The sequence below is a fragment of the Ambystoma mexicanum genome, chromosome 3q (genome assembly GCF_040938575.1).
Source record: "Ambystoma mexicanum isolate Mex_15411 chromosome 3q, UKY_AmexF1_1, whole genome shotgun sequence".
Lineage (NCBI taxonomy): Eukaryota > Metazoa > Chordata > Amphibia > Caudata > Ambystomatidae > Ambystoma > Ambystoma mexicanum.
In genome coordinates, this window is record NC_090926.1 from 1266360504 (window position 1) to 1266503811 (window position 143308).

Below are 143308 nucleotides of genomic sequence, written 5' to 3' on the forward strand. Positions count from 1 at the left end.
ATATAAAATGGATGCCACAATCATGAGCGTGCAGTCAGTCGGTGGCCTTCCGTAGCCAGTTCTAAAATGACGGCACGGACGTTTGGGGTCAAGCGTTGTATTTGTACTCTTCACAGATGGCCAACATTATGACGCAGACTCACTAGCCTCCGGGCTTTACGCTCGCCCAATTTAAAAAGCCATAATACGACCACTTCACACTGGGGATTGCGCGTGTTTAGTCCTCCGTCGCTTTCCTTGACTGTCTGCTCCCTAGCTCCTCGCTCGGCTGCTTTTCCTGCCCGCCGCCCCTCTGGGGCCGAGTCTGCGCTGCTCTGTCTGGGCTGGCGGCGCTCGGTGCTCGGCTCGGCGGCCTGGCTGACAATGAATGGCCGCGGCGGCTGGAGCCGGAGCTGGTGCCGCTGAGATCAAGCGGGAGACCGGACTCTGGAGCCAAGCCAGGTCGAATGGGACACGGAGTCCTGAGAGGAGAGAAGCCACAGGAGGCTCCAGAGCCCCTGAGTAGCGAGCAAGGCCCCTGAGGGCCACATACTCCGGAGTAGGGCCCCATGTCAAACACAGGCCACTGAGGCGAGAGCAGGGTCCCCGGAGAGACGCCCAGAGCTCCTGAGGAAACACCTGCTACTTGAGAACCCCCCATCCCATCCAAGAAGAGAGCAGAGCTCCCGAGGGCCCCACGAGGCCCAGAGGGAGGACCAAGGGCCCCGCGGACCATGTACCCGGAACCGGTCCTCTGAGAGTGACGAGCTGGGCCTTTGAGTGTCCGACATCAAAGATCAGCCCCCATCAGGGGCAGCAAATAAAAAGCACACCATCGAGGATCAGAAACCAAACCTTTGGGGACCTGAGAGTGAACAGTAACTAGGGAGCGTGAAGGGAAGAGAGTTATCTACAGGGCCCCTGGGGGCCAAATAGCTATTAGTAGGGTGCCAGGGGTGCAGGTGTCCCCGAGACACAGAGTGGGCAGTAGGGCACCCAAGGGCCACATAGTAAAGCGCAGGGGCCGACTGAGGGGTGCATGGTCAGGAAAGGGCACCTGAGGGCCAGAACTCCTTTCAGGATCAGTAATTCAATAGTAGATCTTCTCTGTATTTATACTTGTCAAATGCCACTGACCTACAACCCGCCCGTGCCCACCCCTAGAGGGCCACACACCTGACTGCAGGACTTCCAGGGATTCATAGTTAAGACAACGCAGAACAAAAAGTGCCTTGGGGCACCCAAAGGTGCCCAAGCCTAGAAAAGGGCCCATGGGGTCCGCACTGTGCACCTAAATAACCCTGGAAGAGAGCCCAGGAGGGCCCCCTTCATCGAGAAACGTGCATCCAAGGACTACACAACACGGCCGAAGGCCCCTTGGTACTTCCAGTATCTGTGAACCTGACAGGTAAGACCAGTCTTGGGTTAAGGGGTGGTGGGGCTGCAAATAAGTAACACGAGCCATATAAGTGAATGATCGCTATGTGTACCTGGGGTTGTGGGCTACCCCCTGTTTGTATGCAAGTGGGAAGACCCTAGATGTGTGCTATGGGGGGTGTAGTTAAGCCCTCTAGCATGGTAAGACATTCTGTTATGGTTGGAGGTTTCTGTGTATATGCCTTAGGTGTTGGCAGCTCGTGTTCTGTGCCTTGGGGACCGACCTGTTGTCTAGTACCGGGGGAGGATGGAGGCCCACCACGAGGACTTGGGGCAGTGAAAGGAAGGTGGTTGGGATTTGGGGGTGTACATGAACAAATGATGGATATGTGGGTCCTGTGTATAATCACTAGGGATGAATGTTTTGGACTTTCCTCCCTAGGGTGAGGGGGGGGGGATCAGTGCATTAACTTGTTGTTTTTTTAATTTGATTTATTTTAGTGCTATAGTCCAAATGAACCTTTCACACATTACATTCACATACATCCTTAAATATTTCACACCTTTAGAATTTGACCTGTTAAAACGCAAAACATATCTATACGCTTCCCATGCATACACTTATAAAACTTTCCTATAAATCATATCAAATCGGATATATCCCGATTCTGTTCTGCATCAGTCCTAATCTACACCTGAGGGGTACAGTTATTTAATATTCACTTTCTTGTCCACAGTATCCCACAATCTGCTCATTAGTAGCGCGTGGATCCCTGACGGGCACCACTTCCAAAACGATTTAGTTTTTATATAGTCCACATTGCGGACACATATTTTCCCAGCCAAAATATATCTTCATGTGCCATCATTATGCATTCAGTGAGTACGTGTCCGTTTGTCTCTGGATTACATAGTATTTTGCACATAGGACAGAATCGTGGCTCTCTAGTGATGCCAATTCCGGATCCGCTTGCTGCCAGAATGGGCAGCTGATCAGTCTCTGCATCATTAGAAATCTGCTCAATTTGGACGAGGAACATTTCACCAAAGAATTCTGTGGGGTTCTGTATCCAAAAGGCAGTGATGGTTTTCTACTGTCGAGCACTATAGGGGAAGTCGAGCGTAAACCCTCCATTCCAGTGGAAGGGGTTGGGTGTCGTGGGGAGATTTAGAATTGGTTTTGATTGAATGCTTCATGAAGGAGCTTCTCAAATTCCAGATTTAAGAGGATGGAATAGGCTGACGGTCTGCCTTCGAGCAGTCCCTTGCCTTGCTCTGTGGGTACACGTTCATGCCCAGTGCATGTTACCTGGAAAGGATGAGTGGTCGTTATACCAATGTCCTGGTGGGGTAAGAGTGGTGGATTACCACCTCTGACCTTAGGGGTGGCTGAGCGTGCCTTTGCCCTGAGGCTGCATTGTCCCAGTGTCTATGCCAACATTGAGCTGGGTGGGGGTGCTCCCATTGCCCATGCCCCAATGAACGGGTGAGGGGCGGTCCCATTGCTAATCTATCCCCTAGGGATGGGGTGGTGCCATTGGATCGGAGATCCTGTGCCACTGGTGTAGAGGGAAGTAGGTACCTTTATCAATGGGACAGCATGGGAGGTGTGTCTCCATGTCTCCATCCATCCTGGTCTAGGAAATACCTTTTATAGATCTTTTTCGGAAGGTCTCTTTGTATATGTGCTGTTTGAGTGCAGTAATATGTACCTTAAACTGAGTAGGCTCCATCCCTGCCTAAATGTGCCTAGCCAGTACGTTGGCGTGGAGTAGAGCCCTGCATCTTGGCACTGGAGTGGGGAGTCTCATTTAATATGCCCTGCAGTTTAAGTGGCATCTACTGGTGCACTAGATTGGGTGGAACCACCCTGTATCGGGCACTAGAGTCCTGTCTTGTTCAACTATAGCTCTAGGGCTGGGGATCTTTGTGCACCTCAGCAGCATGCATCTATGAACTCTGGTGGGGGTATTTGGGTTGGATATTAACCCACGCAGAGAATAACGGCTCACCTCAAGCTCTGAGTTTGATCCGCCCCATCCTGGACTCGGAAATTGCAGCTTATGTATTTCAAGCGCAATTTCTCTTGCCTTCATTTGGGCATAGGCATTCTAAGCGTGATCTCCGTTGCAATGTAGTCCATAGCCAGTCCCTCCTTCTCCTACACAGCCTGTCAAGAAACATAGGAGACTCACAATTCTCTGAGGACTGTATTGCTATTTGTCAGAACCATGTTGCTTATCTTCCCAGGAAGCGGGTGGAATGCAAGGTAAATGCAGCCCAAAGGAGAGACTGTGGTAATGTTACAAGGGCAACCCTGGCAGGCTCTATTTTAGTCATGGATTGCCAATGAGGTTGGGGTCTTTGTCAAGCTACAACTTCCTCAAGCTAGTGGTCCAGCAAGGCATAAAATCAGTGTTGCATAGCAATTTGCTATGCAATTCTGTGGGTTTGCTAATTTAATTGAAACTTGTGTAGCACAGCTTGCTAATAAATGCACAGCTCGCCCTGCATTTCTCTGTTGCCCTCAGGGGTCTCTCCACCCTCTTTTCCCTGTTCACTGCAAGTTCAAAGGGGCTAATGGAGAGATAGTGCAACAGTAATAATCTCCTCCACTCTTAAAAGTGCAGAAGTCCCGAGCGGCTGCCGGGTTCTGGGATGGCGAGGGGTGATAACTTTGAGTGCCCCCCTATGTGGCAATAAAGATCTTTCTGAAATTCGTAAGCTGAGCTTCGCTAGGAGATAGACACTCAAATACATGTGTTTGCTGAAAAATGTGTTTTTGGGAAACGCTTAATGTCCATTAAACTGCTCCAACAATGGTTTTCACTATTAACATATGATTGTTTCTTGTATACACAGTTCAAACACGCTAGGGTCATGAAATTCCGGGCTGGGTATGATCTCCTGGCACAGTCCCAGATAGAGGCCAACATCAACAACGAACTGAGCCCTAAGAGGGTTATCCTGTCGCTCTTATCAGGTTATCCTTAACTTCCATGCTCATTCCTTCGTAAAACCTAAAGATGTGGGTCCACTGGAAGTGGAAGATTGGCAGCAATCCTCAATGTCCCTCTGGGAGATAGCCACTCCAGCTCAACTATTCTTCACGTGATTTCCTCGTTAAATGTAGTCAGTCGGTGGTGACCTTTCATCATATCTGTTTATTTTGTGTCCATTCAGGCAGCTAACCATTACCTTTTACAGACACTCGTCTCACTTCTGCAGTCCACAAAAACGCTGTATTGTTGCGCAATGTCTTGGGTGCAAATAACTTCTGGTGACATTAACAATATTAGTATAAAATTACTGATCAAATGTTTGTTGGCTAATCAAACCTTTTTTAATGAGCAAACTTTGCTAATCAATTTTTGAAAGCTACTTTATGCCTTGGTCCAGTGCTATGTCTCTGAGATACAATGCTCCTCAGGAGCCGCACCCAGGCCTGGAAGTAGGGACTGGAGACTGGACTGTAAATAGTGATGGGGAAGTACCCCAAGGAGCAGGTGATTATTCCCCCTGAGGAACTCTGGATTACTCTCCAGGTTACAAATGCTAGTTGGCCACTTAACCAGTCCCGCTATAGGGTATGTTTTCTTTACACCATTTGTCACAGGCCCCTCTTGTCTGTAGCCCCTTTGCCATTCGTCCCTCGTTTTGGCTCAAGTCTCAATAGTCCTGATATGTTGTGGTCGAGCCATTGGGTTTCTAATTTGAGGGAATGGTGTCTGGATTGGGGTCCAGGTGGTAGCTAGGAAATGTTCTCCCATACTGCACTTTAAGGTAAAGGTTGTGCTAGTCGTGGTTTATATAAGGCCTGTTGGCAGTCTTTGGGTGCAGATACCGATTCCACCTGCAAGAAACTTTAATTTTATCATGAGTTGCTGCACATCTCAGTTGGGAGAAAGTGGCCGAAGCGCCAGGTCTAGCGTTGGCAAATGAGTCGTAGTAGGCCCAGGTGTTTAAACCATGCTACCCACCTCCAGGGCGCAACGCTGAACAGGAGACGGGTGGAGGCCGCTAAGACAGGCTTTTTGGGCTGATGGCCTGTGCTACCACCGCCTCATCCCTTCACCTGGCTCATCGGCCTGCAAGAAGCATGTGCTGGTCTATGACTGGCCAGTTGATCTATTGTCTTCAGTAGACTCTTTTGTGATCACTGCCTCTCAATGGCTGACCTCTGGCTATGTGCCGACAGACCCGTTTATTGAAGACGAGGTAACTTCCCAATTTACCAAGGTTGGGTTCATGTATGGAGTGCATAAAACGTACAAACCTTGATGCGCGTGTTATACTGCTTTTAATTGGTGAAGTAATATGCTGCGTATTCCTATAGCTGTGGTCCTAGCCTGGTGCCACCAGGCAGTATTCGGGGCCTACCATCAGCTGTACATACGGGGGTGGATGGTAGGACTCCTCCACGCTTGCATGAACCATTTCTGGCCCAGTGAAATATTTAGAACGGCCCTTTGGACATCTGGTTTGATTCTTTACTGCTTCTCACTGCTCGGCAATCTAAAGAGACCCTTTTCTGCTGGTGCATTCAGACCTTGGGTTGACCCAAGTCTAATCGCTACTTTCCAGGCATAGTCTTTGGTCCGTGCAGTTCTGCACGTGCAGACAACGTTTCTTACTCGCCAGAGTCCATTACCACTTGCCAATGGCGATTTGCAAATTTGAAATCTTCGCACAGAGCCTACCTGTTGCAATTCTGGTCTCGGCATAGCCCGCAGTTGACTGCACTTTTTGGGAAGAATCCGCTATGGGCATGCAGTTTGCTTGTTTGAGATATCAGAATTGTTGACAGGACATCATAATAATGAGTTTCAAAGGGCGACTTGAAAATACTGAAATTCGAGCACCTCTTTGCGGTGCACCTCGAGCGGTGGTTTCTGCCCTTCTTGGGGCTTTTCCGATCCCGTTGATACTGCTTCTTACTTTCTCTGCTGGCAGCACTAGATGACCACCCTACTGCCGTGATGCTGATTGTGTGGGCCTCATCTGTGAGTCTTTCTCACCGGAGCCAATGGCGAGTGCAGTTCATTGAGCTAGATGAAGGGGCGGGCCCGGTGTGGTTTCTCTTGGGGGTGCTGATATACTCTCTAACCATGCATTTGCCATGGTAGATTTCTCCACAAATGCATCATCTTTCACTTTCAACCATACTTGAAACTCTGGGGAATGCCCCATGGAGGATATGGTCTGTAGAATAAGATCGGATACCGGCTCAAAGGTTTGTTTATTTCGTACATTTATAATAAGCGCATCTAGGTGTTCGCTGCTTACAGAGGAAGAACAGGGAGGAGTATGGTACCAAGGAGGGGTGGGGGAGAAGCTAGTGAAAAGGGCACGTTTTGAGGTGTTTCCTGAAGATGTTGTATGAAGTTACGTCTCACAGATGAGGGGGGAGCTCATTCCAGGAGGCAAGCGCCCCAGACAAGGAAGCTTGCACCTCCAGCTCTTTTCCTAATGCATCTTGGGGTGATGAGGCAGTGTTTGTAGGCAGATCTCACCGGCCTAGTTGAAGGGTTTAAAAAAAAAAAAAAAGTCTGCCAAATATTGGGGTGCATCGTTGGCGATGCATCGTTAGGTGATGGACAGTGTCTAGAAGTTAATTCTGTCCTTGACTGGAAGCCAGTGAGCAAGCAGCCTTTCTAGCTTCCGAAATGTGATTGGGCTGACCAATGTCGCCCGGAAGGCATTATTTTGAATTGTCTGAAGTTTATGCAAGTTTTTTTCTGACGTGCCACAGAATAGCGAATTGCAGTACTCTAATTTCGATCCTATTGGGGCGCTAGCGTTAATAAATTTGGTAGTGTATCCTGAGGCAGAGGCAATGTGGTTGACCTGTCCGGTCATAAAGGGAGGGAGAGGCGTCCAGGTATCCCCCCCTAAGGACTTGACGGGGGGGATGCTACTGGGATTTTATGGCAGTTGATGATGAAGGCTTTGTAAGACTCTGGGAGTTGCTGGGGGGGGGGGGGGGGGCAATGATGAGCTCTTTTTTTGTCATTGAGGCTGATCCAGGTCTGGATGGTTTCATAGATGTCGTTTATGCGGAGGGAGTCAGTGGGGTAGTCGCCAGTGAGGAGATGTGGATTTGGGTGTTGTCGGCATAGTTGGTATAGGAGATGCCGAGGGAGCCCAGATGGTCAAAAAGGGGTTTAGTGTACATGTTGTAAAGCATAGGTGACACGCAGGAACCTTTTGTTACACCACAAGGGGTCAGTGGCAGCGGCCTCCCCGGCGAAGACTCTGGAAGTTCTGTCAGCGAGGAAGGAGGAGATCCAGTTAGAAGCGGCTGGGGAAAAGTAGGCTGAGGTGGCGGGTGCTTGGCATAAGATCCCATGGTCAACCAGGTCAAATGCCGCAGAGTGATTGAGGAGTGGGAGGTGACCCTGGTCACTGGCAGCGTCAAGTTGATTCTTTAGATCTAAGAGGGCTGTTTCAGTCCCATGTTTTGGGCGAAAGCCTGGTTGTCGGGTACCCAGAACGTGTTGGAGTTCTAGAAAAGCATGATCTGCAGGTAGGCGACTCTGCATTATTTTAAAAAGGAAGGGGACTGTGGTGATCGGGCTATAGTTGGTGAGGATTACCGGGTCGAGAGTAGGTTCTTTTAGCAGCAGGGCAATGCATGATGCTGGGGGCTTTATACGATCGGACCGAAAAAGAAAAAAAAAGGTCCTACCGAAAAATGCTACCACCAAAGGTTCGAACACCAAAAGTTCGAACCTTTGGTGGTAGCATTGCAGATAAGTAAAAACAAAAGACTGCGGGGGTGTCTCCCGCAACCTGCCGCTCACTATAAGCGGGGGACACCCCTGCAGCCCCCGTTGTATGTAAGTGTGTTTGCATGAGAAAGGTGCGAACTTTTGGTAGTTCCGGCTGCGGCAAAATCAGCCGCGGCCGGATCACTTGGAATCATGCTGGGTCCGTTCAGGCGGTGAAGGCGGTGTTGATAATCGTGGCAATGAGAGGTGCATTGCTTGACCAGCGAGGCCTGGCAGACCTCTCTGCCTTGCAGCGGGGTGGCTTAAGGCCGTCCATGACTGTTGCAAGGGTAGTAGTGCTGATAGGTTGGAAGTGGGTACAGTGGGGGGAGTGGGGGGCTATCTGTGGGGCCATGGGAGAGCGGAGAGTGCTAGGCCTGGCGGGGCTTCCTGTTTGCTTCTGATATTGGCGTGCTTTCATACTGTGACACCAGGGGGTGTCTTTGATAGAGAGGGGGTGGGGCGAGGGGGGGTTGGATACTCTTAATTCCTTAAGGAGGCGGAATAGTCTTAATCCAACACTGTCTGCTCGCAGTACTGTATCGGTTCTGAAGTTGTGCCGGCTCAAGTCCCCCTATAACGGGTCACTTGGCAAAACAATTTGGGATTAACTGAGGCAAGATGGCTGCCTTTAAAGAATTTGTTAACTCGCTGTGCACCTGGAATGCACAAGCTTTGCTGTCTAATGATGGGCCCCTTGCAAACTGTCTATGAATGCAATCAGGCCAAGGAGCGGTGGCAGGTGACAACTAGTCACCATCTAAGGCGTTGATGGACCTGTGGGCCCACAGCTGCTTTGTGATTAGTGCCCTTTTCTTGGCATCATGCCAGAAAGTGGTAGCCTACGGAGCTATGCACAGTAGGCGGAGTCTGGCGGCTTTTCTGATGATGGCATTGGAGGTTAAGTTCTCAAGGCGTCCACTGCTGTGGTGCGCGTGAGAGCTGACTTGGGGTTAGGCAGGCGCCTGCTTTAAGACAACATGTGCGACTTGATCTAGGCGTTGGGTGGTCGTGTAGTGCATGGCCTGCCGCCAGTCTGACGCATTTTCTGGGGGTGGCCGGTGGTGACAGGCTGAACGGGTTACTTTTTGAGTTACTTACCCAGTGGCCCAGGAATGATAGGAATACCCTTCAGCTAGGGGGCGTGATTGGCATCAAAGTAGGGGACCTGCTTGCAAGAGTTTGGATTTCGAATGTGTTACAGTCGTTTACCTTTTTGGTTAGTGGTTTTGTGAGTTAGCAAGCTGCTCTTTGTAGATGTAGTTTGATTTGCTTCTTTTTTGAAACATCTGAACTGATCTGCACCTTTTAATGTAAAAGGTGCACTTTGAAATGTGATTAACTTTACAGTCAGCAGGTGTTGCACTTGTCTATGACATAGGTAATGGCAAAGGGCTTTTAGTGCATTCCCCGAAACCTGTCCAAAAAGAAGCTAGAGCCGCCCCAACAGGAGTTAGCAATATTTGGTGTTCTGATCAGTGAGTCCAAAGTTACTAGGACATTATATGTTGTCACTTCTCTAGTGGTTAGGATGGAAGTTGCACTTCCCTGAGAGACACTGGTCACTGAAGCGTGGTTTGAGAAATGTTCAAGAAACTCGGGTGAACTTTCTGTGTTTTGTGACAGTCCGTCACAGGGGTTGCCAGTCCGGCCATCATCCATTTGGGGCAACCTGGGTCCTTACTGTGCTTATTTTCTAGAAATGTATCTGCGGCCATAGACCTGGTGAAAGTTGAAAGGCAACCCATCTGGTTGGTCACAGGGTGCAAACCCTTTCTGTGGTTTGGACATTGCGTTTGCAAGATCGGGTATAACGCCTCGAGCTACCAAACGCATATTTTCCCAGCATCCGCGGGCCACTGCTAGCCCAAGCAAGTCTGTGAGCCGCCGCCGGCCTCTGGCGTGTCGGGAGGACTGCCTCCCATCTTTACAGGGCTACTGGCGGACCAGCAACGAAGGCCCAGTGGCTCCTTTGGGTTCGCTGGAAGGGCTTGTGGCAACGAGGCCCTTCGGTGGCTGACGGCCATGTTCCTGACAAGCTGGCCGGGGCCACGACGTTGCTGCAGGCCGTTCAAGGATGTCGACAGCTCTGTCCTGCTGGCGTTCACTTTAAAACTGCCTAAGCACTGCCATAAAGCGCTTGAAGGGACATTTATGTTCTGGGTTCGCAATGGGGGCATACATAATGCCCAAAATGATACGTTTGTAGGTACATTTGCAGGAACACTATGTACTAGCTCCTCGTTACCCTGTGGCAGCTCCTGGGGAACTTTAAGCCCTTGTGGTTGCAGTGCAAAACATCGAAACCTCACAAAATCACCAGTTCTGGGTGGTTATCCAATCCTAACTTTGCCACCGCCTACACACATTTTCTTTGCGTACAACCCTTGAACTAGGGTGGGGGGGGGGGGTGGTTGGAGACACTTTGAATTAGATGTAAAGGCCAGCACAAAAAAAACGCTCTAAAAATGTCTTTAAAGACCTGATTTGACCGGGTAGTCGGAATGAGCGTGCGTAGGTGGACGAGTTGATGGCGGCTTCACCTACTGTCTATGAATTTGTGTAGTTTTGTTTTGCATCGCGACCATAGCTTTGCTTTTAGCAAAATGGGTATAGGTAGTTGTGGCATAGTTGTTGCTTAGCTTTTCATATGATGGAATTATATATTTCTTGTAACTTCGCCCATGGAACTTCACTAAATGTGGCAGTCAGTCAAAATTGCTTTATTTCGGCGCAATACAGTGAAAGCTTACTTAAAAACCAACAGAGGTAATAAAAACATCAAAATCTTAAGGCACAGTAGCGTGCTTGCCAAATTTGAAATGTTTTAATGTTCTTATTTATGTGAGAGTTGTCTGCTTTGGTGTTCGGGCCATAAGCGGCACTGGTGCACCCTCCACGCATTTTCAATCTGATTGGCTGAACTGGAGGTTGCCTTTTTAAATGCCTGTTTCGGGCAGTACAGTAGCTCGGAAGAAACCTGAACACGTGCCTTGAATAAAACCTTCCCTCTGAACATGCGCACACCCATCTGAGAGTACTGGTCGCGCATGCGCACCGCACATTGGAGACACCCATGAGGCACACTACACACCAAAACTGAATATTAATTTGGAAACTGACTTTCAGACCTATTCGGAAAACCCGTTACCAGTACCACTCAGAAAATCGCACTGCAGCAACATTAACATTAACCACGTGGAAACTGCACACCCAGACATGTACACGCTTCCCAAAGCAAAGGGAATTGTGTACAAATAAAACGGCCTTCAAGGTACTTGGGTTAGGACCATTACCTATCGAATGTAAAATCTCCAAATGTTGGCAATGCCACGGTTTAATGTCGATTGCTCTTTAGCCTGAACCTTAACTACCTGTACATTATAATGCTCGCGTTCACTATTCTGCAGGCTCCATCACTAGGATAGTGAGATTCCTGAAGCAGGGGTGTAGAGAGTACACGGTGTCCCTGGTGGATCTCCGGACCCAAGTCAACAGCCTGAGGTCGAGGGCTGTAAACCCGGTGGCCTTGCTAGGGATAGATTTTGACTGGATGAAGAACTCTTGTCAGTACTGAGGTCCTGCGCTACGTTGTAGCTGATGCGAAGGCTAATGGTCCTGCGCTACGTGGTAGCTGATGCGAAGGCTAATGGTCCTGCGCTACGTGGTAGCTGATGCGAAGGCTAATGGTCCTGCGCTACGTGGTAGCTGATGCGAAGGCTAATGGTCCTGCGCTACGTGGTAGCTGATGCGAAGGCTAATGGTCCTGCGCTACGTGGTAGCTGATGCGAAGGCTAATGGTCCTGCGCTACGTGGTAGCTGATGCGAAGGCTAATGGTCCTGCGCTGCGTGGTAGCTGATGCGAAGGCTAATGGTCCTGCGCTACCTGGTAGCTGATGCGAAGGCTAATGGTCCTGCGCTACGTGGTAGCTGATGCGAAGGCTAATGGTCCTGCGCTACCTGGTAGCTGATGCGAAGGCTAATGGTCCTGCGCTACCTGGTAGCTGATGCGAAGGCTAATGGTCCTGCGCTACGTGGTAGCTGATGCGAAGGCTAATGGTCCTGCGCTACAAGCCAAGTTTTCCATTTGCTTCTAAAGGAATGGACTGAGGTTTTATTTCTGGGTGAGCTGGGTTGAGATTTCCAGAGCCTAGCAGCCAGCACCTGGAAGCTACTGCCCCCAGCCTTCTGAAGTTTGAACCTCAATATCACGAGGCAATGTGCTTGGACCGCTCGCTGGGGACGAACCAAAGTGCTGCGTGTGAATAGGTTGGACAGATAATTTGATGCCTGGTTAGCAAGGCACTTGTGCGTAAGTGACGGTGATTTGTGAGCGATTCTTTGGGTGACGGCCAATGTAGACTGGTCTGGTATCTGAAATGTGAGGAGTTCTGGGTATATTCACTGCTGCCCTAATGGCGTTATTTTGTATTACTTGTAATTTTATGTTTCCTTGGCTGGTCCCTGGGTAGAGCGCGTTGCAGTCAAGTTTCGACAGGACTAGGGTTCTAGCTAGGGTAGTGCAGTTGGTGGTGGTAAGGAAAGGTCGGCAGGCGGTGATAAGTTGCAAGTGTAGGCCATTGAGGAAGTTATAGCGTTTGTCTCATTAGAGATGGAGTGGAGTCTAGGTATATACCAGGGTTTTGGTGTCATTGGACACCTTGATGGTATTGCCATCGATGATGATTGAGTCGAAGTCAGGATCTAGCTTGAGTCTAGGTTGAGAGCCCAGGAGGAGTAGCTCTGTTATCATTGTTAAGCTAGAGCCTGTGTTGAGCCATCCAGGCCTGAATGACCAGATGGATGTCATTCAATGCTTTGGAATCTGCTTTGTGGTCTCCAGTGATGGGGGGGGGGGGGGGTGAGTATTTGGGTGTCATCAGCATCATTTGTGTAGATGACACCCAAATGGTCAAGTATATCGAAGAGGGGCTTCGTGAACACATTGTAGAGTGTTGGTGATACCCATGATCATTGGGGACTCCGTACAGTACTGGTGACGGTTCAGTGGAGGCCGATGGTGAAAAGACTTATCCAAGTGGTGGCTTTGTCCGAGAAGTGAGTGGCGGTTTTGAGATGGTTACATAGTATTTGGTGATTGGCCCTCCTCCTACTGCTCGACTTATCGGCTGCATTTGATTTGGTCAATTTGCCAATTTGGTCTTGTTGGTTTCCCATGTTGGAGATAATTAAGCAGCGAACTGCGTTGTGATTAAGTGCAGCCGACCTTAGCTCTTCATTATTCTGCCTCAAGGCAGGTCCGGGCACTTCGTCTGAAATGGATTGGAAATCGAGTAGATCCCTGGCAGGAAGCAGTCATGGCCAGGCAAAGAGTAATAGATCAATGCAGACACAATGGCTCCTCCGGTTATCACCATGTCTCACCTATAGCTGTGGAGCAAGAGTGCTGTCCTACTTTTATTTATTTGTTACACGCCCAGACCCTCAGGTGTCACGGCGTGGTTATAAGACAGCTTAGCAATTATTAAAATTCAAACATTACATTCGTTCCTTTACATGATATAAATTACAGAATATTCACAACATTATACAATAGCCTAAATATTCACAGCAGTATAAGATGGACGGGGTCCTATCTTTGGGTGTTAATATTGGTTGAATAACCAGGTTTTTAACTGTTTCTTAAAGATCGTGAAGGAAGATGCTTTTTTGATGTGGATGGGTAGGGTTTTCCAGTGTTTAGGGGCTAAAGTGGTGAAGCTGCTGCCCCCTGCTCTTGTGTTTTTGAATCGGGAGGGGGAGGGGGGGTCCAGGAGGAGTTTGTCATTGGATCTAAGTAGCCTCATGTCGGATTTGGGATGCAGAGTGTTATTGAGGTAGGTAGGTCATTTTTTGGTAAGGCATTTGTGGGTGATGCATAATGTTTTGAAGATAATTCGGGCTTTTATGGGGAGCCAGTGGGCATTTTTCCTAATCTTGGATATTTGGTCTGGTTTTTTTTTTTTTTTTAATGCCTAGAGCTGCCCTCAGGACTTGCAAAAGTTGCATTTTGGCTAGGTTGGTGTTGGAGGTGCCCAGTAGTAGTACATTACAGCAGTAATCCAATTTCGATAGGACCAGTTCTCTGGCTAGGGTGAGGCAATTTGCTGGGGTCAGAAATTGTCGGCTGAGCGCAATTAATTTAGAGGTGTAGGCCGTGGAGGAGGAAAGTACATTGATCTGTTTAGTCATGGTCAGGCTGGCATCGATGTACACGCCCAGTGTTTTTACTTGCTTTGACACTGGAATATTGGTACCGTCGATATTGATGATTGAATATTCTGGCTGAAGGGTTGCTATTTTGGCTGAAGATCCTACGATGAGGACTTCTGTCTTCTCATCGTTAAGACATAGGCTGTTTAATGCCATCCAGTTTTGTATGATGACGTACATTTTATTGATTGTTAGTGTGTCCTGGTCATAGTTGCCTGTAAGTGGTATAAGGATCTGGGTGTCATCCGCAAAATTTGTGTATATGACACCCATTTCGTCAAGTGCTGAGAACAGGAGCTTGGTATATGCATTGAACAGCGTGGGAGAAAGGCAAGAGCCTTGGGGTACTCCTATGGGGACTGGGATGCGGTTGGCTGCTTCTTTGCCTATGGACACTCTGGAGGTGCGGTCGGTTAAGAAGGATTTCACCCAAGCAGTGGCTGCCCTGGAGAAGTTAAACTCGCGGGCAAGTGAGTTGCAGAGTTTGTCGTGGTCCACCAGGTCGAACGCGGCTGAGAGGTCCAACAGCAGAAGAATGCAAAGTTTCCCTGAATCTCTGATGGCATCCATCTGGATTTTGAGGTCCAAGAGAGCTGTTTCAGTGCTGTGGTTAGGCCTGAAACCTGATTGTCTGGTGCCGAGGAGCTGATTGGATTCTAAATGGGTTTGAATTTGGTTGTAGGCTAGTGTGTCGATGATTGTGAGTAAAAATGGGACCGTGGTTATGGGGCGATAATTAGTTGGAATGGTGGGGTCTAGATTTGGGTTTTTTTAGAAGCGGGGTAACCCAGGCTTCTTTAATGCAGGTCGGAACTGTATTGAGTTGAATGAGGCATTGACAAATTTAGTGATGAGGGGGGTCAGGGTGGGTGCACAGGCTTTGACTGACTAATTTGGCCGGGACAGTGTCTCCTTTGCAGTGGATGCTTTTAGTTTGGAGATTGTCGAGTACGAGGTCGTGGGTGACTGGTGTGAATTGAAAGGGGGGGTTGGAGTTGTCACTGGAAAGGGTGCAGGGATTAGGGGAGGGGGAGTTTTTGGTTGCTAGGAGTAGTTTTTTGGAGTTGATTTTATTTTGCAGCATAGTGATTTTGGAGGCAAGAGCGTCTTGTATGGTGGTACACCATTCTTTACTTGTGTTTGTGGGTGTGTCGGTTGGAAGTGGATTTTCAAGTTCTCTAAGGATAGAGAAGAGCTCTTTGGAGTCTGATGCTGCATTGCTAATGCGAGCATTGTAGGCGTTTGCTTTGTGGGTGATGATAGCTGATTTGTAGAGGGTATTTGCGTCTTTGAAAGCCTTGCCTGCGTCCGGGGAGGGATGTTTATTATGGACATGCTCGAGAGAGCGTTTTTTCCTTCTAAGGGCGATTAGTTCCTCGTTGAACCAGAAGTTGGATTTTTTTATTGAGGCGTCTTAGTTTGGAGGTGACGGGTTCTATGGTGTCAATCGCTGTGGAGAGGCGTTTGTGGTAGTACTCAGCGATGGTAGTTGGGTCATTGCTGAGGATTGAGTGTGTATCTAGCAATTTGTTCAAGGTGGTGTCGAAGTTCTCAGCTGTGACCTTTTGCACTATGGCTAGGAGTCTAAAGTGGGCATTTAGAAGGATATGGGGAGAGATTGGGGGGCTGTTACAGGCAGGGGTGCATGTTAGGGGAGGTAGAAAGGGCAGAGCTAGTCTTGATTTAGGTGTTTGGGGTCTGTAGCGGTGAGCCCTGTTGTGCGTTTCATACAGTCCATGGGTCCCCATCAGTGAGTACATCCCTTGATTGGAGAAGTAGCAACGTTGCTTCCCTTTTAATCCTCTAGGACACCCTAGAGGTGGCACGTCATTGAGCAGCGTTGCCCCCTTTCCCTCTGCTTTTCTATTCTGATCCTCCCAGGACACCATAGAGGTGGCATGTCACTAAACAGTGTTGGCCCCTTAGTCCCCCCTCCTTTTCTATGCCGATCCTCCCAGCCACCCCTAGAGGTGGCACGTTCTTAAGCAGTGCTGCCCCCTTTCACCTCTGCTTTTCTATTCCGATCCTCCCAGGACACCATAGAGGTGGCACGTCATTTAGCAGCGTTGCCCCCTTTTCCTCCTCCTTTTCTATTCCGATCCTCCCAGGACACCATAGAGGTGGCACGTCATTTAGCAGCGTTGCCCCCTTTTCCCCCTCCTTTTCTATTCCGATCCTCCCAGGACACCATAGAGGTGGCACGTCATTTAGCAGCGTTGCCCCCTTTTCCCCCCTCCTTTTCTATTCTGATCCTCCCAGGACACCATAGAGGTGGCACGCCATTGAGCAGCGTTGCCCCCTTTTCCCTCTGCTTTTCTATTCTGATCCTCCCAGGACACCCTAGAGATGGCACGCCATTGAGCAGCGTGCCCCCCTTCCCCCCCTCCTTTTCTATTCTGATCCTCCCAGTCACCCCTAGAGGTGTCACGTCATTGAGCAGTGCTGCCCCCTTTTCCCTCTGCTTTTCTGTTCCGATCCTCCCAGGACACCCTAGAGGTGGCACGTCATTAAGCAGCGTGCCCCCCTTTCTCCCTCCTTTTCTATGCCAGTCCTCCCAGCCACCCCTAGAGGTGTCGTCATTGAGCAGTGCTGCCCCCTTTTCTCTCTGCTTTTCTGTTCCGATCCTCCCAGGACACCCTAGAGGTGGCACGTCATTAAGCAGCGTTGCCCCCTTTTCCCACCTCCTTTTCTATGCCGATCCTCCCAGGACACCCTCGAGGTGGCACGTCATTAAGCAGCGTTTCCCCCTTTTCCCTCTGCTTTTCTATTCTGATCCTCCCAGGACACCCTCGAGGGGGCACGTCATTAAGCAGCGTTGCCCCCTTCTTCCCTCCTTTCTATGCCAATCCTCCCAGAAGCCCCTCAAGGCAGCAAGTCGGGATGCTGCATACTTGGTTGGCATGCTATATAACATGCACTGATCCTTGGCTTGGCTAGGTGCCAGTATATGCCTGGGCACCGTTGCACGTTTCTCTGGGTATAGTCTATCCTGCGGGGGAGTAATGTATGCCCGGCGAGGGGGCTCCTGTTCACATGCTTTGCTGTAGAGGCCCCTAACCATGGACACTGGCGCCCTCTGCGAGATTTCGGGGTCACAACACCCAGAGCAAAGAAGCCTGCAGAATAGCAGGTAGTCTGTGCCAGGCCCTGTTTGCCATTCCCACTGCTCAGGTGTGTTCAGACCGGTGCTGCCTGATGTGGCTACCGTATACATGATTAAAAAAAATGGGACTCACTTGATATAAAGAATGTTTGCATTGTTAAAGTCTTGTTTAGAAAAATAAATTTACAGTTGAAAATGGTTTTCCCCTGAAACCTTTTCACACCACCTGTAGCCATGGCGGTATATATGCGCGTGCCTGTGATGGGGCGGGGGGAATAGCGGGCCCCCATTTGCATTTGCCACTGGCCAGCGAGAATAGACTCTTGACTAGTAGGCAATGGTGCACTGTGTATGGGAAGAACTGAGTGGGCGCCTGGCTTTTTATGCGTGGCTAGTAGCTTGCAACCTGGTAATTGATTTTTGGACGGGTGCCCTGTAATGTAGGTGGATAGCTGCGCGAGTTTAGGGCTCCCCTCTGATATAGCGGCAGCCTGCACTTCGCTCCGCCTTTCATAATATCGAGCTTCATTAAATTGGAAGGAGGCCTCCACAATGAGGCGCTATATTCAAGAAGTGAACTGCATAATGTTACTCTTCTAGAGGACGCAGCACTAATGGATCTGCGTGTATGTGGAGTGCCACTGAGATTTGAACCTTTGACCAACCCTGCGCAGTGGGTAGAGTGCCCACCCAGAGCACTTCTAGTCAAAGGTTCAAATCGAAGTAGTAGACTTGCGCGCCCACAATCTTCCTGTAGTGCTCAGCTGTGAGCAGGCGGTGCGCGCCTATGGCGTAGATTTGGATGAAGGCTCATCTTGGCATGGTGTATTCTTGTATATTTGCACAAAGGGCACATATATACATTTGGTTGCAGAACACTGCACTAAATGGAGTACTGGTAGGACGTTGGCGTGTACATATAGTATGTCGTGTGAATGTGTGCGGGTGGCGGCAGCAGCAATAATCCCAAGTAGCTGAGACACGTGATGGGGCCCCTGTGCACCTATGTTGTTGGGCCTGAATGTGCATAGAGCATGTATGCTTGCAAAGTGTGCTTGTCTACCGGTAGCGTTTTGGAGCCCCTTGGCATGCAAAGGTTTGTATCATTCACATATATATTTATTTTCCTCTCTGGCCCCCTGTATTTGTCTGTTGCATGCAGGTTCTGGCCCTATCGATGTATGGGGCTCGGGCTCCGTCTGGGGCCCGCAGGCTCTCCCTTCAAGGGAATGTGATCAAGGTTGTCTGTTTGCGTATGCAGTGGGGTGGACCTTGTGTCCTGGACTATGGATGCAAGTTCTCGGCATGTTGGAGGTTAGGGTGGTATGGGTAATTGCAATATGTAGGTGTTGCTGACCGGTGACCGCATTGGTGTCCCTGTGACAACCCTTTCAGCTCCAGAGAGGACATGCTTTGTACTCTATTCCGCTTCCCTCAGCCTTTCCCGAACTTGCAGTGAGAACCTATGTCCCTGTACCAAGGCATAAAATAAGCAGTGTTGCATAGCGATTTGCTATGCAAATCTGTAGGTTTGCTAATTAAATTAACAGTTGTGTAGAACAGGTAGCTATTTATATTACCATGTTCAATGAAAGCACAGCTCACCCTGCATTCCTCTTGCCCTCATGGCTTCCTCCACCCAATTTTACGTATTCAATGCAAGTTCAAAGAGGCTAATGGGAGCAGAGGAGATAATTACTGCTGAAGTATTAAAATTGCAACGGGCTTGTGTGAATGCTAGGCAAGAAGTATTCTCTTCAAATAATTAAAAAACCAGAAGTAATTGGGATGATAATTTTATTGAGCTAACTATATCCTCTCTGGCAAATACCAGTATGATGGATGATAACTTAAAGACAGTGCAGCAATTTCCTTCCTAAAAATGTTAGTTGTTACATAATCGCAGTTTGCTGTACTGCATCGTCTTCGTGTTTTTCAGTAAAGTTTAGGTTAGTGTATTCAGGTCCTGGAAATGCTGATTTCCAATCCCGGGAATATGGGTAACTAGCAGCACCACCCGGCATTACCCGGTTCTGTAACTGACATGCACATAGTGTTCTGCTTGTGTATGTTTTACTGTCTCATAACTTCTATTTTTGAAATATCGCAAAATCTGCAATCTCCCCAAATCGTCTATACTGATAGCAGAGGACCGGATCCCTGTGCAGGGCGAATGGGTGCCGATTTCACTATCTCCAGTACACCTCAGATGGTATGCCAACCTCGGGCCCAAGTTGCAGCCCCCCAAACTGTTGTGGGCTGGAGCCAACAATCTCAAAATCGGAAATCTTTCAAGGATGCCTATGCTGATGGCACAGGGCCGGACCCCACCCTGTGCAGGGCGAACGGGTGGTGTTGGTGAAATTTCATTATCTCAGTACACCCCGGATTGGTATGCCAACCTTGGGCCAAACTTTCAGCACACCAACCGTTCTAGGGCCGGAGCCAACGCCGAACATACACACTTTCACAAATCTCTAGATTTGTTTTTATGGGAAGCATAGATTGCGCAAAGCCTGTTTCCCTAAACAAACCAACAAAAAAGGTTTCTGAACCCAAGATGGCAGCTCGGAGTACTAAAAAGATGGCTTTCATGGACCCAGTGCTCCAGATAAGATGTGGGAGGGGGAGTATTTTACTCCCTAAAGTTGGGAGTAAAAATGGAAGTCCTGTTTTCACTGAAAAACGTAAATGTGTTAGTAATATTTATTTCTTTGCACGATAAAATATTCACGTTTACTACTTCTGATCTAGCACTTACAATAGCTTCTTCCTGTGGTACTACATGCACTACTCCGGAGCTGCGAGGGTGAAAGGAGGGGCACCCGATTCTACATGTCTTTCTCTGTTTTTTGTTGGGAGTATTTTTACTCCCTATTTTTTTGGAGTAAGTGTCCAACCTGCATGGATGCGCAGGGCTGGAATGCTGCACTTGTGCTTGGCTGATTCTGGCTTGAGGACTGTTAGCGGCCCTGCCCCCCTCACCCCGGAAGTGGTATTTAATGCTATATTGAAATTGGTTAATTAACCATTTATAACCCACTTCATAGTGGAGACCAGCCAATGAGCGCGGACCGGAATTCGAAACTGTGTTGCTCTGTGGTTTGCTCCCAAGACAAACAAGTTGCCCCTGAGCTATCCTCCTTCCCAACCTAGAGGCTATGAGACTTCACTTTAACATTGTTCGTTTTGGTATCATGAAACTTCTGAACTTCTCCTTACATAGCAAATGATGGGGAAAACGTACCATATGAAGGCCCTGTGCAACACTGATTGCCCCCAGCTGCACAGAGCCTTGCACTGAAAAATGTTTTCAGAGCCTTATATTTATTTATTTGTGCCCATTCATGCCCCTAACCTTTTACAGACGCTCCTCTCACTGTCGTACTTCAGCGGTTCACAAAAAATGACCGTCTCTGTATTGCTTGTCCAGCCCCAGAGAGGACAGACTGTGTACTAGTGTGCTGAAGGATTCCCACCTCCAGACCTAGAGGTGACCATCTCTGTATTGCTTGTCCAGCCCCAGAGAGGACAGACTGTGTACTAGTGTTCTGAATGAGTCCCAAAGACCTCCAGACCTGGAGGTGTCCGGATCCATCTCTGAGCCAGTAACTAATGCACCCACTCCTGTTGGAGACTAAATCTATCCGTGCCAATGCTCGACTCGCCCGCTCTCAATCACTGTGCCAGTCACTGGAAATAACCAGTTCTGATTCCAGATGGCCCGTAAACCTACAGGTCTTGGGTTCCATCTCTTTGCCAGTGCCTGACTCTTTGAGGTGACTAATTCTGTACTCTTCATCCCGTCCTAGAAGGGACGGACTCTGTTCTTATATTCCAATTCCCGGAGACATGCTGCGGGCTCTATCCTGCGGGCTCTATCCTGTGGCAGTGCCTGACCCACCCATTCCTAGCGTGACCGCCTCTACCCCGTTGCTTGCTCCTAGAGGTGACCAGATCTGTCCCTGTGCCAGTGCTTGCTCCTAGAGGTGACCCGATCTGTCCCTGTGCCAGTGCTTGCTCCTAGAGGTGACCCGATCTGTCCCTGTGCCAGTGCTTGCTCCTAGAGGTGACCCGATATGTCCCTGTGCCAGTGCTTGCTCCTAGAGGTGACCCGATCTGTCCCTGTGCCAGTGCTTGCTCCTAGAAGTCTCACCCCTCGCCCCATGCCTAGAGGTGACCTGGTCTATCTCTGAACCAGAAACTAATACACCCACTCCTATTGGAGACCGCTCTATCTGCACGAATGCTCGACTGGTCTACGCTTACAGCTGCATCCTTGCGCCAGTGCCCTGGAGGTGACCGGCTCTAGACCCAGTCGTAGAAAGGACGGGCTCAGTGTTTCACTTCTCGGGAGACCTGCAGGCATAGTTGGTCTTTTCTTTCCCTGTGCCAGTGCCTGATTCATGCACTCCTGGAGGTGACCGGATATATCCCTGCGCTGGTCCTAGCGGTGGCCTGCCCTCTCCCTGTGCCAGTCCCCGATCCTAGAAATGCCCTGCTCCCTGTGCCAGTCCTAGAGGTGCCCTCCTCTCTCCCTGTGCCAGTCCTAGAGGTGCCCTACTCTCTCCCTGTGCCAATGCATAATTCCCCCACTCCTAGCGGGGACCGTTTCTATGCCACTGCCAGTCACGTGTTCTAGCGGTGCCCTGCTCCCTCCCTGTGCCAGTCCTAGAGGTGCCCTGCTCTCTCCCTGTGCCCGAATGCTGCTGGCTGGACGTTAATCCCCTACATGCCACTGCGTCGCGTGCCAACTCGGTACTGAGGATGCCAGTCTGGTGGCCGGATGTTGGACCCTTGGCATCCATTGTTCTGCTATAATCTGCTTACGCAGCGCATAGTGCCCACTGTAACCTTCCTGACCGCCTGGAGGCGGGCACGGCTCTTTGCCACCACGCATGTGTGCCCTTATTTACAGCGAACTTCTGCTTGCATAGTCCTGGGGAAATATATTTAGATGCCCAGGAAACCGAGCTGCAAGGCAGCAGGTCTCTATTCCACCTCACACGCGGGACGTGCTGCACTTGAGGCGTGTGTGCGTGTGCGTGCGTGCGTGTGTGAAGCCGTGCCGCACTTGCCGAGCTCTGTGTGTGTGTGTGAAGCCGTGCCGCACTTGCCGAGCTCTGTGTGTGTGTGGGAACCCGGGCCGCACTTGCGGAGCTGTGTGTGTGTGGGGACCCGTGTTGCACTTGCGGAGCTGTGTGTATGTATGTGGGGACCCGTGCTGCAGTGGCGGAGCTGTGTGTGTGTGTGTGTGTGTGTGCCCGTGCTGCAGTGGCGGAGCTGTGTGTGTGTGGACCCGTGCCGCACTTGCGGAGCTGCGTGTGTGTGTGTGTGTGTGTGTGTGTGTGTGTGTATGTGGGGACCCGTGCCGCACTTGCGGAGCTGCGTGTGTGTGTATGTGGGGACTCGTGCCGCAATTGCCGAGCTCTGTGCGTGTGTGGGAACCCGGGCCGCAATTGCCGAGCTCTGTGCGTGTGTGGGAACCCGGGCCGCACTTGCGGAGCTGTGTGTGTGCGCGCATGTGGCGACCCGTGCCGCACTTGCGGAGCTGTGTGTATGTATGTGGGGAACCGTGCTGCAGTGGCGGAGCTGTGTGTGGGGACCCGTGCCGCACTTGCGGAGCTGTGTGTATGTATGTGGGGAACCGTGCTGCAGTGGCGGAGCTGTGTGTGTGGGGGGGGACCCGTGCCGCACTTGCGGAGCTGTGTGTGGGGGCCCGTATTAGGATGGAGCTCCGTATGGGGCTTACTGCTGCACTGGACAGTTAGTGCAGCGGCTCAGCCTGGCTTCCAGCATGGCATTGCCCTGAGCGGGATGCTCCTGGTTAAGGTGGAGGTGCATTGACTGAGCAGTGTGTAGATTCAACCGTGCCCTGTTGGGCCCATCGGTGGAGGAGCAACGGAGCAACGTCTCTGGGCCCCAGCGCCGAGTGTCGTGATCCTCTTTGAGGTGCATGGACAGAGCTCGGGAGTTGCGGGGTGCATTGGCGCAGTTGTATGGGTCCCTGCACTGGAATATCAGGTGGTGCATTGGGAGAGCACTGTGTGAGCCTCTACTCGGGAATAGCAGACAGTGCCCCCGAAATAGCCTGGAGATGCTTAGCCTGGAGATGCTTAGCCTGGAGATGCTGTATCTCTTCTATGAAATGCGTCTTTCAGGGGCACCGACTGCTGTGCCAACACCCCCATGTTATGTCTGGTCGCCCCTCTCCCTCCCCCCAGGCTTGAGCCATATTCACCTATTTAGTCTTTCAGGGGCACCGACTGCTGTGCCAACACCCCCATGTTATGTCTGGTCGCCTCCCCCCCCCCCAGGCTTGAGCCATATTCACCTATTTAGTCTTTCAGGGGCACCGACTGCTGTGCCAACACCCCCATGTTATGTCTGGTCGCCCCCCCAGGCTTGAGCCATATTCACCTATTTAGTCTTTCAGGGGCACCGACTGCTGTGCCAACACCCCCATGTTATGTCTGGTCGCCCCTCTCCCTCCCCCCCCCCCCAGGCTTGAGCCATATTCACCTATTTAGTCTTTCAGGGGCACCGACTGCTGTGCCAACACCCCCATGTTATGTCTGGTCGCCCCTCTCCCTCCCCCCCCAGGCTTGAGCCATATTCACCTATTTAGTCTTTCAGGGGCACCGACTGCTGTGCCAACACCCCCATGTTATGTCTGGTCGCCCCTCTCCCTCCCCCCCAGGCTTGAGCCATATTCACCTATTTAGTCTTTCAGGGGCACCGACTGCTGTGCCAACACCCCCATGTTATGTCTGGTCGCCCCTCTCCCTCCCCCCCCCAGGCTTGAGCCATATTCACCTATTTAGTCTTTCAGGGGCACCGACTGCTGTGCCAACACCCCCATGTTCTGTCTGCCCCCCCTTCGTGTGCTGCCCCCACCCCCCCTTGCTTGTTTTCTGGCACCTGCTGAGGCTTGAGCCATATTCACCTATTTAGTCTTTCAGGGGGCACCGACTGCTGTGCCAACACCCCCATGTTCTGTCTGGACCCCCCCCCCCCCTTCGTGTGCTGCCCCCCCTTGCCTGTTTTTTGGGCACCTGCTGAGGCTTGAGCCTATTCACCTATTTAGTCTTTCAGGGGGCACCGACTGCTGTGCCAACACCCCCATGTTCTGTCTGGACCCCCCCCCCCCTCCCCTTCGTGTGCTGCCTCCCCCCTTGCCTGTTTTTTGGGCACCTGCTGAGGCTTGAGCCATATTCACCTATTTAGTCTTTCAGGGGGCACCGACTGCTGTGCCAACACCCCCATGTTCTGTCTGGACCCCCCCCCCCCTTCGTGTGCTGCCCCCCCTTGCCTGTTTTTCGGGCACCTGCTGAGGCTTGAGCCATATTCACCTATTTAGTCTTTCGGCGGCTCTGTCACCCCCGCGTGTGCTGCCCACTCTTTGCCACCTGCCGAGGCATTGGCGAGGGGAATCTGGGACACGAGACGCCCTGTGTCTGGGTGAAGGAAGCGGAGGTTCATTAGCATAACTGCAAAACAAAGGCAGCTCGGGCTGCAGTGAGGTGCAGTGTCTCGGCGCCACTGCAGCGTCTTGGTTACCCCGGAGCTGGCTCTGCATACTAAATGCAGCTGCCACTGTTTGCTCTGTCTGTGGCACAGCCCTGCCCAGACCTGCTGCGCTTGCTCTTTTGTGTCTGTCTGAAGCCAGACCCCCTTCCTTCCCTCTTGCCAGGAGCAGTTCCCGCAGCCCCCCCCTCACCCAGCGCCTCCTGCTGGCACGGTGACAGACAGAAATGTTCTCTGTGCAGTCGAAAATGTCTACTCTGCAAGCCTGGGTGGGGGGGGAGGGGAGGTGCGAGCATTTTGGGTACCATCCGTGCGGAATTGAGGTGCTTATGTATTCTGATTGCCAGTTTATTAGTAGGTGGGAAGGGGGTCTGCTCACTTATCCTACGTAGGAGGGGGGGGGGCGCTTCCCTTGGACAGGTGCTCGTCTCGGCTGGCCATTACAGGAATAGCAGAGGGTGCTGCAGGTAAAGAGGGGTTGGATTCAAGAACTGAGGTGCTTTGGCAGAGCTATGTATCCACTCTAATAGCGAGGGGTGGCAGGTGCGGTTTGCCTTTGCCTAACACGCCTTTGCAGGGTGCAGCTCCCTTCAGCTTTTAGTTTAGGCAATTCGGCAGCACTATGAGCTGAGGCGAATGCATTGCAGTACAGCTTTGAGGGAAATGGCAGGTGAGGAGGAAGGCGCAGCTTGTGTGGGGTGCTTTGGTTATTCACCCACTGTGGCGAACCAGAAGGAGAACTCCGACAACCATGGATTTACTCCAATACAAGGAAACCTGCCTTCTCACTGAGGGAAATCCTCTGCCTCATAGTAGGTCATAATAAAGACTCCAGAGACACATTTACTAGTCACTAACTGGCCCACAATAGCCTCGTAATGGGATCATTGTGAGCCTCAAAGTTCCATTGGAATATCTCCAGACAGTAAATGTCTTCTAGACAGTTTTTCCACGCCACTCTCCCGTGCCCCCTGAAAAAGACACCTTTTTTTTTTTTCCTTTTGTTGTTCTGCCGTATAACTCTGGTTAAATCCCTCCCACTTCCAGCTTTTTTCTAGCTGTAAAATCCTTTCAGGATTACTTTGCATATAGTTTTCTTATTCGACTTTTGTGGCACTGAAACCTGGTTAGACGACTACAAAATCGCACAACAACGCTGTATGCATGACAACTTCAAATGCACACAGGTAAACCGAAACGCAAGAGGCAGCGGAGGACTTGCAGTAGCCTCCAAACACCTGAAGATAAAAACAGCTGAACATCGGAAGCTGCAAATCCCTCGTCCTTCACCTGACCGCGGACTCGAAAACAAACCTGACACATCCCGCTTCAAAATACAACGAAGAAGAAAAAAACGGAAACATGAGGTAGAATGGAGGAAAAACTAGGGCCAAGCCAAAAGAATAAATGATCAAAAACAAATTGTAGCAGATTCTCAAAGCCAAAAGAAATTCTACGATGACCGAATCACAAAAGCCACCAACACCCACGAAGAACTCTTCAACATCATAAATTAGATGAGGAAATTCACCGGTACCTTCACAAGCGCGATGCAATGATCTCGCAGACCACTTCAAAAATAAAATCAGACCTGCATCGGATCATACAAAGTAGACCAATCAACCAGACCGTGCAACATCCCCTAAGTTTTGCCCAGCTGGTGAAATGAAGCAGGCTCACCAATGGCTCCTGCCCACCTAACATCTATAAATCAAGCCTTACACAGGGCACACCATCGGAATGCCACATAAACCTCTTCAACCTCTCACTCTTAACAGGGAGAGTACCGTAGGATTACATCCAACCACTCCTCAAGGATGCGACGGGTGATGTGCAAGACCTGTCTAACTACAGACCGATCGGCAAAACTATTAGAGACCTAGGTCTATGAACAAACACTGGAACATGTTGAAAACCACCAACTATTAGACCTGGCACAAGTCGTCTTCATACCAATGGGACGGACCGAGATGGCACTGCTGTCTTTTTGGGATGACCCAAGACTAGCACAGACTCGATGCAAACTCTGCACTGCTGCTGTTCGACCTCTCCGCAGCGTTCGACAGTCAACCACAACATCCGCATTAAGAGACGGAAGAAATTGGGATCACAGCACTGCTCTGGAAGTCTTTCTTGTCTGAAAGAACAAACAGTATGGATAAGACAGTTCAAATCCGCACTGCGGGCCACCACCAGTGGAGTAACAGTAGATTCTGCCTAGCCCCACTCCTCCTACATGACTCCACTAATAAACCTCATGAAAAGAGACAGCGTCACTTGCTACAACTACGCAGATGACGTCTAAATCGTCTACAAAATCAAACATGTCCAAGAGAAGAACACAACAATAATAGACTGTCTCAAAGAACTCTGAATGGATGGACACGAACAGCCTCACAATCAACGCAGGCAAGATGGAAATCATGATCACAACCAAAAACCAAGTTAGCAACCAGTGCATCCCATGGCCCGCAGGACTAGGAACAGCACTCGCACCATCCAAAACTGTCAAACCTTTGAATCCCAATGACAACCAGCTAACCTTGGAACCACAAGTGAACCCGATAACCAAGACCTGCTTCTTCCTCCTACACACAATCAAAAAGATTCTACCATTCCTCTCCTTCAGGCACAAAACGCTGGCCATCCTCTCCCTTGCGTCGAGGATAGACTACGCCGAACACGTTCACCTCTGAATGCCAGATTATCTACTGAAGAAACTGCAATGTATAAAGAATGCAGCGGCCAGACTTCTCCTCAAGCTCTCGCAAAGGGACCAATGCACTCCAGCTCAAAAGCTGCTACATTGGCTGGCAGTCAAAAAACGAATTGCATTGGGTACAATGTGGATAACCGACAGAGCAATCCACAGCCACGGAGCAGAATTCCTATAAAAGAAAATCCCCATTTACCATCAGACCAGGCACTCCCTGAGACCCACAGGCAGAGGGCATTCGAATTAAAGGGGGAAAAAGTGGGGCCCTAACAGACCACAGGGCCGAGGGAGCGCAAGGGTTCAGGGAAGAGGTGCACCCTCCTCTAGGGCCCGTGAAGGCCATGGTTGCTGCACACTGGGATGTGCCAGGGGGTAACCACTAAAACTCATGCCTCTGCATACACCTCTCAAACCATAAACCAAAAACAACTATACCTCTACAGAACAAACCGCCTGCATTTCACTACACTGCAAACACCAAACCACACATAGCCTCGACTGAAAACTCACACCTACGCTCAGCGAAGGGTGTAAACTGAATTGAAGCTGCCGACAGCACATCACAGCTCTCTTGCTCTATATCCAGCTCAGTCCTACTAACCTACCCCTGCACCCCTTACCCGCTTGCTTTACAGATTAGCCAGTGTGCCGGGAGACCACGTAGGTGGTCGTGGTGCACGGTATAAACGGTTTATAGTCATAAAACCGAAAACAAAAATCCCGAATACAATAATCTCGAATCCAAAATCTCAAAAAAAAAAAAGTCGAATTTTTTTTTAATGACGTTTTTTGTTCGAAATGGGGGGGTTCCCCCCCAACCCCCCTTTTTTCTATTTTTTTTTTTATTTTAACCCATTTTTTTTACTTACCTGACCCCAAAAAAGCATATAATTAAATAAATAAAAAATTCGACTTTTTTTTTTTCGGGATTTTGGATTCGAGATTATTGTATTTCGAGATTTTTTTTTCGGTCTTTTGACCGACCACCGGTATAAACATCCTTTAAGAGAACACTGGGACCCCCCAAAGTCCTGTGGCTCTTTGGTAGGGTTATTGGTTATCAGTCCAGTTACTCTCAGAACATTTGTTGGCTTCCCCAGCCTTGACATGAAGCACACGTGTTCCTTTCACTCTCTGGTTCATAGGACGTGTGTCCATACAAGGCTCTCAGATGGCTTCCCCAGCCTTCATAGACAGTGTTCGTGTTTCCTTCACTCTTTTACTTGGGTCACCTGCCCATTCCCCTCTTTCAGGCTTCCACGCTCATTGCCACTTATCCAGCCTTGTGAACGGATTTGGCAGTCTTTGACCCCGCAGTGTGTAACCCCGCTAGCTAGCGTCCTCCTGGTGGAGCGTTCGCTTCCCTGGTCATGCTCGTCTCGCTAGTACCGGCACTCGACGTGTGGAGCTCGGGACTCACTTCTCCTAGTCTCGGTGTTGGTTGCTGGGCGGACCTGACCCCCCCCCCCCCTGTGCTTTAGTGTTCACGCCACCAGGAAGGGCTGTTTGCTTCCTGTCTAGGCTCCTTTCCTGGCCGGAGCTTCCTGATTGGTCAGTGTACCTGCTTCCTAGCCTCCAGCTACCTGGTCTCGCTCCGCCCCTCCCGGGCCTGTCCAGAGGCTCCCCTCTGTGTATCGTTGATTCTCCTCCCTCCATAGAAGCTGTGCACATCAATGTTCCAGGTCTGGCTCCATTCACCGTTCTTATTTTGTGTACTTGCGTCATCACATTAGAAAGAGGTGTCCTTCCTTCCTTCCTTTCTGGCCGCCTTCAGGTGAAGTCGGCACTACCTGAAGCCAGCAGGGTGGAAGGAGGATTGCTGGTACTGGTAGCGGGTCTTTCAGCTCCCATGTAGGCAGACAGTGTAGCTTGTTCTGAGAGGTCCTCCTGGACGGGGAGGTCCTTGTCGCTGAGAGGGGAGTCGCTCCAAGTTGGATCCCCCTTGTCCAGACCCCTGGGGTCTTGCAGCGGAGGCTCACTTCTCTATCCTCACAGGGGGCGCCTCCCCTCTGGGGAGAAGACCACCCATTAACTGCCTACCACCATACACATTCCTATGACCCTTTGCACCCAGTATGTGCCCCTTCCCAGGGTCTCTGAGCTAGCTCTATTGAGAATAGCCTGCTGGGGTTATTTCTAAGCAGTCCACTGAGAGTTCGTGGCTTCACTGCAGCTGGGCCTGGCCACTTGTATAGTGCAAGTGTGGCTTCAGCCACCTGCTTTCTCTCCCGCGCACAAGCAAAGGCAAAGCCAGCCATTTTGGCTTGCGCTGTTCAGCATTTTCCAGGTTTTGCCATTGTTTGCCCAGAGTAACCACTCCTTTTTTCAGCTGTTATTTTTATAGCCAGGTTGTGCCATTATATCGGTGCCTGGCTGCCTATCCCATACCTACACAAAAGTCCAAATTGTTGGCTTTGCCAATGCTTTTTTAAATTTGCTCCCTCTGCCCTTCAGATGGGGACAGCTTCCGGCCTCACCCTACGTTCCCCCATCTGCACCCACGTCCTCTCATCGGATCAGAGAAGCCACTGGCCACTGATCTTCGACTCTGGGCGAGTAAGAAAGGGTTGGCTGTGTGTATGTATAACGTGGCCGTGTGGCTGCTTCTCGGGTCGCTGAGGCTGTGTGTGGGTCCCCACACTGAACCGCGGGTACTCCGGCACAAGGCTGGAGTGCATCCAGCTGTTCCCAGCGCAAAGGTAACGGGATGCAGCGCTTCTCTTACAAACCCGAGGGCTGGTTCTTTCATCCAGGTGTGCAACAGCTTGTTCCAGTGGTGGTCAAACTCCTTTGTACTCTGCCCTCCACCCCCCAAGCTGGAAGAGCTTATATTTTCTTTTGAAATGACTCGCAGTGAACCTGCGCCCCACCCGCACATCCCCCGGACTGCCCTAAGACGGCCAGCATGCCACTTTGAAGAGCCTTTCCTAACCATGTGATGGGATGACTCCTGCCCCGCAGGAGTGCAGGGCTGAGGAGCGTCTGCCCCGCATTACTTCTAATCCAGCAGTGTGTGCAGCGCAAACAATACTACACTGGTACCAAAAAAAGAATGTTCAACCAAGTTTCTGTAAAATTAGGATCGCAGATTAAACTGAAAGAATTCCCACAATTAATGGCCAGTAGCTCAATTCCTGTATCTAAAAACGCGCAGAAAGACTTTAAAATGAAGGAGCGCTCTGGGTTTGGAGATGGGGTGCTTTTAGGAGCTTTAAGAAGCTGGTGATTGTGTGGAGTTGGGGATGCTTGAAGATTCGCATTATGGAAGTAGGGTCTGATTAGCAGATCCTGCTTTGAGAAGCAAAATTACAGGCATCTTTTTATTGCAAAAAATAAAAAAAAAAAAGCTTGGGCTTTTGCACCCCCGCAGATGGCATTCCGGTGAACGCCGTTTTCTAATAGTGCGGCGAGACTGCGCAGCCGCATAAATAATAAGCGCTGCTCTAGCAGCAATGCCGCGCACGTGCCGCGCACGTGCAGCGCACGTGGGGAGGAACACGGGGCATGGAGGTCATATTTCATCAAGCGCACATCCTCTCCCGGATGTTACAGCCAAGTGAAGGCCTGTGGGGAGCCAGTGCTGTTCTGCCAGCCCTACCCCTTGGCCCAAGCAATTCCCCTTTCCAAAAGTATGCCATATCTAAGCATGCCATGTTGGGGTGCCAATGCCATCACCCCTTTGGAAGGTGTGTTCCCAGCACAGTCGTCACTGCAACCCTTGGCATCTGATGGCGAGAGGATGTATGCATCGTCTCCACCCATCGTGGTGGTGGAGTTTAATGATGTGTGGATGGAATTCTTCGAGCGGGGGAGGGGGGGGGCTTGCAGCAGAAAGGAAGTCTGTCTTGTTTATCTAGACCTGGTCCACTTTTTCCCGGCCTCTGCCGTTCTCCGAACGAGTGTCTGTGATTTTACAGGCTTGCCTCATGGAATTCCCATGGGGTGGGGTGGGGGTGTGCTGGCCGAGGACCCTGCTCTTACAGCCGGGTTCTGTACTAGAAGACCTTACATGGTAACTTCAGGCAACAGGGAAGCGTGGATGAAAGGGGCGGGCAGGAGGAAAGACTATTGCCCGAGTGTTCTGCTCGTGAGGGTGGGCACCTGCTTCCAAGGTGTGGGGCCAGGGTTTCCATCTAGGAAGGGCCATGCGAGTGGTTAATGGCCCCTCTGTCCTTCTGCTGGCCCATCTCATGCATGGGTCTATCATGGCTGCAAGGGGCGGGCAGGAGGAAAGACTATTGCCCGAGTGTTCTGCTCGTGAGCGGTGGGCACCTGCTTCCAAGGTGTGGGGCCAGGATTTCCATCTAGGAAGGGCCATGCGAGTGGTTAATGGCCCCTCTGTCCTTCTGTTGGTCCATCTCATGCATGGGTCTAGCATGGCTGCAAGGGGCGGGCAGGAGGAAAGACTATTGCCCGAGTGTTCTGCTCGTGAGGGGTGGGCACCTGCTTCCAAGGTGTGGGGCCAGGGTTTCCATCTAGGAAGGGCCATGCGAGTGGTTAATGGCCCCTCTGTCCTTCTGCTGGCCCATCTCATGCATGGGTCTAGCATGGCTGCAAGGGGCGGGCAGGAGGAAAGACTATTGCCCGAGTGTTCTGCTCGTGAGGGGTGGGCACCTGCTTCCAAGGTGTGGGGCCAGGGTTTCCATCTAGGAAGGGCCATGCGAGTGGTTAATGGCCCCTCTGTCCTTCTGCTGGCCCATCTCATGCATGGCTGCAAGGGGCGGGCAGGAGGAAAGACTATTGCCTGAGTGTTCTGCTCGTGAGGGTGGGCACCTGCTTCCAAGGTGTGGGGTCAGGGTTTCCATCTAGGAAGGGCCATGCGAGTGGTTAATGGCCCCTCTGTCCTTCTGCTGGCCCATCTCATGCATGGGTCTAGCATGGCTGCAAGGGGCGGACAGGAGGAAAGACTATTGCCCGAGTGTTCTGCTCGTGAGGGGTGGGCACCTGCTTCCAAGGTGTGGGGCCAGGGTTTCCATCTAGGAAGGGCCACGCGAGTGGTTAATGGCCCCTCTGTCCTTCTGCTGGCCCATCTCATGCATGGCTGCAAGGGGCGGGCAGGAGGAAAGACTATTGCCCGAGTGTTCTGCTCGTGAGGGGTGGGCACCTGCTTCCAAGGTGTGGGGCCAGGGTTTCCATCTAGGAAGGGCCATGCGAGTGGTTAATGGCCCCTCTGTCCTTCTGCTGGTCCATCTCATGCATGGGTCTAGCATGGCTGCAAGGGGCGGGCAGGAGGAAAGACTATTGCCAGAGTGTTCTGCTCGTGAGCGGTGGGCACCTGCTTCCAAGGTGTGGGGCCAGGATTTCCATCTAGGAATGGCCATGCGAGTGGTTAATGGCCCCTCTGTCCTTCTGTTGGTCCATCTCATGCATGGGTCTAGCATGGCTGCAAGGGGTGGGCAGGAGGAAAGACTATTGCCCGAGTGTTCTGCTCGTGAGGGGTGGGCACCTGCTTCCAAGGTGTGGGGCCAGGGTTTCCATCTAGGAAGGGCCATGCGAGTTGTTAATGGCCCCTCTGTCCTTCTGCTGGCCCATCACATGCATGGGGCTGAGGTATGTCATCTCAGACCGCCACGGCGCGGGCATGTGGCAGGATACAGCCTCCGTGCCCACGCGTGCCTGGAGGCTGGTGCAAGGCGATCTAGACCTTGGTGTGCAGAAGGGGTGGCACGGGAGGGCCGCTGCTGGCGATGCCCGTCATGGTACTCCCAGGGCTCTCTGGGAAGGAAGGCGGATGCGGAGCATAGACGTGGAGGCCTGGCGGGCTGCAGCGCCCCATGCCCAGGCTGATGGCCGGCTGCGGCCTGGTTGGGACTAGACTCGAGGGTAGGGCGATGGCAGCCTGGCACCTTGAAAGGGAGGCGTTTACTGTTTGGTAATTGTTCATGTGCTGCCCAATGTGTAGGACGCCTGAACCGGGGAAGAGGATGGCCTACGGAATGGACAAAAAAAACTCCCTGAAACCACCAATGCCCTTTTTACTTTATATATTTTACCTACCGAAATGGAGGAAGGACGCGGGCAGAGTAAATGCAGCAGAGGCAAAGCGGAGGACCATGCACGTGTGTAGAGAGTACGTGAAAGGCAGATCAAGGTGACTACAGGGAGCAAAGATGAAAGCTGCAAACTACTAGCCCGCCATAAGTCACTTGCTGCCTCAATTCTATTCCCGCACACAAGAGTCCAATATCACTAGCCAGTGAGTGCACGCTCTGTGGGCACCACACTTCACAGCGCAGGTGGATGTCAACCGATTGGCATAATGCACTCGGGGGCGGCAGAAGTCCCTCCCCGCCTGCGTTCTGTGACCTGCACACCGCACACCATTTCTTACTAGTGCACAGCTTTGCACCCTGCATAGATCTCAGTTGGTGTGAATCGCAGTGTAACTGTGGTGGGACGCCAACTGGCAAGGACCGACGGCCTGAGATTTTGTTTACTTCTCATTATTGGTTTTTGAATGATGCAGGCCATTCTGTGTCCGAAAGTGTCCTGCTTTGATGATGCTCCATACCAAAAAGCAGCTGCCCTGCAGTAGAGGTGTCCACAACAGCTGCTGGAACTCAAAGTTCCAACAGGCAGAGGTGGCTTTTTAACAGTTTACACCTAGTTCAGAACCTCATAATTGTGTACCCCATATGCCTGGTGGCAGTTATAAATGGCTAATCTCGACAGCCTGCCTACGCTATGAGTTAGGCTTGACATCTATTGAAGCACGAGTCACGTGGAATGCTCTGGCCTTATTTAGGAAAATCACGCTGCCTGACGCCTCTCCACAATTTAAAATACTGAGCAAACCTGGAAATGCCAATCCAGACTGCCTATTAGCCCCGTGGTCTAGGAAATGTGAAGAGCTCCTGACCATGTATGAGACCAACATCAAAACGCTTCATGTCAACCCGGATCTGGTAAAGAAAAAGATCAGGGATTTAGACTGGATCCAAACCAGTGAAGACCAAAGGATGTCCAAAACAATGAAGGACGCCCCCAGCGAAGCAAGAGCGCGCAACAAATTGCAAAATTATGTGGTCTTATTCCCAGACAACAGGAAGAGGGCCATATATATGAGATTCGAACAAAGAACTGGGCTGGAAAGGATAAGTCCAATATCGTTTGCAGATTTTGTAAAGTCTGCGATGAAACGCTTAAACACCTCGTCTTATTCTGCCCCCTCTTTAGACCTCTAAGAGCTAAACATCTTGGACAATTGATAAATGAATACCCACTGAGAGACGTCGAAGAATGATGGCAGCTGATGTTTATGGGCTCAAATACAAAACTGACCAGGGTGTTAACCCTTTTTTTTGCATGAGATTGAAAGGAGTCTTGAGATATCTGATATCACTGTATAAGGATACTAGGGCAGTGTCCAACATGGCTTAGTTTTCACACGAAGCATACCAACCACTCTCCGACAAGGCGCCTTTGGTGCAATAGACTAGAATCATGGCAAATTAATGGAATTCAATCTCATGCTTATGTTTTGATTTGTATCGAGTAATTTTGATGTGTATAAACCAATAAAAAAAATGGCTAAATATAAGCCATTCCTAGTTTTGACACAGTGACTGCTGAGATTAAACAATTATACTGCCACAAGTACTGAATGCCATTTATATTCCAATTGGCGATTAGTGACTCTAGCATGATGGTGCTTGGTGTATTAGCTGTCTGGCCTGGCTGTACCCACAATTATGTCCTCACAGGGTTTAAAAAGGGGAGGCATCTTTTCGATCCTCCCTGAGGAGGGTTGATAGCTTCCTCCAGGGAACACTAACTGTCCCCAGAAGGTCCCCTGGGAACCGATAATTCAGAGACAGCCTTGTATTCTAATGGCCGTCTCGCACCAGTGTGCTTATTACTGGAGACCGCTCATGTAGGCAGACCAAGGAAGGGGCCAGAGTTTGAGAGGTTCAGTCCAGAGGTTTCTCACCATCTTTGATTTTGCGGACACCCAAACATTTTTCAGCCAAGGTACTCTGGGCATAGCCTCAGCGGGCAAAGGATACTTGTTAGAGCAGCCAGGACTCGACCTCTAACAGGCTTGCTGTGGACGAATACACTGTAGCATTTGCCTCTAAAGGCGGGGTAGGGTTCCCCCCCCCCCCCCATTAGTTGATTTATCCTTTAGACCATTAATGAAGAATGAGTCACCTGAAACTCTGTTGGGAGTACAGTTGCCAAAGTCCTCTAACATAGTTGTGAAGACAGCGCACGAAGGAAGAAAACAAGCTCTTTCCACACAACCCTACAGTCACAAGGGCCTATTGGGGATGACCAGCTGGCTGCACAAGGCATACTGCAGCTGAGACACTGGCACCCAAGACCTGCACACTGGTGGTGACTAGACCCTATATGCAACCTCTGCACACCTACCTGCCTGCTTGTGAAGGCCAGAAGAAAGGCGCATAGCCTTGCCCCTGAGACCCTGGACTGGGTCTCCCAGCGACTGCAAAGCTCAGGCAGCAGATTCTGCCTTGAGATGCTTTTTGACCTGGCTCGTCCATCCTAGACTTACTTTCAGCTGCCACAGGACCTGCAGTGCTGCCTTTACACTCCAAGTACTTCAAACCACAGTTACCTGGTTTTTGTGCTGTCCAGATGCAGACTCGAGCCATTGGAACAGATCGCCACTATTCGACCTGATCACTGGCAAACTTTCTGGAAGCAACTGACTCGCGGTGTCTGGGCAGCTGACTGGATCCACCGGAAGCCTTGCCTCGCCACGACTCTAGCACCGACTCATCCTGCTGGAAGCCATAGACTCGCCCGCCTCGAATGCCGATTCCACCCAGCAGAAGCGTTGCCTCGACACGACTCTAGCACCGACTCGTCCTGCTGGAAGCCATAGACTCGCCCGTCTCGAATGCCGATTCCACCCAGCAGAAGCCTTGTGTTGATGTTGGCTCCACCCGCTAGTAGGCTCGAACGCAGATTTGATCTGCTTGGAGCCCTCTTCTCGAACCGTCTCGACTCCGACTTGTCAATGGGGAAAGTGCAACCTGGCCATCTTGCTGCCAGCTCGACTGCAGCAGAGTGCCTCGAAAGCTGGGTCAATGCCGTTGAGCCCCAAAGACAAAGTATGTGTAAAGGCTCTGTCTTGCTTGTCCAGGTCAAAGAACCGTGCTGACTTTCCACGGTCCCCACCTTTTTGGAAGACCTACTCCTTATCTTTGACATTTTGCTGCTGAAATCTTAGCCTGAACACCCCTGTCTACAACCTGGAGTAGCCGTTTTTATTCTCCATTTTCTCAGATTCCTCTTACCGGGGGTGGGCAAGTAATGTGTGTAACTTTTTCCTTTTGTTTTAAAGATCCTTTAGATTTTTTTGGGTTGGACATTATTTTGCATTTGGTACCACGGTACACGGTACTATAGTTATCAGTTCGCATCACAAGCATAGCCTGCCCTCGGCCCACGTTACCAAATGCAGGGTGAGTGTGGGAATGGGTTAATGGGATTGTGGCACAATCCTGAACGGTGAGGCAACACGCAATGAAGAGCAGGGGTTAAAGACCAGTAAGGAGATGGAGAGATGGAGAGGTGGATGATGGATAGCATAGGGGCAACGCGCTGGTCTTGGATACAAGACCACGCAGAGCAACAGAGCTTCCAATCCCAGCTCTGTGCTTAGAAACCGAACTCTGGTTTTAAGCATATTATAAAAAAACAATTAAGCATGAGGGGCGGGGGGATGGGGAGAAATGAGAAGAGGGAAGGTGATGGGCTGGGTAAAGTGGCGGCTATGGTCCCAGGAAGATGTGTGGTGGCTTGGAGAGGCAAGGGATGCATGATGTGACCCCCTCCCTCCCCCCAAGTTCACTTGCAGGGCTCCTGTTGAGGTTGGTGCTTCCGCCTCTGCAAGGCGTGTGCAGAGTCATTGGAATGTGTAATCCGTACAAAGCTCCCATCTTCACCTGGTCATGAATCGCAGGGTGCGCCCCCTTTGGGCTTCATGGTCCCTGTCACAACGGGCTTGTACACATTAATACTTCCAATATGGCCGTCCAGCTTATTCCCTTCTCGCTCCATGCGTTGGACGTAGCCTTTCTCTATTTCTAGACCACGCCTTCTGCGGCTCCGCACGTCTCAATGCTATTGCGAAGTAGCGACCAGACGTGTGCTCCGTAGCTCGCGGTTCTTCTCCTTTTCCACACCTGCTTTCCCTTCCTTGACCTCCCCCTTCTTCTTACCTCCTGGATTCGAGTTCTAGCGAACTTGCATTGCCTCCTGGATTCGGCCTCCTGGAAAACTGAACGCATTCTGGATTCGGCAGAGACACAGGCAGCCTTCTTCAAAACCCACTCCATCCGTAAGAAGGCATCAACCAAGGACGCCGGTAAAGAACGGACTCAGGTGAGAAAGGGGGAACTCCTTGACAGTTTGAGATGCCACCCGGTCGAAAGCGATAACGACATGGAGGCTGCTGTGCAGGACCTGATGCGTTGTATGCAGGAACTATCAACCGAGGTACAGAATCTGAAAGCGGAGAACGCCGCTCTCAAACAATTGGTCCTATCCCGGGATTCTGCTACAAAAGAAAGTGTTATACTGGGCGGCATCGTGGATAAATACGACGGCTCAGCAAAAACCCTTCGTGCATTCCTGGATTCGTGCTTGGTTCACTTTACCTTCAAGCCTTATTACTTTGCGACCCCCCCAGGGCCAAGGTGGGTTTTATCTCTCACCTTTCCGGGAATGCCTTAACTTGGGCCACTATTGTGATGGGTTTATACGGGCCCTTAAAGGCATGTTTGACCGCCCTGAGCAGGTCTACAGCGCACAAGAACGCTTGTTAGACTTTCAGCAAGGGGCCCAGGATATGCTGACCTATGTGACCCGATTTAAACTACTGGCAAAGGAAGCGGACTGGTCCACTGAGGCGTGTTTTACCCTGCTCAGGAGAGGATTGAACAAAGAAATTAAGGATGAGCTGGCCAGAGTGGCACGACCAAGCTCGTTCCAGGCACTAATGGATCTTGCCATGCAGATTGACTTCCGTATCCAGGAAAGGAAGTTGGAAAAGAAAGAATCCAGGGGAACTCCTTCCAAGGTATCATTTGAGGGTACCCCCAGACCAGACATCAACCCAAGCCCAGTCAAGGAATCAGATCCCATGCCGATTGGGGCCTTTCGTGGACCCATATCTCCACAAGAGAGAATGAAGAGAATTCATACGGGCTTGTGCATGTACTGTGCCTCAGATAAGCATTTGGTTAGGGAATGTCCTTTAGCACCCCCTCGGCGTTCGGGAAAGGCCAGCTCCCGATCCTAGATGGAGCAGAGCTTCGGGAGAGAGATGTTTGCTCCACATCATTCCATCCTTGAACTCTCCTGGACAAAACAATTTGGTGGTACTACAGGCCTTTTTATCACCATCCAAGAATACAAACTATTCCATTTTGGCCCTGGTAGACTGCAGAGCTATGGGAATATTCATCGATCGTGAGTGGGTTGCTAAACATCGGATTCCCTACGAAACACGAAGCACCATGCAACCTGTGGAAGCTATCGACGGAAGACCCCTCACATCAGGGCCCATAAGCCTGCAGACCAAGGAGATCCAGCTTCCAATAAATCACCATCTCGAGCTGATCAGGTTTGACATCAAGTCAGCTCATTACCCCATGGTATTGGGCATACCCTGGCTACAGAAACACAACCCATTTATCAACTGGTCTGCGGGTTCTCTATTCCTAGGCTCGGAGTTTTGCATGTCTCACTGTCTATCCCTAGAACCTCCATTAACACACCCAAAGGAACCAACAAAGGAACAACAGACACCACCAATGGTATCCAATGTCATGCAAGTTCTTGAGGCCTACCAAGCATATGCTGATGTGTTTTTGACTGCCATTGTCCAGGCCTTACCCCCACACAGACCTGAAGACTGCGCAATAGATACAGAACCTTCTGCAGTGATTCCATTTGGCAGGATGTTCATTCTTTCCGAACCCGAGAAGAAGGCCCTAAGAGAATACCTGGATACCAACCTTGAAAATGGCACCATAAGACCTTCGAAATCTCCTGTTGGTGCTTCTCTATTCTTTGTTCCCAAGAAGGATACCAAGGAACTCCGACCCTGCCTTGATTATCGCGGGCTAAATCAATGCACCCTCAAGGACCGGTACCAGTTACCCCTGATTTCGGATATCCTGGAACCAGTGAGGCGCAGTAATATTCACCAAGTTGGATCTCAGGGGCGCCTATCATTTGATCCATGTCAGGGAAGGGGACGAATGGAAAACCGCCTTCAGAACACCCTTTGGCCATTATGAGTATCTAGTCATGCCCTTCGGACTGGCTAACGCCGCAGCAATTTTCCAACGCTTTATGGACAGGGTGTTTTCTGACATGCTGTTTCTCTTTGTTATTGTATATCTGGATGACATACTGATCTTCTCCAAGGACCCTATACAACATGAAGAGCACGTGAAGGCAGTGTTGCAGAGACTCTGAGATCATAAACTCCTGGCCAAACCTGAAAAATGCTTGTTTCATGTAACCTCCGTTCATTACCTAGGGTTTATTCTTAGCCCAGAACGAATTGGTATGGATCCTTCAAATGTAAAAGCCATATTGACCTGGCCTGCTCCTACTTCCGTGAAACAAGTTCATTCTTTCCTGGGACTTGCCAATTTCTACCGGAAATTCATATCTAATTTCTCCGAGATAGTACAACCGATTGTTGCTCTCCTGAAGAAAGACACTCCTTTCCTCTGGTCAGCACCACCTGATATGGCGTTCCAGCGTTTAAAGGCAGAGTTTACACAAGCTCCTATCTTGGCTCAACCCGATACTAGCTGTCCCTTCCTGGTAGAAACGGACGCTTCAAATTACGTCATTGGCGCAGTCCTGAAACAAGAATTAGGAGATAAACTAGAACACCCAATTGCTTACCTCTCACGAACCCTGACTCCTAGTGAAACACATTATTCTGTCCTGGAAAAAGAATTGTTAGCCATTCGCCAAGCCTTCACTGAGTGGCGACATTTACTTCTGGGAGCTAAACATCCAGTTCAGGTCCGTACTGAGCACCGGAACCTCCAGATTCTACAGTCTTTGGAGTGTAGGAACAGTCGTTGGGCATATTTCTTCACCCAGTACCAGTTCCATATCACTCATGTTCTAGGATCACAAAACCTAATTGCTGATGCCTTATCTCGATGACCTGACTACGAGCCCACTGAAGACCAGGCATATCCTCAGATGTTTTCCCCCATGATCTTTGTGGCCCAGGCAGTGAACTTCCTTGAAGAAATCCAAGCCTAAACCCAATCCTCTGATCTGTGGAAGGACGCATCCAAAAGAAATCAATGGAATATAAAGGTCCGGGAAGGTTATTTGTTCAAGGACAATGTATTGGTCATCCCTACAAAAAAACTACAACAGAGAATAATGAATCTCTGTCATGATACCCTACACTACGGACATCGTGGTGTCAACCAATAACCTCCATCTGATACAAAGGCAATTCTGGTGGCCTAGGATGAGACCCGACATACGGCAGTACATTCAATCCTGTGTTGTCTGTAGCAAAAATAAACACGATAACAAGAAACCAGCGGGCCTTCTACTACAACCTACACTGCCAACAAGGCCTTGGGAGATTATCGCTACAGACTTCATTGTGGACCTGCCACCTTCCCGTGGGTACACCACCATCATGGTTACCATAGACTTGTTCACTCATATGGCTTCTTTTGCGCCCCTGCGTAAATTACCATCATCTTCTGAACTAGCAGGAATCTTCCTGGAACACGTATTCCATTTGCATGGACTCCCTTCCAAGATCATATCGGATCGCAGACATCAATACATCTCTCAATTCTGAAAACATCTCTGTCAATGCTTGGGGATCCAACGTGCCCTTTCGTCAGGTTATCACCCTCAAACCAACGGAATCGTAGAACGTGTCAATCAAACCCTGGAACAGTATCTTCGATGCTTCGCCACCAAGGTCCAGAATGACTGGTCACTCCTGATACCCGTGGATGAATTCGCCTACAACAATTCTGACCATTCGGCACCTATGACCAGCCCCTTTTATTGCAGTCAAGGTTTTCATCCATCGGTCCTGCCTTCTGTTTTTCCTCAATCTACACCAGTACCTATAGTTGACTCCTGGATCGAAACCCTTGTCAACAAACATAAGGAAGCCAAGGAATTGTTGGAGAAGGCCAGGAAATGGACCAAGAAATATGCCGATTCCAGAAGAAGACCTGGCCCTTCTTATGCAGTCGGTGATCAGATCTGGTTATCTTAAACATTACTACCCCGACATCTACGGCCTAGTAAACTGGCCCCTCGGTACTATGGTCCATTTTCCATTAAAGAAATTATAAATCCTGTTTCTTATCGGATCAAATTGCCAGAATCCTGGAAGAAAATACACCCAGTCTTTCACACATCTTTACTGAAACCCTACTATCCATCCTCCCGAAAATCCTCCAGACCGTCTCCTATACTGGTCGATGAGCAATTGGAATATGAGGTATCTCTGATTTGTGATTCCAGGTATAGAAGGGGTCAGCTTCAATACCTGGTTGAATGGAAAGGATATCATCTTAGCGAAAGAACCTGGGAATCCCACCAGATCCCAGCAGCGCATTGCAGAAGCAAAGGCGTGAATGTTACTCGCACACATCACCAAGCACCTTCCCGCCGCTGAATCAAGGGGCCATCCCCTGGCCTCCCCAGGACAATGACCCCTCCCTTGTCTGCTAGAGACTTGGCCGGCTCCCTTGTCTGCTAGAGACTTGGCCGGCTCCCTTGTCTGCTAGAGACTTGGCCTGCTCCCTTGTCTGCTCCGCTGCTAGAGACTTGGCCTGGCCCCCTTTATATTCTCACTGATGCTAATCATATACGATCATTGTTGGCGCATGCCCCTCTGGTTGGCCTGCTCGGGAGTTCTTGGTAAGGGTAGTCGGCAGGGGGGCCTCTTTGATTCTGTGGCCCTCGGGTGTAAGGTTCTCTGGCTGGACATGCTGCACCGGCTCTGAGCAGTCACTCCTCCAAGGACCTTCCTTTCCGCCGAGTGGCTCGGAGCAACCTGCTGTCCGTTTTACGCCATCGCTTGTTGCTAAAGTGGGGGGTCCATTCGTTCTCGGAGGTTAAAATGTGGAATCAATGGCCTATGTTATGTTGTCCAGTTGCATCAATCAGCAACCCCCTCCTTATATCCCAGCAGCCAGTGCGTTGATTACTCCTCAGAAAATGGTCAAGCATCATTGCGGAAACTCATCCACAAGTCTGCCATTGAGACGTTCCCCCCCCAAAATATCCTAGATCTCCTGTGCTGCGTGTCTCTATTGGGGTCCTAGTGAAGATGGGTTTGGCTGCTGGCACTCTGAGAAAAGGAAGACCAATCCATGTCCTAGAAAGGTGTCTCCATCACCTCTCTATGCCCCCAAAATAACGGCAACCTCGAGGGTTTCAGTTCCGAAAAGCGTGTTAGTCAGGTGCTGTGGGGTGCGAGGAGCCCTGGACGCCTGCTGCATCCTGTTTCCATTTATAACTTACCTGGGTCAGTCTGGTTCCTGGCCCAGGATACACCAGCAATTTAGGTGAGGAAGGATTCCGCGTGTTTGTTGATGACTAGCCCTACAGATAAGTAAGCGTGCCAGGCACTTATAATTCCTATGCTCTTAACAAAAACATAGGAAGTGGCAAGAGGGGCCTGGCCCAATTCCCCTTCACGGTCCCTCCGCTCTGTTATTACTGCCTGGTCGGAAGAGGCACGCCAGGAAGTATGGATCACAAAAAGATCCCTAAACAGTTCAAGCTGCAAGCTACTAGGCAGGCATAAAGTCACTCGCTCCCTCTGTTCTCTACCTGCAAGCAGCACACAGTGGGCCTCATCACGGGTTGGGCGGTGTGGTAATAGTTATCGCAGCATTGCCGCACTGCCGAAATATGACTTTGACAGACAGGATTTACCTCCAGCTATGAGCTGGAGGTTAATCTGTGACTACACCCATTTTTGGTGCAATTACCGCCATAGTAATTCCGCCAAAAATGCCACATTGATCCCTATGGACTCAATAAAAATGAGGACTGCCACCACCACTTGTATTCTGCCAGCAATATCACCATATCAAGTGGCAGTAACGGTAATGACATTTGGCGGTATTCTAGCAGATTTACCACCGGAATACCGTCCAATTCATGATGACCCACCCAATGTCGTACTCTTGGAGTCGATTATCACTCGTCCCGAATCGCGCAACTGCATGGAAACTCTTTTGTTGGAGCCCAGGGAGAATAAGGGATACCTGTTAACATTTTAAGTGGGGAAAGTGACTGCGATTTAAAAAAAAAAATAATTCAGACCCCAAGTGGATGTAAGCTGATTTCAACATGCCATTAGTATATGGTATACAAGAGACAATCTGGAGTCCAAAATAAAACCCGGGACCTGTGCATTCTCAAACCAATCTGATTAACAAGCAGAATGAGAAAGGAAAATACTACGAGACACCCAAGTCTCAAAGTCCAATAGACGATCACAAAGTTGAAGCACAATATACCTTTCCAATTAAGTTCTGAGATGCACTTGTGTATTGATCCATTATAATATCAATATATAACACAATTAACATTGTAATATGTTAATTGTATCTTTTTTTTGTTTGAGTGGGTTTTATTTATATATCTTATATATGTTGTAAAAAGGAATTAATTATCAGAAATTTGAAAGCCTGATTAAATTCAGCTAAAGCAAATAACAAATGTTTTTTAAAAAAGTATTGATCCATTTGCAGCCCGATTGCCCAAGGGTTTTTGTTAGGACACTTTTTCTGAAGTCCACCCAGGGGCTTCTATCTTGGGAAATACAGAAACTCCAACCTAGTATGGACCTGTCCCACCTGAATACATGGGGGCAGTGACAGAGCAGCCACTTATCCTAGGAGGGAGGGAGGGAGGGAGGGAGGGAGAGAGCCTGTAGCATACACCCATTCCAAAGACACGCTGATGCACTTGTGTACTGGAGAAATCAGGTTTGATTGTGCCTGTGTACTTATACACAGGCAAAGATGATTCCTTTGAAAGGTGGGTACTATATCATTCATAAACAAAAGTGTAAAACTTATTTAGAATAGCAGAATGCAGTTTAAGGTGAGTAAAGCCCACCCAGTGATAGACATTTAGAATGGCATGGTGCCATTCAAATGGAGTAAGCATTAGTAGACTTATCTTTAGAATGACCGTATGTAATTCAAGGTAAACTGACCATATTGGTACTTTAGTTATTCTGTTGGAGGAATACTATAGTTATCCCAACACTGTCACAAATATACACCTGGCAGCATGGCTAACGTTGTCCTTCTTTCAGAATGGATACCGTTACCCAACCATTACTTTCTAGATAAGTGGACCACAATTCACAGGCAAACAAAAACTTCTAGATCACTTTAAAGAATGGCAGTGTGACTTTCAAAGGTAAGAAAACTTCAGTGTTACACATTTAGAATGGCAGTAGCTATTCCAGGCAAGTAAACCCTGTTGGTAAACCTTTATTATGCCTGAAACTGGAGAAGTGTAAAGTAATGCTAACTCTGTTACTTTCTAGAAGAGTGGAACACCATTCAAAGGTAAACCGGTAAGTGCTCATACTTTTCCGAGTGGCAATAAGAAATTCACAGGTAAGATTGATCTTTGTAACAATTTGTAACTTATTCCATTTTAGAGATGCAGTTACACTTACTTGCAAGCGGTGTTTGTGTTGTAAAGCTTGTCCTTCCCTATTTTAAGACATGATTGATCTCTGAGGCAGGAGGGGGACGCTGGTGGTCTAGTGGCCTTCATTAGGCAGGTCAGGATGAGGCCGAAATGCAGGAAAGTCGGTGTCGACCAAGTACAGACTTGGCAGAAAGGGTCCAGGGACTTGGTAGAAGGCGCCCTAGATGCTTTCTGGTATGGGCGACCTCCTAAAGGCATGAATCGGCCACTCGGCTACACGGGAGGGACACAGGACTTCAGATAGGACCTACCCTCAGCCACGCAGTACTTCAGCAGTGAAGGAGAGCTTGCAGACACATGCTTCACGATACAGCAGCACAGGCGACATAAAACAGACACTGGATGGGAACTTGCAGCAGTCGAAAAGAAAAGGCTCCCAACAAAGGATTCTTCGGTGCTTCTCGTGGCTCTGTGAATTTAGCGCCCTTTTTAAGGTACCAGGTGAAGGGTGGGCATTGCCGATTAGATTTGTCTCTATCTCGGTCCAAAACTCTGGTGAGGGGACTACAAGGAGTGGAATTGTCTCTGGAGGTCCAGCAGAAGTCCACCATTTTCCAGCAGGATCCGTTCTTGGGAAGACATTGCACAGCACATAGGCTTGAGGCCCCAGTGTATTGGCAGTTTGCAACCCAGGAAGGTCACAGCTCGTTGTGTGCTGGCTCGCAATATTGGTTGTCTCATGACTGATGGGTCCCAACAGTCTCTAGGTTGGAGTCGTCTCCTGGACTCCTATGTTGCCTCAAAGAAGGCATCTGCACCAGCAGCGGTTACACAGCAGGCATCTCCGGTGGCTGGAAGTAGCTGCAGCAGTCTTTTCTTCATCGGATCTTCTTTTCCAGTGGTCGACTTGTCTTCACTTCCAAGATCCAGGCAGCAAACTCTCACCACTTTACAGACTGGGCAGGTGCCTGTTCAATCAGGACAGCCATCCTCCTCAATGGGAACTGCATTTTCTCAGGTACACCAGAAGACCAAGGTGAGCAGAGTTTCGGACTACACAAAGAGTTCCCACCGAAGATCAAAGAACAGCCAAGACCTCTCCCACCGGGGACGGCAGAAGGACCAAGAAAGGACAAGCACACTAAAATGGCAAAAAAAGAAGCCGCCATTTTAGCAGAATGGTGACCCTTGTGTGCATTACCGTGGCTGGTTTGATAGCCTACGAGTATGCGCACTGCCATCAGCCATAATCGTATGCTTCTCACAGTAACCGGAATGTTACCGGAGCAGTGTGAAAAGGGGATACCATGGATCTCCTCAGCACGCCACAGAAGGTGGGGTGTGCTGGTCTTGCGATATAAAACACAAAGGGGATGAAAATCCCTCTTTCCCCCTCAGAGCAGTAGTTATGGGAGGTAAGTCAAAGCAAGAAAAGGGACGCCCAAGGGGCGGGTGGCAGGGGCGGGGGGGCAACACTGCACAGAAAGTGCTGTGTGCTGCAATAATAAAATGCAGATGCCCAAAAAGTTATTGGAAAGGATAGATTCAAAATAAGCTATGGAGAGTCTGAAAAGGGACACCCATAAAAGAGTAAAAAAGTGCGAGAGGAGGAAAAAGGTTCCCCACTCACTCGGGAGCATGGAAAAAGATCTACCCATCCAGCAGAGTGCGCTGGGGGTCTCGCAGGAAAGGACAAGCCCACTAGAAAGAAAGGAACCACAGTTCTAGCAGATGGTGACCCTTCTGTGCATTACCAGCGCTGGCTTGACGGCCGGCGAGACCAAATCCCCCAAAAGTAAGTAAAGTATGTCCACCGTCACCAGCCAAAATAGTTCCCTTATCAGAATAACAGAAAAGTTACAGGATCGATGAGAAAGGGGATACTATGCATCCCTTCAGCTTTTCACATAAGGTGTGGTGTGCTGATGACACACAGGGGATTGTAGAAAGGATACAAACTATCCTTCTACCCTTGGGGACAGTAGTTCACACAAAGAACCCAAGGGAAAATAAAAGGAAGCCCAAGGGGCACCTCAGCAACACTGCACAGAAAGTGCTGTGGGCTGCAAAAGGGAAATGCATGAGCCCAAAAGTTATAGGAAACTAGAAGTCCAAAAATAAAGTATGGCGAGACCGAAGAGTAAAAGAAGGGGATGAGTGGGAGGAGGGGTAAAAGTCCCATTCACTCAGGAACATAGGAATATACTCCCCAGTCCAGCGAAAGGTTCTGAAGGTCTCGCAGGTGAGGTGGATTTATCATAGAACAGTTCTGTGTATCGGTTGCAAAGCAGTGGTGATGAGATGAATCCCTGGGGAACCTCAAAAGCTACTAAAAATGGGTCACAGCCATTCTGACCTTCATTTCCTTATCCCACTTGAAATTCACATCAACCAGGCCACGCCTAAGTAACGCCCCCTGGCACCAGCCTGCCCAACCAGAAACAAGCGTAACATCACTGCCGATGCCCTATTACCTCTGGTCCTACCCACCCTTAATGTCTACCGGACAGCGCTGACCTTAACCTACTAGTTGACACCTTCAACATTTCCATGGCTACCACCATTGATATCCTCACCATCTCGGGCAACTACAATGCGGATGTCATCCGGATCAAGAAAATCTTCTCCATCATTCAGGCATGGATGGCCACCCACGGCCTCTGCCTGAATGATGAGAAGACGGAGCTTCTGCTGGTCGGCTCTCCTAACAACCTGTCTAAACTCAGTCCGTTACAAGAACATTACCATAGACAGTAACACCATCCCTATCGCTAAAAGTGTGAAAACCTTAGGTTTCCACCTTGATGCCAACACCAACCTCTCCAAACAAATCAACTCAACCGCCTCGGCCACTGCCTATACGGGTAAGCTAATCCGGGCTAGCAGACCCTTCCTATCCCCCCGACAGCTGCCTCACTCTGGCCAGAGCACTCATTCAATCCAAACTAGGCTATTGCAACAGCCTGTACCTAGGAGCCAACCAATCCCTAATTAACAAACTCCAGGTTCTCCAGAACAATGCTCTACGCGCAGCACTCCACATCCCATGGCGTGAACACATCTCTACAACCAGGAAAGTGTGGAAATGGCTCTCCATACAGCAAAAAATTGACCTCCAAACTATCTGCCTCACTTACAAGGCCCTAAACGACCTAGCCCCACCGTACCTCCAGAACCACCAGATCATCCAACTCCTTAAGCCTGCTAGTGCCCAGATTCGCCTTAAAAAGAGCAGGAGGCGCTAGCTTCACTGTGCTAGCCTCCCAACTTTGGAACACCTTACCACTCAAAATTAAAACCACCGAGTCCTTCCCGATCTTTAGGAAACTGGTTATTGGCTGGCTACTGAACAAAGAGTAGCTTCTACCCTCATCTCTAATATCCAACAGCCGCACCCATACCTGTATTATATGTAAATTGTTGTATTATGTAAATCTTTCTTTGTAAATTGATGTACCTTGTAAATGTTGATGCATATTTCATGACTGTAACCTTATCCTTAAGCGCCCTTCTACCCACGGGTCCGGAGCGCTCTACAAATAAATTAAACAAACAAACCCATAACCACCAACTGCTGTCCCGCGTTTTAAAGCGGACCCATTCAAGTTCCTGAGCTCGGATCCTTCTACGATAAGATAAAATCCCAAGAAGGAATTCATGCTGCATCCTATCAACAAACGGCCCAAAACTGGGTGAGCAAACTGGCAATAGTCCACGCATTGACCTACTTGGTCTCAAAATAGTCCAAGTCCACAAGAAGCCAGGGGCCCTAATCGATCCTGGCCTCCACACTCTTTGGTGCCACAGAATCTGAAGCAGGGATACACCACAGGAAGGGGGGGGTGGATCTCTCCTCGTAGAAGGCTATTGGGCCAGACCAGCAGGGTAGGTGGCAGGAGCATGATGCCTGTAAGGAGTAAGGAAGAAGGTTGAACGTTCAGGAGTGGAGAGGAAGGCTGTGGTAATGCAGGGGCAGAGCGTGAACTGAAGGGGATGGTAACCTCAGGAGTGCAGAGCGAGGTGGTGGGAACATCAGAGGAGGCTAGCGCAGACAGAAAGGAAACTAGTTTGGTGAATGGAGATGCCCGGAGGACAAGAATGCAGAATGCTTGGGCATGGAAGAGGGAGCCAACACCGAGACCTGTTTGCAATTGTTCCTGTATCACTACCGAAGAGTGGTACAGAACAAGTGGGGCGAAAGCTGAAGATGGAAGTGTAAGGAAGGGAGCGAGGAAGACCAGGTCCTAGCTAGCTGCAACAGGAAAATTCTGTTGGGCTGGGTAGACCCAAACGATGAGCGAAGGAACCAGACTCGTTCAAGCAGGCTTTGGTCAGATTAAAGTATGACCCCCCCCCCCCCACCCCTCTGCCCACGTGGCCCCTCTAGCTCTTCATACCAGCTAACACCAATGACCTTCCATTAGGACCCTGAAAAGACCATACCTAGCAGAGCCAAAACCTGTGAGCCCACACGATGCTGAGAGGGCACAGTCTCCAGGGACCTCGAAAGACTGACACTACAGGGCCAGGGGGAGTAGCTAGCACATTTGTTGAGAGGCATGTAAGTAGAGAAGACTGCCGTTATTATTAATGCAGGTGATATTCTTTGGTGGGCAAAGTTCTGGTTGGATTTTAGTTGGCACATGCGAGTAAACCTAGTGAAGGAAACGCTGAGATCTTGGGCTCCTGCTGTCTTATGTGACGACACCTAAAAAGGAGCGACGTACCTGCACTTAAACATCTTCTCTGGAGCCCTAGTGATGACAAATCGCCATGTTTGGGTTTGTCTGCAACTTGAATCGTAGAGTTGGGAGAGTGCGTTCCAATGGGGTGAGGGCAGTACATGGTTCTGCTGGCAGAATGTTATGCATTTGGTCGGGTGGATTGTAAGGTTGGGAGGTGAGCTGCACTGAATGCTTCTTTCAGGAAGGTGATCCTTGGCAAGGTACACTGTTTCTATTGGCCCATTTTATAACCAGTGATGGTGATACTTGCGGAAAGTGGAGGGGGCAAGGTTTTGGACTCTTTGGGGGCCATATCAGAACTTTCCTGGTAGCCCAGTGCAGGTGCTGCAGTCGTAGGACAAATGGGGTGTGACCTCTGCAATGACTTGGGCGGGTCTGTGGGGGGTAAAGGTTTGAAGCTACAAACTGCAGCCAGCCAGCCATAAAATGTCACTGGCTGCCTCAGTTGGATGCATACACACAGCACACTATTTCTTCTTCGCCAAGAGTCCATTATCGGTAGCCAATGGCTAGTGAGGGTGCATATTTTGCCTCCAGGCTCTATGTTCACACTGGAGCGCTACAAACACAGCCGTGATGATGCATGGCTCCATTCCCATGAGATGGACACTTGTGTGCTCAGCTTGGGCTACTGCTGTGTGCCGCACCGTTACTAGAAGATGTTTACCAAGCCTTGGCAAGGCATCGACCAGGCTTCTACCCTGCAGTTGGTATTGGGGGGTTGACACTGTTCGAACCCCTAAACGACATCACCCCCTGCAGTGTGGTGTTCGGGCATCGCACGGCCACCCAGTTCATTATCCGAGCTAAGTGGCCGGACTGGAGACTGCGCCATTGGCCGACACTCTTGGGACTAGATTATCGCTCCTGCTATTTATTTATTTTCATCCGGAAGAGCATTTTAATCCAGTCAGGAAACATGCAGCGAATGTGGGAAGATCTTGAATTAGTTTGGGCTATTAGGTGGCGTATTTTGCATTCGAGTACAGATGGGGAGAAGTGGCATGTGAGTGGCACAGAGCTTGCATGTGTTGCTTCCCCGCCCAAAACGCCACCTCATGGGGACTCTTTCAGCTCCTCATAAACTTTGCACTTCAATTGCCGGCCAGTGTTTTCTCAAAGCAGTCTTCCGAGAGTTGGCTTAATTGGAGCTGGACTTGCTACTAGCTTGTGCAGCCAGTTTAATACCATTACAGCAGTGCCTGGCCAGTGCCTTTGCCATGCCTACACAAAATCCCAAATTGTTGGCATTGCCAATGCTTGTTTTTCTTTGGCCCTATGTTTCCGCCAATGATGCCCTTTCTTCACACTGAGAAGGTGACCTTGAAATGCCAGCAAACCTTACTAGCGCAGTGTGGTGCTCCAATAAACTGTCATAATGCCAGGGCAAAGGGCACAACTGGGCGTGTAGTGAAAGGTCTACGCTTACCTGGCTCTGTTACCTGTGTGGCGATCCCAAATAAACTCCAGACATGGCGCGAGAGGCCAGCATGACATTTCAAATTAGATTGGAGGAAATCGGCAGGGGCGGCTCACGTGGTCCAACTGGACCATAAAACGGTTTCGGGGTCCACTGGAAAAAGTGGCCAGCATTTGCTAATGGCTATTCATTGCTTTTGTCACAGACTGTTTGAATAGTACACAAGAGGGTGTTTTGTGTTTAAATGTAAGCATAGTGAAGTAACTCATCAAACTGGCCCACATTGGTCAAAAAAGTGGCTAATTTTCACTGGCCTTCACTAGCATTTTGCATTTTTGGTACAGGCATTGCCCTATAGGCCAGTCGGAGCCTTGCGGCTCATCTATAATGAGCGAGGGGGCGTCCACCCAGTGGCCCCCTCACCCATTCTGGAGGAGCAGAGGAGCCAGCCCAGTGAAACACTGAGCACTCCCTCAGCTGAGCTGCTTTTCCAGTTGAGGGAGTTCTCCTTGGCTGGTTGAACTGTCAAAGGGCAAGTTCCCCAGCCACATATGCTCACTGAGCCATGCACAGCTGGTGGCGTATTGCATCACAAGCCTTGCGTAGCTCATTGGAAATGCTGGCTTGGGCACTGCGTGCCTGTATGTGCAAGGTGGGGGGGCCCACAGAGCAGCCTGGAGCGGGGCATTTCAGCGCCCACTTGCAGGCCCCTGCATAAGGTACATTTATGTTCTTTACAGATGTGTGTGTGTGTGTGTGTGTGTGTGTGTGTGTGTGTGTGTGTGTGTCCCCGTATTGGTCCGTGGCGGTTTGAGGGGGAAGGAGGGTTGTACAACAAAGGCCTTTTAAAAAGGCCTTTGTTGCACAATCCCCCTTCCCACCTGCCAGATCATCTCTCCTTCTTAGGCGCTGTGGAGCCCAGGTGACAGGGATGGTATTTTCTTACTGGATATCAATCCTAGATGTCCAGTCAAAATTGCCATGCTTTCCTCCTTGTCCCACAAGCACCAATTGCAACCTGTTTGGCTTTTTACCAATTTTCATTTTAAGTATGCTCTAAAATGCAACATTTTAACCTATTTATTTAAAATAAATTCACAGGCAGAACCCCCCCCCCCCCCCGATTGGCAATCACTAGCTCCCACCACTGGCCACTGGCCCTGGGACTGTTGGGGAGCCCAGGGACTATACTGGAAGTAGGGTGTGTTGACGGCGTGGAATAGTTCATAGCCATTTGTACATGCTGTCCATTTGGCATTTGTGGGAGGGCCCAGCCTGCCCACATTTTGCTTGGGGGGGGGGGGGGGCAGGCCAAACGTTTGAAGACCACTTGAATAGGGAGTGTAGGTTGTTATGCGGCGGGTCAGTTGCTCTAGTCAAGATGACAACCTCAGTTTCCATGACCCAGATGTCTTCTGCTAGCCTTTCTAGGATACCCCTGTGACCTGGGTTCCAGGTAAGCAAAGTAACCCTATTCTTTAACTACCTAAAATTGAAGGCAGTGCTCCCAACAAAGAAAACCTGGTGGGTCCTGCATACGCCTGTCCCTTGACCCAGCACACTGCTCGGGTGCACCCGGTGCGTGAGAAGTGCCACAAAATGACATCTGGTTTTTTCAAATAGTGGTGCCCACTATTCGGTTCTCTTACTCTAATTGTTAGCCTGAGTGTTGCCTGTACCCTTGGCGTCTAGCCGTTGATCTGTGCCAAGGGTTGAGTACATGACCTGCTGTTGGCCTCCCTTTAGGTTGCCTTTTCCAGCATACGCCCATGCTGTTTGTTTCAGGTCTAGTACCTGTTCTTGCTTGGGGGCTTTTTTGTGGTCCGTTAAGTCACATTCATACGTAGTGGATTGGGCTCGCTGGTCTGATCAACTTGACGCGCCACAGGATCTTCCTGGAGTGAGTGGGGATTATCTTGGGAACTGGGGATTAGCTGCTCAATGTTGTTCCAAGGAGATGTCTAACTCTTCTTTTTGTTTTTCCCTCTTTTGTTTGACCCCCTCTTCAGCTCTGAGGCTGTCCACCACGTGGCCACCATGGCACAGACCCTTCAGATGGAGATCCCCAACTTTGGCAACAGTATCCTGGAGTGCCTCAATGAGCAGCGACTGCAGGGCCTGTACTGTGACGTATCGGTGGTGGTGAAAGGCCACGCCTTCAAAGCACATCGGGCGGTGCTGGCGGCCAGCAGCTCTTACTTCCGGGACCTTTTTAATAGCAGCAAGAGCGCTGTGGTGGAGCTGCCGGCGGCCGTGCAGCCACAGTCCTTCCAACAAATCCTAACATTTTGTTACACAGGCCGCCTCAGCATGAATGTGGGGGACCAATTCTTGCTCATGTACACAGCCGGATTCCTGCAGATCCAGGAGATCATGGAAAAGGGCACAGAGTTCTTCCTGAAGGTCAGCTCGCCCAGCTGTGACTCCCAGGGCTTGCATGGGGAGGAGACGCCCTGTTCGGAGCCACAGAGTCCTGTGGCCCAGACCTCCACCAGGACCTCTTGCACCACGCCCTTGCCACTCGTGTCTCGTGTGAAGACTGAGCAGCAGGAGAACTCGGACTCGGTCCAGTGCACCCCAGTGGCCAAGCGTCTCTGGGACAGTGGGCAAAAAGAGGGCAATGGCAATCGTAAAATGCCCCGCTTTTCCCAGGAGCCATCCAGTGGCAATAGGCAGACGGCAGCAGCTTCAGCCCCTGTGGCAGTACCTGCAGCTGGCAGTGGGCCCAGCACATCAGACCGGACGAGTCCCGGCACCTCCAGCGCCTACACAAGTGACAGCCCTAGCTCCTACCACAATGAAGAGGATGAGGAGGAGGATGTGGCGGAGGAAGGCACCGATGAGCAGTACCGGCAAATCTGCAATATGTACACGATGTACAGTATGATGAACGTGAACCAGGCAGGTAAGGCCACATGCACAACATTGGAGAATGGGGCTCTTGCCATGATGAAGGCTGGGGTCTGGGGTACCATCCACCAAGACCTGACTGGTCTGAAATAGAACTATATTTCTAATTCTTGTTAATCTTAGAATCACATGCTGTGTATATAGTCCGCCATCTAGTGGTAATCGCAGAGTATTGCATTTTTCTTTCTAGGAACAAAAGGGGACGTTGAAATGGGTGTGACTGTAACGCTAGCCCTAACGTGACGTGTAGTGTACCCAAAAGATTTTTTTTCTGCCCAACTAGTTGGTCGCCTTATGTGGAGCTCGCAAGAGTTATTGCAAAATAGTTCTTTCATTGTCCTACGACCAAAGGTCGTCCAGTCTTTGACTACTTCAACTGCTTTGTGGACCTCTATAGCAAAGACGTCCACTGCTGCTCAGCGACTGTTGCATTGATCGACGTCAGTCGACTGGTGGTCTCGACCCCATGGCCACACCCTTACAGTAGGGAGAGTGTGGCCCTGGGTTTATTTTGAGAATGCATTTCCTTTACCTCCTCTTACCTATGCAGGCAACAGTTGTTACGCCGGTGGTGTCGTCGCCTCGGATGACTCAAGCGGCAGCCATGGCTCTGACCTGGAGGCCATAGACCTTTTTGCGGAACCCTCCGGTTCCCAGATGCCCGGCCCCGACAGACAGACCACTGGTACTGTAATGGGGAGTTCACACCCTGGCGACTGGCACAAAAGCACCACCCAAGGAAGAGCACAAAGCCTCCAGAGCCTCTTTGACGGATACGTCGAAGCACCAAACGCCAACAGGCCCGCCTAAGACTTTGGTGCCTGTCGAACCTCGTGGTCTGGCGCCCTCCCCACAACTGTCTTTTTCGGCATGCGACTGGGCATTTTACTCCTAAAGGTGTTCCCACAAAAAAGCACGTCTGTGCCGACACGCCGTCCAAGAGCGTGTCGGCTCCTAAGGTTTCAGTGGAGTTGACAACCGTGACGGCGCCTACAGGCATGTCGAAATCCATCATACAGCTGCTGAAATTATGCAAGAGTCTTGCGGCTATAATTTCGGCAGCTGAACAGCCCAAAAGCACCCCCTCTTGTCCTGAGTACTACTCTGAAAGCACCCAGCCCCTCTTTAGGGCTTTAACTCCCCCCCCCCCCCCCACCCCCCCTGATAAGGACTGCAAAAAAACCTGCCCTTGGCAAGCGTATTACCACGTCTGCAGCCTATCTTACCAGAATTGCGAATAATACCACCCTTCGATGTACAATGGGGCCTGCATCAAGAAGACCTCCAAGAGGTCCCTGAACCCACGCGATCACATCTGCTGGTGGTCGTCTGAGGGTAGACCGGTGACCCACAACATTCTAATGAACACTCTAGACGCAGCTGAAACGACGGGATCTCTCCTCAAGAGACACGCCTGGCTAAGAAATTCAGGTTTCATGCTGGAGACTTTGGCCTCCTTGATAAATGAGCCTGTATAAGAGTAACTGTTTGGTGAGGCTGTGGATGACGCCTTGGAAATGGCTAAAAAAGAACACGATGCTGAAATCCTTCAATCAGATTACAGCCAAGCCTTTCCAACAGCAGGGAAGTGCAAACTCCTGTTTCTTTGGAGGCCAGTCCTTCTCCCATTCTCCACACGGGCAATATGGTGCAGGAGGTACCCCATGGTCCTTCGGGTAAGGTTCAGCTGACAACAGCCAATATCCGCAAAAGGGACAGCGCAGAGGCAAGGGTAGAGGCAGAAACTCTACCCCAAGAGGCTCCCTGGCCTTTGCATCAAAATTACTTGCCAGTCCGGGTCCCCTCTCATGCCTCCCTAGTCGGGGCACAGATGTTGTCATTCATTCACGCATGGGAGGGGGGGGGCGGTCACATCAGACAAGTGGTTGCTCAAGACCGTCACCCACGGTTATTGCATAAAGTTCCACCAGCCGCTCGATACCATCCACCAAAGAGCAGACGCCCATCACATCTGCAAGTCCTGCTGGAAGAGCTGCAGAGCCTTCAGGAAAAGGGCACCATAGAAGTCGTCCCCATTCACCAGATAAACAAGGGTATTCAGTGTACTTGCTTGTACCCAAAAAGGATCTCACCATGTTCCCCGTGTTAGACTTGCAAACAAATATGTCCAACTGCAAAATTCAGAATAACAACATTGCAGGAAGTAATCCACCTGAATCGACTTGTTCGCAACTCTGGAGAACGCACAATGCCAATCTACAACACCAGGTACCCGGAGAACCACTACAAGGAGAATTCATCCCCCCTATTTCCAACCCAGCTCCCGAATGGGACCTGAACATTGTACTGAATAATGGGGCCTCCCTTTGAACCTATGCATAAGGCTAGCTTTAAAGCACCCACCTACAAGACCGCCTACTTGGTGGCAATCACATCAATAAGGTTAGTGATTTGCAAGCCCTTTCAGTTCAAGACCCATTCGTCACAATTCACAAGGATAAGGTGGTCCTGCGCACTCGGCCACAATTTGCACCTACATTTATTTGAAAGTTCCATGTGAACCAGTCCATAGAACTACCCACCTTTTTGCAGAACCCCACTAGCATGGCATAAAGAAGCCTCCACACACTAGATGTAAGGAGAGCGGTGATCTATTACCTGGCAAAAACAAGACCACTGAGGAAGACGAACCAGTTTTTCATTTCAGTGGTAGCTGTTAGAGGAGACCCTGTCTCTAAATCGGCCATTTCAAAGTGCATCGTAAACTGCATCACAATGTGCTACCCTCTTGCCAAGAGAGCTGCCCTTCATGCCTAGCGCACCCTCTACATGGGGGCACAGTGGCTACCATAGCATTCATTTGAAATGTTCCGCTTGAGTCCATTTGCAAAGCAGCAACCTGGAGTTCTATACGCTCCTTTACACAGCACTATTGCCTAGATACACACTATAGGTCTGATTCTCAGGTGGGACAAGTGGTGCTAAGACATCTCTTTGCTACTGGTCCTTCTCACATCCCACCACCATCTCTGGGTACTGCTCGCTAGTCTATGCACAGTATGTGATTCTAAGCAGATTAGCAAGCAGCAGAAGACATGCATTACTCACCGTAACATCACTTCTGATGATTGTTCACATGCGCCCACCCTTACTCCCCTCTTGGAGTAGAAGCAACATGGACATTATACCCCTCTCTTCTGTACTTGCTCACGCTGACCACAAGACTCCCTCACAGCAGAAAAAACTCAATCTGAGGGACTCGACACGTGATGGAATTTGGATACACTACACTACACGTCACGTTGGGGATAGTGTTAGTCACGCCCATGTCAACGTCCCCTTTCGATCCTCGAAAGAAAGATGCAATACTCTGCGATTACCACTAGATGTCGGGCTATATGCCCAGCACGTGAATCTAAGCAGATAAAATAATCAGAAATGCTATTACACGTTATGTGTACTTTGATGACTTCCCCTTGACTTCCGGTCCCTGAAGCTAACATTGTCCATATAGGGATCTTTGTTATGATCGCATGAGTGGGATCCTGAAACGCATTTTGAGAAGAGAGCCTCTTTTGTTATTTTTCAATCTTAAAAAGTCAGTAAGTTTTATCCAAGTTTTTTTTATCCTCAGATTAAATAATGCAACTTTTGCTTTATTGAAAAGAGAAGCAAATGCATACACGTGCATTCAAAGCCCTTGTACAGCATGTATGCACCTTCCTGCTGAGAAAAAAATGTCCTTGGATAACCCCCCATAAGTGCAGGGGCTGTCATTCTGAGTTACCATCCATTCCGCTGATCGTACATAGGACTGAACGTAACTGGATTTCTTGCCTCTTCCTATCACTTGTCCCAGTGCAGGTCTCACTGCTTCTAAACCAGTCGCACCACTGTGAGTTGGATTCCCATGTAGTAGTCTTAAAAGCACATTCCACAAGAGCAAGGGTTTGCAACCTCCGGCTCTCCAGAAGTTGTATATTACTACTCCCAGCTACCTTAGACAGCCTAATTGATGGTGAGGGATGATGCGAACCATAATACCTAATCCTCACTGCACTGCATTCCCTCCACTACAGCTCTCCTCTCCTGCTTGACTGGTCTGAGCACCTGGCCATGACTTTCAACATCCTGCACACCACCTCAGTCAAGCACTCCCAGCAAACAACCCTTCAGGTCCTTCATGAACTCGCCAACCTCCACCTCATTTGGTCCGAAGACCCCCAACCGAACAATGACTCTACTGGAAGCACTCCATGCCACCTTCTCAGCTGCCATCGACCGCGCATCTCTGAAACACGCCTGCAAACCGAACTGTCAGCACCCTGGTACACGCAAGAACTCAACCACTGGCAAAAGTCATCGGGGAAACAAGAGAACCTGGTGCATCCCGCCGACAACTGATAAACACAGCCACGGCGTCCTACTATTGGAGCACTATAGCAGAAGCCGACAGCAAAAGCAGATACCCTCATCAAAGCAGTCGAGCACTGCGTCAAACTGCAAACTGACCCTTCTGTACCACACCATCAAAAAACCCACCTCCATTAACACCTTCATCAACAAAATCAGCAGGATTTGCCAGTCGCAAACACTAGCTCTGCATCAACAGACCCCCCCCCCCCTCACATCTCTCCTCGCCAAATATTCACACCCTGGACAACATTGAAGACCCTGTCGATAGAGGACCTGGCAGAAACCCTGGCCACCCTCAAAGCCACGTCGTATACAGATGACCTCAAGACCCTCCTCACAGAAGCTCTCCATCTGGAGATCCTCAAAAGCTTCCTAACTCGAGGCATCTTCCCATCGAACCTAAAAACGGGACAAATTCTCCCTCTACTAAAGAAACCCACTCTGGGTCCCGACAACCTAAGTAACTATCGCACCCATTTTCCCTTCCTAGATAAGATCGAGAAAGCCATAGCCATGCAAATGTGGCAACTATCTCCTCCAAACCTAACAATCCGGGTTCACACCCAGATGCAGCATGGAGACTGCAACCACACAGGTGGTCGATGACATCCTCAACATCCTTTATGATTGCCACTCCTGGTTCTGCTCGACCTTGCGGACAATTTTGACACTGTAGACCACCAGGCGCTTACGGACACTACATCGGCGCATGGGGATCAGCAACCTTGTCCTACGCTGGTTGAAGTCTTACTTTGCCAACCGCCAGCTGTTTGTTCAGATGGGACGCCTCTGGATCGCCAGTGTTACCCGTCGCCTGTGGCGTCCTGCAGGGTTCCATCCTCTCCCCAGTGCTCTTCAATCTATACCTGGATCCACTCGGAGCCCTCCTAGCCACATACAACATCCACATTCACCAATATTCCAACGACCCACAGCTATACCTCAAGTTTAACTCTATCGACATCCACAGGCTCAAAACCTGCCTCTCGATTCTCCATTCTTGATGTCCAGTGCATACTTGAGGCTCAACCCCTCCACGACCGAATTCCAACTCCTCCCCAACTATACTGAACATACAGACCTGGCTATCGACCATGAACCCCGAGGGCTTCACACCCAAACTCGCCTCTTGCGCCAAGTCCCTTTTGGAGCCACATCAACAACCACTGCTCCTTCAAAACACACATAGCTAAGTTATCAGATCTCCCTAGAGCAGATAATCGAGCCATCCTCCCTCTGGACAGCTTTAGATCCACCATTAAAGCACTGGTCCTATTCCACCTGGAGTACCCTCCTCAATGGCCTCCCGTCATCCTCCCTTGGGCCACTGAGAAGTGCCCTACACGCGGCTGCATGCCTCAAGGGTCTACGCAGATACAACCACATCACCCCGGCTCTCATCCACCTTCACTGGCTCCCACTGCATGGAAGAATCCCCTTCCAGTCTTGCTGTATCATGTATAAGGCAGTTGCCCTAAAGTCACTGAGCTACCTCGCAGAGAAACTCTGCATCTCTGGTCGGACAGCGCACCACCAGAAGTCGGCACACGTGCAGACTCGAAATACGCTGCTGCAAAAAGGAAAGGACCAGAAAGCATTCCTACTCTGCCTACAGCCCAAGACTATCTAACCACCTCCCAGTCAGCATCAGACTGGCCCCCCATGCTCCTACAATTCAGAAAAGAAATGAAGACCCAGCTCTTCAAGAAGTCTCTCCTCAACACCTAGTCCATCACGTTGACCCTCGTGCCACCTGACTTGCTAGATAGCACCATCTCCTGTCTGCCATCCTGTACAGCTGTACCCCCTTCTATGTGCCCCTCTGTATCCTACCCCCACTGTATATCTGTTCTATTGTTACCTTTGAAAAAAGCTTGTTATGCATCTGTACTGTAGTGCATCTCTGAAGTGTTCCATTGTGTATCTGTATTGTTGTATAAGTTAGGACCGCACTCAATAAGTACCAAAATATCAAGGGAGCCGCATATTGCAGGTACCTGCAGAAGCGGGGTAGCAGCCACTAAGACTCTTGTCAAGTACTCGTTGAGAGGTGCCTTGGCTACTTTGCGCGGCGTTCTGCCACTGTGGATTCGGAGGTAGGCGAGACTTCTCTTGGGAACATGTTTAGATAGTTATGCTTGCTCCTAGTCACCTTTTCTTGGAGTGTTGAATAGGTGTTGCCATGCCAGTGTCCTAGCCGTCTTCAGGTCTTTGGTTTCTTCTCTCTGATCTACCACACCTTCCAACCCTGTCCTTTGTAATGTTTATGATTTATAGAGAATAGCGTATGGCCAACAAGTAGAGGTGATTTACTTATAATCTTAGTCCTACCGCATAGGGATCTTCAGTATAATGCTGACTAGCTCAACCTCCCTCCACTCGTCCTGGCACACTTGGTCATTTAAACGCATATATTACATAAACGGGGCCTGAAGCCTGACCTTGGGTAAGCAGTAGTTTCAATTAGTGTTTCTCTCCTTGTATTTTCTTTCCACTTGCGTGTATAAAAGCAGTTTAAATTGTGACAATTTTTTTTTTCTCATCTCTGATGATTAAGGAAAAAGGGAATTTTGGTATAAAAATTAGTGGCTATATTTCCTTTTCCTGAATTGTGTTGTCTGGACTCTGCTTATGTGTAAAGCTATCAAAACAACTCCTACAGCCTATCCAAATGGCACCACGGCTATTGAGGTCAGCACCGTCCTGAGTTTTCCTTCAAATCCCTTTTACAGTGGATCGTCTTTCCCCTGCACCCTCCAGTTTAATAGCCCCTCTCCAACCCTCTGCTTCTTCTAGTTGACTTCCATCCAGTCCCTCACCCAGCTGATCCCTCCCAAAGGTATGTAGCTGGGCCGGAGATTTCTCCCCATCCCATCCCATCTCCATATTCCTGCCCCTACTATGTATGGCCGCCATATAATCCTTACTGTCACATATATGTTCTTCTCCGTGTTTATCCATTCCTTTTTACTCTGGACAGTCGCTATTCCAATGTGTTGCTAGACATGCTCTCGCTGCTAGTAACAGGAATGATGCGGCAGGCTGCCATATTCCCCCCACCTTCTAATCCCAATAGGACCATTTGCAGAGCCTTTGTTCTGGGGACTCCATTCAACTCCTTAATCCAGCCCAACACATCATCCCAGTACATTTGGACATTTGCGCATCCCCACCACATGTGCCAATAGTCCGCTATTTACCCCACATTCATGCTAGCAGTAAGGGCTCTCCCCGGTGAACTTCTTGGAAATGCGCACTGGTCATAGTGCCATCTGTGGAGTAGTTTGATTGTGTGTAGTTTGTACAGGGATGCGATTGAGACTCTATGGCCTGCAGCACATTTTCCGCCATAGCGCTTCATACACCTCCACACCTAAATCCCCTTGCCACTTGGCCCTAAGCTTCTTAGTGTTACCCCTCCCAGCCTCCACCAATGCCCTGTATAGGGAGATCAGCCCCCTCCTGCCCCGTCTTGAATCATACCTTTTTTGAAGCTTGTCAGCTGAAGGGACGAGAATACGGACACTCTCCCAATTCCCAGTGCCTCTTCTAGGTCTACCAGGGAGATAAATTGACCGCCTGTCGCACCCTTTCCAGCTCCGCCTCCTACCATGACTGACATCTTTCCACAATCGGGATCTGCTCCCTCACCCCCACGGCCCATAGATGGTTCAAGGGAGAGGGTCAGGTTGTCAGACCCTTCTTCTCTGATCCCTGTCGCCAAATACTCCCAAGATGGGTGTTCCCTTCTCCTTCTTGGGAGAGACTCCCTCGTCACCCATATCCACTATCCCACCGTAGCCGGCTGAAGATGGAAATTTTCCAGCCCTACCCATTGCCGGTCCCTCAGGTGTGGGTTCAGGACTGTAAGTTGTCGCTTTATTGTATGCATAAATGTCTGGGAACCCTCCTCCGCCCCTTTCCTTTGGAAGTACTAGGGTCGCATAACCCACCCTGGCCGCCTTTCTCTCCCACAAGAATCTCAGGAGACAACATTTATTCTCGCTGAACATAGTCTGGTATGTGAATTGGGAGCATCTGGAAGAAATAAAGAATCCTGGGGCGGAAGTTCATTGTTATGGCGTTCAGTCAATTTTCCCCAAATTTTTGAATAACTTTCATAGGAGGTGTGGAAGGTTTGCATCAAATAAGTCTCCCATTTCTCTCGTTAGGTTAATGCCCCTATACTGTAACTGATTTCTCCACCCACCCCCGAGCCTGCATCCCCATCATGGCTAGTTCCTGTAGCTCCCTGTCCCTGATTCTGTCCAGCGAGAATAGGATGGACTTCCCTTTGTTGATCTTAAAGCCCGCGAGCGCTCTGTATTGCTCCACAATTTCAAACTACGGCTGGAACATTGGGTTTCTATGGTGTAGTAAGACATTGTCGGCAGCTAGCCCCAAATTGTTTTCCACTCTTCCCACAACAATGCCCGTCACTTGAGAATCCATCCTCAAGCTCTGGGCTAGAGGTTCCATTGAGAGAGAAATTTGACTAAAACTGCCTCCAGAAACTGCAAATCCCCTCTGTGAAATGCTTTTTCTGCATCTACCGAAAGAAGCGTAGGATACCCTCTCTCTACTACAGGCCTCTTCAATTACGTTTCGGGACTTCCGCATCGTATCTGCTCTTTGTCGCCCCCGTATAAAACCCACCTGTTCGCAGTGGACCAACTGTGGCATATGCACGTCCAGTCTTGAAGCCAAAAAGTTTTGCGTCCACGTTTAGAAGCGAGATTGGCCAATAGGAGCCACAGATCCGTGGATCTCTGACCTCTTTGTAGATCAGAGATACAGGCCTGTACAAAAAGTTATGGGGCTCGGCCAGTGTCCAGGTTGCTATTAAACAATTAAGTCAGGTGAGGGACCAGGATGCCTGCAAATGTCTTATAGAACCCTGCAGAGTACTCGTCCTCTCCCGGCACCTTGCCTAGCTGTAATTTACGAATTGGCACCGTTATCTCATCTCCCATAATGGACTCCATTTCTAGGGCTTCCTCTGGGGTCCGTTTCGGTAACGCCTCTTTCAGGTAGCCATCCATCCCTTCTCTGTCCGGTCGGTCTCTTCCCTTATATAGGTTTTCATAGAAGCATGAGAATGACTCGCCAATTCCGCCCGAAGATTTCTCCACGGTACCCATCGGCCCCTCTACCTTAGATCCCCATCGGATCGGCACGCTGACCCTGCAGCCGCACTGCCAGGACGGCATCTGCCTTATCCCCTTTTTCATAGTATTTCTGTTTCAGGAATTGAAGTTTCCTGGTAATATTTCCCTGCCCCAGAAGCCTGAGTTCCTTCCTCTCCCCCCTCACTTCCTCGACCCATACGCCTGCGTCCTCCTGAATTCTTCTCTCCAGGGCACCCATCTCCTTCCGCAACCTATTATCCAGCAAAGCCCTCTGTTTCACTGAGCCCCTTCCCTAAACAGCAGCTCCATCCATGCCCACTTCCCCCATATCGCCTCCTCAAACTTCTCCCTGAACACTGGGTCCTTCCCGAAGGGCTCATTACACTCCCACTTTGAACTACTAGCTTCTAGGTCCATCCAGGATAAGGCTAGGAAAAACATATTGTGATCTGACCAGGCTATCAAGTGAATGTCGGATTCCATTTACATCCCCTAATTCCCTTGTGATACAGAGGTTATCAATGTGAGTATAGGTCCCATGTGGCGTGGAGTAAATTGTGAATCCCCTTTTCCCATATTCCATGTGTCGAGGCACACCTGCAACCCATGTCCCCCATCTGAAGTGGCCCTGTACCTTTGCCCCCATGGCCCTTCTGTCTAGTTGTGAATTTGCCCACATGTTAAGATCGCCACCCAACCTAGTTCCTCTACTGTTACCTGTCAGGAAGATTTCCCTCCTTGTCTGTCCACTCATTCGTTGCCTCCATTCTCAATCTCTTATGTAGGAGGATAGCAATGCTCCCTTTTCTCCCCCTCCACCCAAACACCAATAGGCCACAGGTAATCCTCCGTTCCTTGCCTCGAAGGAACCGTGTTTCCTGAAGGAAGAGAATGTCCATACCCAGCCTTCGGAATTCTCTGGCTACCAGGGACCTTTTAGTCTGTGAGTTTAACCTCTTGACGTTTAACGCGCATATCCTCGCACAATTTACCCCCCTACCCCCCATCCCCTTTAGTCGGTCCGCCATCCAGAGATCTCAACCTATCCGTTTGGACTGACGACATTCTTTCCTGTATAATTTTCCCCCTGGATCCTAAGAAGGGTGTGTAAACCAACTCCCTTTCCCAACCCGGCCCCTCAGCCTCCCCCCCCCCCGCCCCCCTCTCCGAAGCGCCCAGAACTATCCAGTTAACATCACTGGACGAACACTGGGCCACCAATGGGACCCAGCCCCACAGGCCTTCTCTTAGTGCTCCTCATTGTTACAAGCCCCCCTGTACAGTCCATTTTCACCATCCTTAGCGGCCCCCCCCCTTCTGTTCCCCCTTGGCCCATAAGTGCAATTTGTGCTTTCCAGGAATATCAGCCCTTGAGGCAAGGCACTGCAATGCCCACTAGGACGTTTATCTTTTCCCACCAAGGACACTCTACTCAACTCTGAGAACCACACTCAGTCCAGCAAACCGACCTAAACCGAACAGGAAACAAACCTGAACTTCAGTAATGCCCCCTTCCCCCCGCCAAGAGGAGGCAACTTTCATCAAACTCAAGAAGGCCCAGATGGAGTGTTCATTTTCATGAATTCCCTTGAGCCTGGGACATGTGCACCTGTTTGGCCCTGTTATACGCCACCGTCTCTCTTCGGGACCTTTCGCATCTTTCTGTCGTCTGCCCCCCCCCCCCCCCCCACTCCCATGACCCTCTGTATGTAATCTTCCGTCGCCAGTTTATAGCTATAGCCATCAACCCCAAAGGATATAGAGAAGGGGAAGCCCCATCTGTCCCTCACTCCCTTCACCTCTTTTGTCAACGTAAGCCAGGACAGATCCCAGAGCCGCTGTGCCTTGCACCCTCGCTCTTTGCAGGATTTTTCTGCCTGTCGGGGTATTTGTAGAAATGTGCGAGAACTGATCTTGGCACCTTCCTGAGTCCCCCCCCCCCCTTCCCCTCCCCTCCCCTCCTGCTCTGTGCACCCTGTTACATTCTCCTCTCCAAACAAGACCTTTGCCGCCTCATGGATGATTCTCCGTCCCTTTCAGATTCTCCCTCCTTCTCTGGGATTCCGAATATTTTTTTTTTTTCTCCTCGGTTTTCAAAATGGTACATTTTCCGAGCCATAAACCCTGCCCCCCGTCTCACCAGCTCTGCCAATTGCCAATATCTCTTCGTGGACATGGGATGGTCCCCCCCCCCTCACCCTCCGAAATTCAAATTGTTCCAACCTTGCCCTCCAGTTCATGGGCAGGTGGGCCCCACTATCCTGGCCTCGCTCCTCGGTCTCTTGTGGTTTCCTTCCACATTGCAAATGGGGTCTGCCCCCATGCTGCAACCCTGCTTTCCCACGTCCCCCTTGGGGATTCTCTCTGTGTGCCTCTGTGACTCCTCGGGTCCTTCTCCTCTGGCACCAGTGGGGGCAGGGTCACCAAATCTCCTCCTGGCCGTTTACACACAGGGTCCCAACAACCCTGTCCCCAGGGGCTGCCTGGGCAAGTCGGTATTCTTGCAGTCCATCAAGGTCTTCCGCCTGGTTTCACCACCTTCACCTTGGGGCCCCACGCTTTGTTACCACACTTGGTGGGTGCTTTGAACCCAGTGTCGCAAACAGCGGGAGCGCTGTGAGGCAGGCACCCACCCCTCTTCCCACACATGGGCCCCATACCTCCACCACCGCTTCCTAGCTCCAAAAAGCTCCCACCACCCCCCCAGGTAAATGTGTCCATGGTCTCCACAGGCCTCAATTTGAGTCCCAACCCTGGGGTCGGTAAGCCCCTAGGTGACTCTTATCTGCTTCCTGGGGTGCTTGGTTTCTCCCCTAGCCTCCACACGGCTTGTCAGGGGGATCCCGGGGAGACTGACCGTATGTGTGCTCTGGGAGGGACCGACTCCACTTCCTCTTCAATTCCGTTCCTGCACCGAGGGGCCAGTCAGCACACCCTGGGAGCCTGGGCCTATTCTCCAAAGGTCCTCCTCACTGCAGGCTTCTCCGTGGTGCACACGTAGCTGTTGGGGCAGTCATCGCAGAACTCTTCGCCAGCGGGATCACTTTCTTTCCCGCTGGCATTCGCCTCCTGGATAACTCTGCTTCCTGTACTCAATCTGCTAGGTTTTTCTTTTGGGATGTGGCCTTGGTCGTCGGGGATCCCCTAGTCTCTGGTTCCTCCGTCCAGGTGGCAGCCAAAGTGGCGGATCAATCCACTTTTTGCTCAGTTAAGTCGAGAGACACATGATCAGGCTGGTTAATGAACGTGCCCCCTGGTGGCATCAACCCACCCTACTATTTTAAGCACATGTCGTATGTGTGTACACCGCTGCGTGTCGCATGCAGCATGGTCACTCACAGCATGCATGCAGCTGTCCTCCCGGATCTCAATAGTTGTAGCAGGGAGCACATAGATGCCAAGCGGGTGCCTTGGTAGTCCAGTTTCACTTGCAGACCAGGTCCCTTTTTGGAGCAGCTTGTACTAGTTTAGTGGTGGCTGACCCCAGTGCTTTAAGTGGAGTAAGAAATTGAGGGGGTGGGCTCATTTGGAGGCGTGGCATGCATGATGGGCGGGGCCTGAAGGATGGAAACTTCAGAAGGGGGCACAGCTGGCAGTTGAACTACGCTCAAAGGAACTGCTGCTTGTTTTCCAAACTCACTGTACATCAAGTCAACTTCTAACTGCAGGTTAATTATCATGCACCAGTTGACCATAATGGTCTCAAAGCATGCCAAGCCGGTTCTTATTGGAGGGCACTAGCATGCTGCATGTTAAAGATTAGAGATTAAATCTGCGGTTCAAAAGCATAATCCATCGTTTTTAGCTGCCAAAACAAGTGATTTGCAGGGAAATGGAGCAGGCAGCTTTGAAAGGCTAATTTGTATTCAGTTTGTTTTTTTGTTAATGATACATTTTGAGCAGCCAACCAGGGGATGAGTGGGGTGGGTGTTGGTCTTTTCGAGGTGTATATGGCGATCAATCTGGCTGAAAATGGAGCGGCGATTAAACGGTGACAAACGCAAGGAGAAGGCACTGATCACTGATGTGAGAGGGGGTTTTGATTCTATTAAAGAAACGGAGGCAAATATTATGCATTATTCTTTACTTCTGACAACCACAGCAGCAAAGAAAAACTTTACAAACAAAGTTTGAACAACAGAACTGAAAACAAAGTTTAAAGTCTATGCATGCGGGGGCTTCCCAATCCAACATGGAGGACAGTCATGCCCTGTAGATGACCAATTAGCAGGGACCCGCCCCATATATGTCCTTTACTCCAATCCCAACTCCTCTTTCTGCAGCTGTCTTGCATCAGACACCCACTGCAAAGGCCTGAGGGTGTAGCACGGAGACGGGATCCAAACAAAGTTCAAAGGATCTGAACCTTGCTGCATCTTGTAACTGACGAAATGCTCCTGAACTGATCATCTCGCCCAGAAGGTGCAAGAAAAACAAAGGGTGGGTGGGATAATACTTGCCTCCTTGTCCTTAATAGAATCTAAACCCCCTCTCGCGTTAGTGAGTGGGGTTAATCATTGTATGTTAAGACAGGAGGCTTCATATTATGCAAGCCCTTGCATCACATTAATCTCAACATGATCAATACGCTTGTGATGAAATGTTTTGAATGTTGCTTCTCTTGATGTTTTGAATGTTGCTTCTCTTGACCAATCAGTTCCTTTCAAAATGTGCTCCAGGCTATCCACCAGGAAAGCAGCCTTAGAACCCATAGCACCCCTAACTGAATGAGAACCAAAGGAGGACGTATCCACTGCTGCCTCCCGCATAACCCACTTAATCCATCTGGCGTAAGTGGCAGGGGACACCGACTTGTGGGGTTTCCTATAGGAAATTAGCAGCTGAGAGATATTAGTAGGTCTAAGAGCCTCTGCCTTTAACTCAAAAAACATTTTAAACACTGAATCCCATATAACTTGGAATCCTCTGGAAAAGCTAGATAAGAAATGGAGGAACAAACATAGTTTCCTGGAAATAACGAAAGTGACCCCTTGAGGGGTGACCATTTTGTTGTCCACATCCAGTGCTCTAATATCAGAAACCCTCTTAAAAGAAACAAGGCATACCAACATGGCTGACTTGGAAAATAGTTGTTGCAAAGACAAATCCTCATTAGAAGGCCAAAAGCGGGACATATCTAATACCATATTAATGTCCCCTAGAACGGAAAACCTAGCTCTAGGTGGAACCTTAATGCGAATGGATTTGAGGGCCCTGCGCACCAAGAAGTGCCTACCCACTGGCTCTCCGTTAACCTAAACTTGTCCTGCTGAAATTGCAGATCTAAAACCATTTATAGTCCTGTAAGCCTTGCCATCTCTAAACCACTCCCAGAAAGTTAACCACCTCTACTGAAGGGGCAGAAATGGGATCGAAGTGTTGAGCCACACACCAGCTAACCCAGCGGTTCCATGCTGAAGAGTACCCCCGATGCGGTAGAGGCCGCCAGGAGTACTTTATGACACAGTCTTGCGAAAGTCCCTGGAAGCACCAGGAAAAGCTGAAATCTTCCAAGGCATAAGGGAGTGGTGTCCCTGAAGGACCTGCTCATGGGGAAGACATGTCTGGTCCGACAGATGCCGCGGGTGGAGAGGGAGGAGACTAGGAATATCTACTGCCAATTCCAGAAGGGCTGGAAACTACACCTGCGAAGGCCAAAAGGGGGTTACTTAAACTAGCGTTTCCGCCTGCCTGCGCCCTGAACCAGGACTCTGGCTATCGCAGCAAAGGGAGGGGAAAGCATACGAAAGGGGACCCGACCACTCTTGAAGGAATTTGTCGGTTGCTAGCGCACTGGGATCTGGTCTCCAACTGTAGAACCGGGGAACCTGGAAGTTGAGTCTCAAGGCAAAGAGATCCACTTGAATCAGACCCCAAAGAGACAAGATCTTGGCAAACAGAGCCCTGTCTAACATCCAGTCGCTCCTGTCCTGGAGATGCCTGGAGTTCCAGTCCGCTGTAGCGTTGCGGACCCCTGGAAGATACTCCACTTTCAACACAATGTTCCGATCCAGACAGAAATGCCAGAATTCCCTTGCTAGATCTGCTAGGGCCTTGGAACTGTTCCCCCCCCCCCCCCCACAGATGGTTGATGTATCAAACTCCTGAAACATTGTCCATCCGGAGAAGGACACAGCCATTCCCCTGATCCTTGAGAAGACCCTTTACTGCAAAAGAGCCCACTAACAACTCCAGACAGTTGATATGTAGTTGCTTCTCTGAAGCGGACCACTTTCCGCCCATGGAAACCTGCCCTATCCTGGCCCTCCAGCCCACTCTGCTGGCATCTGACTCCAGAATGACATCCGGAGAGGGACCAAAAATTGCCCTGCCATTCCAGGCATCCATGAGCCACCAAAGGAGCTCCAACCTGGCTTCCGGAGACCGAACCACTAACTGCTAGTAAGACACTCTTACGAAGGTGCTTGGCCTTGAGACGTTGCAACGCTCTGTAATGGAGAGGGGCCGGAAAGATAGCTTAGATGGAAACTGATAACCTTCCCACAACCCTGACTAACTGCCTGAGGGAGACCCTCCCTTTCCTGAGGAGGAGACCGATTTCCTTCCTTATTTTGGAGAACCTGCAATCCGGAAGGAGAAGAATGGAAAGCTTTGAATCTATATTGAAGCCCAGAAATCGATACATTGCGTATGCTTGAATATGGACTTCTTTACATTTATAACAAATCCCAATGTCCGTAGAAGGGACACCGTCGACTCCAGATGAGTCCGAAGGATCTGAGGATTCTGAGCTGGCAGAAGCATAAATTATCCGAATCCCTTTGGACCTGAGGTGAGCCATCACAGGCTTCATTAATTTAGTGAAGCACCGGAGGGCTGACGAAAGGCCAAACGGAAGGCAGGCAAATTGCCAAGTGTGAGACCCCCACTGGAACTGTAGAAACGCTTGGTGGGGAGGAACGACGGGGATCACCAGGCACCCATCCTTGAGGTCTATCTTGACCATCCAATCCGCCTGCACAAGTGTGTCCCTGACAAGATGAATCCCCTCTGTTTTGAAGTGATGGACTACAAATTGTTTTGGGCTTGCAAATTTATGACTGGGCGAAAACCCGCCTCAGCCTTCTGGACCAGAAATAATAATCTCAAAAACTGGGAGGCTGTGAAGGACGCTGGGACCACTGCCCTTTGAAAATGAGGTCTCTGACCTCTGTTTCTATCAAATCCTGTTTGACCTTGTCGAACACCAGGGGAAAAGGCAAGGAAAGTTGACATGGGGGCGAATAGGACTCTATTTGAAACTCCTTCACCCTCTGCAACACCCAAGGGTCTGTGGTGAGAGCCTCCCACTGAGGAAGAAACCTGGCCAACCTGCCCCCTAAACCTTTGTGGGAAGAAACCTTTAACACATGTGGCATTACCTGGAGGAGCTGTTGTTGATCTGCCAGCACCCCCGCCGGCCCGTTCTCTCCAATGGGAACTCCTTTGGGAGTAAAACTGTGCTTGTGCTCCACAAGCAGAGGAGCAATTGTGTGCACCTCTTGATGCGTATTCCCGGGGACGGGCAGAGCCCTGGGAGAAACGGCCAGAGGAGCGGTACCTCTTCCGGCCCTATCGAAAACCTTGGGGGCAAAGACATTCTTTATATTAGCCTGAGCTTTGTCTAACATAGTGAAAGTGTGAATATAGGCAGAGAGATCCCTAAAACAAATTGCCTTGGGCCGAAGGCCTCACTTCCCTTTCTGCCATGTCTGCTAACTTGGAATCAAGCTGCATGAGGAGGGACTTGCGCCGCTCCCTAGAGATGGCAGCGTTGGTGAGCAGGCAAACTGTTCTCTGAATCCAGCCCTGCAGTACCTGCACATCAATAGGGAAGTTAGAAAGTGCCCCCTCCTCAGCCAGTTCAAATATCTGGGTCACCGAACCCAACAACTTATCCTGACTATTCCTCCAGGCCTTATCTACCCCCTTCTTGGGGTCTTTCCCTTTCTGGGACAAAAAGGAAACCATGGACTGGTCTATTTCTGGAATGAGGGGCACCTTATCTGGAACCACCGGCCTAAGGCACTCCTAACATAATTTGTTTGTCCTCCCTAGGTAAGAGGTGTCTAATCCGATGATTTCAAAAAGGAGAATACCGCCTCTGGGGGGTGTCATTCTGCCGACCTGGGGTGTTCAATCCGAGCTGGGTCGAAGAAGGGAACCCAACTAACGTCAAGCACTTGCCCCTGGGACGGAACTATGCAGTCTACCTTACTCTTGCGCCTCTTCGAAGGTGAGTCCAATTCGTCTGAACTATCAGTAGAAATGGGGACTGCAGGGACACTAGCGGGAAGCTGTGCACTACCTGGCCAAGGAGGAACTGACTGGGACTGCTGGGACCCCTCCAATGTATGCTTCGGACCCCTTCCTGAGGGGGAGACATTACTAGGGGTAGTTACAAGTTGTCCTTGTAAATGCTTGGATTTCTTTGCACACTTACGGGAACTTGCTCCTGCACAGAAGAACCCTCCCCCGGGGAAGGGTGAAAATCGGCGATTTTATTAAGAAGCCTTTCAAAAGCTGTGGCAAACGTAGAATTTAGATCCTAAAGGGCAGTGTCTAAGGAGGACTGAATCACTTGAGCCACTGACAGCTGGCTACGAGGAAGAATCCCCTGAAGGCCTAGTAATAACCGCTTCCCCCCCCCCCCAACCTCACTTTTTTTGGAAGGCCTCACTTGGGTACTTACATTGGCTGAAGAGGGACCTCTGACCCTTTGTTAGCAATAACTAACCTGGTAAAAAGCATTGGTAAATCAATTGGGTAAGCGCCGAGCAGGGGAAGCAAAATAAACAGCTGCTTAAGAGCAGCAAGCGAGGGGAGGGGGGAAAACCCTGTACAGGCAAAGCCTGCAGCCGAGCAGGCTTCAATTGTGCAGCGTCTGGGCGGCCTTCACCTTGGGGAAAGCTTTCCAAAGCAGGGGTATTGGGCCTCCTTGTGCACACATGGCAGGCCGCGCATGTCGGGCGCAGATGATAAAAAAAAACTAAATTCTTTCTGCTCGCAGGTAGGTGTCACCGCGTGCGACCGTGGCTCATTAAAGGGGTACAATGCAGCAGTTGCACACAGCGAAGACAAATAAGCTGTACAACAGTTTTAGAAGTACACCATATAAAGAGAAATCAAGTGCGACACAAAGTAAATAGGTTTTAAAAAACTGGACGATTGAATATGAAGCAACATGCTATAAATCTACACTCTATACCAAGAATACAAAATATCCAAAAGCTCTAACGGCAACAAAGTACACAACTAAGAAGGAATGAATTTGCTTGTGGCGTCAGCAGCAGAGAAATGGGAGTTGTGATTGGAGTAAAGGACTTATACAGGGGCGGGTTCCTGCTCATTGGTCCTCTACAGGGCATGTCCTGATCCTCCATGTTGGTTTGGGAAGCACCCCCCCCGCCCCCGCAAATGCATTGACTTTCAGCTTTGTTTTCAGTTTTGTTGTTAAAACTTTTTGTTTGTAAAGTTTTTCTCCAGCATGGGGTCTGGCATGGATTCACATGCTCATGAATATTCCCCGTCGTTCGTTTGGGAATCCTCAGTAAAGAGAACATTTGTTTCAGTTTTGTTTTGGAACTATCTTTCTACTAATAACCAATCACTGGTCTCTGGGTCATACTGCCCCCAGCCTCGTACTGCCCCCAGCCTATCGATAAGACCCCCGTGAAACCCTGGGCTGAGAACGAGGGGGGGGGGGCGAGGTAGTCCTAACGGATTCGGATACCTCCTCCGAGAACGAGTTCTGTCATCAAGGCAACCCTGGACAAGAAGTGAGGAGGTCAGGGCCTGTGGGAAGGATCCCGACGAGGCGGACATAGAGAGCGAGGGTGGAGCGAAGAACAGTAGGTTGAGGAGGAACCGGAGGAGCCTCCGCCGACGCTCCCGTCTCAATCGATGCCAACACCGTCGGACAGGTGTGAAGACATCTTGCTGGCACTGCACACAGAGATCAGGAAAAGGTTGCCCTTACCACCGGCGGAGGATCCAGCGGCATCTGGACCGTCGGGGAGCCCTCCAGCCAAGCGGAGGAGAGTCCATCCACCCCCACCTTTCCATCCTTCACCTCCATCCCCTCCGCCGAGGGATGAGATGGAGACGTACGGGACGGTCGACGGCGGAGACGATGGAACAGATCTCCCATCGCCCCATCCGTGGGCTTCCCCTTCAGACAAAATTGGCTCGTTTCACAAAATGATCGCCAGGGCCTCAGAGCTTTTCCAACTATGCCCTGAAGAGCAGAAGGAGGGATTCCTGTATCAACGACGGGAAGCCAAAAGGAAGACCGTACTCTCGGTCCCGCTGTTGGACGACATAGGGACTGTCCCTTCTGAAGAACCCGTCCACGGCCCTTGCGAAGAGAGACCGGTACGAGAAGAAGTACCAGGTCCCAGATTCCGCTCCTATGTGCCTCAGGGCACAGCCGTCGCCGGATTCAATAGTCTCTGTGGCGGCCAAGAAGAAATCTGCAGGGGCGACTGCATTGACTTCCACTTCCCCACCGGGCGGCGAGTGGAAGAAGCTGGACCCCATTGTGTCAAACGCTCTTGCTATCATGGCCCACTACGATAGGGAGCTGTGGTTTAAAATCGCCCCCCTCCTGGACTTCCACACGACAAGAGAGCGGAGGCCCTCAAAATCCTGCAAGAGGGTGAGGTAGCTTCTGATCGCGCCATCACGGTAGCCACGGACATCGCAGACACCAGTTTTCGCCAGATGGGCAACAGCGTTTGCCTTCGCCAGTGCGGTTGGCTCGGGGCCACCGACTTCCGTCAGGATGTACAGACCAGGGTACTGGACATGCCATTCAACGGGAACAATCTGTTCGGCAAGGCAGTGGACAAGTCAGTGCGGCCATCAAGGCTGACACCGAGACGGGCCGTGCCCTGGGCATGCTACATTAGCGATGGCCGTCCTTTCAGACCTCTGGAAGCAAGTCCCAAAGGATTCGGTGGCAGCTCTTTGTCATACCACCAGGTGGCCCGTTTTCGTTGCAAGAAGCCTACAGAGGCGGCATCAAGGCCGGGGGACATAATCGCTGTCGCCGAGGGACACAAGGGGGCAGAGCCTCGGCGAAGCAGGACTGTACCGGCTGTTACCGTCAGCGTATGGGAATCCATCTCCACCGACCATTGGGTGCTGGATGCCCCGGCCCACGGGTACACTCTAGAGTTCCAAAGGAAGTGCCCAGACTCCACCGGTGGCCAGGAAAGAAAACCACATCCCACAACTACTTCTGGAGGTACGAGCGATGCTGGCAAAGGGCGCGATAGAACTTGTCCCAAAGAGGCTCCGGAGTATACTCTCGGTACTTCCTCGTCCGAAAGAAGACCGGCGGCTGGCGGCCTATCCTGGACCTCTGCCGCCTCAACAGGTACATACAATCTCAAAAATTCCAGATGGTCCCCCCCTTCAACACGTGCTGGGACAGCTGGAAGAAGGAGACTTCCTGTTGTCGTTGGACCTGGAGGATGCATACTTCCACATCCGATGTCCTCTGTGTAAGGGAATGTTTCTCTGCTTCGTGGTCCAAGGGCGGCACTATCATCAGGGCACTGCCCTTCGGTTTGAAGTCGGCACCAAGGGTCTTCACCAAGTGCCTGGCACCGGTTGCGGTGCGGCTGCACCTGCAGTGGATCCACGTCTACCCCAATGTGGACGATTGGCTCATCTGAGCGAAGTCCAGGGAACTCGCCGTTGAGCACACAGCGAGGACCGTCCGCCTGCTCATGGAACTGGGTTTCTCGATAAACTTTGCGAAGTCCTGCTTGGTGCCATCGCAGGACGCCCTGTTCCTAGCGGCCAGGCTCAACATGATGGCGCGGCTGGCTTCACCGTCGGGGGAGAGGATAAAGGCCATCCTGGGCAAGCTACAACGGCTGTTGGCCATGGAAGTAGCCCGGGTGAGGTCCATCAAGTCCCTGCTCGGCATGATGGCGTCATGCATCTACCTTGTGCGGGTTGCGGATGCGGCCACTGCAGGAGTTCCTCGACGCCCGTTGGATACAAGTGGCGGGAAGCTTTGAAGACAAGATCTCCCTCAACGAGACTTTCCATCAAGCGATCGGGTGGAGAAGCACCCACACGCCTCTCGTGGCGGGGCATGTATTTCCAGAACCCAGCGCATCAGGAAACTGCGCCGACTGATGCCTCCTTGGGGCGCCTCCCTGGCGGATTGGGTGCGCACACCGGAGACCTCCACGCAAGAGGCCTTTGGCTCCTGGAGGAGAGGTCACTGCACATCAACGTCCTGGAGCTCTGGCCCGTGTTCTGGGCCCTCAGGTCCTTCCTTCCGTCACTCAAGGACAAGGTGGTACGGGTCTTCACCGACAACACCACCACGATGTTCTACATCCGGAAGCAGGGGGGGGCACCAAATCTCAGCTCTATCCAAGGAAGGGCAGGATCTGTGGCACTGGACCATCGCCCAGGGGATGTTCCTGGTACCCTTTCACTTGGCAGGAGTGAAGAAAACTGTCGCCGACTCACTCGGCAGGGAGCTGCGCTCTTGCAACGAGTGGGAAATTCTGCAAGATCAAGTAGCTCTCCTATTCTGACGATTGGGCAGTCCTCAGATCGATCTGTTCGCGATGGCGACGAACACCAAGTGCCGGAGGTTCGCCAGCAGGTTTCCCTAGCCAGGGAGCATGGGGGATGCATTCTTTCTCTTGGGATGGCCTGTTCCTCTATGTATTCGCACCATTGCCGTTGCTATTGCGACTTATCAGTCAACTCAGACGGTCCCGGTGCAGGATGATCCTCGTCGCACCGGCATGGCCAAGGCAGATATGGTTCCCGGACATGTCAGCATCCCCTCCGGTCAAGCTACTGACGGGCGCGGATCTACCTGCCAGGGAAGGAAGTGTGATCCTGCATCACGACCCAGGATCTCTGAACCTGCAGGCCTGGCTCCTGCAGCACTAGAGTTTGGAGGCTACAATATCCCGGCGGACTGCAAGGAGGTACTTGCCAAGGCCAGGGCATCCTCGACTCTTAACCTCTTCCATTTATGTCCAGAGCACTTATCTGTCTAGTGCCGTGCACAGAAGATCAACCCTCTACGGATTACGGCCCCTCAAGTGCTGCCATACTTGCTGTTGCTGGCCAAGGCGGGGCTGGCACATGCCTCCATCAAAATTCATCTGGCCGCTATCTCCCGCAACATCATAACTCTGCGACGGTCGTCGCTGTGGTCTCACTGCCTGGTGAAGGAGTTCATGAAAGGACTGTTCCACTCGTTCCTGCTGGTGCAGACTCTGGCCCCGGCGTGAGAGCTCAACGTGGTGCTGACCAGGCTCATGGGTCCGCCATTTGAACCTTTGCATTTGGCTCAGCTGAAATTCCTATCGTGGAAGACGGTGTTTCTTGTGGCCATCATCTCTGCACGACGAGTGGGAGAGATCCAGGCTCTCTCCTGTAAGCCGCCGTACTTCCCATTCCATCAGACGATGGTAGTGCTGAGGACGCAACCCTCCTTCATGCCTAAGATGCCGTCGGACTTCCACCTCAAAGAGCCCTTGGTGTTGCCTGTTTTCTTCCCGTCGCCTGCTGAGAGGACTTTGCATTTGCTGGATGTGGCTATAGTGCTGAAGTTCAACGCGGACTGTACAAAGAGTTTTCGGAAGACATCACAGCTGTTTGTTAACTTTGGCCCTGTGAACCAAGGGAAGGCTCTCTCCAAGGCTTCCATTTCCAGATGGCTCTCCGGCTGCATCGTGCACTGTCACCGGTTGGCAAACCGACCGTTGCCTGGCCGTCCGAGAGCCCATTTGACCAGAGCGACTGCTGCTACTACGGCGTTCCTGTCTGGGGTGCCCCCGCTGGACATCTGCAGTGCAGCTACGTGGAGGTCGACTCACACCTTCACGAAATTCTACTGCGTCTACCGGGATTACAGGGAGGAGTCCAAAGTCAGCTAAGCAGTGCTGTTCGCTTGAAGGTGAGCCTGGTGAGGAGGTAAGAGATTGCTTCTGTTGAGCCTTGCCACCTCCCGTGGTTGTGCATGTGTGTACTGCTATGTATTCTTGTATTCATGAGCATGTGAATCCATGCCAGACCCCATGCTGGAGAAGGAACAAGTTACTTACCTGTAACTGTCCTCCAACATGGGTCTAGCATGGATTTGCATGCAAACCCTCACTCTGCGGCTCTTCTCTTGGTCCTACTGCCACTTTACGTGCTACCAAATCTGAAGATGGCTGCCAGAGGGGGTGCTTAGGTAGAGGGCAGTCATTGGCTGGGGGCAGTATGACCCAGAGACCACTGATTGGTTATTAGTAGAAAGACAGTTCAGAAACTACTTATATTTTTTTTTTCTCTTTACCTAGGATTCCCAGCCTAATGACAGGGAATATTCATGAGCATGTGATCCATGCCAAACCCGTGCTGGAGAACAGTTACGGGTAAGTAACTTGTTCCTTCTTTGCTGATGTGGTTGTCTGAAGTAAAGAATGTATAATATGAAGCCTCCTGTCTTGACATAGAATCTGCTCTGTGCGCTGCAAAGCAGATTCGATCACTCAGCCCCCAGTTTCGACGAGAGTTAAAGGACTCAGTGACCTGGGGTTGCAGGCATGATTCAGTGATGCCTGGGGCACCCAGTCTTGCACCTTTCCAGAACCAGTCTGCTCCAGAAAGAAAGTCGGCTCCCACATAATGTACCTGCTACACCAAGCCTTATCCATGGGTCCTCGTTTCCACCCCCTTAATCGCCTTTCCCACAACACAACCCATTGTCATGCCTCGCTCACCTGTTTCCTATGGTAGCAGGAATCCGTATGCGTTCAGATCGGTAGCAAGGCCGTTCTATACTAGGTTGAATCTCTTTAACAAACTCCCTGCAAAACGGCGTTGTATCCCATCATCCCAGCAACCAGGATCAGGTGATAACGTTGGTTGCGACATCGCTTTTGATTGTTGCTACTTTGTTTCGTTCCTGTCTCCTGGTAAAGTCTATTCTTTGACCACGTCTGTATCCGGAGCCTTGCTTTCTAAGGCTGTTCTTGTTTTCTTCAAGACTCGTTTCCGAGTCATTCCTTGTTTCAGCTATGGTCTGGGAGACGGACCCTCTCCACGTGTTAGTTCCTGGCGTGGAAGTACTCTAGCGTTCTGGGGAAGCCGTCTTCAGCAATTCTTCTCACGGAGGGTTCCTGTCCTCACCAGAAGTCGGGTGAAGGCTTTCTTTAGCGCTTGCTCGCTACCGCGTTGCTAGAGACGCAGAACGCATTCAATTATTGTTTTGTCTTGAGATAACGTCCAAGTTTTCGGGAGTTGGACTTCCTGAATATTCGACCTTACAATCTTAATTTCAGAACAGATACTGTTCCACTTGCTGAACACTTTTACTGCATCCCAGAGGGGATTATTTTGCTTTCCAGTATCAATTCAAGGGTGAATAGAGTACTACATTCGAGAGTGAAGAACTTTGTTTTGAACATTTATGAAGATGCCAGGATTATGTTGTGTTATGCTTTGTGCGCAGAACTAGAGGACGCTATCCAGAGTGCACGTACACGACACTAGTTCGACCCTCGTTCCGTTCGGGATCAGTTTCCTACTAACCTTCCCTTTCCTTGTCGTTGTGTCCAATTGTTGGATTACCTTCTGGATTACCACATTTCACCTCACTCTTCAAGAAAACTACTCCTAATGAGGTTAGTGTGTAACCCAGTAAAAATAAGAAAGTCGGCTTAATTAGATATACTGACCTAGCTGTTTCTATTACACAGATTGGAGAATGTGTTCAGTTATTCGCCCTTTCAATTGATTTCCTCGCTCTGGCCGTGTTTCTTCTATTGGGCAGTGGGTGTAATCAATGGAAAGGGTTTTTTCCTTGAGGATTCATGAGTGAAGTTTAGGAGGAAAAGAGATCAGGATCAATATTGTATCCTTTTATGATTGTACTCCCCCTGTATCCTTTACTGGTATAATAGAAGTGTCTATTTGTCAAGACATTAAGGGCGGCATGACACCCATCAACTGCCAACGTCGCCCCTAGCCTCCTCCCAACCACGGCTGTTACAATGCTTGTGGCCTAAGCCCCCGCTGTGCGTGGGGTACTCCTGTTAACAGCATTATAAGTGCCTTGGACCAGGGTGTGCCATGACCGAAAGTAACTCGAGTTTGTGCCGATTTCGAGCGCCCATGTGCAGTGCACACTTGCTGACCTTAGTGAGCTAATGCAGGTACTGTTGGGATATGTGTATATAACCTGAGGTTATGTTACTGGGATTCAGCGCAGCGTGTTAATGTAACCTCTGTCCGTGTTGACATTGCATTAATATGGCGCACAGTTAAAAGCACCAGCTGCAGAGAGATCAGCGGTTTCGGAGAAGTGGAGGCACCGGCAACATGTGGTATTTAAAGCGTCACGAAGCCGCAAGCAATACACGCTGCAGTGAAGGCACCTATGCCTGCATGGGAGTGGTAAACCGTGGCTCGTGCACAATGGCTCCGAAGCACACCTCGCCGTCTCAGGGGGATATTCGGTCCGGTCCTTGAGAGCTGACCCCCCCACCACCGCCTGCAGCACGTGCATGGGCGACCTCCAACACCGCCTGCAGCACGGCCGGGGCCACTACCACCACCGCCTGCAGCACGGCCGGGGCCACTACCACCACCACCACCTGCAGCATGCGCCGGGGCCCCCCAAACACCGCCGGCAGCACGTGCAGCTGCCTTTGGGGCGCGGCTGATGAGCAGCTCTGGCGGGGACAGAAAATGCAATTGATAATACACAACAGAAGCTGGGGGCTCGGTGAACGATTAGGTTGCCGAGCCCTCAGGTTCACGTAGGCTCAATGACTACTGGGTGAGGGGGGGTGCTGCGCCGCCACTGCCTCGCAGGCAGTCGCGCAGGGAGTCGCCGTGACTGGCGCTTCCATCAATCGCAGCTGTTCTCGTCATGACGGCGGGCGTGGCGTGATGACGTCCCACTTACAGCCCTGCCTGGCCCCCTGGCTCTCTGGCTCTCCTACCTGACTGAATATGCGAGTGTTGGGGAGGGTTCAGGTGACCGGCAGACATTTCGTTTTCATAGCCCTCCGCCACCTTTTATCTTTCTCCCCAGCATATGATAAATGGGGAGCTGTTGTGTGGGGTCTAGTTGTTGGGCAACGTGAGCGCCGTGACTGTGTCATGACGCTCGCGTGCTCCTTTAATAAAAGGGGTTCTGCTGGCGCTGCGAGGGCAGAGCAGCAGAGCCCCAGGAAGTGGCAACTCGTGTCTGTTTCTGTGTGAGGGGGCCTGCCACGTGGAGGTGGCCTATTGTGTGCCGCGGCCCGAGTGTCCTCGGAGCCGCGGCTGAGGCAACTGGGGGGGGGGTGGGGGGGACACCCTCACATTGAGAGTCTTGCGCCCGGTGATACCGGGCGCCGTAGGGTGCTCCCCTACGCACAGTTCGCCGGCTGAAACCCGCTGCACCTCTCGTGTCGGGTGTTCCCGACACCATTGGTGGGCTGTCCCGGAGACCGAAGGCAGCCCACAACACTGGCGACGAAGTCGCCCCTGCCGCTTGGTGTTTGTGGTGGGCGGGAGAAACGACCTGTGCACACAGCCGCGGTCGGCGGCTGTGTGGAAGAGCCGGTGTGGTCTGCTGAGGCGCGGGCCCTGCATGTCGCGGCATCAGCCGCATGCGGAATGAGCGGTGGGTGGACCTGGTGCCCACGTGCCGCCCTGTGTCTCCGGGCGACTCCGGCACCTGTCCCGGTGGTGCACTGCATTAAGGCGCGGGTGCGGTGGGGAGGAGCAAAGAGGCCACGTGTGCGGTCGTGTTCGGCAGCTGGGGCCCCCGGACGCACAGGTCAGTGGGCGCCCGGTGCCGAGGACTTTTACCTCCATCCCTGAAAAGGGGAGTTTTCATCTGCGGCGCAGGCTGACGAACAATGGATTGCCGGTGGGACGGCGTGTCGATGCCCTGACACAGAACAAAGGAGGTGGGTGGGGCTCGTGCCGAGTGAGGTCACCATGTGGGCCTGGGGAGGCAGACGCGGTCACCCAGCCGTCTGCAGTTGAAGCAGCAGCCAGGGGGCTGGCAGCCCATGGTCGGATGGGCTGCTGAAAAGGATTTAAAGCATTAAAACTCACCGGGGGTGCTTCGGACTGCGGTGCGGCCGGAAGGGGGCGTGCCTCCACTCGGGAGGACTGCCTAGGGCGGAGCCATCTGTCTCTCGTGTTGAGGGAGGGAAGTAGACCCCCCTCACCCAGGCCACTGCAGAGAAGAGCCTGGTTACGCCGAACAGGGAGGCCCATCAACGGCCGGGCCCAAGAAAGTAAATACACCTTGGTTACCAGAATAGGCCTCAAGATTCACAAGGCGGCCCAGCAAAAGGGGAAAAATTGGACAGTATCTCCTCCTGCTGTTCTGAGCGGTGTTAAACCCGGGGGTTGCGACTCCACTTGGAGTGCTCGTGCGCCCCTGGGCAGGAAGAACGGCGGGCACCTATCAGCACCGGTGACTGCATTTGGCATTCCCAGCGGCTGCCGGCATGTCGGACGATGAGGGAGTATGTCGGGGTCAGCTGGCACCAATACCCCATTTCGATATCCTGGGGGCACCTGCAAGTCTGGCGTCCCGGTGGGCGGCCTGGGTGGAGAACCTAGAGCTATACTTCGCTGCGGTGGAGATCAAGGATGCAGCTAAGTGCCCGACTCTCCTGTACTCCGCCGGACTGGCTGTTCAGAGGTTGTTTAAGACACCAATGCCAGCGGATGAGTCCTACGGCGCTGCCATCGTGGCCCTGAATGGGTACTTCCGACCCATGGTCAATCGGGACTGCGAACGGTTCAGAATGAGATGTCGGGCAGGAAGAAGGGACGAGCCGCGACGCATTTCACGGCAAGTTGCGTGGCATTGCACTGTCCTGCGATCTGGGAAACTTCGAGCAAGACGAGGTCAGAGCGCAGATCTACGGCTGCAGCTCCACCAAACTGCGCAAGCAGGTTCTGAGGGACCCAGCGCTGACCCTCGATCGAATACTGGAGCTTGGCCGGGCCCAGGAACTGGCGGAGGTGCAGGCCTCGGCCATGGATTCCTCTAGACACCACCTAAAGATGGAGGTCCCCATGCAGCGAGTGAAGGTTGAGGAGGTGGCGGCTGTCGGCAGGTGGCCAGGAGGAAGAGTGATGAGGAGGGGAGACTGGCCGAAGAGAGACCCCAATGCGACAATATGTCATCAGTGTGGGTGGGATCTGCCCCACCCGCAGGACTGCCCGGCGATGGGACAAATCTGTGGAAGGTGCAGGAAGGGAGACCATTTCGCACAAGTGTGTCTCGCCCCAGCCGGCATGGCGGGGGCATCAGGGGGAGTGAGGTGAAGGGAAGAAGGACCCCCCAAGGTGGCAGCGGTCCATGTGGTGGAGAGTCCCCGAGAAGCACCGTGTGATATGGGGGAGGAGTACGAAGAGAATATATTATTCTTGTCCTGCAGCGGCGCCGAGGGCCAGATTGATCCTGGGATTTTCTGAGTGGGGGGACCCCGCCATAGGGCCCCATGGTGTGGGGACTGGAACACACATGTTTTGCGGTGTCAAAAATGTTTGGGTTGGGGTAGCGGTTAGGTGGTGCGCGGACTGGAATGCAACAAATGTTTGTGGTGGGTTTTGTTTGATTTTGTTTGGTTATAATAAAGAAGGGATGTTGTGTGGGGGTCTAGTTGTTGGGAAACGTGAGCGCCGTGACTGTGTCATGACGCTCGCGTGCTCCTTTTAATAAAAGGGGTTTGCGCTGCGAGGGCAGAGCAGCAGAACCCCAGCAAGTGGCAACTCGTGTTTGCGTGTGAGGGCCTGCCACGTGGACGTGGCCTATTGTGTGCCGCGGCCCGAGTGTCCTCGGAGCCGCGGGTGAGGCAACTGGGGGTGACACCCTCACAATGAGTCTTGCGCCCGGCGATACCGGGCGCCGTAGGGTGCTCCCCTACGCACGGTTCGCCGGCTGAAACACGGTGCACCTCTCGTGTCGGGTGTTCCCGATACTATTGGTGGGCTGCCCTGGAGACCGGAGGCAGCCCACAACAGGAGCCAGACCATTAGGCGCCAATACCGAGGGGAGTTTATAGATTTGTTTTGCATTCATGGTTGGATATGAAAGCTACAAAAAACAGTAACATACAAACGCGACCAATCCGACCCCCCTCTGTACTCTAAATGGTGAATTATATACTTTAGAATCTATAATGTATCCAAGTTTTATTTGATTTTTGTCTTTAAAAGCAGTTTTCTTTTGTGAAAGTGGGTTGTGTGAGGTACACCGAATGTCTTTAGGCGAGGAGTAGATATTTTTTTCAGAATTTCAAATTCAGGACATGGCTCTCTATCCCCGGGGCCCCTGCACCCGCCCGTCTTAAAGGCTTAGTCTTGCTTTTACTTTGTGTTCGTATGATTGGGGCCACTCTTTTGGGGTGGTCCGCATGCTCTCCTTGGCTCGCCTTCTTCACATCCCATCCCTGCTAATGCCTTCTCCCACCTTCTCCTCTTCCAGCAGAGAAAGTGGAGGCATTGCCGGAGCAGAGTTCCGGTTCGGACTCCAGAAACCGTATACGGGTCCGGCAAGACTTGGCGTCTCTACCAGCGGAACTCATTAGCCAGATTGGGAACCGGTGCCACCCAAAACTGTACGAGGAGGGCGACCCCGCCGAGAAGCTGGAGCTCGTGATAGGTGCGTATTGGGGGCAGACTTGCACTCTACATGCGTGTTTGTGCACATAGCACCCACAGTGGTGTATTGTGCTGCAGTGGAGTTGAGGCGTCTTTGTGGTTCTCATTGTTCATGTTTTGCCAATTGTCTTGGAATATATGTGGGTGCGCTGTTGTCAGCAGTGCAAGATTTAGTAATTCAGACACTTGAAACATGGGCAGCACTGCATGCGTCTAACACAGAATGCAGTCGACGCATGCAAGAGTATTGCAAGCTTCACTCAGAGTAATGGCACAGCAGCGGTGTATGCTTCATTGCATGGATCAGGTGCGGCAGCGGTGCATGCTTCATTGCATGGAGCAGGTGCGGCAGCGGTGCATGCTTCATTGATGCATAGAGCAGGTGCGGCAGCGGTGCATGCTTCATTGATGCATAGAGCAGGTGCGGCAGCGGTGCATGCTTCATTGATGCATAGAGCAGGTGCGGCAGCGGTGCATGCTTCATTGATGCATAGAGCAGGTGCGGCAGCGGTGCATGCTTCATTGATGCATAGAGCAGGTGAGGCAGCGGTGCATGCTTCATTGATGCATAGAGCAGGTGCGGCAGCGGTGCATGCTTCATTGATGCATAGAGCAGGTGCGGCAGCGGTGCATGCTTCATTGATGCATAGAGCAGATGCGGCTACCGGTGCATGCTTCATTGATTCATAGAACATGTGCAGCAGCGCAGCAGCAGCAGAAGTGCATGCTTCTTTCTCACACTCGACCAATTCACCATAGGCTGGTTCGGCTGATTATGTGATAAATCAGTAAACGTCTGACTTTTTTTCCCAGGTACCAATGTGTTCATCACGCGTGCTCAACTAATGAATTGCCACGTCAGCGCTGGGACCCGGCACAAAGTGCTCCTGCGGCGGCTCCTAGCCTCCTTTTTTGACCGGTGGGTACCTATGGTGTCAATCTTTCTCTCGTAGCCCTTAATGGAATAGCAACGTGAGGCAATCTTTTGAGGGAAAGAAAAATCACTGTTTTTATAGCTTACTTGTGGGGCCATGCAATTGAGCAGAATTTGAATATTGGTGCATGTACGCAGGTGATTTACATACGAATCTCGCCAGAAAGCGGCAGACAGTGCAAGTACAACTTGTGGGGCAAATAGATGAGGGAGACTGGTTGGAGGTGTGTGCCAGTACCTTGTCCTCATTGGTCGTCGTACTGTTCCATAAACAGCCTGGCCTTCTATTGCTTTGGACAGAAGGAGCATGCGTGGTCTGTTCCATGGTATGGGAGAGCACTCGCTTTTGTCTGCTCCTGATGTTGGGTGTGGGAGTGTAGTGGGAGAGCACTCTCTTTTGTCTGCTCCTGATGTTGGTTGTGGGAGTGTAGTGGGATAGCACTCGCTTTTGTCTGCTCCTGATGTTGGGTGGTATCTTGCAGGGTGTGGGAGTGTAGTGGGAGAGCACTCACTTTTGTCTGCTCCTGATGTTGGGTGGTATCTTGCAGGGTGTGGGAGTGTAGTGGGAGAGCACTCTCTTTTGTCTGCTCCTGATGTTGGGTGGTATCTTGCAGGGTGTGGGAGTGTAGTGGGAGAGCACTTGCTTCTGTCTGCTCCTGATGTTGGGTGGTATCTTGCAGGGTGTGGGAGTGTAGTGGGAGAGCACTCGCTTTTGTCTGCTCCTGATGTTGGGTGTGGGAGTGTAGTGGGAGAGCACTCGCTTTTGTCTGTTCCTGATGTTGGGTGGTATCTTGCAGGGTGTTGGAGTGTAGTGGGAGAGCACTCGCTTTTGTCTGCTCCTGATGCTGGGTGGTATCTTGCAGGGTGTGTGTGTAGTGGGAGAGCACTTGCTTTTGTCTGCTCCTGATGTTGGGTGGTATCTTGCAGGGAGTGGGAGTGTAGTGGGAGAGCACTAGCTTTTGTGTGCTCCTGATGTTGGGTGGTATCTTGCAGGGTGTGGGAGTGTAGTGGGAGAGCACTTGCTTTTGTCTGCTCCTGATGTTGGGTGGTATCTTGCAGGGTGTGGGAGTGTAGTGGGAGAGCACTTGCTTTTGTCTGCTCCTGATGTTGGGTGGTATCTTGCAGGGTGTGGGAGTGTAGTGGGAGAGCACTCTCTTTTGTCTGCTCCTGATGCTGGGTGGTATCTTGCAGGGTGTGGGAGTGTAGTGGGAGAGCACTTGCTTTTGTCTGCTCCTGATGTTGGGTGGTATCTTGCAGGGTGTGGGAGTGTAGTGGGAGAGCACTCGCTTTTGTCTGCTCCTGATGTTGGGTGGTATCTTGCAGGGTGTGGGAGTGTAGTGGGAGAGCACTAGCTTTTGTGTGCTCCTGATGTTGTGTGGTATCTTGCAGGGTGTGGGAGTGTAGTGGGAGAGCACTCGCTTTTGTCTGCTCCTGATGTTGGGTGTGGGAGTGTAGTGGGAGAGCACTTGCTTCTGTCTGCTCCTGATGCTGGGTGGTATCTTGCAGGGTGTGGGAGTGTAGTGGGAGAGCACTCGCTTTTGTCTGCTCCTGATGTTGGGTGGTATCTTGCAGGGTGTGGGAGTGTAGTGGGAGAGCACTCGCTTTTGTCTGCTCCTGATGTTGGGTGTGGGAGTGTAGTGGGAGAGCACTGGCTTCTGTCTGCTCCTGATGTTGGGTGTGGGAGTGTAGTGGGAGAGCACTCGCTTTTGTGTGCTCCTGATGTTGGGTGTGGGAGTGTAGTGGGAGAGCACTCGCTTTTGTGTGCTCCTGATGTTTGGTGTGGGAGTGTAGTGGGAGAGCACTGGCTTCTGTCTGCTCCTGATGTTGGGTGTGGGAGTGTAGTGGGAGAGCACTCGCTTTTGTGTGCTCCTGATGTTGGGTGTGGGTGTGTAGTGGGAGAGCACTCGCTTTTGTCTGCTCCTGATGTTGGGTATCTTGCAGGGTGTGGGAGTGTAGTGGGAGAGCACTGGCTTCTGTCTGCCGCTGATGTTGGGTGTGGGAGTGTAGTGGGAGAGCACTTGCTTCTGTCTGCTCCTGATGTTGGGTGGTATCTTGCAGGGTGTGGGAGTGTAGTGGGAGAGCACTTGCTTCTGTCTGCTCCTGATGTTGGGTGGTATCTTGCAGGGTGTGGGAGTGTAGTGGGAGAGCACTTGCTTCTGTCTGCTCCTGATGTTGGGTGGTATCTTGCAGGGTGTGGGAGTGTAGTGGGAGAGCACTCGCTTTTGTGTGCTCCTGATGTTGGGTGGTATCTTGCAGGGTGTGTGTGTGTGTGTGTGTGTGTGTGTGTGAGTGTAGTGGGAGAGCACTCGCTTTTGTCTGCTCCTGATGTTGGGTGTGGGAGTGTAGTGGGAAAGCACTCGCTTTTGTCTGCTCCTGATGTTGGGTGGTATCTTGCAGGGTGTGGGAGTGTAGTGGGAGAGCACTCGCTTTTGTCTGCTCCTGATGTTGGGTGGTATCTTGCAGGGTGTGGGAGTGTAGTGGGAGAGCACTTGCTTCTGTCTGCTCCTGATGTTGGGTGGTATCTTGCAGGGTGTGGGAGTGTAGTGGGAGAGCACTCGCTTTTGTCTGCTCCTGATGTTGGGTGGTATCTTGCAGGGTGTGGGAGTGTAGTGGGAGAGCCCTCGCTTTTGTCTGCTCCTGATGTTGGGTGGTATCTTGCAGGGTGTGGGAGTGTAGTGGGAGAGCACTTGCTTCTGTCTGCTCCTGATGTTGGGTGGTATCTTGCAGGTTGTGGGAGAGCACTCGCTTTTGTTTGCTCCTGATGTTGGGTGTGGGAGTGTAGTGGGAGAGCACTCGCTTTTGTCTGCTCCTGATGTTGGGTGGTATCTTGCAGGGTGTGGGAGTGTAGTGGGAGAGCACTCGCTTTTGTCTGCTCCTGATGTTGGGTGTGGGAGTGTAGTGGGAGAGCACTCGCTTTTGTCTGCTCCTGATGTTGGGTGTGTAGTGGGAGAGCACTCGCTTTTGTTTGCTCCTGATGTTGGGTGGTATCTTGCAGGGTGTGGGAGTGTAGTGGGAGAGCACTCTTTTTGTCTGCTCCTGATGTTGGGTGTGTAGTGGGAGAGCACTCGCTTTTGTCTGCTCCTGATGTTGGGTGGTATCTTGCAGGGTGTGGGAGTGTAGCGGGAGAGCACTGGCTTCTGTCTGCTCCTGATGTTGGGTGGTATCTTGCAGGGTGTGGGAGTGTAGTGGGAGAGCACTCGCTTTTGTCTGCTCCTGATGTTGGGTGGTATCTTGCAGGGTGTGGGAGTGTAGTGGGAGAGCACTTGCTTCTGTCTGCTCCTGATGTTGGGTGGTATCTTGCAGGGTGTGGGAGAGCACTCGCTTTTGTCTGCTCCTGATGTTGGGTGTGGGAGTGTAGTGGGAGAGCACTCGCTTTTGTCTGCTCCTGATGTTGGGTGGTATCTTGCAGGGTGTGGGAGTGTAGTGGGAGAGCACTCGCTTTTGTCTGCTCCTGATGTTGGGTGTGGGAGTGTAGTGGGAGAGCACTCGCTTTTGTCTGCTCCTGATGTTGGGTGTGTAGTGGGAGAGCACTCGCTTTTGTTTGCTCCTGATGTTGGGTGGTATCTTGCAGGGTGTGGGAGTGTAGTGGGAGAGCACTCGCTTTTGTCTGCTCCTGATGTTGGGTGTGTAGTGGGAGAGCACTCGCTTTTGTCTGCTCCTGATGTTGGGTGGTATCTTGCAGGGTGTGGGAGTGTAGTGGGAGAGCACTGGCTTCTGTCTGCTCCTGATGTTGGGTGGTATCTTGCAGGGTGTGGGAGTGTAGTGGGAGAGCACTCGCTTCTGTCTGCTCCTGATGTTGGGTGTGGGAGTGTAGTGGGAGAGCACTTGCTTCTGTCTGCTCCTGATGTTGGGTGGTATCTTGCAGGGTGTGGGAGTGTAGTGGGAGAGCACTTGCTTCTGTCTGCTCCTGATGTTGGGTGGTATCTTGCAGGGTGTGTGTGTGTGTGTGTGTCTGTGTGTGTGTGTAGTGGGAGAGCACTCGCTTTTGTCTGCTCCTGATGTTGGGTGTGGGAGTGTAGTGGGAGAGCACTCGCTTTTGTCTGCTCCTGATGTTGGGTGGTATCTTGCAGGGTGTGGGAGTGTAGTGGGAGAGCACTTGCTTCTGTCTGCTCCTGATGTTGGGTGGTATCTTGCAGGGTGTGGGAGAGCACTTGCTTTTGTCTGCTCCTGATGTTGGGTGGTATCTTGCAGGGTGTGGGAGTGTAGTGGGAGAGCACTCTTTTGTCTGCTCCTGATGTTGGGTGGTATCTTGCAGGGTGTGGGAGTGTAGTGGGAGAGCACTCGCTTTTGTCTGCTCCTGATGTTGGGTGGTATCTTGCAGGGTGTGGGAGTGTAGTGGGAGAGCACTCGCTTCTGTCTGCTCCTGATGTTGGGTGTGGGAGTGTAGTGGGAGAGCACTCGCTTTTGTCTGCTCCTGATGTTGGGTGGTATCTTGCAGGGAGTGTAGTGGGAGAGCCCTCGCTTCTATCTGCTCCTGATGTTGGGTGGTATCTTGCAGGGTGTGGGAGTGTAGTGGGAGAGCACTTGCTTCTGTCTGCTCCTGATGTTGGGTGGTATCTTGCAGGGTGTGGGAGTGTAGTGGGAGAGCACTCGCTTCTGTCTGCTCCTGATGTTGGGTGTGGGAGTGTAGTGGGAGAGCACTCGCTTTTGTCTGCTCCTGATGTTGGGTGGTATCTTGCAGGGTGTGGGAGTGTAGTGGGAGAGCCCTCGCTTTTATCTGCTCCTGATGTTGGGTGGTATCTTGCAGGGTGTGGGAGTGTAGTGGGAGAGCACTTGCTTCTGTCTGCTCCTGATGTTGGGTGGTATCTTGCAGGGTGTGGGAGTGTAGTGGGAGAGCACTCGCTTTTGTCTGCTCCTGATGTTGGGTGGTATCTTGCAGGGTGTGGGAGTGTAGTGGGAGAGCCCTCGCTTTTGTCTGCTCCTGATGTTGGGTGGTCTGTTCCAGGGTATAGCAGGAGAGCCCTTGCTTTCGTCGTCTCCTTCTTGCTTTACATATGGTGATGGCTTGTCTTTGAGTGCTGCCTTGGCCTCCTGAGTTGGTGAGTTACTTGGCCATGTGGCACGATGTCTTAGTCCTTGATGCTTTGTAGGTGATCTGTTTTAAAGGTAATGAGTGGCACTGACGGGTGAGCGGTATGGGGGAGGAGGGGGTGCAGTTGAATGTCTTCAGTCAAGCCATGAGGTGGGACGCGGCGCGCTTGTCCAGCCATGAGGTGGGACGCGGCGCGCTTGTCCAGCCATGAGGTGGGACGCGGCGCGCTTGTCCAGCCATGAGGTGGGACGCGGCGCGCTTGTCCAGCCATGAGGTGGGACGCGGCGCGCTTGTCCAGCCATGAGGTGGGACGCGGCGCGCTTGTCCAGCCATGAGGTGGGACGCGGCGCGCTTGTCCAGCCATGAGGTGGGACGCGGCGCGCTTGTCCAGCCATGAGGTGGGACGCGGCGCGCTTGTCCAGCCATGAGGTGGGACGCTGCGCGCTTGCCCAGCCATGAGGCGGGACGCCGCGCGCTTGCCCAGCCATGAGGCGGGACGCCGCGCGCTTGTCCAGCCATGAGGCGGGACGCGGCGCGCTTGTCCAGCCATGAGGCGGGACGCGGCGCGCTTGTCCAGCCATGAGGCGGGACGCGGCGCGCTTGTCCAGCCATGAGGTGGGACGCGGCGCGCTTGTCCAGCCATGAGGTGGGACGCGGCGCGCTTGTCCAGCCATGAGGTGGGACGCGGCGCGCTTGTCCAGCCATGAGGTGGGACGCGGCGCGCTTGTCCAGCCATGAGGTGGGACGCCGCGCGCTTGTCCAGCCATGAGGTGGGACGCCGCGCGCTTGCCCAGCTTGTGTGCGTGTCCGCTTTCATTGTGGCTCTGAGAAAGGGGGTTGCAGAAATGTTGGATGGCGAGAGCCAGAACTTGTTCGCTGGTTCTAGAGTTCGCGGCTTAATGGCTTGCTTCTGTGGAGGGGGGAGGTGTGGGGGTGGGGGTTGGGGTGGGGGCGGGGGCGGGGCTTTAGCTAGTAATAGGCTCCCCGCGTGTCCAAGCAATGTGTGCTTTGAAGGCAAGTTCAAAGTAGGTGATGGGACTGAGGGACGTTGCTTGTGTGGAGCCGTTGACTGGCTTTTTTTTGCTGTATTGCCCGTTTCTGGCAATGTCCACACAGAAGATTAATAATGTTTTAGGGTGTGACCGTGTCAAGTTAGGGTTCACTTGGGCCTCTGGGAGCCCAGATTGCCCGATTGGGGAATAGGATGCTTTAAAGGGGGCCCACACCCCGCGCAGGAATCCATACGTGTGGCTGGCGTGTAGACATGTGGCGCAAGCTCTGGGCTGCCCAAGGGGTAGGCAGCCAAGATGCGGGCGCCCACCAAGGAGGGTACGCTGGCTGGGGTCCAAGTGCACCTGCCCTGTAGTTCACGATATGGCTCCGGCGAGCCGGGGGAGTTTCTTGGTGTCCTGGGGGTGGTACTGCTTCTCTTCTTTCAGTGGCTGGCTTGAGTAGAAGTAGGCCGCTGGCTCTGCCGGTTACCGGGCCCTCTTGGCATCCAGGGCTCCTGCCCCTTAGTGTGCGGCTTCTGGGAGCTAGAGTTCCATGTCCCCTCTAGTCTCGGAGAAGGCTGCAACCGCAGGGCAGTGTGTGATCTTGGGCAGAATGATGCAGGAAAGCTCCCACAGTCAGCTTCTCTGTGCTTTGGGAGCCCTCTTGGCACTTGATATCGGTTTAGGGGAAGAGTCCGCCATATTCTGTAAACATTGGAAAGCAAGTGTAAACTCTGCTCCCAATGTAACCATTTGCTGAAAAGCAATTCCCACGTTCCTGTGCTGCCTCGTAGGTGCGCAGCCCTCCTCCGTGCCCGCCTCGCAATAGATCTATCGGGATTCTTGTGCGTTTGTTTCTGGGGGCTGTGAATTCGTTTTAGATTCACTTTCTATGCACCGTCTGCCATCTAGTGGTTGGTCGTAGTATTAGGTTTTCTGAAGCGACTAGAGCCGCGTCCACAGGGGCATTCCTGCAGCTGGTGCCCACCGTGCTTGAGTTGATGTTTGCGGTTTCCCTTCCTTTTTTCCCGCATTCGCAGTTTGGCTTCTGTGCCGCCGTTCCGCGTAGGGGCAGTTCGGGTGTGTATAGGCCTCAATGGAAAGACCCCTTTTAGCTTTTGTCCAAGCTGCGGATGGGCGCCCATACAGCGTGAAATTACTGCCGGCCGACCATATGGAGGCGGCTTGCAGGGCCCTGAGGCATTTCGGCGTATGCAAGGAGGCCCAACAGGTATGCAAATGGTATTCTGGGGTGATGGCTTCGGGCTCCACACACGCAGAAAAGGAGCACATGGCACACTAAGCGGCTTCCGTCGCACCACATATCTAAAAGGTCCCCTACCAAGATCCAGGAGAGGAGACATCGGCCCGTAGCGAGAAGTAGCCAGGGCCCAAAAAGCCAAACGGTCTGGCGGTCAAATTACTGAGGCGTCGGCGCCCAAGGGGACCCAAAACACTGGCCACCAAAGGGCCAGCCTCCTAAATCTCGAGAAACAAACCATGAGCAAACGTGGTGCCCAGACTCCTAGCAGCGACTGACATTGGGAGCTGAGGATGGAGCCCGCTCCTCTTTCTCCAGCACGGGGAATAATTCTCCACAAATGGATGGGAGCAGCCAAGGATCAGTGGGGACAGGATGCAGTAGCGTGTCCTTAATGCAGCCAGTTTGTGACTCCGCTCCCGCCCCCCCCCCCCCTTCAAGGAAACGCCTTCTTCAGGTGGAGGGTCCGTTAGAGGAGGGGCTCTATTCATCCTGCTTCCTTGTTCCCAAGGAAGACGGACCCTTTGCGCAGCGCTCGACCTGTGGCCACTACTCATTTCTCAAACTCCTACGGGTCCACATGGCAGGAGGGCATCCCACCACTGAAAGAGGGGTCTACATGGCGACGCTGGACATGAAAGATGCATACTTTCAGATTTCCATGGCCCCGTGCACAAGGCTCGACACCAAGAGTTTAAAGTGTACCCCATTGGCATAGCACCAATACAATGGCTTAATGCGAGTGCAGGTAAGTGGCTACAAGTTGCAGTGGGGCTGTTATATTACAGTTGGGCAACAGGAACGGTAAATTGGGGTGGGATTGGCTAAGATTGAATGTTAGGGCGTAAGTCAATTTAAGGGGTTTCTGCTGGCCCTTTTAGGGTCCCTGAGATTTAGCTTTGTCCTTCTGTTTTGGTGTCTTAACCTCTGCTGCAGTCCCCCCGCCACTGCAAACTTTGTATACCCTCGGTAGATGGTCTTTGGCATCCTATAAGTCCCTTAGGACATGGGTGCTTTTAAAACACCCCATTTCTTGCCCCAGGGTGATTGGTTTTGGGGAACAGGCTGGTGGCAGCTGTAATGTAATTTTGACTTCACCAGGGATCATGGCCGATTTACTGCATTGTTAGCCCGATGCTCCTTTTCGTTGGCCATTAGATTACCAATGTATTTTGTGAATGATGTTATATGGCCTTTGTATAGCACCTAATGCCATTGGTACGGCCTCAAAGTGCAGTGGGGTGAACGCCCTTGGAGGACCGAGGTATGAGAATTGAAAGGAGGATTTTTAGAACACGTATGTGCGCTTTCGCCAAAACTAAGGTAGTTTGGGGTGGCCAGGTCCCTGTTGGCGACCCGTGGAGATCTGGTTAGTAGACAGGTGCTGTGATGGGCTGTCAGGAGAGTAGGCAAGTCAAGGGGACTGATTGTGCACAGCTAGACACATGTTTTTGTGGGACTCAGCAGCCTTATAATGGGAGAGGTGATGTGCGATTCTGAAGTAGAGTAGTGGATTGTTGCAGATATTTGCAGGTGGGTGGCTTTGACCGGGAGGCATACGGCTATGTTCCATTGAGAGAGGGCTATACTTACCTGAGAAGCACTAGCCCAAAACCGTAGCGAGATTCAAAATGCAAGCCCACAACGCTATCCCTGTGGCAGAAGATGCAGAGCAGTGGCACAAAACCGTAGCAAGCTTCAAAATGCAAGCCCACAACACTATCCCTGTGGAAAAAGATGCAGAGCAGTGGCACAAAACCGTAGCGAGATTCAAAATGCAAGCCCACAACACTATCCCTGTGGAAAAAGATGCAGAGCAGTGGCACAAAACCACAGCGAGATTCAAAATGCAAGCCAACAACACTATCCCTGTGGAAAAAGATGCAGAGCAGTGGCACAAAACCGTAGCGAGATTCAAAATGCAAGCCCACAACACTATCCCTGTGGAAAAAGATGCAGAGCAGTGGCACAAAACCGTAGCGAGATTCAAAATGCAAGCCCACAACACTATCCCTGTGGAAAAAGATGCAGAGCAGTGGCACAAAACCGTAGCGAGATTCAAAATGCAAGCCCACAACACTATCCCTGTGGAAAAAGATGCAGAGCAGTGGTACAAAACCGTAGCGAGATTCAAAATGCAAGCCCACAACACTATCCCTGTGGAAAAAGATGCAGAGCAGTGGCACAAAACCGCAGCGAGATTCAAAATGCACGCCCACAACACTATCCCTGTGGAAAAAGATGCAGAGCAGTGGCACAAAACCGCAGCGAGATTGAAAATGCAAGCCCACAACACTATCCCCGTGGAAAAAGATGCAGAGCAGTGGCACAAAACCACAGCGAGATTCAAAATGCAAGCCCACAACACTATCCCCGTGGAAAAAGATGCAGAGCAGTGGCACAAAACCGTAGCGAGATTCAAAATGCAAGCCCACAACACTATCCCTGTGGAAAAAGATGCAGAGCAGTGGCACAAAACCGTAGCGAGATTCAAAATGCAAGCCCACAACACTATCCCTGTGGAAAAAGATGCAGAGCAGTGGCACAAAACCGTAGCGAGATTCAAAATGCAAGCCCACAACACTATCCCTGTGGAAAAAGATGCAGAGCAGTGGCACAAAACCGTAGCGAGATTCAAAATGCAAGCCCACAACACTATCCCTGTGGAAAAAGATGCAGAGCAGTGGCACAAAACCGTAGCGAGATTCAAAATGCAAGCCCACAACACTATCCCTGTGGAAAAAGATGCAGAGCAGTGGTACAAAACCGTAGCGAGATTCAAAATGCAAGCCCACAACACTATCCCTGTGGAAAAAGATGCAGAGCAGTGGCACAAAACCGCAGCGAGATTCAAAATGCACGCCCACAACACTATCCCTGTGGAAAAAGATGCAGAGCAGTGGCACAAAACCGCAGCGAGATTGAAAATGCAAGCCCACAACACTATCCCCGTGGAAAAAGATGCAGAGCAGTGGCACAAAACCACAGCGAGATTCAAAATGCAAGCCCACAACACTATCCCCGTGGAAAAAGATGCAGAGCAGTGGCACAAAACCACAGCGAGATTCAAAATGCAAGCCCACAACACTATCCCTGTGGAAAAAGATGCAGAGCAGTGGCACAAAACCGTAGCGAGATTCAAAATGCAAGCCCACAACACTGCTAAAACACAAGCATGTTGTCTCCTACCCGATTGTTGCAGCAGACACTGGTCGAGATCCTTGCTGGGGATGGATCGAACAGGTGATTGAGGTGCCCTTTGCCTGAGCCGTCAGCCGGCTGCTGTAGGAGAAGGCTTCAAATAAGGTGTTCTGCGTCTTGTGACCTGGACCACCACTAGGGCTCGTTGTGGTCGAGCAGTGGGCAAGGGGAGGTCAGATGCCTGGGGAATGGAGGCCCTGGACAAAGAGGCAAGTTACCTGCAGGTCTAGGGGGCTGCAGAGCCCGGAGGGGCATCCAGGTGGTCTCCTATTAGGGGCATCTGACAATGTTTGGCACGCTGGAGAAACTTGAGAATTATGGTGGGTGCCGGGGGAAAGGTGTAAGCTGTTGTCGGAGGGGAACAGACTCCCTAGTGAGTTCAGGCCCCTTCCTTTCAAAGAAGTGAAGGATGACACTTGCGGTTTGCTTCTGTGGGGAAGAGATCAATTGAGGTGTGCTGATCTCCATGAAGATCTCTCTCGGGACCGCCAAGTGATGTACCTATTTGTGGTTGGAGTGCCCACCGCTGCTTCCACACCAAGTGCCCTGCCGGTAAATACCAAAGCGCAGCCATTTTATTTAGAAGGCTCCTGTACAGTAAATGGTGTTCATTTGGCTGGGAAACCCCTAGGCAGGCCTGCAATGGCTGTTGTGCACATATGGTTCATTTGTGAGGCCAGCCTGCACCCTTAGAAGTGGTTTTGGTCAGTTTAAACTAGTCCTCCGCCCCATGGTCCAACACGCATCCCTTGGCATGAGCCTTGATGATGGATGGATTTTAGCAGCCAGACTGATTAGCTGGCCCCCTCTCCCTTTGTTTGCTGCCATTTTGTGTGATTGCTGGGCTTGCCTTGGCCCAGTCCTTTTGTGTGGGATATTAGGGGAGACCCAACTCCTTTAATTCTGTCTGAGTAAGAGAAGCAAGCTAACTAAGATGTTGACTCTGAAAACCATAGTAGCTGATTTTGAGGCTACATTTTGCCATACTGGTCTCGTCAGTGCTGCGGTTGCTGGACGGCCAGCTAAGGATGGCGGTCCTGCTTCGTGTCCTCATTGCTGGTTGGACCTCCTCTTATGTCTTGGGGCCGTTGTGCAAGCTGTTGTTACCAGGACCTTAATTCTTCGTGCCCGAAGCTGCGGCCTCCTGTAAGGTTGTTGGGACTCAAGCGCACCACCTCATCTGGGTTTCTGTCGCCTCCATTCTTGGACAGTTTGTGCTTGGTCGGTTCCTCTGTCTCCCTGGAGCCACCTGCATCAGTTTTTTGCCTTTTGATGGTGGGTCCCATGCTTGTTTTGGGCACCAGGGTCGTTGGTGGCTCATGGTTCAAGTCACTGGCTGGCCGGACCGACCTACATTCCCTGCAAACGAAGAGCTTTACTTAACGACTTGTGCTGCCTTCCCAGAACTCTACTTCCCTCCAGGCCCTGGGCTGGTGGTCTATTCCTTACACTTGGCCTCAGGGGTCCTTGTGGTCTGTAGTCCAAGATCTATGCAGGTCTTGTCAAACCGCATTTCCCTGTTGACTCTCGTTGGGGAGTAAATCCTGCTGCGCTGCTTGTGCCCTGTGGCAGCGTAGTCGAGGGGGTCTTCTCTGTAGTGTTGGCTGCCGTCTCTGCACTTGTGGAGAGTCTCTCACAGAACTGGCTCTGACTTTGTCGTGCATTCCTTGTGGGAGCTGTGATAACTTGCCTTGACCGTCTCTGGAAGTGAGGTAACTACCAGGACAGTAAGGTTTTTCCTGGGTTCCCACTGGATTCCTGGAGGTTAGACTAGAATTTTAACCTGTGCGCTGGATTTTCTCTTCCCGTGGCAGTAATTGCCTGGCTACATTGTTGCTCCTGCTTGCTTTTTTAATGCGAGGTGGTGCTCCTGATTTTGCCTGTTCTCCACTGGGAGTGTCTCTTCTGGAAGTGTATGGAGTCCGTTTGATGATCACTGTTGTCGTCCGGTGGCGGGGTTCATACACCCGTGTTCCTGCGTGCTCAAGGGACGGCAATACTGGTGATCTGCTGCCATGCTTCCCCTCCCTCTAGTCTATATCGCTCCTTTCACCAGATAGTGAGCTCGCTTGATTGCAGTTGCGGGGCGGGGCAGGGAGGGGGCGCTTTTAGACAGGTGATCTTGTGATAATACCTGTCCAAGATCCTATTTTTTTTAAACGGGGTCGAGATATACATGTCCCTTTTATATAGTGTATACATGTTCAGTCTACCGGTGCCCAGTGCTTTCTTTGGGAGCTGTCCCCTACCTATCTACCAGCCCATCTATACTCCTGGAGGTTTTGGGGGGGGGGGCTGCTTGTTGCTCTGCCATAGGGTCAGATGGTTGCACAGCCCGAACAGTGGGACTCGCATGAGGGTGGGTGGTGATATCCAAATCCAGCTTCTTTCATTCGTGCCGCTCTTACCTGGCCGGCCCTGGCTTCTTGTCGCGCGCTGGCCACCTGAGTGTGACCGTGTCTGCTCGGGTGGAGGCAGCCTGTGAAGTAACTGCACCTTAAATGACCGAGGGGCTGCTCTTGAAGGTATTGCATGCTTGTATACAGGGAAGCGGGTATTACAGCGTAGTGAGTCTGGGTGTAATGTGGTCACACTGTGGCATGGAGGATGTGGGGTCTTAACAGTGCTCTGCTGTGCGCATCTTCGTTTAATAAGGCCCTACTTGGCCGAGATGCCTGGTATAGTATAGACCATTGGTAAAATGATCTTCTGAACGCATAGTTATGGAGAGTTTTCATTTTTCCGCAACCAGTGAAAAGTGTTTGGAAAGTCCCTGCCAGAGGTGTCCAAGCCCTGAGGCATCGAGGTGCTGGTCCCATGGATGGCATGTAGAGCGAGAGGGTTACAGGGTTACTAAGTTACAACACTCTGGTTACCTGGATACAGAGGGGTAGCGAGAGAGCTGCACACAGCGATTCTGGTACATGAGGGCAATGTGAGTAGCGAGGGGGTGGTACAGGAGTCGCAGGGAACGCGCTGCGAGGGCGGAATCTGGTGTCCAGGTATCATTCGGCTATGGTGTCCTGAGAACACAGGAAGGTTTTGAGCTGCTTGCCCCCCCCATGTGGCGGTTCTGCCTGGTTTGGTGGGAGATTGTGCTGCACGTCTTCAGCGAGGAGCTGGAGATGCGCAACTCCCTTATCCCCGCCCTGTTTTCTGCCTGTGCAACCCATTGCCTTATTTTAGGTTTAAAACCGTGGTGACTGTTTAAATGATGCTGGCTTGTTCTTAGCGATGGAGAGCTCAGTACATGTGGTCTCTTGACGGGGCTTGGTCTACTGGCACGCCATGCAGCAACAGCCTGGTGGTATCTAAACTATTCCAGCCTCCATGATTTAAATTATATAGAACTGTGTATCCTCAATGCATTGGTAGTTTTTTTTATAAATAAAAAGCTATAACCTTACCCCAACCATCTGATGACATTTTATTGGGTTATCTGGGATGACCTACAGTTGTCAGAACCTTTGTGTATCACTGTCTGGGGTTCACTGACAACAAGTTGCTAGGATTGGGTCCAGCTACTACCTTTTTTATTCTCTGCCTGGCCCTCCCCAGAGGAACAGAGCGTGCGCCAGGGGCTGGGGGTGGAGTCTGAGGCTTCAAAGGAAGCGCTAACCTCTCAAAATGGATTTCGCAGGCTGGAGTATTTTGATCTTGGGCATATGAACCGTGGGGTGGGGGGGGGGCAGAGTAATCTAGAGTAGCCCAGAAGAGGAATTGCGCCCAGAGGAAGGGCGCCATCATCCTGGGAATACTTAGGCTGCATTGCCCTCAACTGCACTCCTGCAGGCATGGCCCTCTGGGAGCGGACATCGGAAGTATGCAGAAACTCTTGTGTGGTGAAATGAATATACTAGGCGTGGCGGGAAGTCTCCATATCCCATTTAGCTGAATCCTCTTTGCACTCCAGGAGGATGCTTTCTCTGCAACTTTATTGGGTTCTAGTGTGCCCAAGTCCCCTGCCATTGGGGTGGTGATAGCTTTCCAAGGAGGAGCCAAGCGCTCCCTTCCGCCATTTCAGAGGACCAGTTGAAATGACCTGCTGCTGGACAAGTGCTGCTGCTGCTGCTGCTGCTGCTGCTGCTGCTGCGAGTTGGCACCCAGGACTCTGCTTATTGGAAGGGACACCCCTACAGCCCTGGAAGTGCTCTCTTGCAACCTTCTTAGCTAGGAGGGCTGAATGAAGCAGTCTCTGGCACGCCCTACACCTTCGACTCTTGAGCAAACTGCTGCAAGGACCCACCAGAGTTGTTGCACTTTGACCCACTGCAAGCCTTTTCTAGCCTGTTTGGCACCTATATTCACTCCACTGTTTCGGCATGAGACCCGTCAAGCCTTCTTGGGTCACTGGATCAACACCCCTTCTTCTGGTCTCACGCCTTTGCCGATGTTGAGCCCGTTTGATGCCGGAGCAAAGCCTTCACTTTCCCCACACCCAAGAGCCACAGGTCTTCCAGCTCCAGCGACTCGGCCCCGCCTGGCTGTTTCCCGGCTTCTTCGGCGCGTTGTTGGTGCCGCTCCCGACAGCACACTGCAATTCGTTCAGGCTTAAAATAAAAGGTATACCACTGTGCCCTTGGCCTGGCTGAAGGGCCCTAGTAACGATAACCCACTCATAACTTTTTTTTTTCTTTTTTTTTTTAAAGAAACTTTCATTTTAACTTTGCTATAAAGACCATTGGCAACATACCGCGGTCTTCATACGCAGAAGGCCACTTTGGCCTTTAGTCACATATTCTGTTTAGTCCTTTACAGGGATGGGTTATTGGTATTTTTAGCTGATTAAAGAGACTATTTTGGGTATATAACTTTGGTTGGACATTTCATTTTAGCACCCTAGTCCTATTGTTTTAGCATGCCATCCGCTCACGCCACTTTAAAGAGGCAAAGGGCGTGTACTGTATACCTTGGGCTTTAGTAGTGTGTGGCCGAGTGTACATATAGAAACCACTTCTCGGCCCTGTACTACTGCAGCGCAGTAGTCCTCCTCTCACTGTTGCAGACCACCGCTCTTCATCTCTGTTAGTTTGAGTTCAATTAAAGGTTTGCCATGTCATTCTAGAAGAAAATTTCCAAAACTCCATCTTTCTTTATTTAATTGGACTCCCTGAAAAGTAATACGATTCCACTGAGCCTAAGACCACCTGCAGTCTTAATCGGATGGCAGTAAGCGGGCAGCCACTGGTGAATGCCATCTGCATCTGCTACGAATACTAATGTCTCGTTCCAGTGCTGTACATCAAACCTGGGAGGTTTTCTATATCCTACTGGAACATGCCCTTTGCTTCCTTCCAGCAGGGTTGTGCGCTACAGGAGAACCCATTCCACAGGGGGAGGGAAGGCTACAGGCTGCTGTGACCCTCACTGAACCCATTCCACAGGGGTAGGGAAGGCTACAGGCTGCTGGGACCCTCACTGAACCCATTCCACAGGGGAGGGAAGGCTACAGGCTGCTGTGACCCTCACTGAACCCATTCCACAGGGGGAGGGAAGGCTACAGGCTGCTGTGACCCTCACTGAACCCATTCCACGGGGGAGGGAAGGCTACAGGCTGCTGTGACCCTCATTGAACCCATTCCACAGCCTGCTGTGACCCTCACTGAACCCATTCCACAGGGAGAGGGAAGGCTACAGGCTGCTGTGACCCTCACTGAACTCATTCCGCAGGGGGAGGGAAGGCTACAGGCTGCTATGACCCTCACTGAACTCATTCCACAGGGGTAGGGAAGGCTACAGGCTGCTGTGACCCTCACTGAACCCATTCCACAGGGGGAGGGTAGGCTACAGGCTGCTGTGACCCTCACTGAACCCATTCCACAGGGGGAGGGAAGGCTACAGACTGCTGTGACCCTCACTGTACCCATTCCACAGGGGGAGGGAAGGCTACAGGCTGCTGTGACCCTCACTGAACCCATTCCCCAGGGGGAGGGAAGGCTACAGGCTGCTGTGACCCTCACTGAACCCATTCCCCAGCGGTGTGGGCTACAGGCTACTGTGACCCTCACTGAACCCATTCCCCAGGGGGAGGGAAGGCTACAGGCTGCTGTGACCCTCACTGAACCCATTCCCCAGGGGGAGGGAAGGCTACAGGCTGCTGTGACCCTCACTGAACCCATTCCGCAGGGGGAGGCTACAGGCTGCTGTGACCCTCACTGAACCCATTCCCCAGGGGGAGGGAAGGCTACAGGCTGCTGTGACCCTCACTGAACCCATTCCACAGGGGGAGGGAAGGCTACAGGCTGCTGTGACCCTCACTGAACCCATTCCCCAGGGGGAGGGAAGGATACAGGCTGCTGTGACCCTCCCTGAACCCATTCCCCAGCGGTGTGGGCTACAGGCTACTGTGACCCTCACTGAACCCATTCCCCAGGGGGAGGGAAGGCTACAGGCTGCTGTGACCCTCACTGAACCATTCCACAGGGGGGAAGGCTACAGGCTGCTGTGACCCTCAAGGAACCCATTCCCTAGGGGTGTGGGCTACAGGCTACTGTGACCCTCACTGAACCCATTCCCCAGTGGTGTGGGCTACAGGCTGCTGTGACCCTCACTGAACCCATTCCCCAGCGGTGTGGGCTACAGGCTACTGTGACCCTCACTGAACCCATTTCCCCAGGGGTGTGGGCTACAGGCTGCTGTGACCCTCCCAGGACCCATTCCCCAGGGGTGTGGGCTACAGGCTACCGTGTCCCTCACCGAACCCGTTCCACAGGGGTGTGGGTCTGCATGGGTGCAGTCATTGCAAGATATTTTAAAGGGCTCTTATTTTTTTTTTCCTTCCGCTTTTTTAGGAACACTCTAGCGAACAGTTGTGGGACTGGGATCCGCTCCTCCACGAATGACCCCAGCCGGAAGCCGCTGGACAGCCGTGTCTTACATGCTGTGAAGTGTAAGTATTGAGACGTGGGGGGCGTGGGGTGTCTGGCCTATAGGGTCTTTGTGATCCTTTCATCATCCAGTAATGCATTAAATCCTAGGGGATTTTTGGCTTAATAGGGATTGATGGATCACCCAACTGCAGTCATGTCCATTGTGCCTCCTTCCTCCCCCACAACACGCAATTTCCTGGCATGAGACCTCCCGCAGAACCCGAATTCCCTGTTCCTTTGGCCTTGTACATTTAAGGTCTGACGCTGTGCCTTTCTCTCATTAAATACTTCTGCCAAGCTTGAGTGTGCCCTGCTTCTTTACTTTAGATTATTTATAATGCGCTTCCAAAGTGACCCAGAGGCATATGGGCGCTGATAAAGCAGGAAAGCAGACAGGTGTGAGAAGATAAAACGGGGAATGCCTAGCCCAGGAAATTATCTCAAAAGATACGTTTTGAGCTGTTTCTTAAAACACTCCAGAGAGTCCCAGAGTCCATCCTCTCCAGTCCCTTCCTCATGTTCAATTGCACTTGCTACAGTTTCTCCTCTGGGCTGTCCACCTCTTACAAGTACTTATGCTAGGCGATGGCCCTCAACCTCCTCTCAGTGCTCGGGAGTCTGATCTCCTGAAGTCTGGCCGCATCCATGTCTGACCTCCGATGTGGGACCGGAGCAGCGTCTGGATCAGACCAGGCTGAAACAGACGCTGCTACAGCCTTAAGTGGGGACACTTGTACACAGCCCTGTCCCACGGGCATCTACAGGGTGAATGTCCATATCTCATTGTGGCTCTCATTTTATTCTAGGTCGGAATGCAGTAAGCTCTGTGGTCTGATTTTAGTTTTTTAAACCCCAGATAACAGTATTAGGGGAACCCCTTGACAACCTGTGCAATACACAGGCTATTCAAGTTTGCCCTGCGGTAAATATGGACCTGAAAGAAGTGGCCGCCAGGTCATGTAGTATCAAGGAGGAGGCAGATGCACGGGCACATTAAATGAATATTGATTTATTGTAGAACTACAACTCTTGGTGAGGAATGTTATACGGGAAGCGAGCTCTGCCTCGCCTCTTCAGCTCTCCCTTCAACTGTCTTTCCTTGCACTGTCCCTCCTTCACTCTTCCACACTGTCATCAGGTTCCAAGACAGGGTTTGCCAGGTCCCATGCCACACATCCCCTTTCTTTCACAGCAAGTCTCCTTCCACCCTTTTGAGTGTACTCCTTCAAATAACTCGGTCTTCGGTAGCTTCTTCCAAACAGCGAAGTAGAAGAAGGCAGATCTACTGTACTAGAAAAGGAATCGCCACCATAGAAAGCTCCTTCCTTTTCTCTCTTCAGATCTTGCTCTCATAACTCTCTCCAGGTTCCACACTCTTCAATCTTTTGTCTTTACAGCATATTTGAACACCTCTACAACCTCAATGGGTTTCGACCATCAACATCCATCACCCCTCAACACTGATGGGGCTTTGATCCTGACCCAACCTTCTACCCTCACTGGGGAATGCTTCACAAATCTCCTGTTATCATACAAGAGTTTGTTCATCATTTTTTTTACACATGTTTCCTTCCACTCCTTCCCAACTTACACCCACACCAGCCCGCTCACCCATCCATCCCGGAAAAAGCTTTGGAATACCCTTTCTTACTCTGCTAGGTACAAATGATGACTCATGTGGTACTCTGTGTTGTGAACCTGTGTGCAATCATTGGCTTTCTTACCACACTCTTCCAATCTCTCCCATTAGACCATGCCTACCTGATGGCTTCTTTTGGTTATCCTGTTATACCTTTCCACAATTCCATTGGTCTGTGGGTGGTATATGGCACTGGTTCTGTGTAAGATGGCCCTCCCCTCACAATACTTCTCCATCTCTCTCACGGGTAATGTGCCGCAATTTAAGTCAAGAATCTCCCCTTCACGTCACACAAATCGTCTAAGAACTTGGGCATCCTTTTGGTAGTCGCATGTGTTGTCGTCACTTCTGCCCATCTCGTCAAAACATCCACTACAACCACACAATACGTCTGACATCCTTCACTACATACTGGACACATCAATAGCTATTTTCTCCCAGGGATGTCTGAGAGAGCCATGGGACACTTAACTCACTCTCACTCTCTTTAGCACTATTTGTGCAAAGGATACATTCTCTGACAATTCTCTCTATCTGATTGTCACATGCCGGCCACCAGTAGTTCCTTCAGTCGCACAATCTTTTCTCGAAGTTCCTCAGCTGGAACCAACTTGTCTCCTAACAATGCCACCTAAATCGCATAGTTCTTCCTTGATATTCCAAAACCCTTCCACACCTGCCTTCTGCGCAGCTTCTTTGTCTAGTTTTCCTTCTATCAATTCATTACCAACAATGTTCAACGTGACATCTCTTTCACTGGCCTCCAGCCGCTCCTGCTTTGATATTGAAGGTTCCACGATTTCGCAAATGTTATCCTGTTCTTCCCCTTCATCCTCTTGTTCTTCCTTAGTGGCCGTTCGTGATGAACAGTCTGCAGCAATCATTTCTTACTCCTGGGGATATACAGGACCGTAAAATCGAATTCCTGCTATCTGGACACACACCTGCTTATCCTTCCTGATACCTTGTCCAAACCTTTCGTGGAGAACACCTCAACCAACGGCTTGTGATCGGTGTGCATTTCAAAAGTGGTACCCCCTATGGAGCTTCTAAATGTGTGCATAGCCCATCTAATAGCTAGAGCTTCCTTTTAAATTGTTGCATAAACCTTCTCCGAACCTTTATACAGCCGGTAGGCAAAAGTTATTACAAATTCTTTCCCTTCTTTGACTTGTGTGAGAACAGCACCTAGTCCCACATTGCTTGCATCCGTGGTAATTATTGTATGTCAAACTCTTTGTTAGTTCTGTAATGGCATAGCTGTTGCTAAAGCGGTTCCATGTCACCCTTTATGTATTTAAACTCCTTTTCACATTGGTTATTCCGCGTACATTTCCCATTTGTCTTTAACATACTCCTTAGAGGATTTGCTGATCATACAAGTGCCCTAACAAATTTGGAATAATATTCTGCTATCCCTAAAAATTTTCTAACCTGCTCTTTACTATTTGTGTTCTATTGTGTCAATCAAATATTTCTTTGGAGAGATCGCCCCCACCTCCCCCTTCCGAAATTACATGACCCAAGTATTTTATTTCCTTCCTGTTCATTTTCGACTTTTCTTTTCTGAGGGTCGTATCAACATAATTTAGTCTCCTGAGGATTCGAGTTTTTTTTTTTTTTTTTTTTTTTTTGGGTAATGCTCTTGTCTTCAGCATATACCAACAGTTCGTCTTGAGAAAAAAAAAATAACCCTCTTCTCCTTCAAATAATCTGTACATGATCTTTTGAAAAACTGACGCTGAGAGAAGAAAAAACAGCATTCTTTTATATTGAAACAGCCCCTCTGGTGTTATGAACGCCGTTAGATGTCTTGATGCCTATGTAGTTTGATCTGATGATGCGCTGCAGTGAGATCAAGTGTTGAAAGCAGTCACTGGTCCCATCGTTGATTTCGGTTCATGTATGTTGGGCAGTGGGTGTCTTTCTGGAATAACACATTTTTTGAGTTGCCTGCGGTCTACACAAAATGTGAACTTCCCCATGCTTTTCGTTGCCACTACTAGTGGTGACACCCATTCAGATGCATCAGTGCTCTCTATAATTCCTTGCTCCTCTAGCTTCTGCAGTTATTTCTTCACTTCATCTCTCATTGACAAAGGGACATTCCTGAGCTTCTGGGCAACTGATTTACTGCCTCCTCTCAGCACTATGCGATGTGTGAAACCCCTCAAACAACCCATCTCATCTCTGAATACTTCCTCCGGTATCTTTATTTACACCTTGGTCCGTGAAAACTGATGCTTCAGTATCTGGGTCTAGCCTCAATTTTAAGTGGTTCTGATGGCGTCAAACTCAGGAGAGGGGAGGCTCCTTTCTTGATAGATACATGTATCCTTCTGCTGCTCTTCTTTTGAAGTTGAGGGTCGTCTTAAACCACCCAATCAGATCAATGTTCACCCCCTGTAGGCTCTCGGATTAATAAGCACCTCTTGTAGATACTTGGGTCCAATTTCTCTCCACACAGCTTCAGGAATGAGCGTATACTAGGCTCCAGAGTCAGCCATCATCCCTATTGGGGTACAATTTACACGTACAACTGCCTTGGGACAGTTAGCTTCTCCTTCCTCATTGCCCACTGTATGTATGCACCCTTTCTCCATCATCGATCTAGTTTGTGCTTGCATTCTTATTTCTGCAGCATTTGGCTAGATGTCCCTTTCCATTGCAAATTCTGACTATTATCCTAAGTGCATGACCGGTTGGATTGTTATCCCAATGAGGGGCTATTACACCTGCAGCATGTTCTTCCTCTTCGTCTCCCCCTTCCTTGCTGGAAATCCTTGGCTGAACGTCTTCTGATTTCTCTATTTACTCCCTCTATTGTCACTGGTCCATCTCCTTCTTACATTGTGACCCTCCATTTCAGCAATCGATTCATTTCTGATGTTGAGGTGTGCCCATTGGGAAGTTTGTTACAGATATCTTTTACTCTTCCATCTAGTGCCCTTAAACATTTCGCTCTGTGTTCACCTTTTTTTTGCAATGCGTAAAACAGCCTGAAGTGGTGGATCGTCTTCTGCCCCTTCCCTTTCTCTTACTTTACTGCTACTGCACCCCTAACATAAATTGATCGGAGTCTCCCGTCCATTTGTTGGTTAAAATGACATCATCTTGCTCGTTTTCTTCAAGCTGTGATGGATTGTTCTACATTCTCACCCTTTTCTTTTATGCGTTTTCCAAACGTATGCCATAGTGCTTATGGTTTCTTTTCTTATGGCTTTGACACTTGCGATGCTGCTTTTTCATATTCATTTGTCTTGGCTCTCTTCTTTTCTTGTCCTGCTGGCCCTAAACAATGTAGAAATAGTGATTATTTTTATTTTCTTTCTACGCTCTAGTTCCTTGTAGCCATCTTTTCCATGCTATGCTAGGTTTACCCGTAGTAGAAACATTTTGCCATATTTCCTGCCGCCCTGGTGATTGCTGCTTATTAAGAAAAACACCATGTATTTTAGTTTAGTTTTTTTATTACTGAGACGAGTGGGATTGATTGTTGTGGAGGAAGTGCCTGACTTTCTGCAATGGGTGCCTTGCGCGTGACGTCATGCGCATAGTGTTTGTGGGTCCTTGTCTCTAAAGGGGCCCAACAGCACCCCTTTCCACTTCTTTCAATTTATTTTTATAATGTTATGCATGTTGGAGCACGCTCTCGCCTGTGGTTGGGCCTCAGTTGAGTTGCTGATGCAAAGCTCGCTGCTCTTCTAGGGTGAGTTCGTTCGTACTCGTTGCCACTTCTGCGGTATCGAGGAGGAGACGGATACACGGGCACATTCAATGGCTACTGAATTATTGTAGAACTACAACTCTTGGTGAGAAGTGTCATACGGGAAGCAAGCTCTGCCTTGCCGCTTTAGCTCTCCCTTCAACCGTCTCCTCTTTCTACGCACCTCAGACCGTCCCTCCTTCCACACCGCGTCATCAGGTTGCATGCCACCGTTCCCTTAGTGACTTGCAGTGCTATTAGTATTGCAGTACTGGCTATGCTAATGCCACACTACCAGGTGCACTGAAGCTCCCTTAAATGCCTGGCCAGAGACCGCACTCCCAACACTGCGTTCACCAATATGTGTTCATGGCGATGTGTGATTAGGCGTGCCCTATTTCACTGCGTCAAGTTGTTCATTATTTGGAAGACTGTAGACATCAAACATGATACCTAGACTCTTATGAGGAGGCTATGTAGTTTGACAAGCCCCAGTTGTTGCACTGTAACTTGTTTGGCTGCAATTGACATCAACAGTGCAGGTAGGCGACTGACACCTGTTCTGTCAATTTCCACCCACTCCAAACCCAAAAGCCTGCTACATCTACCCAGAGAATGCACTTAATTGGTCTCTGATTTTTAACCATTACAGCCATCTGCATGTCTGAGCTCCTCAATGGCACTCTTGCTAGGCTTTTGGCCACCTTTTGACTTTACACCACCTGTGACCAGGATGATCGTGTCTGTGCACCTTAGTGAGTGCCCTCTTAACATGTCTTCCTGCTTCACTCTGCCTGTTGCGCTCCACCTCACTGGAACTTTGTTGCCCACCCAGAGCACCTGCACCAGGCCGCTAGACTGCCCTGCAGCCTCTTGTGCCACTGCGCAACCAGCCCAATGCTTTAATTTGTAAAAAATAAAAAGTGCCAGGAGCCTAATATTTTCTAGCACTCCCGTGCCATTGTATGCGGCAGTTCACCACCCATAGCTGCTCCCCACAGTGTCGACGTATTTGTGGTTACACTACAGCTCACTCCTGCTCCAATGTGCTGGTTGGACGCACTGACTATCACCACTTCATAATTAAAGCGAGTTTGAGATAACAAGTGCCGGGTCTCAAAAAGTAAGTGCTTGGGCTGAGACCTGACAAACACCACTCCACGACCACCCCCGCACCCCAAATTAAGCACTGCACCAGACATTTAACAGTGTAGTCTCCTCACTAACTTAATGTATCCCTTAAAACTCTGAAGGCCCCCTCCCATGTGGAGTGAACTGCTTCCCAGAAATGGCAAGAAGCTGACGTCCGGCGAACTGGCAGAGGGCGGATTTATAGGAAGGTATCTAAACGGTTTCCTTGTCATAAGGCGTGCACGGGCAGGGGGATTGTTGCTGGCTATTAGATGGGAGTGAAATGTAGGCAGGAGTTGGGACCAACACCACCACATCATTATGGCTCGAGCGACATCCTAGTCCAGGCGCACAACGCCTTCATGCAAGAACACTGGGGTTGGGGGGGTTGGTGGCAACATGACCTTGACATGTCCTAACTTGTGCTTTGTTCCTCTCCCCAGTCTACTGCCAGAACTTTGCACCCAACTTCAAGGAGAGCGAGATGAACGCAATTGCTGCCGACATGTGTACCAATGCGCGGCGCGTGGTGCGCAAGAGCTGGATCCCCAAGCTCAAGCTACTGATGGCAGAGGGCGACACCTACACAAGCTTCATCAATGACACAGGCAAGCTGGAGCCAGACCTCATGGGTGTGGAGCACAGCTTCGACGCCGCCGGCTCTGAGGTGGACACTGCGGCCGCCAATGCCGCCGAAGCCCTGCAGTGAAGTGCAAACCCACAGACTCCAATTGCTTCCTCCCACCCCTTCTGCCATTGCCGCACTACTCCACTCCCCCCCCCCCCCCCCCCCTCACCTTTACTCTGCCTGAGCTGTGCACCGTCCCTTTAAAATTTGACAGAAACCTGAGCTGTGCATTCCAAGCGGCAGAGGCGTGCCGGAAGCTGATTGGTGGAGAGGGGACCCCCTCTGGAAGTCTCTTTGCTGCTCATGCCCCTTCATTCCGTGGAAGGCTTGTACTTTGGGATTCGCAGACGTCTGATGGAGTGTGGAACTTGTCTTTTTTTTTTTTTTTTTAAAGAGTTAAAAAAAGCTAACCACACACACATTTGCGGCTGGGGTTAAAAAAAAGAAAATGACCCCATGAAGGGGGCTAAAAAGCACCAGAGTGAACGAACGAGTCCGAAAGGGAAAATGTGAAAATGTTAATGCGTGCGTCTTTTAAAAATTCTTCCGGAAAAGACTTGTCTGCCTTCAAAAAACGTAAGCAATGGAACTTCTTCTCCCAGAGCTCTGGGTGATAGCTTTTATTTTTGTACCAGGTTTGTTTTGGAAGCGGGGGTAGGGAGTGGGTAGGGTTATCAGAAGGAGCTTAGTTATTTTTGGGGGTGGGGGGTGGGGGGAGTTACTGAGTGGGGTGAGCGTTTCCTTGCTTTACACTGAATTTTAGGATGTGTTCGCGTTTGTGTAGTTATGACTGAAGTTAGGTTGCGGGGCTCTGGTTTTTCTAGGGCTTTCCTGAATGGTTTTTACTTTTTTAAATGTTATTTTAATTCTTACTAGCACCAAAGTTTTTATTTGGCTAACGATTTGCACACTTGGTAAATTCTTTCACTACGACCCTTCAATGCATTCTTTCTTTGGTTGCGCCCGCTGTCCCCCACACGCGTCATATACACACTGGGTGAACCAATGCCGCTAGGCCGGGGGTTTTGTGTGGTCTTTTAGACAGACCTGACACAGTACCCAGGGTATGTATTACGGTGCAGCCCGCCAAGGCGCTTCAGAGAAGGGACATTACTTTTGGAGAGTAAGAAATACTAGGAACTAAGATCCAGAAGGCCATGGAAAGAAGACTTTCTATACATTCCCCGAGAGTGCTTCCCTAAACGCCTTGTTCCTTCCCTTGCGCCATCCGTCGTTGCGGGGAGGGGGTGAATCCTGGGGTACATGGCAGAAGTCTAAGCACGTGCACAGCTCCTCCCACATTCATAACCCTGCAACAGTCTCTGGCTGGACCCGGAATTCTAAAGGTTCTGATGTTAAATGTTCCAGGAGCACCAAAGGAGGGAATTATTTTTCTATGACCAGTTGGGCTTGCACCATTCCAGAATCCTTGTCTCCAGGGTGCCATCTTGGCTAGCTTACTCGTTTTTGTCAGAAAAAGCGAGTTTGTGTCTCTCCCATGTTTTATTTTTTCCATTGCTCAATATGTCTTTATTAGTTTTACTGTCTAACTTTTTTTTAATTCCATCTTGTCACTACTTCTGTAAATCTAGTGCTACTACACTATTAATGGTGCCAGGAGAACCGCTGTGCTCAAGTGTTGTGTGCAGTGTGTTGTCCGGCATGTTGGGAGGCAAAATGATGATGGCTGGTCTTCTGAGCCTGACTCCCCAGACTATTCCAGTCTTGACACTTATAGGAGCAGGACCACAAGGGATTCCAAAAGTACGTGTTCTAGTCCTCAAAGGGGGTCGCTGCTGAACAACCCAGGGGGCTACTGAGCAATAATCGATTGTAAACCCCCTCCCCCGAGAACCTTCAGACGATGATGTCCCCTGAAGTGTGGCAGGGGCGAGGGTTTGCAACAGACTTTGAGAAACTGGGCCTCTCGCTCCGCGCTGCTTAGCGGACAGGGAGATGCTCCTCGCCCTAAGCCTGCTTCCTGACAAACCCCGCTGCTGGTCGGTTCTGGGGTAGTGGCACTCCACTTGTTGCTGTAGCTCCGGTATGGCTAACATATCCCTTTTTCTGGCCACGGGAGAGCCCAGCTACAAGGCATACATTGCACACAACTAGAGCAACTATAGGCGACCACCCTGCTGAGGGTTGCGGTATGTTGCAAGAAGATGGCAGTAGACTGTTGCCCTTTCAAGCTTTTGCATTAGCGCCTGCAGGCATGCGCAGCACAGCCCCTGAAGTGGTAAAGAAGGGCCCGTGCGGGCAGCTCCTCCTCCATGCAATGCTGGCGAGCGCCCCTCGGGGATGCCCCTGCAATGCTGGCGTGCGCCCCTCTGGGATGCCCCTGCAATGCTGGCATGCATCCCTCAGGGGTGAGGGAGACGCCACCGTGGGATTCATAATGCTTACCCGCACCCCAAGACTGTACGGAATCCCTATGCTTACGCTGGTGGTCTTCGGCTCTGCTGCAGTTTGCCACTCAAGCCCACCAAGCCATGGCACTATTTAGAGGTGCAGGTGCTCTTTTAGCTTGAGTTCCAGACCAGTGGTGTCCGGATAGCCAGTGTGCTGAACTAGACTGGCCAGCTCTGGGCCACTGGAAGGCTGCCACACGTACCAAAACTCTGCAGTAAATGGGGTTGCACTTCCTTCAGCCACTGGTGCAAGGACTGATCCCCAGGTCTGGAAAGCATCTCTGGAGGGCTGCTCGAGGAAAGAAAGGCTTGGACTGTCCATAGGGTCGCCACAGCTGTGAGATCTGCTGTGAGGTCCGGGTCGATTCTGTCTGGATTAGTTACTTGCCTGCACCAGTAGTGCTGCAGTCCTAGACTCCAGTCCCAGTTCAGTGGCACTGCTGTGCCGTGTACGAGCTCGGGGACTCCTTCAGGTGTACTCCAGTTCCAGGTCAGTGGCACTGCTCTGCTGTATGCAGTCTACAAGCTCAGTGACTCCAGACGCCAGTCCCAGATCGGTGGTACTGCTGTGTGCAGTGTACGGGATGGGTGGCTGTGCGGTGTAGAAGCTCAGGGACTCCATACTCCAGTCCCAGGTCAGTGGCACTGCTCTGCTGTATGCAGTCTACAAGCTCAGTGACTCCAGTCCCAGGTCAGTAGCACTGCTCTGCTGTATGCAGTCTACAAGCTCAGTGACTCCAGTCCCAGGTCAGTAGCACTGCTCTGCTGTGTGCAGTGTACGAGATGGGTGGCTGTGCGGTGTAGAAGCTCGGACTCCATACTCCAGTCCCAGGTCAGTGGCACTGCTCTGCTGTATGCAGTCTACAAGCTCAGTGACTCCAGTCCCAGGTCAGTAGCACTGCTCTGCTGTGTGCAGGCTAAAAGCTCAGTGACTCCAGTCCCAGGTCAGTGGCACTGCTCTGCTGTATGCAGTGTACGAGATGGGTGGCTGTGCGGTATAGAAGCTCGGACTCCATACTCCAGTCCCAGGTCAGTGGCACTGCTCCGCTGTATGCAGTCTACAAGCTGTGACTCCAGTCCCAGGTCAGTGGCACTGCTCTGCTGTATGCAGTGTACGAGATGGGTGGCTGTGCGGTGTAGAAGCTCAGGGACTCCATACTCCAGTCCCAGGTCAGTGGCACTGCTGTGCTGTGTGCAAGCTCAGGGACTCCTTCAGATGGACTCAGTCCCAGGTCAGTGGCTCTGCTTTCTGTATGCAGTGTGCAAGATGGCTGGCTGGCTTGTGTGCAGTGTAGAAGCTCAGGGACTTGCAGGTGTACTAGTGGAGAGAGCAGCCTTGGGTGGTGCAAGTCCGACTATCTGTATAGGAATGCTAAATGGAGCAATACGTATTTTATTTGTATTTCCAATTTGAAAAGGAAATGGTGTTTGGGTTTAATTAAGGTTATGAATGTGGGTAGACTTCCCTTGCTTGTCGCAGGCAAATCGATTCCCCTCTTGTGTCCTTGTTTCTTTCGCCTCCGTTTGCCTCTTGTACCGCCTCCTTTGTTTGCTATTCTCATGTTGCAGTCGCACAGGTCACCAGCTCTCAACCCCCACTCATTCCATACCGCCATCACCTGGGTGAAATCATTCCCCCTGTTTTGTTGAGTGCTTAAAATGGTTTTGCAGTTTATTTTCGTCTTTTACTCCTGTTTGCTAAGACAACACTGTTTTATATTGTATGACAAACATGTTTGTGCCTCTTTCAGATGAATTTGCCTTTGTTTGCCCCTGATTAAAAGAAACAGCAACTTTTCCCCCCTCATTGTTGTCACGGCTGCATCCCCACTTGTGGGGGAGGGGCGTAAGAGGGAGGTTCTTTTGCAAATGAAGTCTGTTTTCCAAGTATAGCTTGTGCCTTTTAATTACGCGAACCCCCTTCCATGGTAGTGTTTTTCCTGCCCCAGAAAGCTGCCCTTGGTCTTCTTTCCTATACCTGTTCACTTGGCATTGCCCCCAGCTCTGACCTGTACACTCGTGGCCCTGACCAGAGGTTTGCCCTGTAAGCAGGGTTTGACCCGGAGCCTGCCGACACCTCTGTTGCGTGCCCTGGCCAGCAGTTGTCCCAGGGAAAGCTGGCCTTGTGCTCCAGCATACTAGCGCAGCCATCCCTAGTTTCCAGCCTGCCCCCTATTGCAGCATGGTGGTTGCAGCTGTACACTAGAGGACGCTGCTTGATTCCATTCATGGAGCCTGTGGGTGGTTTTTATTGTTTGCACCACCTGAGCGTTTGTTTGCTTGCATCATGCTGCTGCTTCACCGCTCCTCCCATCCTGCATTGCCTGTGCGCCTACCCTCTGCCATGTCCCCTTGCCTGCTCTGGTCTCTATCGGAGATGCCACCTGTTCCGCAGGGCCAGAGCAGGTATCTGGTTTGCCTTGTTCCGTCTACGTAAATGTCAGTAGGTTCACAATTTTAAAACAGTTTTTTTTGGCTATGCGCTGTGTTGGTGGTTTTGTTCACTAATGAGAAAACGGGGGTGGTACAGGCTTGAGATTGGATTAACGCTGTACCCAGAACAGAAGCTGAGATCTGAAGCTGGAGGGTAAGAAGCCCAGGGGTGATGCTGGAGGGGGCTGTAACCCGATTCTGGGGCCTAGAGGCGCGACTGTAACCCGATTCTGGGGCCTAGAGGCGCGACTGTAACCCGATTCTGGGGCCTAGAGGCGCGACTCTAGAGGCGCGACTGTAACCCGATCCTGGGGCCTAGAGGCGCGACTGTAACCCGATCCTGGGGCCTAGAGGCGCGACTGTAACCCGATTCTGGGGCCTAGAGGCGCGACTCTAGAGGCGCGACTGTAACCCGATCCTGGGGCCTAGAGGCGCGACTGTAACCCGACCCGGGGGCCTAGAGGCGCGACTGTAACCCGACCCGGGGGCCTAGAGGCGCGACTGTAACCCGACCCTGGGGCCTAGAGGCGCGACTGTAACCCGACCCTGGGGCCTAGAGGCGCGACTCTAGAGGCGCGACTGTAACCCGACCCTGGGGCCTAGAGGCGCGACTGTAACCCGACCCTGGGGCCTAGAGGCGCGACTGTAACCTGATCCTGGGGCCTAGAGGCGCGACTGTATCCCGATCCTGGGGCCTAGAGGCGTGACTGTAACCCGACCCTGGGGCCTAGAGGCGTGACTGTAACCCGACCCTGGGGCCTAGAGGCGCGACTGTAACCCGATCCTGGGGCCTAGAGGCGCGACTGTAACCCGATCCTGGGGCCTAGAGGCGCGACTGTAACCCGATCCTGGGGCCTAGAGGCGCGACTGTAACCCGACCCGGGGGCCTAGAGGCGCGACTGTAACCCGATCCTGGGGCCTAGAGGCGCGACTGTAACCCGACCCGGGGGCCTAGAGGCAATACTGTAATTGGAGGTTATAATTCAAGGGACGTGGGAGAAGGTTGTATGTATATACACATTGTTTGTTTTGCCACATGGTCCTGTTGATTAGTCCCCCTTTTGTGATCTGTTGCCTTTTTGAATGCATGGACAGGCGACTGCGTGCTTGGGTTGGTATTTTTTGGCTATCATTGAGCACTTGTCTGTCTGGTCTTGGTACCCCTCCTGAAGCCTTACAAGCTGTATGAAAGGCAGCACCAGCGTGTGCACGCTTCAGCTTCCTGGAGACCTGGTCTAGCAGCTCCTTTTGGTTCCCACGTTCTTCCAAGGAGGGCAGGCCAGCTTCCCCCATCTGTGTGCTGTTGCCTTTTGCTTCATGGAGGTTGCTCGTGGGTTTGGCATGGGGTGGGCACCCTTCAATAACCGTATGTTTGTAATGTGCAGTGAGCGTTGTTCCGGTGAAAGAAGCAATGGTTGCTCAATGCACTTTATTTTAGGTCGTGGAACAGCCATTGGTTTAGGGTTTCCTGTCCACAATGCTTCTAGAAATGGTGGCCTTTTCTCTCCCAACTAAAGAGTTGGGAGTAAGATAGTTTGTGTTAAGTGCAGCCCCTACCAGATCCCGCCAAAGTAGCCCGTCAGTTGAGTAGGATGGTTTGAGCCCGGGTCGATGTACCCTCTGAGAATTGCTGGAGATTTGATGACTGTGTCTTACTTTTGGAACGCTAGAGTCCTCAAGGGCTTTTTTAGAAGTGGGTCAGAGGTTTGGGGGGATTGAATGTTCCCCTTTTTGAGAGGGCCCAAAAGAGCTCTAAGGGAGATTTTTCTTTCCTGTTGTGCCACAATGAGCACCCTCGCAGCAACAAGCAAAGATAGTTAGGTTTGCAATAAAGCGCTATGTTTACAGTAGTTGTCACCAAATAGCATTGTTTTGTGAGTGGGGAATAGTCTCCATTCCCCCTAGATATATCTTCAAGCCAAGTGTCAGGCCGGTGAGAGGACCGGTTGCCCTTGGATTCCGGTAGGAGCCCGCATTGGGGAGCTGTGCTGTCGGCCGCTGCATTTTACTACCCTCACTGAGTCCTCAAGCAAAACCTTCTCTGTCCACGATAGGGGCCAAGGGAATGCAACCTTTGCAGTATGCATGGCCAAGGAAAGGCATTAGCGGCTCCGACACCTGCTCACTACCAACATCCAGTGAAACCGCCCCTCTCCTCGGACCAGGAAAGGAAGTGTTCAATTACACCGCCTGGTTCAGGGTGTGCCCAGGTGAAAGACTAAGGAAAGAGGTTGTCCAAGTCACCCCTCATTTAGACAGCAAATGGTGGGATTGTGGGGGGGGGGGGGGGGGGGGGTGGGGTGGGCGGGACCCTTTAATACCTGTGTGCAATCTGCAGTGGCGGTTTGAATCCATGCAATGCTCTCCTTCTGAGATGAATAAACCGGGTACCATTAAATTGTTTAATGATGCCTGTTCCTCTCTTTGGGAGCATTGGAAACCTGGCATAAAGCGCTATATAAAAGCATGGCATATGTTTCCCAAAGGTTTGGTTAAGCAGGAAAAGATCATGCCTACCCTCCATCGTATTTGTTTCCCACCTTGAGAAAGCTCGTGGGTGTTGCACATCTGTACTCCCAGAAAGGACCCTTCCATTTGACCAGATGTCCGTCTTGTGCGCCTTTTCCAAGTGCGTAGCCACAGTGGTAGTCGTGCTTTGCAAGAAGTCTACCTACCCTTATCTGGACGACTTTCTTCTCAAGTTGGCCTTCCTGAATGTGCTGGTTCAGTCTGTCTGCATCACTCTTCATCTTCTCGGCCTACTGGGGGCAGGAGAGGGAGAGGGGTCTCCAAGACCAGCCCTACGGTTTTCATGATTACTGCTGGTGCCCAACTAATTCCCATTTTTGTTTTACTATATTTAAAAGTATTTTGTGTAGCTATCGAAAATCTGAAGTACATTTGGTTCTTGAAGACCTGACTTTAGCCCCTTGTCCTGCTTTAGATCCACTCGGCACCAGTGTCGGAAGATGCATTCATTATTTATCCCCTTTGCTTTCTCACTGTGACACAGAATCTGGAGACCTGAGTCCTTTTATTCAGGATACAGGGTCTTGGGAACAATAAAGTGATAGAAAACTGGGTTAGTCCTTTGGATTCAGGTGACTGGTTCCCCTTCTTGAATATGGAAGTCTTCTCTCTCTGGAGTCGATCCGGATGGATGGTTTAATGGGCCCAATGGAAGCTTCTTTCGCTCCCCGGAACATGCATCTTCTGCCTGCAAGGATCAGACATGTAAAGACACTTTGTATCGGACTGCCGAGCTTTTATCCTAATGACTCAAGGTTTCAGCCAATTAGGTTTGTTGTTGCTAGAATGGTAACCTCCTAGGCTAGCCACCCCCCTCCCCCCCCCCCGCCACGTGGATGCGGGGCTCCCAGGGCCGCCATAGCCTGCTGCCATGGCCACAAGACTGTCTTTTCCATGCCGCTGCTGCCAACCAATTCCGGCTGTTCAGGCTCTCATCAAGTGACCAACCCTCTGATACCAAGTGAGTTTGCGCTTCCCTTGGTTCGGCGTCCATTCTGTCAGATTGCTCTTCTCCCCCTACCCCCCCACCTCCCCTGCTTCCCCCGACGGACAAGGTTTTGGACCAGCCTTTTGGGGTTCTGTGTCCTTTTTGATCCTGACACTGAGCCAGACATTACGTTCTCCTGTGGTCATCCGGTTCCTTTTCTTTGACCGAGAGGGACCTGTCTCTGTCCTGGGACCGACACAGGCATTCCGTTCTCTTGACGTCAGCTGGTTTCCCTACACTGACCCAGGTGTACTGGGTCACAAACCCCCTACAGAGGGACCAAGCCGATCAGGCAGGTCAGTGGAACGAGACTGATAGTCCGGGACTACTTGGAAGGCAGCTGGAATATAAAGGGCTGTAGAGTCAAAAACCCTCTCAGAACCCTATGGTTGGAGTCTTTTTGGGTGGATAACCACTGTAATGGTGCGTGGTTGGTGAAGATTGTAAAAGGACGATCAAGAAGGAAATGGCAAAGGCATTCTACGGCCCATTTGATGGCCAAGAACTCCTTTTCTATTGTGGAATAGGCCTGTTTGTGAGGTGGCAACTTTCGACTAATAAAGGCCATGAGCTGTAGGTCATCATCCGCTTCTTGAGAGAGAACTGCACCGAGTCGGTCTGTGGGAAGAGGTGTTGCAAAAAGTGTGCACACCTCCACACCGAACGCGAGGAGATGATTTTCTTGAGTTTAGAAAAGGCAGTCGCTGCCTTCTCATCCGAAGTGAGGTCTCCAGAGTGAGGGGACTCCAGAGCATCCATAAGCAGCGTCGCTATGGCTGAATATAAGTGTGTAAAGTGACGATGATAACCTACGAATCCTAAAAAGGCTCAAATTGCTTTCTTGTTAGGTATGGGTAGATGAAGCATAGGCTCCATTTTGTTGATTTGGGGACGGATTTCTCTGCCACCTACCGTATATCCTAGGTACTTGGCATGGTTGCTTGCCAAGATCTTTTTTTACGCAATGTGGAGCCAACTATCAGCCAAAATGGCAACCACCCTTCTGAGATGTTCCTAGTGTTAGGGCCATGTGCGGCTTAACCCCACGGTGTCGTCCAAGTATACTGAGCTATAGGATGAATGAGGCATCAATATCTTATCCATAAGGGACTGAAGGGTGGAAGGGGCCCTATGAAGACCGAAAGGGAGTTTGGTGAACTGGAATAATCCTTTTGGGCTGTTGAATGCGGTTTTGGGACAATATTCTTTCCCGAGGGGAATCTGCCAGTACTCTTTTGTCAAATCTATGGTACTTTGGTATTGTGCAACTCCCAGTCGCTCCAAAGGTTTGTCTATGCGTGGCATGCGGTAGGCCTGGTAAGTAGAGATAGTTGAGCTCATGAAATTACATACAAAATCGAATAGAACCATCAGGTTTAGGAACCAACACCACTGATGACACCAAGGGCATGAAGAGGGTTCGATGATATTCATTTTTATAATTTCCTCGATTTTCCCTTTGTACCTCTTCTCTCTCTGCTTCAGGGATGCAATGTAGTCTCATGTATGATTTTTTGGGGATGGTGTCGATGAAATGTTTCACCAAAGTAGTTCTTCCTGGTAGATGAGAAAAGGGTTCCAGTACTTGCATTTCTTCTTCTTTGGCTTGGTGAGTTATGTTAGTAACCCATTGTACATCACACAACCCTGAAGGATCAGCTCTAGGGAATTGTTCTGTATTGGGTTATTCAGGAACAAATGGGACTATATCCTTTGTTGGTTTTTTTGCCAGCCCTTCAAGAGATTGACATGATAGGTTTATCTCCTTGTCTTGTCTATCAGGTTGATGAATAGACTGACTTCACTGTATGGGGTCCCCTCCATTGTGGCAACAAAATATTTTGTTGCTGCTAGTTGGCAACAACTAGCACTCTGTCTCCTGGTTTGAAGGTCCTCGTACGGCAGAGATAATACTCCTTGTTTATGCTTGCCCTAGATAAGTTTGTGCCAGCTTTTTTATGGATTCTAGGTGTGTATGTAGTTTGTCGTATTTCGCGAAGGGTTTATTCTCCTCTTCCCATCCTTCCTTCGTTGGGTCCAACAGGGTTCTCGGTTGATTTCCGAACAATAGCTCGAAGGGAGAGAAACCTGTCTAGGACCGTGGGGTATCTCGAAGGACTATTAAGATCATGGCAGGGCTCGATTCCCCCAGTTCTTTCCGCTAGGTGCTGTCACTTTCTTTAGCATTTGTTTTATGCTCTTATTAGAATGTTCAATCAGCCCATCTGTCTGGGGATGGTACACCAATGTTGTTAATTATGTTTAGTTGCCGTCAGATACGCTCTATTATGTGAGACAAAGTTCCTAACCTGGTCGGTGATTAGCTCTTTGGGAAGTCTGACTCTGGCAAAGAAAGGAATGAGTATGTCACAGACTTGAGTGGCAGAGGTTTCCCCTCATTGGGAAATCCCTTGGGGGAACTGGTGGCATAGTCCACCACGACCAACAGGTACTGGTATCCCTGACTCAAAGGATCAAAGAGCCCCACTATGTCCATGCCAAACCATTGGAACGGTTCCTTTATCAAAGGCATTCCTTGTAAGCAGGCGTTTGGTCGAACAAGAGGATTAGTCTTTTGGCAAATGACACATTTTTGACAATAGTTGTTGATCTCCTTGTAAACTCTGGGCCAATAGAAACGCCTTATCACATTCTCCAGGGTCGTCTGTCGTTGGTTCAGCATGTGTGATTCTTAACACCACTTTCCTCCTGGAGTGAGGGACCAACAATTGTTCCAATTTGCTCCCGTCCCTTTCATTGGTAACCCAATAGTATAAACCTGCTTTGCTGTTTAAGTTTTGGCTCCATTAGCATTCTTCGTATTTAGAGCTTGTTCTCTGGCACTATGTAGGCTGGCATCTGTTTGGCTTTTTGCCTAGAAGGAAGCTGCAGAGCCCTCAGGAAGCCAGTCGACGACAGTGGCACTGGAAATTCTTTTGGATTTCCCATTTTTTTTTGTTGTTTTTTTTGTTCCCCTTTTGGATTTTTCGTGACTGTTATTCGGACTCTGGTATCTGTTCTTGTGAGAATTACGCATTTTGTAGCCATTCAGTTTCATTGAGGTATTGCCTAAAAGGTAGGGGGGTTGGTTCCCAATAGTACGGCTGTGGGCAGACACAGAATTATGGCGGCCCTAGCATCCATGGTCAGGTCCTGGATACCAAGGCTGTCTACCTTAGATGGATATCTTCTAACGTCCCAGTGAACACATCGGACAGGTATTGATATGGCGTCACAACTCTGGTTACCATTTACTTGGGGGAGTAATTGCGGTTTGTTGGCTTGCGCTTTCCAAAACCTGGGCTGGTCTTTCATCCACGGTCACCTCCACCGTATATGGATAGTGCCCTCTGCAGTATTTTTGGGTTTGTAAGGTTCCCACCTCCCTAGACTCATGCTTGGATCGTTGTGGACAAAAGCGGGCAATGTGCCCCAATTCCTCGCAATTAAAATGTTGTGTTTGTCTTGATGGTGAAGGTCTGGATGGAGCACACAGCTCTGGTATGGCCGTTTTCTGCTTGACCAAAGGCCATTGATGTTTATTTTGGACTCTCCCATTGCTCCGAATCCTAGGAAATGGCTAAACCTGGCCTTTTGGAAGGCGGTTGCTATGTTGATGGCTTCAGACAATGTGGGCGGTGATGTTGTCTCACCAACCTCTGTGCAGGTCCTGGAAGAGCATCAATGAATTGCTCCATTTGGATCTTTTCCACAACGTCGGCTGTGAAAGCTGTGGGTTTTAACCAATTCTTTTATTATTATTTATTGTAACATAGTTTCAAAATTTTAAACCTTTATATACACACACCGATCAAACAGTAAAAAATAACAATAAAATGTATCATTGTTAAAACCGATAAATACGAAGTTTACACTTTTTAATAAAATTTCAACACTGCAACAATAAATTGATTGCTGGGTTCGATTAAAAGGGTCCACTACAAAAATTCACATGATCAAAATGGCCTGGTTCTACAATAGGATTTAAACATTACTTCACGAAGTCCAGAAAGTGCTGTGCAATCTATAATTGTCATCGTACAGAAGTGACAGATGATCTGTACTGGGGACTCGATTACGAGCACCAATGGATCATTCATTGGAAATGATTCAATTTCAATCGTAGCCAGAAATCTCTACCTTTTTTAGATGGATGTCTAGTCAAACATTGCTGCAATACATTATAAGGTTTTACATCCATCGCAAAGTGATTGAAAATCGTATAGGATTCTAAATGGGATCTATTCATAATCAAGTCATTTTGGCATATTTTGATCTTAATCTGAGTACTTTCGAGATACTCGGCGTTAAAATCATTAAGCTCAAGAACACGTAAAGAGTAATTCATCCTTTGGTTATGAATGAGACGGTTATTGCGGCCAAAAGAGAGATTCAACTATTCAAATAAGGTAATTGCTGGAGGATATAAAACAATTCTTATAATGGCTTCCAAGGAAACCAAGCCCACAATATGCTGAATAGCAGCCAAAGGAGTGCCTGGAGGAAGAGAGAAAACAGTAATATTTCCTAAAGCCTCTTATTCTAAGAATATAAAAGTTAAATAAGATTGGAGCTAGCACACATTTCCTGACGAGTGCTGTGTAGATCCAGTCCGTACACTTCCCCCTCGATCTAATCTTACCTTTAATCAAACCTTTGCAGGCAGTTGTTCCAGAATAGCCCGAGACCTTAACATCTTGCATAGAAGGGCACGATCTACAAAGTCAAATGCCTTCGTAATATCGTAGAAGGCCAAGTACATACTGCGCTTTGGTAGGAGGCCTTGTTTGGTTAGTAGCTGAATAAGAATACCCCAGTTAAGGGTTGTGCTAGTGCCCCTTCTAAAGCCAGATTAGTTCCTATCCAGCATCCCTGAGCCCTCCGCCCAGCATTCTAGAGCTTGCAATTAAAATCTGCAGAAAATCTTGTTAGAAGAATTCAATAGGGAGATTTGGCTGGGTCTGCTCTACCCCCCCCCCCTTTTTTTTTTTTTTTATCGATCACTACTATTGACTCCATCCAAGTTGGAGGAAACTGCTGACTAGCCAGAATATTGCAAACCGTTGAAGCAACGCGTTCGCCCAAAGGCGAGGAGCTGATTTTAAGTTACATTCGTGAGCTGATCCGGGCCCGGGGCGTTAGACCTTTTAGTTTTTTAATAGCATGGTGGTAACTCCTGCAGAATATTCTGGAAATATAAGGCAAACATCTGGGGGGGACTTGAAAAACACCTGTCAACAAATCTTGTTCAGGTTTATCCCTAAAGTCATGTACAATTGTGGGGCGCCATAATATAACCTGGTCTCTAGGTCTAACTTCAATGGACACCACAGAATGAGCCGTTGAGCCAACCATGTTGACTCCCTTCAAGACAACCACCAACTGCAAGTGGTCACTAATTGGGCTGCGTTTCACCCTCAATGACTGAAAACTAGTGAACATGAATTTTACGGTAAACGCGTAGTCCCAACGTTGAGCTGTGGGTCCCACTAGACCAGTCATATTCAGGCGGTATGCCCCCCATTGATCTTGCCATTCAGAGAGTAGAGGTCCCAAGTTTCAAAGAGGGAGACAACCACTCCCCCTTTCTCAGGCACTCTGGGGCCATTGCTCGGCATCTTCCTGGTTATAGCAACAAACATCAAGACATTCCGAGCGGAAGTCCCCCAAAATAACAGCCCAAGCTCTTGCAGAGACACATTGAGGCTCAATAGACTTGGTGATTGCTAACAGAAAGTCTGCCAAACATGACGAGGCAGGGATAAACATTAAGCACCATCAATCCCACAAACTAATTTCAATGGCCAGGATATCCTTCTGTCCTATAGCAAGATTTTCCACCCTTGAACCTGGGAGAACTCGCCATGCGCTGAGACGACCACCAAACGGCATCCATCTTTGACCAGGCTCATGTGAGACAGTTAGCCCATCAACAACCGGGGTGTCGCGCATAAGGGTTTCCTGCATGGATAATCAAATCGGCCCCTTGCAAAATCTCTTTATTGGAATAGAGGTGGCGGAAGCCAGGTGTATTCCATGAGAGGAGCCTAATGCATGCTATTAATTTAGAGCCCTCATGTTAAATGTGTGTTTATGAAAGGAGTTAATCACATGTGCCCAATCACATGATCCTCTAGGTTTTCCTTGGTGAGTAAGCCCTTGCGGATAAAGTTCAGGTCTCTTTCCCCCCCGCCCCCCTCACTCTGATTCTGCCATAACCAATGATTTAATCATTTGTGGATAAAAAGACACCCTCCTATACTCGAGAGAAAATATTCTGGCGATCTCTCTTGATGTGAGTGATTGTAACAAAGGAATGTCTTTAAATAGTGCCAAGATGTATTGGCCATTCATTGGGTGGGGCCCACTAACCTTAAACGCACGCTTGGGGAATATGTAAACCACATCGTCCCCCAGTTGCTGTCCTGGACAGCAAATTTAACCGCTATGTTTCCCTCTTTTGCTTCCTCCTTCAGTGGAAGCTTAAAAACGGAAGCCCTACTAGGACCATTGGATGCCCAGGGATTTTGAGTTGACGGGATAGGTGGCCCAGCTTGCTTCGTGAGTCTCGACCTCCTTTCTTCCATATTAATAAACTCTGGATCTATAATTGAATGGACTTGGGGAAGCTGCAAAGCTGGCACACAAGCAGAAGTCGTTTGATTCAAAACCTCCGAAGTTTGAGGTTTTCTAGATGTGGAGGTGTAACAAATGGCCCTCTCCAAACGTCCAGCAGAGCTCACATTAGAAGTCACAGGTGTTTGCACCCCCCCCCCCCACACCCCACCGAAATCAAGTCAGTGACACTAGCATCAGATTCAACCAAATAAGTTGAATATGTCGAAAGATTTCATCTGTTTTGCAAAATGGTTCTATCTTTGGTTCTATGCTGTGATTAACCCATTCGGCTCGAGTATGGGGTTTAAAGTGTGAGTGTGATTAGACCCACACGTAGTAGGCACCTGCACCTGGTGCCCTCATGCGCTTGGGCTTCAGTGTCACACTGCGTCAGGAGATTACCGCATCTGAAACTGAATTAGAAGAGCCGGAGGAGGTAGCGTACTCTTCCGGAAATCCTTCAATCCGTGCTTTAATGGAGCACAGGAACTTTAACCAGCCTTTTGTGTTCTGCTTCTGCCCGCCTGGGAGATGAGATTAATGGCTTTTTTGTTTTGGTTTTTAGAGCTAGCCACCTGTGGGGCGGGTGTGGGGGGGGCGGAGGGGGGGGTGGCAGAGAGTCACCTGCTGCAGAAGACTCAGCTGTAGAGTCCACCACCCCCAGAATGCTGGCCAAGGAACACACTTCGATGGCATTGACTGTAGGGCACCCCGCCACTTCTTCAGAACGTAATGCTGGTACTACTGAAGATTCTATAGCGGGGGACAATTTAACTGGTTTCTCCAACTCCTTCTGGCCTTCCCCCACGAAGCGCTGGACATGAGATCGCTAGATCGATGTGTGTCACCCAGGCAATTACTACCATCAACATGAAAAATACCAGATGCCACCATAAAACCCTCAAACAAATTCATTTTCGCAGAAAAGTCTTTTAAAATTAAGCGGACCTCGCGAAGTTCATGAAGGCTCTGATTGTGGCAAAATTCTAGAAAGCACAGGAAATGCAAAGGTGTCTATTATAGGTGCCTCCTGGCGCCGTTGGAGGTTATGGTTCTACTTTGAGGATAAACCGTGTTCATCTTGAGTTTGAGTCCTACAAGTCTTGTTTGCAGGAGATGAGCGTAGAGATGAACCAGGCCCTGGCTGATGAATACCAATTACGCCTCGGCTTGGTTAGGGGAGACCACAGACCCTCCCCCCCCAATACTAAGGCAATTGCATCGGTTTCCCTGTAAAGTTATGCAACCCGCTTGTATGGAACGAGGAGGCGTTTTACCCTGCAAGCCATACATGGAATCTTCCCTTTTCCTGATAGCAACCAAGTTATAATTGAGTTGGGTCTGTCGGTTTTTAGATTATTGCAATGGTCTATATCCTGTTTGTTTGCCTGCCTACATTTGTGAAAGGCTGCAGAGCGAGTGTAGCCGCTCTCCTGCTAAATGCTTAAGCATGGCTCGCAGGGCTTTGGATGGTCTGGGCCCTTTGTGTCTGAAAGGTAGCTCGGTGTTCATAAGTTTGCTCTTTGAGTTCAGCCGTAACTAGTCTCGAATCAATGGCCTGTAGATTCTTTTGCGGAGCCTGTTGGTTTGGGGGAAGCGATTGGGGGGGGGGCACTATCGTTTCAGAAGAGCCTGCTTCCGCTGGCTTTGGATGATCAGGTTTTAGCTCTAGAAATTCTCTTTGGTGGTGCCTGTGCAGTCTATAAAATCCTAACCCATGGAGCCAGCGGGCAGACTGCTGGGATCAGAACAAGTGCCTGCCACGGGGTGCCAGGGCAGACATTGAGCCACTCACCTGCCTTGGTGACACGGCGTTACCATCATGTAGGGCATGAGAGCTCGAGAACCTGAGAGCACTCGCCTGTTTTCACATTTGATGGCCTTCTGTTCCTCTGTTGCTTTGGGAAAGTGGCCCATTGGCATTCTGAAGAGAGAACCCTTGTGACTGGCGCTTCTTTCAATGCGTTGGGGGCGTGTGAGGTCACATGGGTCCAGTATCTGATAAATGTCCTCTAGACTCTATTCAAGATGGCCCCGTCCTAGTTTGGATGGCAGATGCTGTACCCAGAAATGCAAGACTCTGGACTAGGTCCAAGACTGGTCCTCAAGCGATCTGGCCTTGGAAGTGAGGCGCTGGCACCACCGAGCAGTGCTGGAGAAGGCTTAAGGCGGGCGTCTCAGTAACGAGCCAACTCTCTGGGCCTCCGCCACAGGCCCTCCTGCTGAGACTTCAGGCTTTCTGGCCCCCTTGCATTGGCTCGCGGCGATGCATCTGGCAGACCTCCCAGCTCCGGGAAGACCTCCCGAGGCACAGACTTGCCCAGAAGTCTGGCGCACCCTTCCGGGACATTGGACCACGCGGCTGCCCCGGGAAGCGTCTCCAGCCATGTCTGTGGCGGGCTTCTCCCGCGCCCAGGAGCAGAAGAGGGCCCCTTTCACTGGGGTTCAAGTTTGCCTGTTCCTGGGGCCTAGTAGCCTTCTGGCTGGCCCGGGGGAGAGGGGCGGCTCTAGCTGGCATTCCAGAGGTCCCAGATTGCTACATGAATTGCCCCATTTAACCCCTTGCATGTACAGAGGGCCCGTGAACCCTGTGCAAGGGCAAAGCTTCAGAGCGTGTAACGCAAGAGTGCCTCCGATTCCTGGCAGAGCGGGTGCCCTGCTAGCGGGTGAGAGAAGCGACTGCTTGCGCCAAAGGGAGCCATGCTTCGCACCAGCAGCCCTTCCTGGATTCCGAAACGGTCGTTTCTGAGCCACTCCTGATGACTCGGGTTGATCTGGTGGATTTTAAGTTGGATGGCATTTTTATTTTCTGGTTCAGCGGTCTAGGACGATCCGCTAAAACATTGCAGCCACAAAGGCGCAAAAGGTGTCACGAATCCAAGGATCCATCACTGTTGGGTCCAGGTAGCAAGAATTTCCCCGCTGGCCACACAGTGGCGCTATGTCCCCAGGTTAGCGCTCCGAACCACCCCTATTCAAAAGCAGCGAAAGCAAAGGTCTTTCCCCTGATGCAGGAAAGGTGCTACATCGAGAAGGGCGGGGGCCCAGAGGCTGCCAGGCCCTGCCATGTGCACTTCCGCTGCATAGGCCCTAGAAGCATAAGGAAACTGTCCCAGTGGACAGGCAAGTCCCCTTGCCGTTTGTCAAAGGCCTGGTTATTGTGCTGGACAGGAGGTGCAACCTCCCCCCCATGGTGTTTGCCGGGTCCCGAGGCCTTGGAAGGACAGTGCCCTGCACCCTTGCGTGAGGACCAGCCTCTTGTGCAACTTCCCAGCACTCCTGCTCCTCTGCCTGGCCGATTTCTGGACTCTTGCTCCAGCCCGGGCGCTCGGCCAGTGTCCCTGGATGTGATGCCCACAGGCCGCTGCTTCTAGCGATGTGTCTGGGCACAGACTCGGCGTAGCAGGACTCGGCAGCTACTCGCCAGAGTGGCGGGTGCGCTGGTAGTCCTTTGTCCCCCAGAGTTAGTAGCATGCTTGTGTGTAGCGCAGTCTATGCAGGGCGTCGAGTGGGTGCTAGTGGGGCACATGGAGTGCGCCCCCCCCCCTGCCGAGGCGCTGCGAGAGGTCTTGGTGTTCCTCTAATGCCTTTGCCGGCGCTTTCTGCCTGTGTCTCCTTTCCTACGAAGAGCCTCTGCGCCTACTCTGAGGAATAAGACGAATAGAGGTGCCCCTGGTGTGTGTGTGGCACACACACACCTTGTGATGTACAGTCAGCTTTGCCAGGGTACATGGGCATTGAATTAATTGGGGGGGCATGTTTGCATAGTGCAGTGATATTCAAACGTCTTCATACTGAGCCCCTCTTCAGTAAAAATATTGTTTCTGCTCCCCGACCCTCTGGCTAGGAGTTGGACCCGCCCCCTAGGGGCCCCATACGATGTCCATGGGGGTGCCAGGCTCTTCACAATATAAGCAGATTGCTTTTAAAGGAAAATCCAAGCATTAAACCGTCACCTTAAACCTAAAGGCCAGCCCCCCAGTGAGACCACCAGTAGCGCTGGTAGTGGGTGACCAGGAGCGCTGCCCCCCTGGCATGATGCAATGGTGTGGGCGAGATGGAGGGAACGCGTGTGCCTTGGTTGCTGACTGCGTTTCTTGGTAGTTGAGGCCAGGGTTTAGGGGGCATAACTATGAGGTACTCCTTTCACCCAAGAGCCCCCCCCCCCCGAGGAATCCATGAGATCTAGGCCCTGCAATGGTTCCTAGTGTTGAGGGTCCCTTGCCATCACCGCTGCCTTTGCCATGCTTTGCTCCTGGTGTCTGTGCCCGTTGTGTTTGGTCTGGAAATGCCGCCTCCTTCCAGTGTTAGTTGGCCTCTGCTGTCTTTCTTCTCCAGCCCCGCCACTTGTCTGGAAGAATCTGCACTTTTACTCTCTGTGTGTTAATCAATAACCTCTCTAGTGAAGTAGCTTCCCCTCCTATTTGTGTTTTTTTTTTTGTGTGTAGACCCACTTTTATTTTGACCAGTATGGTGACGACTTTTGCTTGTGTTCAAACTTTTTACACGTCTCCTGTCAGAACCTGCAATTGTATCCAGTCTTCCTGTTTCCGCCCTACCCGGTTCTCATGTTCCCCCCCCCTACCCGGTTCTCATGTTCCCCCCCCCCACCCGGTTCTCACGTTTCCCCCCCTACCCGGTTCTCACGTTTCCCCCCCTACCCGGTTCTCACGTTTCCCCCCCTACCCGTTCTCACGTTTCCCCCCCACTACCCGTTCTCACGTTTCCCCTCTTACCTGTTCTCACGTTTCCCCCCTTACCTGTTCTCACATTCCCCCCCCTCTACCTGTTCTCACGTTTCCCCCCCCTACCCGGTCTCACGTTTCCCCCCCTACCTGTTCTCACGTTCCCCCCCCTACCCGGTTCTCACGTTCCCCCCCCTACCCGGTTCTCACGTTCCCCCCCCCTACCCGGTCTCACGTTTCCCCCCTTACCTGTTCTCACGTTTCCCCCCTTACCTGTTCTCACGTTTCCCCCCTTACCTGTTCTCACGTTTCCCCCCTTACCTGTTCTCACGTTCCCCCCCTCTACCTGTTCTCACATTTCCCCCCCTCTACCCGGTCTCACGTTTCCCCCCCCTACCCGGTCTCACGTTTCCCCCCCCTACCTGTTCTCACGTTTCCCCCCCCCCCTACCTGTTCTCACGTTTCCCCCCTACCTGTTCTCATGTTTCCCTCCTACCTGGTCTCACGTTTCCCCCTTCCCCCCCTCCCTGGTCTCACGTTTCCCCCTTCCCCCCTACCTGGTCTCATGTACTCCCCCACCTGGTCTCACGTTTCCCTGTTTCCCCCCTACCTGGTCTCACATTTCCGTTTCCCCCTACCCGGTCTCACGTTTCCCTGTTTCCCCCCTACCCGGTCTCACGTTTCCCTGTTTCCCCCCTACCCGGTCTCACGTTTCCCTGTTTCCCCCCTACCCGGTCTCACGTTTCCACGCTACCCGGCCTCTCGTTTCCCTATTTCCACTGTAGACCCAACCTGCAGCCTCATTCTTGCTTTGTGGGTGTAGCTTCCCATATTTTGGGGGAAGGGGGAGGACTTCCTGTATGAGAAACCACTGTGGCTACAGCGTAACTTAATGTGCTGGTACTCTGCCCACACAGCAGCAACTGCGCCCGCACCACCATTTGTAGATGGGGCATTGTTGCCAGAAAATAGTGGCTGGAATCCTGTTTCTTTGCTGTGCCTGGCTTCTTCTGTTCTGTGCATGGTGACGATTACCCCGGACCCACCACTGCATGAACGCTGTGAAAGGGCCAGCAATGTCCAAGTGCCCCTCGGCCGCCTTCTACCTAGAGGGCTAGTTGCTGCCTATGGCTGCATGGGGCAGGCTCGATCGTGTGGCCATCCGAATGAGGCGCTTGGCCTCCATACCCGTGTATGCAATCGTGTCATCTCTCCCCTGTCTCTAAGGTCTGTTTGTGTTTGAAGTCTGTCTCTTTTGCTGTTGCGGCTTCTGCTGCTGGGAGGGCGGTTCTGGAGACTTACCAACCTTTCCTTGATGAAGGGGTCCTCTGTTTCTCCAGAGACCCCTCCCTCCGGCCTCCTCTTCTCAACCCCTGATGATAGGCTCCACTTATCTTATAATGTTTCTGATCTTCTGCAGAAACCCATCATACAGCGGCATGCTCCCCTCACACCCCCCACCCCCCTCCCATGATTGCAACAAGCACTCTCCATGTTGGGCATTGAAAGTTTGAGTTGGAAGTGTCTTTGGAGGGCAGGGGCAGGGTGAGGCTAGTCGACGTCGGAGTGCTTATCTGTAAGGAGGTTTGTCTAGACGGGATAGGCCTCAGTCTGACCCACAGGGGCATCATTTGGCAGCGTGTTGGCTTGTGGCAGGAAGGTAATGTGGAGGTGAGGCAGTGGCTGTACCCAAGTACTGTTGTGTAGTCTTAGAACCTGTCCTCGTGGCCATGGGAGGATTTGTTTAAAGGCTCAAAGAGGGTCTCCTGGGCAGGAATCCGGTTACTTTGGGGCTAGACTCCTCCGTCTAGGGCGTGCACTTTTTGCAAGTTCCCAATTGGCCTGGATTTTGCTTTGGAGGGTTGGTATCTCAAGCGGCAAATCGTCAGGCTACAGCTGTAGGGCATGAGGGGCGACCCCATCTGGGCAGACTGGAGATCTTCTGAAGCCGATAGAAAGGGTATTCACCTAGAGAAGGCGGTCCTCTTCTCTACCGGAGTTTGATGCCGGACAGCAGTAGATGTGACTGAGCCGTAGGGTGTTCCTGACATGCCACGGGAAGCTACACTCTGCTTCAGGTTTCTGCCTCGGATTTGCGGGTGCAGGCGAACGGTCGCTGGAGTTCTGTTTTGGTCCCCAGTCCTGGACGCCACAGCTTGGAATGAACAATTCTGCATGTCCGCAGAGGGAGATGGAACGGTGGAGAAAGGTGTGGTCCTGAGAGGTGGAAAGGACTGGGTTGGTGAATGACATCTGGGGCAGCCAGGCTGAAGCTCCACTCGCCTCTCAGATGTCCTGGCACATCTGTAAGTCCTCTTACTTTTTCTTTAGGCCAATCGTCCTTATTTTCTAATTGCAAAATTCTTTGACGTTTACAACTTCCTGCTGCCTGTAACTACTCTTAATAATATCCGTGGTAGTTGAGCATATGCATTTTTGCAAACGGTATTCAATGGTTACGATTTGTGTGTTGTCGACATGTTTCGGCACTTCGCCGGGGAAATGGGTGGCGTCTGGTCTCCTGGCCACTGCAGCTCAAGGGATACAGCGGGGAAAGGGCACCCGAGACCAGTTTGTAAAACTGTTGCTTGGATAAACACTTTTTGACTTCCCCATCACTGTGAATGTCCATCTGCCAGTTGTACCAATGCCAGGGATTGTCTTGTGTGGCTCCGTTTTTGTCAAGCAATAGTTCAGGTCTGTTTGTACACAGCAGAAGGTTTTTGTACACCTGAGCCGAACCATATACATGTGTGCTTCCTTGCAGACGTCTTTCTCAGCAGCTGTTTTGCAACAGTCACAAGAGGGAACACTGTTGTGTCCTAGGGTAGGGGGGCAGACAGTGGCCTCAGGACTGGGCCTTGGCTGGCGAGTGAGAGAGAATGCAGATCTCCAGTACACTGAGGGGCAGCTACACGAGTGTGCTGTCTTTGCGACCCAAAGAGCGGAGGGGTTTGTGCCTTACTGGGTATTCTGATCTTGAGAGAGGGATGCGTTTCCTCAACCCTGGCGTGGAGCACCTGCTGAGAGGATGCCAGGCAGCCCTGTGGGCGCTGGAGTTCTAGCGTGCAGGGATGCACTTGGCGCCTGGTGACCTTGTTGAGCGTTTACAGAGCTGCGCGTGGCTGATGGTTGAGCAGGTTTGCGCGAGTGCACACTCCATATCTTGTGTGAATGATTCGGGTGTGGTGGGAGCGTGGGTCCGTCTGCCCCTCGCACTGTGGGGAGAGAGGCATTCAGAGCAGAGCACGGTTGTGTATTTTTGTATTTTGAGGCTCCAGGAAGACTAATGCACTTAGGCCATGTATTGCCCTCCCCTTTTCCTGGAGTCGCCTCCTTTTGCTTTCTTGTTGTGCGGGGAGGGGGGCCTAGATCAGTTTGGGGGCACGTACACTATAAACTATCAACTATAAATAATATTTCATCTTTTTAACTGGTAATGTGGGGCGGATTTAGCTGGCTGGCAGACACTAGCATGAGAGTTCCCGGGCGTCTAACACGGTGGGCAGTGTGCGCTACCTGCCTCTTGTGTTGCAGTGTCCCCTGTTCTTCCCGCCGTCAGCATGGGCCGGCGCTGCTGCTGCTGCTTACACCCCGTGCACTAGCTTCTCCTTTCCTAATATGCAGCATTCCCCCGCCCCCAGCTCATAAACCGATACGCCACCTGAAAAGACTGCAACCCTCCTCTGTTCGTGCTGCGCCCCCTGGGTGTATGGCTGTATTGATTCTTCTATGTTACAAGTGCCAAGACCTTTGTGAAATTCTAACCCTACGCCGAGAATAGGGAACTTGCACATTCATTGCAGCGACGATATGAAGTATCTAGGAAATGTTAATAAAGGACGAGATTTGTAACAGAAAGATTGTGTCTGACTTATTTGGGGGGGGTCTAAGCAGGCGCGTTCAGTTACACACCGGAGGAGTCCAAGAGCTGGTAAGTCACAGAAGGAAATGGCCGGCTGCTGTCAGGTGACTTGGGAATAGGCGCGAGTAATGGTGCTTTCGTTGATTGCCATGCGCAGGTGTTGTGCGGTTGCCCTTTCGCCTGCTCTGCTTCAGATTGCATATGTTTCATTTGAGACCATTTCAGCCCCTTGTGCCTACAAGTAAATGATGGTTTTGTGTGCCAGGCCTTGTGAATAGTGACACTTCATTGTTTCCTGCCATGTCCATGTGGCGGCATGACTCCGTTTTAGAGGGTCGTGCTGTGCATGGCCCTCCTGCCCAGTGGTGGGTTCGGAAATTGCATTTAGTTTTCATGAAAGTTAACATTGCAGGATCTACCTGTGGCTAGCACCCCACCTTCCCATGCCATCTTCTGATTGTTGCTCCCAAGACATTGTTCATGTGAGCAGGCAGGATGCGTCTAATTCTGGCTACCCGAGGAGTACTACACAAGTACTAGAAAGGGGGCAATGTTAAAAATAGAATCTGAAAATGCGGGCTTTGTAGTCTGCGTGAGTTTGGTTCCAACAGGGCAGTCCGCCTTGAGGGCTGCATCCAGGTTGGGTTTTCAGGACACCCCTTATTAATATTCATGAGAGATTTGCATACCATGATTCTACATGTATGCACCCTTTTCCTCATGAATATTAATGCGGGACAGGATCCCAGCCTTTGAGGTCTGGAGTTGGACAGCACTGACTAGCCTGATGACCTAAAGCAGCGCCTCAGCTTTGCCTAGGACAGTGTCAGGGTGGCACTAGGGTGGTGTGCTCAGGCCTGTGGTCACCAGGACCCACGCTGTGGTGCAGTGGTAGCAAGGTGTGTGAGCCAGTGTTGTGTTGGTGTAGTTTGGGTTCCTGTTCTAGGATAGCTGAGTATTGCTTGGGTGACGCGTTTTGCAGTATGGCACTGACCAGGTATATGCCCTCTATCCTTGTCCTCTGTGATGGAGGTGCCCTTCATATAGCCTGCCCTTGATCGTGGCCTGGCTGCAGATCATGCCAGGGGGTTGCCCTTCTCTGTGGAGATGCTTCATCCCCCTCTGACCACCATCGGTGTGCCAGGGAAGGTCATCCATTGCCCAGTATTGGAAGAAAGCGGTGACACCATTCCATATGGAGGGTGATGTGCCAGTTGGTCGCAGGTGTTCCTCAGCCTAAATGGGCAAGTGTTGGCAGACTGAGCCGTCCTCCTGTGCCATTGGCTTCTGCATGGCTGATTCTTGACTTGACTTGATTAGATGTATATGGCGCAACAATGGACCCGGATGCATGATGGCACGGACATAACAAAGAACGAATGCATAAACACACAGGCAAAAGGTCAAGACCAGAGGGGGATCGGGAAGCAGGGCGGTGCAAAGATTAGACAAACAGCCAGGCTTTCAACAGTTCTTTTTGAAAGGCTTGAGTTTCAATTTGAGCCTGAGGTCCAGCGCAAGGCTGTTCCAGGCAGCAGGAGCTGCTGCTACAAAGGCTCCCTTTTCTGCCTTTTTTTAAATCTACTTCGAGGGATGACAAGCATTTTAGACTTATTAGATCTGAGAGTTCTGGGAGGGGTCTTGAACCTGATCAATTCGCTCAGATAGCAAGCCAGGGTACCCTGTAAACACTTGAAGGTGATAAGGAGGCAAAAACAAATTCTCGCCTCCACTGGGAGCCAGTGCAGGGCTCTTCTCGCTGCTGAGACGTGATCACGTCTCACTAGGCCCGTCACCACCCTTGCGGCCCTGTTTTGAATCACCTGAAGGCGGTTGGTATCGGCTTTGCTAATGCCAGTCAAAAGACTACAATAGTAGTCATTTTAGTGCCTGCTATGGCTCTGGCTAGGGTTTCTGCATTGGCCTGAGAGATGAGATAATAAGCCACTCCAGAAACCACACTCCCCACAGGGGCCTTCATGGAAAGGTGCTGGTCATGGATGACCCTGGGATGTCGCCTTCTTGAGTGTGTCAATCTTCACGTAGCCAAGTTCAAAGCTCCCATATACTGAATCCAACTTGGAGAGTCTGCTAGGGGACCCTATGATCATAAGATAGGTCTTAGACCGTTCGCAGCCATCCAATTGTCTATACATGTGTAGGCTTTATTCGGCCTGGCTTCCTCTAACGCGTGGGAGCCTGCCAGCGGGATGATAGACTGAGTATCAGCCGCAACAATTAGTGAACCAAATCCCTTCCTGCTCCAACATGGCAAAGAATGGGGCAGTGAACATGTTATGGAAACAGGGGGAGGCACTAGCTCCCTGTGGAACTCCATATTCATTGCAGCCGCTTCTGCAGTTTCTGAACAAACGCAGCATACCCTGTTGTGGAGGAATGAGGCAACCCAACCGAGCCTGGAGACCAACAAAGTGTGGTCTCCCAGGTCGAAAGCGGCGGAAAGATCTAGAAGCATGAGCATGGAGGCAAGGCCTTTATCGGTGCGTGAGAGAAGCCTAGATTTAAGTTCCAGCCATGCTGTCTCGGTGCTATGACCAGCTCTGAAGCCGGATTGTGGCCAGTTAAGAATAGAGGAATTGTTGAGATGAAGGGCTACCTGTTAGTAAGCGACCCTGTCCAGGATCCTCAACAAAAAGACAGTATTTGTGATGGGCCTATAGTTCAAAGAGTCTTGCTTCGGTAGGTCGAGTTTTATTTGGTAGCAGAGTCGCCCAAGACCGGTTCAGATCATCAGGCACGAGGCCCTCGCTAAATGATGCATTTACCAACTGGAGTATAGCATCAAGGAGGGTTGGAGGACGGGTTTTGATGATGACGGCAGTGGATGGGTCCCCCTTGAAACTGGTAGTCTTAAGGTGAAGCACAACTTCCGTCAGCTCCTCCAGAGAAATCTGGGAGTAGGACATTCTGGCCTTTCAGGCCTGCTGGAGGTGGGACGGTTGCCCAGTTCTAACTGGAGGGATGCAGCGTGCTTCTGCACCCGCATAGCAAGTCACGCCCAGTGGGTGAAGTGAGCGGGAGCGGTGCTCCTCTACTTTTTTAAATTACCTTTTACAGCTCCTATACTTTTATTTTAAAAAGAAACCGTTCCGGAATGGTTTTGTTTTAAAATAAAAGTGTAGGAAGAAGTTGAGACTTGCACTTTCAGTGCACTGCACAGAACATTCCCTTAAACAGCAGTTGCAAGTGTTTGGTGATGTGTATTGTGTGTGGGAAGGGACGTGATGATAGGGCTTGTGGGGAGTGGGTGCAGGCCAGCAGGGAACATAGCTCCACTACTTTTTTTTCGTACACTTCGACCACTGGTCACGCCATGTGACAGCGCCACTCTGGAGCTGTTCCATATTGGCCCGCTTAACTGCGATTGTGCTCAAAATAAATGTCGCTAAAGGAGCTTGGGAGGGCCTGTAAGTATGTGAAGTTACTGTAAGCCTATGGCACCAGTGCCCGAAATTCTTAAAACGTGTCATTGAATAAGAATTTTTCAAGAAGTCTCAATTGTAAACCAACTACTCTGCAGTATTGTATTCTCGTGCTTCGTAACTCCTCCTGCCGTGGCACCTGGAACTCATGAAGTTGCCCCCACGAGCTCTGAGGCTCCGCTCTGCGGGGAGTGCACTCTGCAGGCCGCAGCAAGAAGTTCCTGGCTACTGTCGCCGCAACACAGTCCAAAGAACTGCTTGATGGATGCTAAACGCTACGAGAATATAGCGTTGCAGTATTGACACGAGGCGCACATGGAAGTAAAAAGATCCTGCAGCACAGGGACCATGTTATCAAACCAAGGCAACCAAGTCTGCCTGGGAAGGTGTGCGGCTGTTGGCAAGTTAGCATCGCATGCATGACCTGCTGTTTGCGATATATTGGTCCATGAACTTTGTAAGGAATGTGTGGGCTTGTACAAGCCGCTTAGGGTAACTTCACTTCCCATCGGGAATACTTGGGTGCTACCCCTCTAAAGCGATGGCAGCGGGACCTTACGGACTCTCTGTAAGATCCAGCGCAGAGCTCCTTCTACACACAAATCTTACACGAACATGAATGTCCTTCATTGAAAGCAGGTCCATGTTCATTTTGTGGTCCTATTTATTACAGTGCACAACACCCTAAGGCATCTAGGCGCTAGTTACAGTGAGTGCTTGTTACATTTCCTGGGAGCAAGTGCATACGAAAGGGTTACAGTAAAATGATGAAGGTCCACTGACATGCCCCTCCTTGTTAGGTGGGGAAGGCGGGCTATGTCTGGCATACAGACACCGTAGGGCAGATGGGTACAAATATGCTAATGTGCAGAGCCACACCTCGTCACAGGGGCTGCAGCGGTCATGCAGACATCAAATGGCAAAATAGGTACAGGCAAGCAGACTGGCAGAATCACACCTCATGATACAGGGGCTGCAGCAGCGGTGCAAATATCATAGGGGTAGATAGGTGCAGGCTGGCAGAATCACACCTCATGTTACAGGGGCTGCAGCAGCCGTGCAAATATCATAGGGGTCGATAGGTGCAGGCTGGCAGAATCACGCCTCATGTTACAGGGGCTGCAGCAGCCGTGCAAATATCATAGGGGTAGATAGGTGCAGGCTGGCAGAATCACGCCTCATGTTACAGGGGCTGCAGCAGCCGTGCAAATATCATAGGGGTAGATAGGTGCAGGCTGGCAGAATCACACCTCATGTTACAGGGGCTGCAGCAGTCATGCAAATATCATAGGGCGAGATAGGTAGATAGGTGCAGGCAGACTGGCAGAATCACACCTCAATTTACAGGGGCTGCAGCAGTTGTGCAAATATCATAGGGGTAGATGGGTGCAGGCTCGCAGAATCACACCTCATGTTACAGGGGCTGCAGCAGTCATGCAAATATCACAGGGCGAGATAGGTAGATAGGTGCAGGCAGACTGGCAGAATCACACCTCAATTTACAGGGGCTGCAGCAGTTGTGCAAATATCATAGGGCTAGATGGGTGCAGATTGGCAGAATCACACCAAGTTACAGGGGCTGCAGCAGTTGTGCAAATATCATAGGGGTAGATGGGTGCAGGCTGGCAGAATCACACCTCATGTTACAGGGGCTGCAGCAGTCATGCAAATATAGGGCGAGATAGGTAGATGGGTGCAGGCAGACTGGCAGAATCACACCTCAATTTACAGGGGCTGCAGCAGTCGTGCAAATATCATAGGGCGAGATGGGTGCAGACTGGCAGAATCACACCATGTTACAGGGGCTGCAGCAGTCGTGCAAATATCATAGGGCGAGATAGATAGGTGTAGGCAGGCAGAATCACACCTCAATTTACAGGGGCTGCAGCAGTTGTGCAAATATCATAGGGCTAGATGGGTGCAGACTGGCCGAATCACACCTCAATTTACAGGGGCTGCAGCAGTTGCGCAAATATCATAGGGCTAGATGGGTGCAGACTGGCAGAATCACACCATGTTACAGGGGCTGCAGCAGTCGTGCAAATATCATAGGGCGAGATAGATAGACAGGTGTAGACTGGCAGAATCACACCTCATGTTACAGGGGCTGCAGCAGTCATCCTAGGTGACATGGGCACAGGTATGTGGACTAGCAGAATCCCACAAATTACCGGTGCTATGACAGCCAAGCAAGCATCGTAGGGCGACATCATAGTACAACATCAGTACAGGCATACAGACCGGCAGAATCACGCCACAGGTTACAGGCTGGCCATCGTAAGGCAGATAGTTTTGCATGGAGCATGTTAAACAACACTTCTAAGTTCGACCTTTAGGAAGAGTACACTGTGGAAGTGAAGAAGCTTGGTGTGATGAGCCAGAGGGAGAGAAGACACATCAGAGCCTATTGAATAGTGAACGGCCAGTAAATCCTTGTCTGTCCAGGAAGAATGGTATGCAAGGATGATGTCATAAAAAATCCGGAAAGGAGGGCCTTCTTGATTGACAGACAAGCAAGTGCCAATAAGAGAGTGAGTGAGGTGCTTTGCTTTAATACTGTTTTTTCTGATGGGCTGTTTGGATTTGGACAGGAGATGAAGAAAGCTGGAGAAGAAAGCGTCCCTCCTGAAGGAGAGATAGTTTATGAGTGGGCCTACTGATTGGACATGCTATACAGAGTCAAGGCGGGGATCGCTCCCGTTGAGCCACCTCTGAAGTTACATTTTAGAAAATAGTTGTTACGCTGGGTTACCGACTAAGCGAGAGAAGCGCTGAAAGACACGGCTTCGAATGCCCGACGAATCGAACAGCTGTCTCCTTGTGTGTGAAGAAGTGACAGCGTGTACGAAACGAAGACCGGGAGTATCAAGGGCCGAAGCAGGAGGGCCGATGTGTTACAAGTGTTGCTGAACAAAGAGCTGTGGGAAATCGAGGCGCGGCGCTAGCCCCCACCATTGCGGAGGCGTGGCTCAACTCCGAAGGAGCAGAAGAGCCCCTCGGAGTCAGCGCGGGGCCAGTAAGCATCGAATGACAGGTCCGAAGGACGTCAACAAACGAAACGTATGAGGAGTTGACACACACCTTCAGTGAACGGAAGAACACGATCGCATTCGGAGGAGGTGTGAGATCGTATTTTTCCATGGGGAAAAAGTTTAAAGTGTAATTGTCTGACGGCGGAGCAGATTGAGGGGAAAGGGTTCCGACCCCACAACCCAGAGACTTGGTTACGGACCTTACCCCTGAAGTAAAATTTTTATGGGAAAGTTCATTCTGGAACGTTGCCTTTATTGTTGCAAACGAAACGATGCCCTTCCACAGTTCGAAGGAGACTGTAAGAGAGACGCACCGAAGAAAACGTCTCGCTGAGAGTCTGTGAGTTAGCTAAACAAGGAGAAGACACTATAGAGTTTGAGTTGTTGGACACTAGACCCTTACTCGGGGTGAAGAAAAGGGGCCAGAGAAATTACAAGTCTAAAGAGGTCCTCCAGCTGTTTGACAATGTTTTAAAAGCAAAGAAAAGAGAAAACTTTTTTGATTGATTAACTCCTTAACTAAACGTGCTGTGTGTCTGTCTCTTGACTAACCGCTCTATCGCACTTGGTAAACAGATTCAAGACATCGTCAGAGTCCAGACTTCTGGGGTTCAAATTTTTTTTTTAATATAGTTACATTCACTGTTAACGCAATTGGTGCATCTCCCAATTAAGCCGATGCAGAAATGTCTAGTTGGGCAGTGGGCATGGAAAGTATCGTTCATGCCTGCCCGCTCTTCATTAAGAAGAGCGAGTTGCCAGTTCTATCCCTCATAGAACCTTTTATACATGTATTTAAACGTAGGATGGAACGAAGGATACACCCAGGAATTCTCCCTAAAGTGCAGTCTTGAATCTAGTAAATCATATAACCAGTAGCTGCACTCTGTAACTCTCTTGGACCAGCGTTACAGAACGCTTGTGCTTTTTGTTAACACTGTTCCTTATGTATTCAATGCTACGCCCTCTTGTTACCAGTAGCCACACACTGTAGCTATGATTTCTCTGGACCAGCGCCTTGATACCTCTGGGCTGCTAGTGCGCTCTACAAATTCAAATCAATATAATGGATGGTTGTTAGGGAGATTTTAACACAGCTCCCTGCTGCCTCATATGCAACAATGTAACCTAATGGTGAGGCAACCAATCAAACAAAAGGGAAGCCAGACCCCTCCAAAAGGGGTAGCAATGTCCGAGCAGTCGGGCTTAACGCAAGGGAGGACGGAGGGCAGGGTTTTTTTACTTTGTCTACAAAATCCAAGAAAACCCCTAACATTGCTATATTGAAATAAATATACGCTTTATTAAGGTCCCACATATCTCTATCCGATCAAAAGAAGTGCTTTGGGTATGCAGCCACATGATGGTATGAGCAGTGGCCAGTTAGTAGTAGGGGAGTCGTATGTCCTAGGATGTGAGCCCGCTGTGTGGTGTTGGGCACTATACATATCATCTAATAAGGGGTGAAAGAGCAGGGAAGCCTTGAAACATTTCATTCACTTAGTCAGGTTCCCAAATGGCAAACAATAACAGTATCCCTGACTCTCTGGTATAGAGGTCTGCAATCTTTGGATTGCCAGATGTTTTGGACTACAAATACCATCATCCCTACACAGGATTGTGAAGGATAAGGGATCATGGGAGTTGTAGGCCAAAATAGCTGTAGTTTTGCAGGTTGCAGACTCGTGTTCTAGCACATAGTAATATGGGTGGTGCAAAACAAGCTGAATTTCTGCACCATGCCCAGAAAGTACCAAACGGCACAAATAGGTTAGACTCTCAGTACTAGCCACAAGGACTCCTTGAAGAGACAGCGATGCAATAGTCTCCACAGGGGAACCATCGAATAAAGGGCATTTCCATAAGTAGGGACTAATGCAAGGACTTTAAAAATACGGATAACATTGGGAGCACCAGCTAACGCTCCAAGTACTCACGGTCGTTCCTGAAAGTCTGTTCAAGGAAGGCAAAACAAACCATTTAGCACAGCTCTACTTTTACCGGCGTATTTAAGGGATCTTATCAACCAGGGACTTTATCCCTGGACCAACGACTACCACGACTGCCAAAAAAGAACCAGCGCCCCACCATTAGAGTGGAACCCACCAGCCAGCAGTCACAGTACAGAGGAGCTCCAGGACGATGGAAGAATCCGTCCAAGCATGTTCCAGCAGCTCGAAGGACAAGGGCAGGCCGTCCACTAGTAAAAGATGGTCACCGTTGTGGTTAAGACAGGAAGCAGCGATAAAACGGCAGAGAAAACCGTCCGATCGTGGGAAGCCTGACACAAACTGGGAGGACCAAGGGGAGGCCATGAACAGCCCAGGAAGGATGAACAGCAGCTGAAATACCGAACTGGAGCTAGCCTAGGGTACAGGGTCCAGCCAGTATGCCCTGATCTGGTCCTTAAAATGGCACAATGGACCTTTTGCTGCAAAAACCCTCCACTGTTAAGTAAACTTCCTGCACTCCTGAAAATCCAGCTGAATTGAGAGTAGGAACAGGTTCTCACCTATAATTCCTACATACACAGGGTCTGGCCTAAGCCAACCCACCATTGCCACAAACGAGCTCTAAACTAAGGTGTTGGTGGCCAGCCATTCAGATTGGCCCCTAAAACTGAAGAAAACCCAAGACCCCCCCCCCCCCCACAGGATGTATAATGGCCAAGTATGAGGCACGTGACTAGTCTACACCACCCCAAACCATGTTAAAAAGTAAGTCCATATGTTCACAATGGCCGTTTTAGGTCTGCCTCACGGTTTCCCCAACTAAAGAACTGGAATGCCCAAATAACAAAATGACCTGGTGCAGTACTTAAATACATTAGCACCCCATTGGCTACCAAAAAGGTGCATTGGGCTACCAATGGGTCAAAAAGGCTTGCGTCCCTAGTGAAGCTAAAACTAAATCGGAGCTGCTTTCAGCCTAATCCCCAAAACCAATGAAGGGGTAAAATTATCCTTGGGCAAAAATGTGATGCTTACAAAAAACCTGTCCTAGGAGCCTCGCGGACTACCAAGGGATATACACTAAAAAGGATAGCAGTGGCAGATGGACATCGGCAGAAATCCCTGTCCACAAAAAAAGGTCAGAGATCGCAAAAATAGAAACATTGAAAAGGCAGAATCCTCAAAAATGGAATTCTGTCCCAACAATGGCTTTCTTTAAAGCCCTGCATGTTGCAACAGAAAGATCACTGCATTCTATGGGGGCCAGGAAGGTACGTACTGTACTAGGTTGCATCTACAAAATAATTCAGCAATGTGAAGCATTGGATGGTAGTGTATTAAATCTAATATTACAAA

At 50.8% G+C, this 143308-nt stretch overlaps 1 protein-coding gene across 4 annotated transcripts; it reads left to right on the forward strand.

Moving 5' to 3' along the window:
* The first annotated feature begins 200 nt into the window (after nucleotides 1-200).
* NACC1 (nucleus accumbens associated 1) lies at nucleotides 201-114214 on the forward strand. 4 transcript variants are annotated; one of them, XR_011259963.1, is made up of 7 exons: nucleotides 205-1387; nucleotides 53539-54434; nucleotides 84428-84604; nucleotides 85417-85522; nucleotides 102815-102912; nucleotides 109812-113295; nucleotides 113491-114214. XR_011259963.1 is itself a non-coding variant. In XM_069604305.1 (6 exons), exons 2-6 carry the CDS (start codon nucleotides 53567-53569, stop codon nucleotides 110075-110077), a joined length of 1512 nt encoding a protein of 503 aa, XP_069460406.1. In that variant the 5' UTR covers nucleotides 201-1387; nucleotides 53539-53566; the 3' UTR covers nucleotides 110078-114214. The 4 variants fall into 4 exon arrangements, 2 of the variants coding, with proteins under 2 accessions (XP_069460406.1, XP_069460405.1); XR_011259964.1 differs by having other exon boundaries at nucleotides 113578-114214; XM_069604305.1 differs by having other exon boundaries at nucleotides 201-1387; nucleotides 84431-84604; nucleotides 109812-114214.
* The last annotated feature ends 29094 nt before the right edge of the window (nucleotides 114215-143308 follow it).

Coding starts and splice junctions, on each gene's coding strand:
- NACC1 (XM_069604304.1), top strand. CDS start 53,567: ATGGCACAGACCCTTCAGATGGAGATCCCCAACTTTGGCAACAGTATC. Junction 84,605..85,416: donor GAAGCTGGAGCTCGTGATAG/GTGCGTATTGGG, acceptor TTTTTTTCCCAG/GTACCAATGTGTTCATCACG. Junction 102,913..109,811: donor TGTCTTACATGCTGTGAAGT/GTAAGTATTGAG, acceptor TCCTCTCCCCAG/TCTACTGCCAGAACTTTGCA.